This window comes from Motacilla alba, chromosome 2, assembly GCF_015832195.1.
Source record: "Motacilla alba alba isolate MOTALB_02 chromosome 2, Motacilla_alba_V1.0_pri, whole genome shotgun sequence".
NCBI lineage: Eukaryota > Metazoa > Chordata > Aves > Passeriformes > Motacillidae > Motacilla > Motacilla alba.
The window spans coordinates 120940021-121084199 of NC_052017.1; the positions used below are offsets into that span (position 1 = coordinate 120940021).

Consider the following 144179-nt stretch of genomic DNA (forward strand, 5'->3'; position numbering starts at 1 on the left):
TTCATGTCTATATTTAATTTAAATATTTATGCAGCAAAAATAAAGCCTGGGTGTTTCTACTCTGTTTTCTGGAAATTTGCAAATTTAGGTTTATACTGTCCTTGATTTTCCTTTCTTTTTCTTATGACTCAAAGTAGCTGGGGTTATTCTATCTGAATATGCTGCTTGGCTGTAAACAGCCCTCTGGCAACCAGTCACTAGTGGTGTCTCTGAGGGCTCATTTTTGGGGCCAGTCCTGTTTAACATCTTCATCAATGATCTGGATGAGGGGATCAAGGACACCCATATGCAGTTTTTAGATGACACCAGGTTGGGATGATCTTCTGGAGAGCAGGAAGGCTCTGCAGAGGGATCTGAACAGGCTGAATCAATGAGCTCAGGCCAGCTGTATGAGGTTCAACAAGACAAAGAGCTGGATCCTGCCCTTGTGGCCCCACAACCGCAGGCAACACAACAGGCTGGGGACAGAGTGGCTGAAAAGCTGCCCAGAGGAAAAGGACCTGGGGATGATGCAACAGCAGCTGAACATGACCCAGTGGTGCCCAGGTGGTCAAGAAGTCCAATGGCATCCTGGCCTGTGTCAGCAATGGTGTGGCAAGCAGGACAAGGGCAGTGATTGCCCCCTGAACTCAGCTGAGGTGAGGCCACACCTCGAGTGTTGTTCAGTTCTGGGCCCCTCAGGACAAGAAAAACAGAGAAGGGCAACGGACCTGGTGAAGGGTCCGGAGCACAAGTCCCATGAGGAACAGCTGAGAGAGATGGGCTTGTTCAGTCTGGAGAAAAGGAGGCTCAGGGAAGACCATGGAAGCTTTAGATTTATATTAGGAAAAATTTCTTCAGAGAAAGGATAGTCAAGCTTTGGAACACACTGCCCAGGGAAGTGGTAAAGTCACCATCCCTAGAGGTGTTTAAAAGGCATGACGATGTGGCAATTGGGGACATGGTTTCGTGTGCATTTAGTAGTGTTGGTTTAATGGTGGGACTTGATGATCTTGGAGGTCTTTTCCAACCTAAAGGATTCTTATGACTGTATATACATAAAATATTTTCAGAAAAAAATGTGGAAACCTGTTGTTTTAACAAGATTCAGAAAAAAAAATTGTAGATTTCTTTTTTAAATTCTCTAAAAAATAAACCAGTTTCAATTTCATGGAAAGGATTTCTTCAGTGTAGTTTTCAAATATATGTTAGAGAGAATGATTTCAACAAATGGCTCCCTTTTTCATTATAGGCCTGAATGCAACTTGAAAACTGGAAGTTTATGAAGAAAACTGAAAATATAGTTTTGACCTTACTCAGGAAGAGAGGAAGCACAAGCTTAATCACGTGCAGTTTTTAATATCTTTTATTTTAATTTTTATTATAATTATTTTCATTGATTAATGATCCAATATCAGTAAGTAAAACTTCTCAATAAAACCAAAACCAATTTCTCTTATTTTCTGCATATGATGAGAATACAAAAAATGGGTACAGAATTTGCATGGAGGAGTTCATTGGTGCTGGATGCTTCATATTTGGGATGCTCTCTGTTCTTGTAAGATCTGTAGTTCTGAGGCCTTTTCAAAAGGCTGACCTGAATTACTAACTCCAACTTTAACAGCAAGGGAGAAATCGTGGATCTTTTGAAGTTAATAGCCAGACTTTCAAGGTTTTCAAGGGAGCTGGTTTTTCATCACAGATCTATCTAATGTAATAAAATCTAGATCATCTAATCCCTAGTCCTGGAATTTAAGCACTGGACTTCGTTTTTACATTGATCACTGAATAGTTCAGAATTAAAAGAGAATATTTTTTCCCCTATTGATGTAACATCTCAGGGATTGGCAAATCTAGGTGGTCCTACCACCCCCTAAGAGAACTGAAATTTTTTAATGGAAATTGGAGCATAGATGAATGAGCTAACAGCAGGGTTCAATTTTAATGACAGCAACAAGGAATTCTGTAATTAAGCACATTAAGGCAGAACAACCTCTTTGAATTTCAGAACATCTCTAGTTCATGCTCTAACATCTGTTTTTCTTACATTGCTTTAATCTGCATCCTCCCTTCAGGCATCTTACACTAAGGGCTTGACAGACTCCTAGCTGACAGTAGCTGGCATCCTTTTAATTGACAAGGGAAACCACTGTTGAAAGAGATTGGGAAGAGCTTCCTCTTTTCCCTCAGGGTCTAAATGCTCTGCCTTTGCAGAACTCCTGCAGGACCTGCTAGCTACAAACCCAACCTGAAAACAAAGATTTTTCAGAATCCAAGGAAAAGCTCACCTGAGCTTCTCATATGCTTTAGACCCTTTTACTTCGGATTTTTGCCCAGTATCCCAAGGGGTAGGGGTTTGGTATTTTGTCACATGTCTGTTTTAGCAGAAAGTGAAATAATTTCTGTTTTCACAAAAAAAGGAAGCATTTGTTTATGTCCCACTGGAAGCAGACGCAAATGAGAGTTTACCTAAAACTTCTTGTGCATATAGTTATGAGATGTAAGAACACGTCCCTATTTCTTGCTGCACCAGGCCCATTGAACGTACCTTGGAGAAACATAAACATAGTATAGAAAAGTGTTTGTGTTGCTCATAAGCAATCCCAAGAAAATATTTTATGCCTCATTATACCAAATACATTAATAAATTTGTCATCCAGCTGTGCTGGCTTTCTTTGACTAACTCTCATATGCATAAAAGCTCTGTTTAGGCTGTATGCTTCTGGTTTAGCAACTTTGCCTTCCTTTTAGAATTTAATGCATCTGGTGCCATGTAAGTAAAAGCAGTGGGTTTTTTAATCACTTTTTCTGCTATTTCTATGATCTCATTTATTTCACTCAGCTTGCTGTCTATAATTTATCCCTCTTGACTGTATTCAGCTTGTTGAATAGCCATTACCTGGTGATCTGCTCAGATTAATTGTACAGATGCTTTCCAAAGCAGACTGTTTGATGTCTGTCGTCAATGTGCTACATTTTCTGAGATCTGTTCTCATAACCAATATTCATGGCTAGGTGTTGCTGACTGAAACTTCAGTTATATTCATGCATGGCTTTCAAAAAAGACTGAACTCCAACTTGTCAGGACTATTGTAACAATGGTGGAATGATTATGAATAAAGCTAAACTGATATTTCCACTTCTGCAGCCAGTGTTTCTGGTTTTATTATTTAAATCTTCCAAAGAATGAAAATGGATTACCCAGATGATTTTTTTCCTGATTTCTTTTTTTTTTTTTCTTTCCTAAAAAAATCCCCAACAAAACAAATACTCTAGCTCCATTAATCTAGTCTTTCTTCACTTCTGAAACAAACCAGCTTCTGTGGATAAAATGCTTGACATAGTAACATGGTTAAAAAGCAGACTGGTAAAGACACAAGACATACACTGAGCCTTGTTATTAACAGACTTTTGAAAACAGAAGCCTTGCTGAGATATCAGAAGCTGTTAATGGCACTGGTATTTCTCATTATTGGCTCAACTCTGTATCCTGTTTGCTAGTCACTTTAAATCCAATACCTTCCACAATCCAGTGTGGGCATTGATCTCATTACAGATTAAAAATGTAAATCAGAGAAGCTACTGAAACAGCAGTAACTATCATGAGGTCCATGCATTGCTTTGCTTTTCTTCCCCACTGTACCTGTTGGGGTTTTTTGCTGAAAATAAAAAAGCAGACCATCTTTCCAAAACCCTCACACTTTTCATCAGAAAAGATATGCTCTCGGGTACTATATTCCATTAGAAATTGGAAGCCTTAGGTTTAATAATTTGGAAAATTACACACAGTGTAGTGACAAAAACAAAATAAGTGTTAGAAACCACTTTCAAAATGAGATACACCTACCCAGGAAGAATCTGCTCAAGGGGAAATGGTTTCCTCTGGCTGCTTATTCCAGAACTCTTAAACCTGGACCCTGCAGTGTCCAGCAGTCCCCCGACACTCTGTCCCCAGCAGAGGACTCCCCAGCACCAACAGATGCTTGGCACTGCATCTCCCATCCACCTGCCCCCAGGACAATATTTATTTCATCAACCTGCAGGAAGCTGAATACATAGATAAACCACACTATTTTGCACACCTCTGTTTTGAAGAGCTGTCCAGGATAAGTAATGTTGGCCAGTGTTGTGACAGTCTCTAATTATTTTTTTGCTCAGAAACCACATGCAAACCAGTTGGCCCTTGCTGTCTCTTGTCATCTGATGTTACAAAGCAATCTACACTGTCCGTGAGCTTCAGAACACATACTGACAAAAGAAGTAGTTTCCCTGGTAACAAGGACCATATGAAAGCTCTCAGAACATATCCTCCCCAGGAGTTAATTTGTTTCAGATGGGAAAGGTGATTACTTATAAGAAAAAAGAGAAAACAGCTGAGCTATTAAAGGATGAAATAGTAAAGAGTAAGCAGTGTTATTTGTTCCACTTCCACTGTTTTCATTTAAATGCATGATATATATATTTATATACAAATATATACATTTTTGTATGAACTATTGTTGCATAAGAGCTAATACAACATGTACTGTATTTGGCAGTAAAGAACTTCACTGAGTCTTCATTACAGCACCAAAAAAAGAAAAATCATTTCTCAAATGTAAATTCGGATATTTCACAAAGATTTCAAGGATACAAAGAGATGAAAACACTGCAGGACACATGAACACAGATCTAGCCAAAAGATTAGGATAATACAGGATTGTGAAAATTAAAGAAAAAAAAGCAGAATAAATAGTGGCAAAAGCCACAATAACTTTCGAAAAACAAAGCTGTGTATGCAAGTATAATGCTCTCATGCAGATAACTCTTAGGAAAAGTAGAACCCTTCTCTTCTAGAATAACTGAAAAGATTATTGATATAGATGGTCTTCCAGATGTGGAGTGTGGGTTGCTAATGATTTATGGCTCACTAGACATTTCAAACAATTGTTCTGTGACTGTGCTTGAAAGGGAAAACTGCATGAGCCGAAGAGTAAATGGTGTCCACAACCGGGCATGGCAGAGGCAAGGAACGTCACACAACTCATGGTGTGGAAGGTAATCAGTGAAAGGAACACTTGAGTTGATCACCAATTCAAGAGTGGGTATTTGCTCAACTGTTCAATCATCATATCCACAGAGATCCTTTGCCACAATGTTTCAATGAAGGATTCTGCTATGTTTTATAAAGACCCACCTCTTTAAAAAAATGGTCTAGACACAACTGGAAAGAGAAGCAGCAAATTAATCAAATATCTTTAAAATGAAAACTATGGCTACCTAAATGGGATTATTGAAACTGAGGGGTTTCTTTGTTGATAGTTCAGAGATTTTTATCAGCTCGCTCTTTTAGGTAGGGTTTGTTAAATTTGGCTTTGATAGGGTTTTTTTGTTTGGTTTGTTTTGGGTTTTTGTTCTGTGGGGTTTTGTGTTTCTTGTTTGTTTGGGCTTTGGGTCGTTTTTTGGTTTTGGTTTTTAGTTTGTTTGTTTTTACTTGATTTGTTTTTGGGTTTTGTTTTGTTGTGATGTTTGTTTATTTGTTTGTAGTTTTGTTCATTTGTTTTGCTGGTTGGTTACATTTTTTTGATTTGGTTTTTACAGATGTGTAGGGAGAAACAGTCTAAAAACTACAAATTGGCCTTGATCTTTACAGAACACTAAAACTGTTAGAGCTGAGGTAGGGAAAATAAGAAATGTCTTATATTCTTGTCATGACTGTGATTATTTATCTGCCATTATTCAAAGGGACTATAGCAGTAGCAATTCCTTCGTAAAGTTAAATATTTTTCTTGTTAGATTTCAACAACCTTAGTTCATTTTATATATTTATATATATATTTATTTATATATATTTATATAAATATATATATATACACTTAAAATATATCTATTATATATATATTATACTTAAAATATATATATATCTATTTTTCTTTTCAGTTAATGAAGGTGTAAAAACTAGTACCTGTTTCAGAAAGTTATGAATAAGAAGTTAATAATAATGGATATATTTCAAACCATTTTATAGAAAAACTAAAATATACATTGCAATGTCTTTTTAATATCTCTTCCTGAAAAATAAGGCATGAGTTGAAAGTTCATACAATTTTGCTATATATTTAAAATGTATGAAGGAATTCCTATAAATTATACTTTCTGCAGTGTGCCACACCTCAAATTAGGTGGAAATCTGAACTGAGCTCTGGCAGGAGTCTGTGATTTTCTTGCAAAAGAGTTCTACTTTTGGAGAATATGTGAGTATTCCAGAATTTCCTCTTGGTCTCCAAGTGTTTTTGGTTACAAATCAAGATATTCCTTTTGTTTTTAAAAGATGTAACTGACTTGGAGCAAAACTTTGAGTAATGTCTGAGTGCCTTCTCTCAATTTTAGAAGTGACTTAGGCACTCTACCTAGAGACAGCTAGGACCAAAACATTTCTGAAGTGTCTGAGAAGATAAATCCCTGTACTGCATGGACCCATACTTAGGATTCACAGATTATTCAGAGTTGGAAGGGACCCAAACGGATCATCAAGTCTGACTCTTAATGGAATGGACCACACGGGGATTGAATCTACAACCTTGGTGTTATTAGCCCCATGCTCTGGCCAGCTGAGCTAAAGTGTTTTATAATCTAACTCTCCTAGATCCTAAAATAAATGATGAGATGTTGTGGTACAGAAATAGTGTTCCCCAATTTAATGTTCCTACTGAAACACTCCAAACCATGCACCACTCGCTCACTTCCCCATTCCATTCCCCTTACCCTTACTCCGCAGTCGCAGCTGGCTGGAGAGGTGAATTGGAGGCCCAACAGGTAAAGATCACACAGGTTGAGATAAGAAAAGTTTACTGGAAACAACAATGAAAAAAGAAACAAAAAGTAACAGTGACAATACTAATCACACCATGAACAAGTGAAGGGAACCGTTCACACAGGAGTGTTCACCATGCAGAGTCCAGCAATACCTGAGTGCCCCCTCCACACTACCTGACCAGAGGGGGCTCCTTCCCCTTCTGCCCCCTGCACATGCCCTGAGGTGGTATAAAACAAACTCCTTGTCCTAGCCATGCCCCTCCAGGCTACTGACAAAGTGAATCCTGTCCTGGCCAGAACCAGGACATGAGATGTCTCAAACCTTCCCATCTGCTTTTCCTGTCAAACTCTTTCTACCTGTGCACACACTGGTGATGTCTCAATGACCTGTGACTAGGTTTGTTTTTATGTTATCCCCTGGAGATAATTTGAAAGTTTAAAATATTTCTATGTTTTTTTGTTTTGTTTTGTAATTTTTCCTCCCCCTTTTATTTAGAGTACAACCTCTCTAATACTAGACCATACAAGTATTTAGAAAGTGTATTGACTAATGAACACAAAAGAAATCTGATTTCTGTTTCCTTTTCAGAGTCTTTTTTATTACTAGAAGGCCTCAGATTCTTGGTTTTTTCCTAGGGAAGATAAAATTTCCCACATGTTTATCTTCCCACTTTAGAGTCTTTACCACTACAAAAGTCTGTGGGCTGAGGAGCCCAGTCTCCTTCAAGGAAGATAAAATCACTTACACTGTCATTTTTATAGCTGTGCTTTCTGTTTCTGAAGGGCTGCCCCCTTATACAGATGACCTCTCACTCCTAAAATAATTTTTGACACATTTTTCATTTCTATCCTATGGCTGGTAGTTTTTATTGCCTTCTCTCTCTCACCCATTACTTTTGGACAATGGGTTGTTAAAAGTCAGTGTCACAATTAGTAGCAATCTCATTGTCCTGCAATTTTATACTGATGAGCTTCTTCCTGTCTTCTTTGGGCTTTTATTTTTGCTGCAAAGTGGAGGATTCAAAATATAGATGATACCAGCATAAAGAAACGTGGCAAATTAAAAAAAAAAATAACATTAAGTAATGACTCCAAATATTTGTACAGAAATATTTTTACTCTCACACTAAACATTAATTGTTATTGTTTCTTTTGACGATTTATTCTGACCTAACTAGGTATCTGGAGATTTTCATATAGTCCAAAGGGAACTGAGACATACTTTTGAACTAAAAATTAATTCATACTCTGATATGAAGTTATGAAACCTCATAGTAAAGAAAATCCTCCACATTATTATCTAACCATAGCGTTTTTTCCCTCCCCAAATTGATTCAAGATGCATTTTATCCCATTTTTCCAAGGGGCAGAGCAAGAATATATGCCATTAGAATAGCTGTTGATACCATAAAGCCATCAAATAAAGAACATAATTTCAAGCTAAACAGTGGAATCCTGTCACAAACTAAACACTCCATCTGGTGCCATTTATCTGAAATAACTTCTTCAAGGCACCACTCCCATGAAACATACAAACTTCAAACAACATTATTTTACTACAAATATGGGCTATAAAACTTGATAGAAAAAAAGGAAGCCATAAAGCCTGCAAGTTCCCTCTGAGCCTGAGCTAGAATCCAGATCTTCCTGAATTAAGTCACTTTCAACATGTTGTAACAGATGACAGAAGGTCCCAGTAGATGTAAGTTTTATTTTCATAATTCATTCTCAGCTTGGCTGAGAGCAAAGTAGCCACCTCCACATCTTTGGCAAGAAAACTTTCTTTACTGGAATAAAGGTCTGCCTCTTCAATGGAGTGTTTGGCGAGAGACCAGGAAAAAATAATATCTGATTTCCCTTACACTTGACTTCCTCTTTTTTTTTTTTTTTTTCATTTTCAAGCTTTAGAAAGAACAATCTCTTCCTCCTTCAAATCCTCCAGTCCAGCTATAATTGCTCTGTTAGCACCTTTTTGACCCACTCACGTACCAAATATTTTATATCTGCTTTACAAATATTGTATTTTTAATGACACTGAAACCTGTGAGCTTTGGAAGCATTTTTTTTGCCTCAACTTTCCAGTTTACTAGCATCTGAAATTCTTTTACCCACAGGAAGATTATTACGCCAACATCATAAACCTGCATTTTATTTTTCAGCCTAACAATGACTTTTCTTTTATTTTACAAGATTTTAAGCATTCATCAAAAGTCTCTGGTCAGTATATCACTCTTGTCCCTACAGTGTCTTTTCCTTGAGTATCTTTCTATTCTAATTATGAGCCAATCTAAGCTGTAGACCTTTTCTTCCCACTAACCAAATTCATCCTCACCACAGCCAGCATGATTGCCCTTCCACAGTAGAATCCCTTGTATTTATTAGTATTATAAAGAAACGTGATGGGATTGCTACAATAAATCAGCCTTCATAAACTAAACAGGAGTGCTGTTCTTGCACTAACCTGAAACAAAGCACAAAATATTTTTCATAACTGAAAAAATTGTTGTGTGCAAATTGGTTTTTACACTAGTCTGAGCAAAAAGAAGGAATACTTAACTACTCACATAGCAAACCTCTCAAATTAAGAACATGAGATCTCTGTAGACTTTTACAGAACACCCCAAACATACTGCTATCTACAACAAATTTCCCCTGATACACATCATCTACCTCATTTCCCTCTGAAATAGAAATTGAAAAAAAACCCTAATGGAAATTCTCTGGCATGGGAGACTAAACTAGGGAATTTACGGTCTGTTTGGAGCTTGAAAGAAGCCATGTTTTTACCTGAAAGTCATGAAAGGGAGTGGACTTGGAGAGGTAGAATTTACCTACTATGCAAAAACACTTTATGTGTTGAACCTGAAGGAGAACAACTTTCTGAAAGCTGCAACTTTCACAGGAGTCTGTTGTCCACAATATTAAAATGAGGATGGTTAACAAAAATGCATCTACAAAGTATGGTAAGTGTGAAAATTTAGGCAAAACCAACAACAGCAACAAATTAAAATTTTTTTTGAGAAAGCTGCAACAAACTGAACAGAAAGTTTTATATTACATACCCATTCTCAACTTTACCCCATACGAGCTATAAGAGAGAAGAGTAAACTTGTTATTAGGCAACTCCATGGTGCTACAGGGGAATTACATATAATAAAAAACTAATAGAAATTTTAATAGTGGTGACGTACCAAAACCAATTTTAAAATGCTTATAACTGTATTTTAAATTCCATAGTACTTGCAGGGATATATCTAAGTTTTTACAGAATGAGATGCTGAGGGAAGCTCTCAAGGGTTCCTGGAAGCAACTTGTTAAAATTCTGTCACCAAATTGAAGGGAAATTGAGATTAATTTTAAAGTCTCTAATGCAATTCATACTTCTCTGAGTAGAAAAAAACATCCCCACTAGAAATGGTCCCTGGTAGTCATGAAAACAACTAACAAAGAGTAATTTATTTTGCTTTTGGAATACACAGCACTGGTCCAAATTACATTATCAAAATGTCCTGGGGATGCTATAAGCCAGGTACCTACTAGGTCTTCATGTGCAACCCCATCCAATTACAGGAACTGAAACTTCTGCCCTTGTGTCACTAGAATGAATATGATTTTCTCCCTCAGTTGAAGGAAGGCTTGTGGGGTTTGTTTATTTTTCATGGCTAAATATATCAGTAGATTTTCTGGTCTAACTTCTTGAGGTATGAGGATGGTAGGCAGTTTAAAAGAAGCTGTAGGAGAAAATGTACATTACTGACTGATGGTCATGGAATGAGAAGATTCAATGCATTAGAACATTGTCTCCTTGATGCATCTGAATATGCAGCTGATCTTAAAGACTTTGTGATTGACTTTGAAACAACTTCACGCTTTCATTCAATTTTATTGTGTATTCTGCCATGCCTTTTATCTATACAGAAGGAGGTCTTGTGTGAAAATTTAGGCTTCATCCCTGTAAACACTCAGGCATTTAAACTATTGAGTAGCTCCATTACCTTCTGGGAGACCAGAAGAATGTATTTGAAGTGAAGCATTCACATCTACAGTTGCAGGAAAGCAGTTCAATGAAAGTACTATGGTCAAACATTATAAATTTAATTCTGTTTCAGCAGAAAAGACTACATCCTGCCATAGCAGTGGTATGAAATTGGAACTTAAAATTTGCTTGCTGTTTTTCCTCGGTAGCCATCTAATCCTAGGGCTTGACAGACCTCATACACCGTTCTAAACCTTAGAGATTGCTTTGTTTTTTACAGGTTCTGCGAATATGAGGACACCAGTGGAGGAATCATATTTTTCCAACTAATTCAATTTTTCTATATCTTTTTTGAGCTAAGGTAAAGTGTGAACAGTTTAAAAAAAGTTTAAAGCATAAGCAAGAAAGAATGGTTTGGAGGAAAACACTACTAAGCCAAGATCAATAAAATACCCTGAACAGATGACATTCTTATAACAAAACCATAGATGTTAAATATTTACTCTTAGCATAAAACTCACAAAGTGTACCCTGAAGTTACTTATCAGCCAATATTTATATCTTTAAGTTGCTCTGCAACATTGTGAGAAATTTTAAAAGACAATTTATCAGAGGAAAAAAATGTTACCTTGAAGCTGTAGAAATCTATGTGTCCTTGGCCACTGAAACTTTTCTGGTAAAATTTGGTAGCCAAAACCCCAAATTTGTATTTAAATAATGTATTTCTAAATCATTTCCGAATATAGTTCCTATTCTGTCTTTTTAACAGGCAGAAGGCACAATTTATTATTTATCACAGAGGCAAGGCAATCTGTTTAAGTAAATAACATAAAACTATGGGTTTCTTTTCTCTGTAAGAAACACACAGATGTGTTTCTCATTGGATTTTGGTAGTGGCTTATTCCAGCATTTGCACATTGAGATTGAACTCTGTAATTTGATTTAAATAATTTTCACAAAGATGTAGTAAATGCTCAGATTTTTCAGCTGTATCCACTTTGAATATCAATAACAATCTGGCTTTTGGCCTTAATGGAAGTGAACCAATGACACTTTACAGCTTACACAAATGAACATACAACAGCTGAGAAAACAGGAGCTTAGTCTGCCAGTCTGAACATTGTCTTGTTACCTCTCTGCGCTAAATTCTAAGTACCTGACTTCATAGCACTGTTTTTATTAGTTGACTAATAATATAACAATGTATTTTTGAGAACTGCTACCTTTAGGTTGAGTAAGGCATTAATAATATTAATTCAAAAGGAAAAATGAATGAAAATAATAGAATACCTTTTTTTCAGGGCTATTCCTTTGTCACACCACAATTAGAGACTAAGTGTGTTTAATCATATTTGATCATAGTATCAGGTACTATGATACTGATACTGATACATCTGTAATATACTGGCAGTGTAACATTATTTCATTTTTCCAATTGAATGAAATTATAGGAACTTTTGTTCAATTAGTTTCAGCTGATAACCCTGTGCCATGCATGACCACAATACATCTCTGTTTCTCCTGGTTTAAAGAAGGTTAAACCTTATAAAGACAGACTTCAGATGTTCACCACATGTAAAAAAACCTTCAAAGTAAATGATGTACAGCAATGGTCAGTCCCAAAGGGAGAACAATCTGCTAACACCACTTGGATGAACCAAGTTTTAATTTTACAAGTTCAAGTAGATGTGACAACAGAAACACAAGTCTGTTTCTTGTGTCAGTTCTCCATAGGCTTCACAACCATCATAAAAAGCACTGTACTCCAGAAGCCATATTTCTGACATTCAGAGGAATCTTTCTCTTTAGATGTCAAAATAAAAGTCACAAATACACTGATCCATGTGACCTTATTTTCCATCATTTGCAATTCTACCTTTCAGCAACATCTTTTATATCTTCACATTTTCCTCCACAACAGGCAAAAACCTTAATTTTTTTAAAGAAAAAATTGCACATGTGCTAACAGTCAAATATCAGACCTATATTGATGGTTTTAACAGCAGCCAGTAAATATTATTATATATTTGGGACAAGCTGCAGCTAAGTGCAGAATTTTAACTAGCAACTATGGTCACACCAAGGAATGTGGTTTATGGCATAAGGTGTATGGCATAAGCGTCCTGTCTCCAGAAACAGGAGTAAACTATTGGTGAAATGGTGCCTCAGAGCTAATGAGAATTAGGCATCTCAAATCTTTACATCAATCAGAAAAACAGAAATCAACAGCCAAAGGAAGATCCTATAACTATCCTTGCTTCCTGTAGTTTCAAACACTTCCAAAGAAGCATGGAATTTCAAATACAGTCATTTATACCTCTATGCAAAACATGCAAAGCCAGGCTACAATGTTCATGCAACAAATAAAGCAAAGCTGTTACAACTTCCTTGACGTTGCTTAGCCCAGAAAACATGCCTGTTTCGTCCTAATATAATTAAGATCATTTCCTTAGTCTGAGAATTTAAGGCTTTCCTGAAGTTGAAATGGTCGAAGAACTAGAGTAGCCTCTAAAACTGGGGCTGCAAATCCTGTGTGTGAATGGAGAATTTAAGAACTATTGTCACTCTCCATTACATTTAAAATTTATGTTTCCATTCAGTAGAAATGTATTCTTATAATTAGTCCTTTGACAAATAACAGCCCTAAAAAAGAATTGAGAGACCAAAAGTAAGCTTCTTTGGGCTTGAAATTTGGCAAAATGCTTTCAAGATCACCCTTAGGAACACGTGTGGTGATGTTACTCCACGTGGCCCCAAGCGACCACTGAGAGATTTGTTATTTCACTTTAGGCTATCCTCTTTTTTCTGGAGATTGAATTTTAAAGATGAAAACATAGTTTAAGGACAAAGGTTCAACCTGAACATCCAGTTTCCCTGTGGGTTTTATTGAAATTGTTTTTGTGATCTTGTGCCTAAAAATGAATTGAATGCAACACAGCAGGCACTGGGTAACACAATACTGACATTCAAAAACAATTAAAGTGGCCCCAGCTTTATTAATAACCAGGGAATATTGTGTTTTCTAAAACAGATGCTTTAGTTATACCACAGAAATTTAATACATAGCAGTTGTTATAGAATCAAGGCATATGTTCTATAATGGTGCAAATTATTGATCATTTTCTTAATTTATTTTGCTTTGTTTGACCATTCACTCATAGTCTTTCAGAAGCTATATTAATTATTTAAGCCTGAGATACCTGATAATAGCTAATTTATCATTAATACAAGTCACAGAAATAGATGTTTTGATGGGTAAAGTAGATTTTATCCTATGCACCAAAATGGGAAATGAATTAAAACTGGATAAGGCCACAACTGTTCAAGGTATTTGGAGGCAGAAAAATTCAAAGACCGGAGAAACTTTATGCAAACAAAATTCACAAGAGAAAATAAACAAAACAAGACAAAATTTCTCCCTATTTTTTTAAATACCACATAAGCAAGATTGTGTTTGAAAGCTGGAATTCCTGGCACGTTTCTCCAGTGCATTCTGCAAATATATTCCTACTTCATTAAAAGAACACTTCACCCACTAACACATCCACAATTACACCCTATCCTGCTGTCATGCTTCCTTAGATAAGTTGGTATTTTCAAGAGACAATAAAAATATTTTGGAAGGTTTGCAAGCACTTAATTTAAAATGTATCTCTGTACAGTCCTTGTATTTGCACAAGACCTGTATCACTCTTCTCTGTAATTCTCTTCCATGGCTTTTTTTGTCTCTCACATCAAGCCTGAACTTCTGTCCTTGGCCTTCAACTGGTTCTTCTTTTTCATCCCATTACACTGAGCTACTTTTTCATAGTTTCTGTGTACCTGTTTGTCCTGGAATCAGCCCCATGTGCTATTTATATTAACTAAAATAGCTTTTTTAAATTAACTTTTTCTGTCCACTAAGGCTAATTAACTTTAAGAAAGATATTGTTGCCTGCTGAAATGAAAACACAGCAACATGCTTTGCATTTTGGGGTGGATTTGTCTGATCTGCATATTTAGACTGTAATATCCTCATGGCAGGAGCTCTGTCTCCATCTCTTCCTGATTCTGTGAAGCAGCACAATGTTGGCACCTAGAAAATAATTTATTATAAGAATAATATGCTATGTTTTGCCAGGCATGATCTAATGGTGTCCTTTCTAAGGTTATGTGGCAAGTATGAGAGACAAAAGGTACTTTTTTCTTGAATGAGGATGGTTTCTCAGAAATATTCACATTTTAAATGGGAAAAAATGTCATCCTATTTTTTCATTTAACCAAACTTCTTTTTCAGACTAAAGCTGTTTAAACAATACAGCTGACCTGATTCTCACCTCAGATAACTGGCAAAAGAGGCACTTTCAAATCTGGGACTTCAAAGTGTTCCAGAAAAATCTCACATGGTTTGCTGCTCACATTTAAAGGTAAATTAGACCATTAAAAAGGACACAAATGAGCTCTAAGCACAGGGAATTCAAAGCCTAAAGTTAAAATAGTGATAATTAAATCATTATAATAACAGTAAAATTCTTCCTCATTGATTCTCAGGCTTTGCACCTTTTGATTGCCTGCGACTGTTCAAGATAATAAAGTTAAGTACATCCATACGTATTTGGAAAATGTGGGCCTAATTTTATGTTATGTTTTACAGCACATGGTGGACGTTTTTCCGTGCTGAGACATCCTTTTCCTTCCCAGAACCAAACACTCGATGTGCACATAAAAATATTAATTATTTTCCCTAATTCACTATTAATATGTATATATCTAAAAAATAAACCGTTTAAAAGCCTGTCCTAAAAAATATTCCACATATCACTGCTAGAGGCATAAAATACCTGAGGAAAGGCTGCTCATCAAGAGTTCTTGCTTTACTTCTGAGGGTTTGCTGGCTTCCTTTGCCCCTACACAGCACTCAGGAATCTGCCACACAGCAAAGCTCACCCTGCCCTGCCAGCCAGTGAATTTGTGCCATGAGAGAATCCACATGTTTATGAAAACATGTGTTGGAACAGGTTACATGGCTTATAGGAGAAGCAGGGAAAAACACAAATGCCACTTTGTTCAGCCAAGGATTTTGCCAACCTTCCTGTCAATTGCACCAGCTCTTGTACTATTTGTAGTCAGTTAATGACAGATGCCACTGATATATATTCATTTATATACAAGTGCATATAAGTCAATACTGGGAAAATGCTTTAAGAATAAAGACATTGGGACTGTCAAGACAAATAACTGTTTTATTCTTGCCTTTTAAAAGTGCTAGGTCAGTGAAACAGCATGTTAAAAATCCCTTCCCAAATATTTTATATTATTGCTTCAGAAGACAGTAATAATCATAGAAAGCCTAGAGCTACCAACCACCATTATCATCTCAGCATAACAGCTAGTTTCACAATGATGGATTTAATAAAACCAAGTCTGTCAGAAGTATTTTTAAGGAAAGCATTGGCCAGACATATGTTTTCAGGTAACGCTTCTCATCCACATACAAACTGTTCCTTCATCATGAAAGGATTTTTTATACAGATAGCTATTTGTATATATTGTAGCTTTCATACATATGTATGCATGTATATGAATATATATATTATAAATTTTAAACCTGAGAAACACTTCTTCAAATGGAGGGAGACACATATTTTATACCAGGAGATGTGAAGTATTAAGTAAAACACTCAAGTAAGCCTCGGCTCACTCACAAATATGTGAAGGATGAGCCTGATCTTGGAACTTATATGAAGGCAATGAAAAATCTTCTATTCACATTTCAGTGTGCTTTTCACAATTCTTTTCACCATTCAAGCATGTTATCCTCAGACCCATACTGAAACACTTTTGGTGCTAAACATGCTTTAGATTTTGCTCTGAATTAATTGATGATATGTGAAGAAGTCATGAGAGAAAATTATTCACAGTGTTTAACTAAAAACTGCTAAGTTGTGATTTCTTTTTCTATTTGTATTCAGAATTATATACCTCTTCTTATAAACTTATCCAATAAATTCCAATGTTACGATCTGGTTATAAATAGTAAGTTGATCAAATGGATTTTGGATTGAGCCCAAAAGCCAAATCAATAGTTGGAGCAGTCATAAAGTCATGTTGGAGCAGCAACAGATCTTTTTTTTACTTACAAGTGATCTCACACAACAACTGAAGTTATGATTAATGACAATTTCTTATTCTAATGTGCTGAATGCCTGTCTGGAAAGCATCCATGTTACAATGGCTTACTTGGCCATTCATCCGGACTTTTACCTCTTTCAGAGATAATGAGGTCGTACATAAGCTAATGACCAACTATCTTCTGACTGAATTCTTCAACGGCAAATGCAGCAAAAGGAGCCACTGTAACTGGAAAGAACAGCAAGTGTCCATGGTCAGTGTTTACAAAGAAAATACGCAAGCACACAAAACTGTAGGGTGCTGCTCCCTGTTTCTCCTGGCCCTGGTCACCTGGGCTCCTCCACAGAAGTCTCTGCATATCCCTTTATACTGGATAAAAAAATAAATTATTCAGAAATTCCTGAGAGTGTTCTTTGTGAAGGTTGAGTTGTCTGGTTTCTCTGGTTCACCAAACCACCGATAAGCCTCTGACAACCAACTCAAGAACCCAAAACTGGAATGAGGGGTAAATTTATTTGGGCTGTCATGCACAGACTGAACCAGTCAGGCTCCTGATCTGTCTGTCCTCAAACTATGTAAACATCTTTAAAACTGAAGCTGTCCTGTCCTGTGCCTAAACACTTTGTATAGGGGGCAGGATTTACACAGAGAAAAAGAGTGAGGTTCCAGATGGAAGTATTTCATTTTTGCAAGCATTATTAATTTCAGAGAGAAGCTTATATAAGTGGAGCTAGAGCAGGCATTGAATTAGAGAGATGAAATAATGAAAAATGACAGCAGAAAATAAATGGAGACAACAGAAAGAAAAGACTGTAGAAAATAAAATGAGTGGAGAAAGCTATGTTAAGAAGAGCATAATTTGCAAAGCACAATTTTTTAAAAAGACTTACATTCACTACAAACAGATTAAAAGTGGACACAAGACTGTTAAATGGGAGTTTTGGTAAGAGATCTGATGTTGTAGCAGGTTGAATGATTCCCAATAGGAAAATGACCTCTGACTAGTAGGAGGCAACATGAGCTGAGGGAAAAAAATGAGGGGGCTAAGGGCTGGACAACAGAACACAAATCACAAAAAAAAAAAAGAGGAGTAACAGAAATGAGGGATGAAAGCATGACCATGACAGCTTGAACTCTGGGTGTGACAGGGAGCTGCTGGGCACCTAATGCAGTGAAAATGAATTATAAGGAGAGTGGTTTGCATAAAATGAAGAGATAAATATACAGATGAAGATAACAAAGAAATGTAAGAGACAGTTTATTTAGAAATGTAATGATTTAAAGTGTAGCTCAAAATTTTGCACAAAAGATGCGCTTTTTTTCCCAGATATTTAGCAAGAAGAACATTTCTAAATAAACTAAATATATCATAATACTTTTTCCTATCAAAATTTTTTCTCAATGTTGTTTAAGTAGAGAGTTTTTTCATACTTTACCATTTAAAAATAAAAACTAAGGTTGTCCAAGGAAGAGGAATTTCAGGAATTACAAGATATCTCCAAAAATGAAAAATTTTATTAAGACTGAATTCACAAAATAATAAATCCAGAAAACAGGATATATTTTGTTAGTTTAAGAAAGAAAATTTTTTTTTAAAATCTCTAATTACAGTGAATTCTTTTTCTAAAGAAAATCTTCCTTTAAATAATAATCAAAACAAAGAAGCAAGTGTCTCCTTTGTGTCTTTAGAAATGTAAGGGAAATATGAATTCTTCATATACTAGGTTTAAGAATACTACATGAGCTTATAATTCACTTTATTAATTAGGAATTACTTTTACAATTCTGCAAACTCAAGTGCTTGTTTTAAAAACAGGCATATACTTAATGATTGTTGTAACTTATGTAATGTAACTTATGAGCAGTGAAACAAAAAGTTACCAGTGTCATGGACCTTTCCCTTCTTTAAAATAAAGCTTATTATAAAGATTATTTTGGTGTTGTTCCTCTACCTTTGCTACTGATGTTGCATGCTCCTTGATGAAGGGAGGCTATCTTGCCACTAGTCTGTGGTGTGCCAAGCATAGTGAGAATTTAGCCTCACCTGGAGCACCTAAAATAAAAAAAAAGAAAAATATTGAGAAGAAAACCATCAAGATGATGTTCAAAGCTGTCCACAAATGTCCTATTCAAAAGAGCTGTGAATGGCAAATATTGACTTAGTGTATTCCGGGTAAATCAAAATAAACCCATTGTGCTGTGTATCATTAGGAAAAATAAAAAAACCAAACCCTTCTGCTGAAAATGGATCCATAGTAAAACAGAAGGATCCATTTATTTTTTTCACTGTCACAATCTGGAATCAATCCTAATCCCAAACCATAAAATTTTATTAATGTCATATTTTCAGATGTTAGCCACCTCAGCATATTTTTAACATAATCATGAGTTGTGAGATTGGTATTTTAGCATGCAGTATATCTGTATAATTGCTATAAAAATTGCTAAAAAATCTATACTATACTTTTCAACTCCTAAATTGAACTGCAAAGCTCTGTGGAATTGTTTATGGAAAATTCCATATGTTTTTAGACTTTTTAACCTAGATTATTTAATGTTTTCCAAGCAAGAACTTCCCAGACTTTAACAAGAAAGTTATTAGGGAAAAAAAAGGCCACAGGAAATTAAAAAAAATATTTCAATGGGTTGTTGGTTTGTTTTTGTTTATAAGTTAAAGATCTTTAACTCTGTTAAAATACAGAGGAAAAACAATTTCTGCCAAAACATTGCTTCTGTGCTGAACAGCTATCTGTATGTTAGTGCCAGTATCCTTCTGTTATAAGTAAGCTGTGAACTCAAATAAATAGCATTTATGCTGAGGAAGTTATTGATAAATAAACTGAGCTGCATGAATAATTTTATATAGAGCTGGCAGCGAAGAAGTGCAAGCACAAGGAAGACCTAATAGTTTACAGAACTTGTTTTCTTCATCTTGCTGCAATCCTCAAAATTATTTTTCTGTGAAGAACAAATAAAAAGACAAAGCCAGAGTCACAGTATAAGAAACACATATTAATTTATAACGTAGTACTTAATGGCTTCAGTGGATGGTAACAGCAGGGCTTAGAGCCTTGTGAATTATCAAAAAAGGTTAGTTTTTCCACTAACATCTGCATGAATAAGCAGTGGCGGGAAGCTGAAGAGAAATCTGGAAGTCTCTGATCTCAGGTTACTAGAGTTCTTTTCTTTAAAGACTTACTTGACCTTATGACAGCATGTCAGCAAATTAGATTTAGGTAATGCTGTTCCCAAGAGCTCTAATTATGGTTCATGTGTATATTCTGTGGTTCATTAAAAAATCATGCATTATAACTGCCCTACTGTACACTAATTTGCATACATATCAAAATAGAATCTGTACAACCAGAATCTGCAGAATGGCTTTAATTTTTCTAAAGCAGTTAGATATTTCATAAATTCTCCTAACTATTATTCATGGTTGACATGCATTTCTTGAACTGTCTGAGCAAGGATAATTTACATTTGTTTTGGAAGTGGCTAACACAGATAACTGGTCTGCTCAAGAACATCTAATAAAATGAAATACAATTCTTTAAAAAAAAAACCTGAACAGATTGCCCTGGGTGTGACATCTATGGAGGACAACGAGAATACAGTAATGAGAATGGCTTATGCTTGCTATTCCTCATTCACACTGAAAACTTGTCATAAAAATGGATTACCTGCAGTTCTGTACTGTTTGCATTTCTTGTCTTGTCATGGTAATAAGACATTAGAAGTTTAATATATCCTGTAAAATACAATAGCATATAAAGATGTGTAGATATCAAAATATTTGCTACCTCAACTTCCTATCTTTTACTCTGTATATCTCAGGTTGACAAATCAACATGCTATCTACTGCTTTCAGGCTTCTGGGAATAACAGTACATGCTTGCAAGGACCACAGTTATCTTCCTTGATGAAAGGAAAAAGCCCCACTGAAGGTGATAAAGATCTTGGGTGGGTGACACTACCATGAACTGAGGTTACCCAGCTGATGTTGGTGGTCTGTTGTATTAGTAGCCCAGCTGCTCTTCACTTTTACTGACTCCAGAGGAAAATCTGCAAGCTACTAAATGCTTCTCAAAATGTAATGTCAGTTCCTGCCCTCCAGGGATCACAAGGAGACCCTCTGCAATTTGTCAAGACAACTTTGTATTCAGCTTATTTACTAATGGAAATTCAGTGTTCAGGACTGAAGCAAATCAAACTAAAGAAACTGAGGATACAAACAAAAAAAATCAAGAGAGATGCTCCATATTACATTGTAACTCACATGGCATTAGATTTGAATATCCATACTGTAAACACACAGTCCAAAGCTGATGGAAAGGAGTGCAGAACTGCAGAGGAAAGCCATCTCTCCCCCTTCTCCTCTCACCTCCACCTTCCCCTTACCAAGGTTTGCAAGCTAGGATGCTACAGCTTCTGTCACCACTACTGTGTTGCCTGTGGGTACTCTGTTTATGGACTGACCTTGTAGTTACTTAAAACACTGTTAAATTAACAATAGTAAGACTGGGACTGAGCCCATAGCTATCAACAGCTACATTTTGTGTGTTTTTAAAATCCCTTATAGTTACAGAGTTTTCTGAGCTCAATTCAAATGAAACTTGCCTGAATAACCTCAAACCTGAAAAAAATAAATTTAGCAGAAAAGATATTAGAGTAAGGCCAAAAAAAAAGAAAAGTCAGATCAAAAGGAGGTTTCTGTGGCAGTTAAACAAAAGCAGAGCAAATGTATGATAATATTAGAAAAAGTGCCACAACATTATCCTATAGAACCATTTCCCTAATGTAAGAGTGTGTGTAATCCTTCCAAAAATGTCATTAGAATAGAATTTGTCACCCCAAACTTCAGTTACATTTACAGTAGAATATTTGTACAAGCTGTTTGCTGAAATACATCTGATTCCTCAGTAAAGAGAGGAAAGGCAAGAAGCTCCAGCTTGTATTTACCATGGCACACACTCAAGATAAGCCTTAAAATTACCTTTTGGTGTCCAAACAGTGTGGTTTCCCCATCAAAAGGTTATTTGTTATAAAAGAGCTTTATTTGGCAAAACATTGAGAACATTCACTTTTTAATTAGAGCAGCAAACTTCTGATCCCAGAGTAATGGTATTTTATAATGCTTCTTTTCCTGATTATAAAAGAAACAACAAGTGCAGCAGAACCTATTTAATCCCCTGGGAATTTCCCATAGGCCAGTTACATTATGAAAAAATAAACCAGGAGTTTTAACACCGAGTACAATTTCATAACGTCTTAAGGACTTTTTAAAAAGTTATGGAGCTTAACTTCTGATGTTTTTTCTTTGTTTACTCTTATAGTGCTAGAAATTTTAAAAACATATTTCATTAATTTCCTTTTCTTATATATTCATATCCTTATTTTTAACTCCATTTTTCTTTGGAGTTTATTTGTATTTAATTTTATTAGTTAGGTGAAAGTGGGTCAAGTGTAAGTTTAAGTGTCTTTTTTTCCCTGTCCTTGAAGGAATGCGACCCTTTGTTTTACTGGATATTTTAAAAATTCTTGCTGCTTCAAAGTGGATATTCTGCTGAGGGATTGAAAATCTCTGGGTAAAACTAATTCAGATCTAGTTGGTTGACTGTGAAAATTGTATCCAAACCTTCCCAAAATAATAAATGATCAGATGACATTGTTGAATTTTTTTTAAAACTCTACTTGGTTAAACTAGATTTATTCATTAAAAATATATTTAAAAAAAACCACCTGTGACTACCTTCAGATTTTAGACAAAACAAATTACATTCTGCTTGTAATTTCATGTGATTAGACCCATCAAGCTCATTAATTAAAACAACCATGGAGCAAATACAGCAGTTATGAATGAATGCAAGGTCAAAACTGCCTGTCTTTATGGATCAGTATTTGTGTGAGAAGGTGAGGGACTCATTGCCTACCCCAGAGTCCTCTGAAGCTCAAGAGTTTGCTCTCTCAGAGTTGGATTAGATGCCATGGTAGTTATCCAGACTGTGTTTATTTTTAGATACTGAGGGTAATGGAAGTTCTGCTTGAAACAGCCCCATGCCTGAGAGTGTAACATTTTGCAAGCCATGTAGGTGTGGTTCAGCTGTAATGTTTCAATGTCTGAGAGGCTCATCTATCTAAAAACTGTCATAGATCACTGAAGGCTGGGCTTCTAGGGAAGATTTGTTTGCCTGGAAGCAGCATGCCTCAGAGCTAGAGGGACTTCATATTGAGGCTAAAGAATCTTTTCTGGAATAAAATAGTTAAACTACCAAAAGCCTGTTTTGTTATGCAGTATGAATAAAACCACTGAGATTTGCTTGAGATTCATTTTGGGTAACACAAAAGGAATTTAAAGACAAAATCCTAGGGAAAAACATGTTATATTGATGTTCTACAATAGCTTAAGTAGAAATAATTCAAAAGAGGGTTTTAAAATAATGAGATTGATAATTTCTCATGGAATCATCTATCATGCCTAAAGAGTTTGGATTATGCAACTGAAAGTGAGTTTTGGAAGACACACAAAAAAATTCATTTGGGCAGAGATAATAGAAATAATCAAGGCAGTTTGCAAAGGAATAAACCTGAAACACTAATGAAAGGGAAAAATAGCATTTTCCAGCTGATAAGAGTTTTAAGGTTGACATATCAAAAAAGATGTGTAATTGAGTTCTTCATCAACCTTTAAAAATAGAAGTATAATAATGAATATCACTGTTCAAGCCTGCATTGGTATAACATCTTGAATAGTATGTCCATGGTGAACAGGTTCCAGTAGTACTAGATAAACTAGAAAGAAAATATAATCAGTATTATCAACCAGCTGAAGAGAAATTATGTAAACTAGGAATCTTTAACTGGGAAAAGACAGTTAAGGAAGGCTGTAATAGACCATCACTAAAATGAAAAACGACTAAAACTTTTACATGCAAAGAGGAAGCAGCATGCAAAGAAATTATTTTAAATACAAAGAAAGTGCTTTTACAGCAAAAATAATTAATTCATGTAAATAAACACCACAAATGTTGTGGAGCCCAAAATTAGGGGCTTCAAAAAAGACCAGAGCACTGTCACAAAACATGGGCCCATCAGTAAGTAATAAGAGTGATAGTCTATGCCCAAGCTCTGTGACAGTTAAGTCATTGGAGACAAATGTTACAACAAACAAACCCCACAGATCATCCCCCTCTGCCGCATGTTTCTCACTCCCTTTCTTCAAAACTGTTCTTACAAGGATTATATTTTCAGAAATGCTCTAAAGGACCATGACTTTCTATGGAATCTCTTCCTTCTCCACAACAGGACTTGCAGTCTCTACCTGAGGCATTCAACCCTTCTCCCTCTGGAAAGCTGACACACTGGCCTATTATTTTTACTCGGTTCCCACTCCTGGTTAACAGGTAGATTTGCCCATGACAGAGGTTTCCTGTAATTTAATTTGTTTTGAGCAAGAGAATATAGCATAGTTGAGGAATAAGAAGACTATCTTAGGAGAAGAGAACTTTACCTTCAAGTAGGCCTAATAGCATCCTTCCAACCAGATCAACAGGAATATGGAGCAATGCCCTTTGCAGCTGTGAAGGACTGGAACATGAGAGATGATGGACAGAAGCTGAAACAAGAAAGCCACATACAGGCAGAAGGGAAAAAAATCATCACTTTGTGGATGTCATGTATAAAACAAGTTGCCCAATTAGGTTTTACAGTTTCCATCTCTGGGGATTTTCAAGACCCGAATGGTTAAAGCCATGATCTGACCTTACAACCAAACCCAGTTTGAGCTAGGCATGACTACAGATCTCTTGGGGTTCCTTCCAGCCTGAATTTTCTAGGATCCTATATCTGGCAGTATCATGAATTTGATCCAGATACATAATCCACAACAATTAATATAATCAGCAATTAATATAAACAAGATTTAAAACAAACACACAGTTTGAATAAGCAGAAAGAGTATGCTGCTTGATGCACATATTTCAGAATGACTCGGTGGCCCAGGGACGTTTCAGTTGCAAATGGTTTCCAAGAGGTAAAGGATGATAAAAATAAACAATTGAGGAGCAAATGTCAAAACTCATAAAGCAAGAGAAAGTGGGATGATGCTGCAGTGCTTTTCCTTCAGTTCTCCTTCTCAGGGGGATGTTTTCACTGTAGGTCAGTTATGCTGTTTTATCCTGAGAGTGATGGATCAGGAAATTCTGAAACCTTGGAGATTTCAAAGGAAGAATGCATGCATCTGAAGATATAGGGGAAAAAAAAAGAAAAAGAAAGGGAGATTGTCTATTCTTGTATAAATAGTTTTAATTTGGTATAAATAATAATTTATACATATAAATTCAGTAAAAAGAATTAATTCAGTTTCCCTTTACTGCTGAAGGTCATGAGAGAAAAGTCTAGTGGAGGGCTTTTCAAGAAGGAAGTCTTAAGAAAAACTTATTTCCTAGAAAACATCATGGTGGGATTGAGTCAATAAGATAAGTTCGTATGGGTAAGACACAAGGTCTTTTCCCTCCACCTGTCAGTTGTCCATGAGTTTCTCAGTCTTGGTCATAGCACTTTACCTGATACGAAAACTTTCTATTCTTGGGGAGTGATAGGGATTGTATGCCATTTTTTAAGAGATACAGTGGAAACTGTCACTTGAAACAGCTTGCATATTCTATGAAGGTCGTGTCGGGAAACTGACAGCTCAGCATTGTGTGTGAGACACCTCCTATGCGAATGTAGGGGAGCTGCTTTGACACAGCACATTCCTTGCAAGCAGTGGAACAAAATCTGCATCAGTGTTTTCTGTTCAGGAGAGGGCACATCATGACTGAGGGTAGTGGTGCTCATGCTCTTACTACAATCATTTTTTCTTAAAGAGTTATTTGCTCCATAAGCAGCTTAACCTATAATACCATTAATATTTCATAAGACCCTTGAACAAAGTATGTTCAAGCACTCCAGTATGTGTTATTAGAGGAGATGGATACTTTTAAAGCTCTCATCCCCATCCCCTTTGTCTCTTACTAGTTTTTCCTATCCTATGCCTCAGCGTGTCATATCAGTTATGCCCACAGAATTCTTCATGAGGCTGCTTTGTGAAGTGGATCAAGAAAATTATTTAGATTAAAAATCATGCTCCAAAACCCAGGGTTATTTACACCTGACAGGAGGAAGATGGAAATTTTATTGTAAATGTTTGAATAACTGGCAGATTGGATAGCAATATTCCTTCCCAGTGCTACTTTGTTCCTTACTTTTTATCTATATACTTCCTACTGGAAAGTAGAAATGGCTAAGTATGAGCTTACATTGATATATGATTACAGTCTGTTAGACCTTAGTTTGCCACAGACATTGCTAAAAAGTTGATCTTCTTATCTTCAGAAAAGCTGGAATTTCAGGCTTTAAATGCCTATGGCTGACAAATATCATGACCTCTAAAATACAGCAAGGTAAACATCTATATTTTTTAAGCTGAATACTACAAACAAAAATAGACCATAGAATAAATAGAATAATTTTTACAATAAACATTAAATAGGGATATATAATCTAAATGTAGAGATTTTCCATACTGACATGACAAAATATAATTCACTGCACAGAAGAAAAAAATCTTTTTATTGTATATTGTATTTTTCAGTCTTTGGATGTATAAAAAATTACAGCATATTGCCATTCAATGTTTGCAGTAACTAGCTGGAAACATGCAATTAAAACCAAATAGTAGTCTGGCCAGTTCTGCTAGGGTACTTCTCTGTGATAACAGTGTGTGTTCAGACAGTGAACAAACTCAGGGGGAGTCTTGGACAGTGCAGCCAAAAATCTTATTTACTTCTGAGGTTCAAATGCACACACTTAGCAAAGCAGCAAGGTCTCAGAACTAGTCTGAGAGTTAATTTGATAAAACTTGAGTATTCCACTGGGAAAACCAAGCCAAATTATACCTCAAACATTTCAGACTGTCAATAATTATATTAGTTTTCATGAAAGTTTGGACATTCTTTAAGCAGAAAGAAGTTTCACTAACTCTTTACTAACATGATGATGTTTATTTAGTTATATATCAATTATATATCAGCTATGAATTTTCAGCTAGCATCATCACTAATGAAGTGGTATAATATTTACTAGAAATACCTATAACATGTTTTGTGTGTCAGTTTTTTCAGCTATGTGGCTATAGTACAGATAATTAAAAATAGAGGAGCATTCTATAAGTTTTCCTCTTAAAACAGGTAAATAAATCTGTCCCAATGCATCCTGAAGTGGAATATGGAACATATGGTGATATACTTAAAGTCATGGAGGAAAAAAAAAAGAGAAAAAGTGAGCTGTCAGTGACCACAAAAAGATTGAGTTTGTAGTGTTTAAGAAAACTGAACTGGGATAGAAGACTTTCATTTCAGGATGAGCATCTAATACTACTGCTAAGTGCTATGTGAATAGTGAAACAGGTAAATTTTAAGCTCAGGAAATCTGCCCAAATAATCAATTTTATAGAATTAAATATGACTGTACCTACAACCTGTGATCTCCATGAGGGGAAAACCTGAAATACCTTCTGTGTGGAATCAATGGCTACAACACTGTGAGTTTATTAAACCACCTTGCCACAATGTCAGTGATTTGAAAAAGCAGACAAAACGTGGAGATATCACCAGTGCTGTTGAAAAACTATGTTCATAGGCCTCTCCAGAAAAAAAAAATGGTTATTTTTATGCGAAGTGAGGGACATTCTAGGTTAGGACCTCAAACTTTATTATAATTTTACCTTATAGTCTGTGTTGCTCTGTACACAATCTGTTTACCACAAGGCTCCACTCAGTAATTTACTAGAAAGACAGTGCCAAAATCCATCATTTTTGTCAGTTTACAGTCTGATTACTATGTTAGTGGAAAATGCAAAATGGGAAATTTTTAGAAATATCACAAAAAATCATATTTTGATTCCTATTTCTTCTAAAGGCTTGTGTTAGGCTTCATTTCTTTCCCTTAGGAAAAGGAAGAGGACTCTGAGCCAAATAGGAACTTGCAGTAGAGATGGTAGCGAGACATTGCAAAGGTCACCAACTCTGCAAAGTCAGCATAACCTTCCACCTATTGATTCTGCAAATCAAGAAATTCAGAAGCTACTGCAAGGAAATCCAAATCCCATAAATATCAGGAACACAAAGGTTCCAGTAAATAATTCCTGTCAAAGTCAAGTCTATAAACAACTTGTTAAAACATGTCAAACTGTCAAACATTCTTTATATTTTTAGTCCCCTTTCCAGTACCAGAGACAAAACAAGGACTTGCTGATATTACCCTATAGAAGTCTGCTGGACAAGCTGATGCCTTTCCAAAGGTCTTTAAGAACTTTGAAACAGAAAGAAGGATCTGGCAAATTTCTTGACAATACTCATCTCTCTGGCAAGCTATTCAAAGAATATACAGTTGGAAAAGTTGTGATCTTGGAAGCAAGCAAGAAGTTAATTCTACCCTCTAGAAGTCATTATGTTTGACAGTACAGTGCCTGCCATAGCTTGTTAGAGATCTTCCTTCTCAAGCAATCAGCCATGGAAACAGTTGCCCTAGCAGAGCAATTTAGTAACAGCACTCCGGTAAAGTTCTAGCATAGTCCTCTTTACTGAATACAGCTACTGAAAGAAATTCAAGCATTCTTGCACTAGTTACATTTAATTGTCAAATTTTGCAGGGAGGGATACCTGACAGTTATTTTTCTATGTTATCAAGCATACAACTCACACTTATGGTGCCCAGCAGCAGCAAATCTTAATCCTGTATGCTTAATCAAATTTCTGAATGAAGGATTTGCTCGAGAGTTGCTACCTTTCACTCACTGATAATCTACCTACAGTCTCCTGCAAGTTTATATCTGCAAATGACATTGCACTTATTATTGAGCCTGATGCCTAGAAACCATTACTCCAGCTTTCTCCCAGAACAGGCAGAAGATCATTGTTAGAAAAGGTAGGAACTATTAGGAAATCATGAAAAGCCTCAAAATGTTTTTCAGGAAAACAAATTAAATTCCTGAATCAGAGAATAATGCCGGTTGGAAGGAACTTCAGGAGCCCATCTAGGCCATCCTTCTGATATAAGTAGAATAAGCATGGAAAAAAGACCAGGTTAGGGTTGTCTGCTGAAATGTGTTGGAATCTGACTGAAAGCCACTCACAGCTGCCAAACATATTTTGAGAACAAGCCAAATACAAGAGTCCAGACCTACCCATTAGAAGGTAATGGGAACTACCTGGGGTAGCATTGTATATGCCCTGAAGATTTTAAAAGAAGGATTTGTCCTATCTACAGCAAAGAACTGCTCATCTGTTTGATATAAGAGCCCTCATACATAGTTGATCCCCCCTGAAATAAATAGCTCTTTGAGAGTAATAAGCAGTGCATTAAACTCAAATCCAATTCCTTGGCTTTCAATACTATTGAGCATTCTGCCATCCAAATATTAAACATGAAGCAGCTGCACTATAAGAGTGCCAGAAATTTATGGCCAATAAAGATCCACCACTCAAGGCTAACATAAACGAAGGACAAGCCATCTGCCTAAAATCCAGAAAGCTGTTTAGAATATATGTCTCAAACCTTTGGGCAGAACATAAAGATCTCACATCTTGACGGTATTTCATATAGGTATCCAGTAGTATCCTAAATAAGAAATTAATATTTAATCCCACATAGTAATGCCAGAATTTACATTACTCTGCCAATAAAAGTCTATCTAAACTAATTTGCAGCCAAAGAAGTCGCAAAATGTGTACACATCTTCTGCATAAGCAAGGATAGTATTTTTAACAAAGTTCCAGAGGACTTAATAAATCTCATTATTAAACAATACTGGCTTGTGCAGTGATCTAGGTAGTATCAAAGAAATTCAATAGGTTGTCCCAGAATCTACAGTAGGTATAAATAGTGCATTGTTGTTTTTTGAAATGTCTAATTGTAAGAGAGAAGGAGAATTTCAATACATAATTCTAGAGATAGATGTTATTTTATAACTTATTGGGTATTTCCCAATTATATATAAAGTTTTGTTAGTCATTTCTGCATTTAATTTCAGTGGGCAATTGATGTACCATTTTCATAAAGGTCCTGTCTTACTGTAAAATGAACCAAAACCAGATGATGGAAAATTTCTGCTATTTCTATCACAGATAGTGAAAGCATGGGATAAGAAAATAATGTGTAAAAACTTCATTCAACCTGTGGAAGTCAAAGGTGTTGTTGAAGACAGAAGGACTAGTGTTCATGTTTGTTACCAGGAATTTAGGAACCATACTGCCTTTTCAATTAAAGAAAACTATACTACTTCTACAGAAACGTGAGAAAAATAATGATTTCTATCAAATTCTTTACAATTATTAAAGTTTTACAAATAAATCTAAATAATTTACAATTAATAAAAAGAAGATATGCATTGTAAAATGATAAAGCAAACCTTGTCCTAGAGTTATGTGTGAGAATGTTGAACAGTTTTGTTTAATGTGAAACTTTTCTTAAAGATTCCTATGCTTTGAGAATGCAAATTATCCAAAGTATTCAGATCATCTTATAGTCTGATAGATATGAAATGCCTTTTAATTTACGGATTGCCACTACACAGATTTGTGAACATTCACCTATACCATGCAGCAGTCTTACTTCATGGAAATAGGCTATGTTACACCAGAATGTACCTTGAAATGTTACTTAGGGATTTTTATCAGAGAATTTACTTTTCTTCATGAAAAGGTATTTTTTAAAATTAGTTTTACTACATCTCTTATAGACCACAGGGTGTAGTTATCAGGTACAATAAAAAATTGTATATTTCTGACACTGATGCAATCAGTCTAAAGTGGGCTAAATTTTCTTGAATAATTTCCTAATGTGATATTATTTATAGTCATTCAGAACACCACAGGGGCTATATCGTAAATAAGGTTTAACATGGCAAGAAGAAAAAGGCCAGATGGCCATCTAGCGCTCACTGTGAGAAAGGCAGGTGATCAAAACGCCCCATTTGACAGTGACTTTGCATATCCTTCTTTGAGAGCGACAATCTTTTCAGCCAGGCCTCACACTATTTTGGAAAAGCTGAAACCTAAAATTCTGTCTAAAACACTGACAACTGTAATAAACAAGCTCATTTCACTGCTTAAGTTATATCCTTGTGTCTAGACTTTTACAGCATACTCAGCAGGGTGGAGCAGGAATACTGGGGCACGCAAATAGAATTTTCAGTCTCTCAGGTGCTGCATGAGTACACCGAATTTTGGTAGCTGCCAAGTGCCTAACTCCATTTGGTTATGTAAATAATACCAGCTGATATGCTAATATGCCCAATTACTTTTCATAGACTCGTTGGGGTTGGATGGGACTTTTAAGACCACGTTGTTCCGAGCCCACTGCCATTGACGGGGACACCTTCTGCTAGACCAGGTTCTCTGGGCAACCTCTTCCAGTGCCTCACCACCCCCAGAGCAGTAAAGAATTTCTTCCAAATATCTAAATTAAACCTACCCTCCCTCATTTTAAAGCCATTGCCCCTTGTCCTATCACTTCACAGCCCTTTAAAAAGTCCTTCTCCAGCTTTCTTGTATGCTCCCCTTAGCCATTGGGAAAGTCAAATGAAGATTTCTTGCCTTCTCACATGAACAGACTCTCTGCAGCCTGTGAGTATTCTAGGCTGCTCTGCAGGAGGGTTATGCTGAGCAGCCTTGCAGATATCTGCCATGAAAGCACAACAGGCACACCCTGGAATGTGGGGTCCAAGAATGTGCTGCAAGACTCGGGTCTGGTCTTGCTCTGAGGACAGCTTCATAGCCATAGCAAAAAAAGATAAAGACAGATGTAATAAGATTCTTTGGCTGCAATATGACCTGGTGCTGAACCAGAGCAAGTATTTACAGAAGATTCGTAAGTTAAACCATTCTTATGGCTGTCACTACATGTCAGGGTGGAGTTACAATAAACAATTGTTACAATTGTATGTTAATGTTTGCCTGTACATTCTATAAAGGATTCAGTGCAAAAAAATGACATTCCACCACAAACAAAAGTAATTTTGTTTCTCTTGAAGGCAAAAGGAATCTTACTATTGACTTTGGCAGGATTACATTTCATATGAAATTAACTCATTTCTGCTCATACATATTTATCCTACTAGTTTTCTTTCACAGAACTGCAGAAATTATACACTCACAGAACATATGAAATTGGATGAAACCGCTAGAGGCCATCTCTTCCACCTCCCATGACCTGCTGAAAACAAGGGAGAAGCTATTTTGACACCTGAGTACTGACAACACTCCTCAGAAACTCAAGCTGTATCTCTCTTGCAAAATAAAAATACTTTTAATACAATTTCTACTTCAGGGTGCTCTGCTTGTCACTATGTGGTTCCACATAGAAATCAGTGATAGTGACTGAAATCCTTCAGGGAAATTGACAACCCTTCCTGGGAGTAGAAGTCTTTCATGAAGGCTATTTCTAATGCATCTGAAGATGCAAGAGACATAGCAAAACATCTCATCAGTACATGTTCATTAGGAATGGCCCTTTTGTGTATAGTGAATTTTAATTAATATTACCTTTATCCCTGAAGGGAATACTGCCAGTGACAGCTGAGTTCACTACCTTGATGCCACTGGGTAAACACCGTGATGTCTGCCACCAACATGGATCTCTTCTGCACTCACATGTGGCTTCTTGTCCCACCTCTGCCTCATTTGTTAATTACGGCCATGGAGAATTATGCCATCAAGCTTTATTTGAAGGTACTTCCAGCATAAAGATGGAAGAAATTAAGTGACATTATCACTAATGAGGGACCACCTGAGCCCTATAGCAATTTCTACAGGCATATGGGATCTGGTGGGCTATTCAAGAATGTAGAAGAAATATCTGAAGTGATTTAATTCATTAAATAATTCCCTAGGTTCTCACTAAGTACTACACATACACAGGTCGCAGTGTTCTTCTCTTTTTTCCAGTGTACAATTAATGAGATAGCATACTGGGGAGCAGTTGGATTTAAATGCAAGAAGAGATGCCCCATATGCAAATGTCCTGAAGGAAGCCCAGGCAGGCATCCACAGGAAAACCATCAGTGTAACCTGGCACTACACCATTTTCCAATCTAGATAACTGCACTTATCCCAGATAAGAAAATATTATACTAAGATAAAGGGAAAATCTTTTAAAAACTATCTCAAGGGCTGAAAACACATCCTTTAACACACTTAATGAAAGATATGCCTAAGTCCCTACAACATCTAAAAGAATTCCACCATCCTCTGCTCCAAATCATATGACCCCTGTCACATGTCACATGTCAAGATTGACCAGGCTCAATCTTAAGTGAGATGCAATGAACACCTTGCTATAAAGAAAATAGTAGGACTTGATTATGATAGGAAGACTACAAGGCCTTATGACTCTACACAGTATATACAACATATCCTCTAGCTCTTCTCATTTCATTGTCTAGTGAGGGGTGGTGTAGAAAACATAGATAGCACTGCAGCTCATTCCAGCCTAACCTCTCAGGTTTCCTCCCTATAAAACCATAGGAAAAAAATAGGCCCCTTAACTCCTGTCTTACCCACATCTCTTAGTATAGACATAGTCCAAGGGCCTAAACTTGTTCCTGCTAAATACTCCATTGGTTGTACTTTTTTTTTTTTCTCAAAAAACATTGAAATGAGAGACAAAACCCAACACTTTCTTAAAAAAAGAGGACAGTGTTCATGGCAAAACTGTTTGCTTGGGGCAGAAAGCAGATGACAAGCTCTTTTCTGGTTGCAACTACATCACTGACTAATGGAGAACAGGGGAATTTGTTTTGTGCAGTCTGCTTGTCCGTGTGAACATAAAAATACAGAAGTACACCTACAAAGACATTCATCAGAAACAGAGGCCATTTCAATTGCTCTTCAGATGTTTCTCTGCCCCCACATTCAAGGAAAGAAAAACCATTCAACCATCAAAGGGTGAATCCTGGCATAGTCTTACCTCAGCTTCATATATGACTCCCTTACTGGTAGTGTACCAGAACAGTTCATATTCTCTATATATTTTTTGTACTCTATACTGTTCTGAAATATGAAAGTATCTGCATATTTTCAAAGAATGGTTTGGGTTAGAAAGGACCTCAAAGATAATGGACAGTGTCTACTAGACCAGACTGCTCAAAGTGCCATCCGGACGGTCCTGGAACACTTTAAGGCATTTTCCTTTTAGACAAGGGAGAGAGAGGCACAGAGACATTTCTCTCTTTGGCTGAGATCTGAGAGAGGGGACAAGTGAAAATCCTTGCAGTTGCAAGGCTCAGAGTGCAATTACCTTTCAGAATTCTGGCAAATATACAAAACTTGATTAAAACTATCCTATGATGTAAAATCAATACATGAAGATACACTTGTGAGAGTAATTAAATTATCTTGCACTTGCCTGTTTGCTGAATTTTCTTCATTTTCCCAGTAATGCATAAAGCTTCCAAATCTTTAGCTTTCAAAATCTTACCATCAGCTTGACAGAAGATTATTACATTGCATTTAACTTTCTTAGTTGTTTCAAGGATTTCCAGATGCATTTTGAACTGCTATTAAGTGCCATTTTGCAAATGAAGCAGCTTAGGAGGTAGGACACAGAACCCACAACTGCGTGTCTGTGGTGGCCATCTACCTTCTGTCAATAGTGATTACAGTAAATGAAAATGAATTGGAATTCCAACTCTGCTTGCTAACTGACAGCAACTACATCAGCAACTACCCTGACAACTGACATCCAAGTTGTGATGCTTCAATGAAATGGGTGAAAGAAGAAGTACCAGACTCCATTCTTATCCTTCTGGGAGAGGGTTGGATTACTAGATAATTTGTGGAAATACATACCACCCATAGTCAATGACCAAATAAGGAACTTCACTTTACAGGATTGTCAATCTATCACCTTTCAGGAGCTTTAGGTTCACTTAAAAAAATTAACTTTAGCAGAAAAGGATGTTATTGCTTTTACTGAGGTCACTGAAAGGGTAAGATCATTCTCAGTGATGCTAATGTGAAGGTACAGGGGTGACAGGAGTTAATTGCACAGTTACCACTCTATTATTGATTTATACTCTCCTGACATTTACGGAGAAATAAAATAGTTTACATTTTACACACTCTCACAAAATACAAGACACATAAACTACTGTGAAGAGTTGGAATTTAAATTGTTAAAATTGTTACATGCAAAGGAATAAAACTGAGAAAATATGTAATTTCTCTCTGTTTCCTTCCATGAAGCATTAAAAATATAATTAGGGATTTTGAATTAAAGCACAAAAAATAGATTAATATACTGAAAGAGTTTACTCTTGCAATTGCTATGTGCATATACAGGTGTTCTGCCTCTGTGATTAGCACAACTCTTATAATTAAGGTCCACAAGAGGGCTGCATACATGTATTTCACCACACATTTTTACTCTGTCAAAAAAATAAGATGAAACATGAATAGAAATGAATTGGTGTAAATTTACCTGTTTGAACAGTGGCAGTGAATTTAAAGCATATAAATAGTTGATTTCCCTGGAAAGAGCTTCTTTTGTCAGCCTATTCAGTGTGGTAGCTCACTTTGGTCACTTTTGTCCCTTTACAAGTCAGGATAAGAGACTTTTTGAAAATAAGATTCCTCAAGAAGCTTCATCTGATACCTTCTTCAGTCACAGGGCTCAATTAAGTTTCATGTTTCTGAATCCCCTTCCCTGTTTCATACAACACTATATGATGAATGGTATCGGGAAGAGATGCTTCCAATACAGAAGAAGGTCTCAAGTTTACTTCATAGTACACATTTCCAGCCCTGAAGGGCTCAAACACAATAACAAAAGATGAAGCTGGTGTACACCAGTAGTTCAGATGCAACACAGGCCCTGGTTCCAGTGCATATGGTTCATATCAAGCACCTGAAAAAATATGTCTTGGATCTTCTTCCGTGCATGCTTTGTAGCACTGAGTTCTTGTACTAGACTCTGTGGAGTATGCTGTGGAGTGTGCATCTTTAGGGAGTCTGAAGCCTCTTTCCTATTTGTGTCTGGCCTTCTCTCCAGAAGCTCTATTTGTTACAACATGAGGAACATCCCATTATGCTAGGTACATAAATAAGTAAATGGAACACAGTGAGCCTAGAAACTTGGTAAAATATCACACAATAAGTCTACTGAGAAAGCAAAAGAAGTGGTAAATCTAAAAAAAAGAAGTATAAATATGCATATAGATTATCCCTCAAAGACAAATCAGCTGTTCTGTGATGATGGTCGCAGAGACAACAGAGAAGCAGCTGTTTCCCAAGGAATTATTTCTCAGAGCATCCAATGAATTCCACACTGGGAGAAAATTTGTTTTCAAAGTACTCTTTCCCAGCATGCTTCTTTTGGTTTACATCTTTTGTATTAAAGAGGCAGGCAAATAACTCTTAAAACAGCTATCTTGTTTGATGCATTTCATTTCTTCTAAAAAACACATCTACTGGACTTAAATTGTCTTTTTGTTTCCTTTTCTCAGGAAAAAGTGGATACTGTAAAATTTATCCATGTTAGCATGCCACCACACCATATACAAACTTTCTAGGAAAAACCAATCTGAGCACTTCACTAAAACATCCTACTACATCCTGTCATGCCGGTAAAAACATGCATCAATCTTTCCTATTACATGAAAGAAAATGCCTATGTACAAATCAGGATGAGAAAACACACTGAAAAGTAATAGTATTATTTTACATAGTGTGAAATAATTTATGGGAAGCTGTTCTTTTTATGGCAACCTGAGTATATTTCATGGGATTAGTGACTACATTTTACAAATTATTTAATAAATAATTTTGTCTCTTTGCAACCTTAAGTGATGTTTGATTTTACACTTTCTTTATTAAGCTTTTAGTTTTATGAAAATATTTAAATAAATGACAAAATTTAAGTTCACTGTCTGGAATTTAAGAACACCCATACTGCAATGATGTTCTAGGCTAGACTTAAGAGAGTCTGTATGGTTCTCTCTGAAAATGAAAATGCAGAGTTTTACTCTCTAGCTATGTTAAACAGCAATCTTAAAAATAACTACTGAAATGATAAAATGCCGTTCTCAATTTTTCTTACTCTAGAAATAAAAATAGGCACATATTATTAACATAAATCTCAACACAGTAGAGTTTGATCATGTGTGCTGAATGTTGCTGAGCTCTGTACAGAGTATGAAGAATATACATGAATCACTGCTCTGAGTTTTTCATAGCTTTGGTAGTTCTGTGACCACATGAAAGGCTGAGGTACATATAAAAGGGCCTGCCCCTTCTGGATTTGATAACTTCAGAACTTAAAGATAGATAGAGATTCTTCCCCTCAGGGATGACTAAAGTTATACAATGGTTTGGGTTGGAATGAACCTTAAAGATCATCTAGTTCTTATACCTTAAACATCTCCAGCACTGTAGTTAACCCAGAATACAGCCACTCACCTTCTGCTGCAAGCTGCTAGCCCTCCTTTGATCTGTGTTTTAAACATTATACCTCCTGCTCAGATCTCCTATCTTAACTTGCATGCATGCCCAGTACTGTTAAAATCATCTAACAGGAAACAAGCTGATGTAATTTTGACACAGTTGGCAGCAAATGTGAGGAACTGGCAGCTTTAAGCTAGCTGGTGGGCAACCTAAGAAGCTTTTGGAGCAAAGGTGGGACTGGCCAAGTACTTCAGCACTCACCTGGCTCCATCCCTTCAGCCTCAGCTCCTATGGCCAAGATTTGAGCCTTCTTCTGCACTAAAGACCTGACCATGTGTTTCTGAGCCAACAGCGCTGAACTGGTTAAAGTGCAACCAGTTCAACTGAAAGCATCAGGAAGGAGTTGGCCAGATTCTCCTAAAGCAGCACTTTTCAGCTGAAGATGAATCACTGTGGTTTGCATGGATTGAGAAGAATGTGAGAGAATACTAAAAAAGTAAATAAAACCATGAGTATTGCCATGAGTCTGTGCCTCCACTTAAAAGGTGGTGATTTGCAAAGGGAAAAAGTTAAATTCTTTTGAAAAACCATTTTAACACCCAAACGGGATCAAAACCTATTTCACAATTTTTAAAGTTCAGTGCCAAGAACAATGCACTCTGGAATGCTATAAACTATCTGGCAAACTTTAAGACCTAAGAAAAATTGAATTGTCTTGTCTTCTCTGCATCATTGTGAGCATAAAAATAACCCAGACAGACCACTTAATTTTAACTATCATTATTAACACAGAAATGGAATTTCTTAAAAGGATCATTAGACTTCCAGGGTGCTTTTTACCCAACAGAGCCTGACTGAAAACAGAAGTTTTCGTCAGTTGATGTCATGGAGATTGCATTATTCCCAACTCTCAGCAGAAGATGATTTTCATACACCATGTCTACGCTGTCAATATCAATGTGTACACACTGTTTAGCAGTATACACAGTGTGAATTATACTCACTTATCAGTAAAAGATAATTTTCTTTTTCCATGCCTACATTTTGAATTCAATCTCCTCTAACTGAATCAATGAGTTGGAACTATTTTGTGTACAAATTATGTATCAGATGCATGCTCATCCTGTTAATCTCTCTTGCAGCCAGTTTCATTTTTGCCATGTTCTTGTATCAGTACTGTTTAAATCTCTTTCAACACAAATGTTCTCTGCTTGCCTATCCTACAGTTTCCAAGGTATTTCCCTGTATCATCAGGCAGGCAGTCTAACGCAACCACCGCATCCTCATAGAGGAAGAAGCCTCTGCTTGAGTTAGTATCATTCCAGAGTAGCCCTTATTGCACAGACCACGTAGACTATCAGACATATACCCATGCTAAAATTGCCATGCATATACATCCTTTTGATCGTTTTTGTAGATAAGCATGAGGTATATTCTAAATCACATGATAGGCATCAAATAATCACAGAACAACACACTTCACATGCATAGACCAAGCAACAAATCCTTAGACAGCTGATCTGCTGTGACCAGTGCTTTTACATAAGACATGTTGAAGTATTTACAATAACCATTTAATGTTTTCCTTTCATCTTTTGTTCATGCACGCATTTCTCAGCTGTATTTTGGGAGGAAAGGAAACTAATCCTAATCTGCATAGGGTATATTATGAATATGTTTTGGGGTCAGCAACAGGATCAAAACTATATCTCCAAATATGCAGCTACTGTCTTCAGGTGGGGAATAATTTCCGCTACATGTGTTCTCATTACATCAGAGGAGCATTTGTGCTTCCGAGCCCTAACTCCTGCTTCAGCCTGGCAGGATTTTTAATCAGAAAAACAAACATGGTGAGCATGATTCATACACTCACACATTCTCTACAGGTGTGTTAATGACAATGTCCTAGACAATGATGTGCTCCACACCCTTTATTTGCAAGACCAGAGGACATGCCTTTCTGGAGAACGAATTGCTAGAACCACTGACATGAGTCAGGAGAAGCAAACGGGAAGGAGATCCTGGCTCTTACACTCTTACTTAGCTATCTATCTATGTGTTTGTGGAGTGAAAGGATAAAGATGGGGAGTGGGGTGGGGCCGGGGTTGAACTAAGCATTCAGGCAGCGTCCAACCTTCCGGCTGCCCATCGTTTCCTTCCCTCCTGCGACATGTGGGACACCTGGCATACGACACTTGGCACATGCTGGCAGGATTTTGCCCACTTTCCGACTTACAGGCTGCCGGCTGGGAGCTCCTCCCTTGCTCCCGCTGCGGGCGCCCTGCGGCTGTGCTGCGCCGCGGCCTCCCCGTGCCCGGTGGCGGGGGCGGTGCGGGGCGGGCGGCGGCGGGCAGCAGGTGCCGGGCGGCGGGCAGCGCGGCCCGGCGCCGCTAGGTGGCACGGCTGGGTCTCGCAAGGCTCCCCCGTACCTGCGGCGCTGCCCGGCCCGGCCCGGCCCGGCCCGGCCCGGCACACTCCAACGCCGCCGCCTCGGCCCCCCCGCCCCGTTAGACAGAGCGGAGCAGCGGGAGCCCCCCGCGCCCCCCGCCTCCCTGCGCTGCTAATGAGAGGAACGGCCGAGGGAGGGAGGCGCAAATCATCTTAAAAGAGAGGCAGAAAATGACCGCGGGCAGCCGCCACGAGGCGGGTTTTGTTCGGCCGCTCTGGCAGTAAACTCGTGTAATCTGCAGTCATTAGCATAATCTTCAAAGATCTTTAGGGGGATAATCTTTAAAATGCCTGGGGTGCTCGCTTGTGAGGCTCCTAAATAGGATATCGTCGGAGGGCCGGCGATACCCTTTGAGGTGTCTTTCTTGGGATTCGAGGGGTTCCTCTCTGCCTTCTGCTGTGGCGGACAATAATGTGATCTCCGCCTGGATGGGGGTCAGGAGAGCACTGCGGCGCTGAACGCTCAGACCTACTCTCTGGCGGGCTTTTAATTTACGAGGGGAGAGGCATATATTTTCCCTCGAAGTTTACTTTTCGTCAAGGGTAATTATCTCACTTGCATTTGAACTCGTCGGGGGACAAGAATGAGTTTCCAAGCATTCGATTCCCCTGCCTGAAATCTATAGCTCTTTTGTGTGAACCTCCAGAGCTCTGGAAATGAACAACCCAACCCGCGGTTTGCAGAAATGTTCATTGCAGCGAAGGGCGTGTTCGGAGAACACAAACAGCACCCACAGATAGTTGCCAAGGGCACCTAATACATCTTTGCATTACACCTTGAACCAGTTTGCCCATATCTCCGAGTTTTTATTGCACGGATCATAAATGATTGTAAAGTCTGCAAATCTTTCATGAAATCCTGACAATTAATAGTTTAGCCAGGGAACCTCTAAAGAACCCAGTCTCTAATTCATCCCTTGAAATCGGTTCACAGCCGCGTGGTGCCGGCGTAATCTGACGATTCAGAGTTTTAAGATGTTTACGGCTTTTCTTTTTCTTTTGAACAAAGCACTTTCACTCTGTTTTTCGAAGCAACAAAACGCAGAAACCTTAGTACAGAATGCCAGGTGCTCTCTGATCTGAGGGAGGGGGACAGGGCTCTGCAGAAGTCAGCTTGAACGCTCGATACCAGAACCTGTAAAATTAGACCGCATTTCCCATTTATGGTTTCAGGTAACCACATAAAACTATCTGTTTCTTTAAACCGGTTTGGTCCTGATCGTTTCCTGTATTGCGCTTTTAAAGGCAGGAGCACCCCGTGACCCCAAGTGACTATAGTTCCCGGCAGCCGTTTAGATGGTTTTTGAAGGCACGTTGGGGTCCTTTATCAATTATTCGTGATAACAAAGGAAAGGCGCTTGCCTTAAGATGGGAAAGTTTTTCAAGGGAAGCTCCTGCGAGGAGAGAAGTGCCTAGTTCCCCATAAATGATTTACGAAGGATGGATCAGTAACAGGGAAAAAAGCAGCCCAGGGGAGGGAGAGAGTGCACACAAACAGTTGCTTCACCCGCAGGTTAATGATACCGGAACGAAGCGAGAGGAGACCGGGCGGGCTGCCGCGATGGGCGGCCGCCCGTTTCCGACCCCAGCCCGTCCCGCCGGCCGCAGAGGCAGCTCCGCCAGCTCCCCTTGTTTTCTCCCCGAATAAACTGCCTGGCGAGGGGTTGACAAACGCTGCTGGGAGCAGGTCGGGAAGGGCAGACTCTCGCAGATGTTGCCCTGCGGGAGCGTGCCGGGCTGCTCGCCCGGGGCGGGGGTCGCTGGCCCCGCTGGAACGAGGGGGCTATGCCGGCGGCCGCAGCCCGGAGGGCACCCGCCCAGCAGCTGTCTGCGGACACAGCCAGAGGCAGCCAAGTGATTAGAGGGGCTTCTTCAAAATGGCACAAAGATCATACTGTCTGGGACTTTCCCCTTGAGGTCAACGCCTGGAAATATTCGTTATCTCCGCTGTAAAAGGCTTCGTGGGTTTTATCCCCTCGGCACCGTCTCCCAGCCCTGCTCCCCGGGGTGTAGTCAGGGAGAGATGTGGAGAGCAAAAGGGGTATCTCCTGCCTCCCATGGCCCAGCTGGTGCTTTCGGAGATCTGGGGCAGAGGGATCTGGCCGCTGTCTAGCGTCTTGGTGGCTCCAATCTCAGTAGAGGGGTGGAGGGAGGACTGGAGGTGGAGGGAGCCCCCACCTTTGAGGGAAACGGGAAGGGCTCATGGCCGTGGGCGCTGGGGCAGTTTACAGCTACCGCGGCTCTTAGGGCGGTCGCATGATTTCATCGTGGACGTGGCACGTGAAAATGCTGCTTCAGAGGTAGCACCGGCGGCGAGGTGACCATCAAGGGACTCTGTGCCGCACCCCCGTCTTCCTCAAAAACGTTGGTAACTATAAGAGGCAACCACTTCATAAAAACCATTTAAAGAAACGCTGAAGTCGAAATGAAAACCACTAGTTACATTAAGGTTAAATCAAATGTGGCCTTATGTGATGAGAAATACGCGCGAATATTCCCCTCACAGGAAAGAAATTCCATTTACTCTTCTGCAAGCTATTTGCTTTTGGAACAAAGCAGTACCTTTCCCGCAGAAAGAATAATAATAACGTTTGTATACGCTGAAGGGACTGGAATCAAAACAACTTGACCCCCTCCTCCATCTCCCCCACCCCCCATCAAATCTACCCGCATCTGGGTGCAGGTGTAGGAATACAGTTGCCTCAGATGACCACATGGCTTTAGCGTGTTAACTTTATTCTAATTAAGATAGCAGAGAAACGCCGACACATCCTCTTTATTCATCTAAGAAAACTGGTTATTAGCCCACGGCATATGCCCGAGATTCTCTGAAGAGAGGTAAAAAACAACCCTCTCGTAAGTGACAGTCACTTTTTAAGCCGGCTATTTGTGCCTGCGGATTGCTCCGAGGCGCGCTGGAGCCAGCAGCAGTAACGTTTATTTCACTGTCAGTGCTGCCCTTGCCTGCAGTATTTTATCTGCGGCAGGAGATGGGCAAGAACTCCTCAGAAACAAGTCTTCCTCGGCCACTTTTATTGGCCTTTTAAAAACCGCATTTGAAATAACACCGGAGGGCTTTGGATGTATTTACACCTTTCTTGTGGCTATCTGGACAATTATTTCCAGTGATTATTAATGTTTTGTAATGGGGGGGGGGGATTGTCAAGCAAAATTCTCTTTGTTCCTTTCAAGGGACAATCGAAAGCCCCTAGAAACTGGATCCAGAGTTTTCACGGGCAAATTCTGGAAATGAGGAATTGGCCATCTTAACGAGATCCAACAGCATGGCAAGGTACCGTCGGTAAGAAAGTAGAGGAAACCCGCTGATCTGCTCGCTGGGGAAACCAATCAATCACCGGCCGCTTTCAGAGACTGGAGGAAGAGAACATTTTTCATATTTTTTTTTTCCAACCTCCTTCCTGTGTAGAGCCCGTGCAGTCCCTCTCCTGTGAGAGCGTCGTTAAATCACTGACACGGGTGTGCGGATGTCAGGCGTGTGCACGCACCCACGGCGAGGCAGCCCCTTCTTACGGGGACTTTTGTCAGTCTTTCACGGGAACTTGTTCCAAATATCCACCCGTCACGCGGCCGAGAAGGGCCCCCCGGGTGATGTGTGGAGCGACAAGACACCGTCCTTCCTTGAATTATTTACCTTCTTTCTGATGCCTCTGTGGGTGTGAGTGGGTAGTATCATAAGCAAGGCGTTAATTATTGTTTCGAGTCTGTGAATGTTTAGTGTCTGAAAACAACGGCAATTATTATTTCATAGACATTTCCTCGTGTCACGACCTTCCCAGCTCTAAGAGGCCGACGAAGTGTCCTTAGCGCAGGGAACTCAAGAGTTTGCAGTGGATCCCCGTGTTTGATCTCATGTCTTTACGTGGCTAAGCACCGAACTAAAAAGAGTGGGCTTCTTTCCCCCCCTGACAGCTTCAGGGAAGACAAGAGGGCGACACCGGGACGGGAACCTTTGAGGTCGGGGTGCCCGCAAATGTGCGGCTACCCAGCACGGCGGGGAGCTGAGGGCCGCGGGCGGGCGCTGCGGGGACGGCCCCGCGGAGCGCTGGGCTCGCCTACCGGGGCAGAGCAGGGCGGCCCGGGGGCCATTTGCCCTTGTCACAGAGGCAAGGGAGACCGGCGGGGTACAGCCGCGGGAGCGGGGCACTGGCCGCTCTCCCGTCCTGGCGGCCGGGGGCGCTGCCGCGGAGCCGGCCGACGGCACCAGAGCTTGGGAGCCAAGGCCCGTCGCAGCGCCAGAGCTCCCGCCGGCCGCTCCCGGGCCGTGAGGGGAGCGGCGGGCCCGCCCGCCGGCAGGGCGCGGGCTGCGCAGGCCAGTGGCTGGCGGCGGCGGCAGCAGCAGCTTTCAGTTTTCATTGAGGCCGCTGGTTACTGTTTAACGTCCCCACCCACGTTTCAGTTTGTTTAGTAAATCGATCTGATGCTGGGGCTGAGGCTGCTGCCCTGTCGCCATTGAGCAAAGTTAATTCACCCTCACACATACTCTCTCTCCTCCTCCTTCTCCTCCTTTCCCGCTTCAGCATATGGTGAGGACGTTGTCACCGCACCAAACAAGTCGCGCAGCCCAGCGCCGGGACGTCCGCGGGGAGCCGGGGGGTGCGGGGGAGGCAGGAGGCCCGGGGGATGCCGCCGGCCTGAGCTGCGACCGCGCCGTCGGAGGCCGAGGGACGGGGCGGCCCCGCCGGTAAGTTCCCGGGGCCGGCGGCCGCCAAGTGACACAGCCCCGCGCCGCCCGCCGCGCCGGACGGGCCGACGAGCGCGGCGGCACAGCTGGTGGCCAAACGGACAGCAGCCGGTTCGGGGGGATTTATGTTATTCTTTTTAAATTTTTATTAATTTTTTCCTTAAGTCGCATGGTCACGTGTCCCTGTTATCGGCTCCAGGGGCGTTGCGGGGAAAGGCGCCGCACTGGGCGCAGCTCCGGGGCGGGGTGTGCGTGTATGTGTCCCCCGGAGTGCGTGTCCGTGTGTGCGTGTCCCTGTCCCGGCCGCTCTGCCCGTGCGCCGCGTCCGGCCGCACGGCTGCCTGGCGCTGTGCTGGCATTTGTGGCTCGTCAGCGGCCGAAGTCACGGCTTTGCAGCAGGTTAAGGAACATTTTCTAGAAGGCTTTCTTGGTTTTGCCTCCCTTATTGATTTCTCCGCCCCCGCCCTCGTGGTCACCTGTGCAACAGATGAATTGTTATGGTAAAGATGTGCTAGTAGTAGCACTTGGCCAGTGCTGGATGCCTTGTTAGAGAATCTCAAAATACTTAGAAGGAAAATAATTCAAAGAGAAAAATTCAAACATGAAACAAAGCAGTCCAAGGGTGAGTTTTGCAGGTGGATCCAGTTTTTACAGTGCAGGTGCACTGTTTACAGGGTATCTTTGATGAAAGCCAACTTTCACATGTTTCACTTGTGAGTTGAACATGTGTTCCTGTACCCTGAAATGGGCAATATAGTCAAGCATTTTGAAAAGTAGACAGTAGATTGCAATGGTATCAGTATTATAAACCAACTTTATAAATTTTTAACGGTGAATTGTATTCCATAGTAAACTCTATTAAATTGGACCTTCCTTTGTGTAGGCCTTGTAAAGTGCTGCACATGCTTTGATTTACCATGATTTCTCATCCATATTGCGTAGAAAGTGGAGTAATTTAACATAGCATCTTTGTTAATTGATGCTGAGTTCATTAAAACTGAGCTAGTGAATCAGACTTACTATGCTACACAGCTTTCAAACCTCAAATCTCTTGTGTGCTAAAGAACTATAAAGTGCTATGTCATTTCCCATATTCCTTAAGAAGTTCTTACATCTTATATAGGAGGCATATTAAACATTTATATATATGCAGGTGTTCTTCAAATATGATGAACAGTATTTTTGTCATTTCATTGTTTTACTCTTTCTTTTTCATAGGCACATGGTAAGGGAGAAGGGACAAAATACTTTGTGGTACTTCAGTTCACACTTCTCATTATCCTTCAGCTTCTGAAGTATTCAGAGTAAAAAAAAAGAATTTTTAAAGTACTATTTTCATTGTGCAGTACTCTGTGTCCTGTACCCCTCTCTCCTGCTGAAAGACACCAGGCTGCCTTAGTCTCACTTCATACATGTGAATGTACATATTAAAAAAACCCCGCACAAATAGGTGTAGGACAGGATCAGGATGTTGTTACCTTGTTCATGGTGTTATCTTTGATTTTTGTAACTCACACTTTTCCTGGAATGCAAACTTTGTGTTTCCTTAACACAAAGTGAAACTTTATCTGCAACTTGCCTCATATAACAAGAAGAATTATATCTTCCAAAAATTTTAGTACTTAGTAGCAGAAGTTTAAAACTAGAGCAATGCAGAGGTCCAGTCTGCATTTCTAAGATGGCTATTTTAAGTACTCCGAGGCAGCATATTGGGAAAGGCTTCAGGTGGCATGGAGCTACTGCTGGCTGCCCTCCCTGCTGCCTCCTGCCATGGAGGTACAATGAGGAAAATGGGCGTCTTGTGGCCCAGCTATAACGGCCAGTTCCTTGGATAGCCAGGTGGTGTTTAAGTCTAATTTGTGCACAGAATTAAATTATCGCAAAGCCAGTTCCCCAACAGAAGTGTCCTTGTATAAGCACGTCTTTACTGCTCCCTTCTCTCAAGATAATGGCCCAGTATTGCCTTGCGAGGTTTAAGTCTCTGAATCAAATCCTGTTTGAGTCTGCTGAGTTTCCCAAAACACACAGCAGTGCAAAAACAGAACTCAGTCCTTAAGCTGGACATGGCTTCAGTTTCAAACTTCATGGCAGATCTTCTGTCATGGGCATATGGACTCCATACTATAAGAGGCTGCCCTTCTGTTAAGCCTGTGGTGGAAAAATGGGGTCTAGTATGTCATCAATGTTATCTGCAGACCTGCATCATGTACATTAATTACCACTGGCTATGAGAAAGAAAATATTACTTTAAACAATTGAATTCTTGTCAGGTCATTAATTAAAAGATGCTTCCTGAAAAAAATTCAATTCAAAACTAGCAATATGGCAACCCGTATGATGGGAAAAAACATCAATTTCTTGTTTGTTTTCGGTTCATTTGGGAATTTAGTCTATTACATCAAACAATAATTCGTGACTGATTTAAAATTGCATTATTGGTGTAGGATTGTTCTGAGCTGAGCAGATTGTGCTTTTACATCTGTCAAATAACAGAGGCAACATACTCCGTGTCTTAATTAATAAATGGACTATTTCAATGCAGGGATCTCTCTGCCTCACTTCTCAGTGGTTTTAAAGACCCATTTATTGCTTGTGAGCTTCAAAATATTACGTAATTTGGGTTTTTTAGGTTTTTTTTCCTTTTAATGAAGTTGTTTACCCCTTCAGAAGTTCTCCACTTCTGTGTTTGAGAATTAATATTAAGCCTGAAAATCAGTTTGATTTGCCTGTGTTGTGTCATGTGGGCAGGAGGTACGTCATATTTGGTACCTGCATTACTCTGGTACAGAAGATTTGTAATGTAGAGTGTTTTAGAATATAAGGAAAGGTTTTATTTGACTGGTAAATAGTTACCTGTTGTTCATGGTAGTATATTCTGTAACAAAATGAAATTTCTCACTGAAAGTATTGCTGAAACATAAAAGAATGTAAGGTTGAGGGAAGGTATGGCTCTTAGGTTTTAGTGTATCAATGAATAGAGCATTATATACATATCATGATGAGAAAATAAGGAAAATGCACTTCTAACAGATTAAGATGTTTGAATGTCTTACAACAGCTTTGATTGAATTAAATATTTTTCATTTCAAATTCTCAATTTTAAAACAGCACACCTTAAAAATCAGGTCAGAATGGTGTGTGTAATGTCAGAACTGAGATCTATCAAACTGAAAGGCTCCAACAACATTTTCAAACCTTTCTCAATTGTCAATTTAAGTTAATTGAAAATGAAAGGTCTCGCTTTCAGGATTGGGCCATTTAAATAGAAGCCTGCTGCTTTCATTTTGTAGAAGGGCAATCTCCCTCCACATACGTGTTTTTAAAAGGTTCATTCATAATTCTCCCTTCACACTTCTATTGGAAATGACAGAATTCATTATTTTGAGTTCTTGAACTATTTTTCTGCAACTTGGGTGATGAATTGTATGAGATCTAGTTCATAACGTGGCACGGCAACCCACAAGATTTAAAATTCTCAAGGTTCGATTTGTCTCTTTCTGGCATTCAGCTGGCACAGGCGAGGGAAGCTTCCTGTGCATCTTCTGGCTCTTATAGAGCAGGAGATTGGGATTTTTTTATTTAATACTGATCAAGGGAAAATCTCACACCCTTGCTCAGTAATTCACTAGAGGTATCCAGGCAACGAGGACATACATTACAGTCAGCGGTATACAAGGTGCTGTGAGAATTTTCCTTGCCTCCTGTTTATCTGGGATTCTAACTGCAATAGACGTATACAAACAGCACTGTTTTCACTGTCTATTTCTAACATGTAGTTTGTCTGTAGACTTCTGGGGGTTTTATTTATATTTAGCTCTCTGATGGAAAATGATTTCTTGATGTGTATGTGTTCTTCCCTAAAGAAAAGAATTCGGCTCAGGTGGGAGAGGGGGACAGAGACTCCATAAAATCACAAATACAACTCAGCTTGCAATTGATGGTGCATCTGTGGGAGTGTTTCAATGAGAATCCTCTTTTTCAGGGTAATTTTTGTCTGAGATTGCTAGGCTACACCAGCCTGGGCTGGACTTGATGAAGACAGCAGCAGTGTCACCAGTTACTTGCTAACCAAAATAGGCCTCGCTGGCAGAGAGTTATGGTGATTGAATTTCCCTTTTTCTTTGTTACATAAAGAAATTTTCACTAACTGCTGACTTGTATCAAAAGTCAGCACTGAGTGGGGCCAGTTCATACTATCAGAGCTGGTCCAGATGCTTGAAGATTTCTGACTACAATGACCCAGTTGATCATATATCTTAAGCACTTTTTGCACCTCTGCAACTGCAGTTTGTTGGCTTGTTTCTTTCTTTCTTTGTAAATTGAAGACTATGATGAGAAAGATGGTTCTTATTGATACCACCTTTTTCAGAATCATATCCCAAAGTGTCTTATGCCCTTCAGGATGATAATATTTATTTCTTTTGCAAGGAAATGCCAGACTGACATTATGTTAGCTGACAAAATTGCCTCAGTAAAGGTCTAGACACTACTCAGAGACACTAGACAGAAAAGAGATGGTGACATGGTGACCATGCTGTGATTGCACATTAATACTCAATCTCTGTTCTCTCTTGGTCCCTAACAGGTGTTAGCTTGTACCTGCTGTTGTAGTTACAAGGATAAAATTATTATTTGGGAAACTGATAGGATTTTGTGCACCAAATTGTTAAATACTTCAACTGCTTACTGCTGCCTAGTCCCAACTGCTAAACAACTTGAAAACAGTATTTTCTGCTGGAGTGTTTGGTAGACATTCAGTGGCCCTATTAGGTGGGATAGAGATCCCATACATTGGCTGCATGGGGAGTTTTACATGGTTTCTGGGCAGTTACCCTTTGATTCATACTGCCTCTTTTGTCCTCACAAAAATGGAAGTAGTTTTTTTCTTACAAAGGAGAAAGCAATACAGAACTTTTAGTGCTAGCTCTGATTTTGGTGCTAGGCACTATCTACATAAAAGGTATGTATTATCCTTATGTAATATTTCTTGCCTTTTGGAAGAAGGCATGATATTTCTGACTTTCATTTCGAAATCCAAAGCATTTCCAAAAGATTTACATTTTTAAAGAGACTGTAATGTCTTCCAAACCTCTTGTCTCTGGTGATGTTTTAGAGTGTCTTACCCTTTATTATTGCTTTTAACTTTCTTTTTTTTTTGGTCTTTTTGTCTGAATATCTGAGCTTCAGTAACTATATTAATATTGAACATGCAATTTTAACTAGGGTTTTAGGGAGACTTAGAGACAATGCTTTTTAATTTACTTCAGTTTTGACGTTTCAGAACTTAGGCAGACATAACTTTAAGGTAAAATTTTACATTTAATCATAGGAATATGAATAACTTTGGCTATGATAGTAAGAGGGAAAGAATGCAGAGAAAGGCAGTCAGGTTTATTGTGAGATTTATCTTATTATGCCTAATTTCAGACTCTTCTAGATAAGTTACAGCAATACAAACTAGTCCCTTTAAGGCTTTGATTCTGACACCCAATCTTGTAAGGAAAAGTAGATAATGATATCAACAACAAAATATTATCTTCAAAAATAAAACTAAAACTAAAAATAAAATAAAAGGAAGTTTTGTTTGGAATTTCCCCAAAAGAGCAAAAAGTAGCTTCAGGAGTAGCAGGAAGAAGTTTAAGTTGAAAAAACGCAAAATTCATTAGGCTAGTGCAGTTGTAATACGTTCGGGCTGTGAATGGATTCTGTTTCTTTTTTTATTATGGCTTTTTTAGTTTAAAGTGAATAGAGACAAAAAGAACATACCTCAAACAAAAGCTACTTTACAGGGTTGGTATCTCCTTAGCTATTGTCATTTAGCATACAGACTAAAACCGAAGTAGTATGAACCAAAGCCCCCGTGCCCCATAATTTACCATCTGTAGTACATTTAAAAACGTGGGTGCATTCAGTACTTCAAGGAACACAAGGCTGATTTGAGCCTTAGACCTTTAAGGTCTATTTTAGCCAGATTTTTTAGGTTTCCTTCAGATGCCTTTGTTTGCACATATGTAAGAGTTGAAAAGAAAACGTGCAAGTTCGCTGGCGCAGGCTGATGCATTTTGCTTCCATTTTCTGGCTTGACCAAAACAACCAAGGCAGTGTAAGGCATTAGCACCACTTGGTTCTCCACTGGCCTAAAGGTGATCGTCCCTATAACAAAGCTGCCAGCATTAATACATATGCTTGGCCCCAGTGGAGGTGGTTGTTTAAATGGCCAAATACAGACGTCTGTTGATCAAGTTCATGTCGAGCTTGCACAGCTGAGGTCTGCGTGTATGCCCGCCTGTGCTGGCACCACTGAAGAGTCAGTCCACACAATAAGTTTCTTTTCTTGCTAAAAAGAGTAGGCTGACTGGTAGATATATAGTGGAAGGGGCATTTGCCTGCTCAAAAATTTATGCAGGACAACCCATTTCACATGTTTAACATGTTGATTAGAGGTAAATAGAAGAACAAGCAACTCCACTAATGTAAACTTTCTGGTATCAAATCTATAAAGATCTTTTAAATAATGGAGCAAAACTTGGAAACTCTCAATTCATAGGCTTATATTTCAAGGGCAAGGAAATGTTAAGCAGTTTGCAAGCTCTGCATGAGAAAGGGATTCAAATGTTAACATAAATTTTATCATGAGTTTTGTTAGTGCAGAATTTAATAGCGAAGTTTTTATCTTATTTTAATCTAGTAGGTCAAGTAATTTATTTCCCAAGATGAATTTGAAGCTGAAAGAGGGCAGAAAATGAAAGACATTCTCAATGATAATTCCCAAGATTCTGTGGTTCCAGAGAGCATAAAGGACTATTCTGAAATTAAGATACATGTATGAATTGCGAAAACCTTGGCAGGTAGAAAATGAACACAGCTTTGAATGACCTGAAGAAAATATCTATGAGACTGCAGCGAATGTTTTAACCCTTTATGGTCTGTGGTCTTACGCATCTTGTAGCTTTGAATTTGTGGGTCAGAGCTCTTGCTTTCTCTAAAAGGATGAAAAGTAGCATTGTGAGCAGTCCAAGCAAACAAAGTTCTTGTTAAACCTTGGCTGTAAAGTGAAGGTCATGAAGGAAAAACTCTCTTGGAACATAAGTATTTTATTAGCTGGACAAAGCGACACTTAAATAGTTGTAGGGAAGCTGCTGTATAGAACTTAACTGCTTATCAAACATAGAAAGGCAGCATGCTCTTAGAAGTTCCTATGAAAACAGCTTCTTTTTCTGCCTTTTCTGGTAATTTACGGAGGTCAAAGAAATAGATTTGTATTTTTCAGCTTAAGAGCTCTGCTCTACCTCAGAAAAGTACAACTGGAAGCAGAAACTTTGGGAAACATGGTTTAGAAATCTAGAACATGGATTGTGTGGTGCATTCTCCACAAAGGATACATCTGCTCCCCACAAGTGCAGCTTATAAGGCTGGAAAATCAAAGCTACTCCATTGCTAGGTAAAGAATTCAACATGTCCTGTAATCCTTGATGAGTCAAAAGATTTTTTTAGATATGAAGAAAAATCTATGGTTTGCTAGTGGCTCCCATTTGCAGGACTCCCTTTATTTCAGCTGCTGTGCTTTCCCATTTACAGATTTGAATTGGTTTGCCAGAGACCACAAACATCCTCATCTTTCCTTCTTTCTCTGTGTCCTGATCCTAAAACCACTGAATTCAGATTTCTGCATCATTTTTGTTTGGACCCAGTGTTGGCTTTTTGTGGTGACCCTGGCCCTAGAGTCTGTGTAGTTATACTAGAGCTGCAAAAGGAGCTTGTGTACGTACAAGGATATCTTCATGCTGGGAATGCTGGGAGTTACTTATAGTATATATCTTTACATTTTTAGATACAGCATTTGGAGATATACATATATTTTCTATATCTGTGAATCATACAAGTCTGAAAGTTGCTTGCCTTCTTGCTCTGATAAAAAACATGTAATACTCTTATTAGTATGTGACATAGTTACATTCCTGTTGAAAATCAATAACCTTCCCATAAAGCAAGTCTTACATCCTTTCTTAAATTCATTTAGAATCATTTTGTATGCCTCATTAGCCTTGTAATTTAGGAAAGAATAAAAGAAAAAGAAAACAAACCAGCCACCTAATATTAAACAGTGTATGTAATTTAATTTTTCCGACCAGGGGGGATGTTTATGACACTAAATATATCTGCTGGTCTATAAATACCTGTGTTTATAGTGGAACAGAACAGTGATTCTCAAATGGTGCTCTATCAGACACAATGATAATACACAATGCGCTGTAGGTAGTATTATGTCACTGCCACCTTTCTTTTTTCTTGCATCTGCTACATTGCTTTCATGGAAACTAAACCTACCAGATGAAATACATTCCTAAATATTTTGTGAAATCACCCATTAGAAAGAAGATGGTCAATGTGAATAAATATGGGAATTATTTTAAAGACAGACCCAATACTTAAGCACTGCTGACATTTAAAGCAAAAGGTGTTAAGTTCCTGGAAGGAAAGACACTCTACGACACAGAAGAATATTGTTGACTTCTATGTAAAACTCACTCTGAGTGTGTTTGAAATGCCTTGAGAAGGTTATGGTGTGAGAAAGAGTCACAAGCTTTTATGCATATTCCTTGGAGTATTCCCGTGGGAATTACACCAAATTAAGGAAATGGGATGGGGCTAATGATGACTTACAGAAAAAAAACCCCAAACAAAGACAGGCATTATTTAAATCTCATATGTAATGAATGAGGGAAAAAAAATAAGGAAGGCTTTGTTTATTAGTACAGTGACACCTACTTTATTGAGTGGTAAAATGTGCCGCAATGCCTAAGCAGATGCAACTGTAGTAGACATAGTTGTAAGAAAAAAACGCAAAACATTTAACAGCTGCTTCATTAAACAATTTTTTCCTTTTATAAAAGAGATGCACTTTTAAAATTTATATTTGTATTTATTTTCTGCATGCAGTTAATATTGAGAAATTTTAAATTAAGCAAACTCTTTGCATATTTAATTTTATCTTTTAAAAATAGTCTCCAACAAAATAAAGGCAAAGCCAATAAATATTTCTATAGTTTGTAATATTATTTTTTTGTGTGTGTGTATGTGTGTTTTGGCTTTTAAAACAGATCCTTAAAATTTAAAATAAAATTTTTAGTAATTTAAACTTTTTTGAGTAGTCTAGGTTTTGACTGACACATTTTTCAGTTTGTAGGAACTTTACTTGTAACACTTTGGAATGATGTCACACATGTGAGAGCCTTACTACAGACTGTTTCTTAAATAGAACATTAAGTTTTAGTAGCTATGTTAAGAAACATTGTTGCTTTTAATAAAGGAAAGAATCCCACTAATTTTGAATTCCCTGAGCAATTTCTTCATGCCTCTTGATGCCTGTTGATTGCACCTTGATGCCTATTCTGTCTATATTGTTAGCTTTGTCAAATTAGTAATTCCAGACTTCCTATGTGTATCACAAATATGTCCATTTTTATTTAAGGAAAATTGTTGATTTTTTAACTTCTAGGAAGTTACATCTTGACTTTTCCCACTATATATATTTCTCCCATTTTTAGTATAGCTGTGCAGTTCCATCAGAATTGCCTTGCCGTAACAGAATGAAAATCAGTGTGTGCAAGTTATTTATAGACACGAGTATTAATAAGTAACAACAGCGTGTATAGGTATTTTTTCCATACAAGGGCTGATTGTATATGTCTTGTGCATGTATTTGGGAGCTTGTTTGGCTTTTTTCTCTTTATTTTTCTTTGTCTCTCAAGTAGCCCACCAGCTTTTGCTAAAGATGCAAGGAAAACAGCTGCCAGGGTATTAAATGTAGTTTGTTAGTGGACAGTCACAGCATAAAAAAATGTGGCATGCCATGTTCTTATTGCATTACTGTAGATTTCTACAAGCAAATTCTTTGGAGAGAGAGGGGGTTAATCTTGGAGGAAATTTGTTCTTGTTGTAACTTACTCTTGAGTGAGGAGCGGGAATACCATTCTGTGTGTAAGGGCATATATTAGAGTCTGTACATGTCTAGGGCTGGAGAGCTTAGCTTTAGGGCAGAAAGAGACATAGCTGAACTAAAACCAGATGAAAGTCAAGATGAGGAATTTGGTGAAGATGTGTATAGGGATGTTGTAAAGCTCTGCTCTCCTTCCCACCTCAGGTTTGTAAGGGATGAAATGAAGTGACTGACCTCCAGTACCTGGAGTTGCTGTGGCCAGGAAGATCACAGCTCAAACATCAGTCACAGCAGCTAATGGACGTGGTTGGACTTCCAGGTGGAACTATCTTTGAAAAGGGACAAGGTCTGCAAAAATTTCTATTGCTGGGTCTGGGATTCTGAGTGATCTGTTGTCCACAAAGTTTTTGGAGAAAAAGACCACACTCTGGCTGTGTGGCAAAGGAATTTTTATATTCAGAGAATGTTTTGGGAATCAGCAAGCAGTTTGCAAGCAGAGGAGAAAAACTGGATTGATGCTGAAACTATGAAATATGGAATCAGTTGAGAAAGAGCACAGAGAAGGGATAAAGAAAGAGGTACTTGCTTTAGGCATATCTCAGGCTGCAATGTTGTAAGCCAAGAGGAAAGACAGAACTTGACTGGAGCAATGACTGGAGCGGGTGCGGTAGTTAGGATTATAGGTGACTGACGACCTCAGGTTCAGGGCTTAGGCAGTATTAATGTGGTGACCTGGGAGAGAAGTTAAAGGAACAGCCTGGTAGGAGTCCACAAGGGAAAGATTCTCTGCTTAGACAAAACCAAAAAATGAGACAAAAAATTGAGCAAAAATAGTAGCAATAGACTTATGTTACAAAGACAGTGGAAGAGTTGAGGAATTAGAGAGAAATGTGTATGTATAACAAGGCACATATACATATACCTGTTAGAGGCTCATTTTTAATATACTGGAGTTTGTCAAATTCTTTAATGTCTCATTCTACACCAAGTGCACTCCTATTGAATCACTTTGGTGTAAACCTGTTAAGAAAAACGTAAGCCAAAGGCAAGACTTGAACAGTCACCAAGAAATGCTGACAATTTTTCACTGCAGCCTAACTTTTGAAAAGCTCAGGCTGAAGAAGTGAATAATAACATTTCCAATTTGCAGCTGAATAAAAAATTCTAAGTAACAATTTTAACAAAATGAAACTATTTTAATAGTCACAGGGATGCCAGAACGCCAGCATCAATATACTCTTACTAGTACGTCGCTGCTGTCATGTGGCATGTGCGAATATTTGCATCAGTTCTGCACAGTCTATTGTGAATCGTTCTGCTGACCAAACTAAAGTTAATTAACTTACACCAATTTAAAAATTACTGAGATACAAGGTTAAAATAATTCCATCATTTTAATTTACCATGTTTTCATTGTGTGACGGTAATTTTTAAATTCAGTGCTAACTCCCTTTGCGTGTTACTTGATTGAAGCAATTTTATGGGCTTGCCTAGCTTGTACCTTAGCAATGGAACAGTATGGATACAGACAATTGCTTGTTCTTGACTGCAGAAAGTACTTAAAGCCACCATTATATGCCAAAGTATTTTCTACAGTAGAGAATCTTAATTGATTCTTTGCTCAACCCTTTTAACTCACTGATTCACATGCAGTGGTTTAATTCCAGCATGTATAAATACCTGCTACATAAATGCTTAACTTTTGGTGGTCTCCAGATATGTGTTTGAAAGAAAAGCTTCGTAATCCAGTCCTATGAGTTACAGGTATTGCAGTTTACTTGAGGAAGCTACTATACTGCATTCTATACAAAGCTGTTAAAGTCATATCAAGAGAAGAAAAATAATGCATAGATTTGGAAACTACGAAGTTATGAATAGGTCATAGAAAAAATGCAATAAATTTTGAAACAAAAATAAATTTGTTCCTCTCTAAGGGTTCTTTCAGCTGTGAGATCCTCTGCAGTGCAGTCCTTTGTGCTAAGGTATAGATAATGTAAACATAAAGGTTTTTCATGCCTTCCTGGTCATTCAAACTGTTGAATGGCTGAGAGAAAACTCAGATGAGCAAAAAGGATTTCTAGGTGTTGCTATTACAGCAAATAATTTCTATTTTTAGTAATTATAGCTTAGCAGCAGTAATTCCACTAAATGTGTGACAGTCTGTGTCCCCATTTATTTGAATGATAAAACTTCAGCTGTTTGTAGTTCATCTGGAAATCACTTAAAATCAAGAAGTGTATTTTAGCCAAATGAGCAATTAACATTGACACTCTGATGTGCCTGGAAGGAGGTCTTGTTTTTATTAACACTTTCTCATTTGGCAACAAAAGAAGCGATAGCACCTGCCTGTAGTTTGGCTTTGCTTGATGAAGCAAAATAACTTCGCAGACCTTGTGAGAATGGGGCCCATAGGATTGGTTGTGGTCCACTTTCTCATTTGTGGTTTTTTCTTTTTCATTTTGTTTGAGATTGAATTTGAGAGGGAGCTTTGTTCCGGACAGTAGTTTATGGCAGTGGGCTGAAGAGATGAGATTTCACTGAATCATAGAACGAATACACAAAGAGAAAATATGTGAAAATTGAAATGACAAGGTAGAGTAGCTTGGTTGTTGAGGTAGATAAAAATAACTAGGTTCTCAGGGAAATGAGGTGGGGATTTTTTTTCCTGAACTAGATTTACTTTGAACAAGAGCAGTTGAGATGGAAAACCTAGACACCATAAAAAACTTGATAGAAACAACAACAAAAAAACCACCCTGCTTTTTCTTGTAACTTTGTGTTTTACTATGTGTGTGATCCCAAAGAAAGCAAACTAGAGTCCGTCTTCTGTCAATGTAATTCATCTAAAGGACTCATAAATAGATTTGATTAGAATGGATTTCTTTTTCCTTTATTTACTATGCAATGTTGCTGTCGGAGCATCCTGAGATTTTGAAATACACAGGAAAATCTGGGTGTTCTGCCAGTTGTTTTTCTGTTTTGTTTTAAAAGCTTGAATAATAGTATATTTATTTTACTTCCTTTAGAAACACTTGGGCGAGTTATGACTGATCTAAGACATGGGAAATACACCTTTGTAAATAGAATTATAAAGTCGGCTTATTGCCATCATGCTGCAGTACTGAAAAGGACGTGCTGGTTGGAATTCAAAAAGCCTGGGGTGCTAAACAGCTATCCTCTCTCATGCTACTGTAAGAGAGAGAATTATTTTGCTTTTGATTAATAAGGAGTTAATTTTAGGAAAACTTCCTTTAACTGTTTTAAAAAGGCTTCTAGAGAAAGCAGCCTTCACTAGCCTTGGTGGTACACACAGGAATTAACTGCACCCTAGGAATGTGGAGCTTTGTAGTGAGAGGAACAAGCCAGGGCTAAGCCCTAAGTGGTACAGTGTTTCCGACTTTTTTATGTTCTTGATTTTAGTACCTGAAAAAGAAAAATAAATCCATTGCAGTCAAATCTCATTGACTGTGAGCATGCAAGGACTGTAACATGTTTGTCAGTTTTTGCCAGTTTGCTGAGGTTTTCTGCAGAAATGTGGACTCATATTTGTCTGTTTGTTTTTCAATTTCTGTTACTTCCACTAGATTTCCATGGAGTATTGCTTGCAGCTACTCTGGATAATTATTTTTCACTCTACCAAAATTATCAGTCTGGCACAAAATAGCCATTTTCTCATCCAAGCACTTTCAGCTACCAGTTACTTCACCAGTGAGGAATGCTTGTGTAATGTGACTGCATCGAGCTGAGCGCTCACTTCTCCTGCATAAGCAAACGGTGACAATTTCCACTGTAGTTTCACTCTTCTGTTTTGCTGCTGGATAGTCTTATGCTGTTAGTTGCCTTAATTGAGAAGTATTTATAGAGCTATACAAAAATACATCATGGGACAGTTCAAAAGCCAGTAATTTAATTTGCTGACTTCTTACTTAACCTATATCTGCAGTTCAGAGCAGACTCTAAACTGATCTGCACCACTGCTGTGTTTTCTCATATATTACTGTGATGCTTGTTGGCCTCACAAGGCTGAATTTGCTACCATTGCTAAAAGGTAGCCTTTGCTCAAGGATCTTTAACACTTGCTAAAATATGATCACAAAAGTTAATATTTCTACTGCAGACCTGACTTACACAGCTCGCACTTCTTACTTGCCAAAATAAATTGGCTTTATTTTCCCCAAGTGGAATTTTCTGTCAAAGTCATGTTAGATTTTGAAAAACAATTTACTCCATTCTCTTTTAATTTGTCAGGGTGACAAATTGCAAAGAAGGAAGAACTTTTAACTTTTTGAAAGTATTTTAATTTGTTGTTGTTTTTGCAACATTCCACACTTTTTTAAAAATACGTGTGTGTGTGTGTGTGTGTATAAAACTAATTAGCTTTGAAACCTTTGAAAGTGCTAGTGCCTCTATGTTGGGAAACTCAACAGCTGGATGTTTGGAGGTGTATAAGACAAGGGTAATATATGCACTTGACAAACAATACACTATAATTGAGACCTCCAATATCTGATGTCTCTATAATAGATAGGCCAAACATTGAAATAATGTAAAATGAGATTTTTTTATTTGATGTTGACATTTTACCAATCTTGTTCCCCCCACACTTTTTGCTGCCACCTGCTGAGGTGGGTTTTTGTTTGATGTTTATACCTGACTGAATGGAACTTGGCTGTAAGTGACTCCTTTGAGTCCTCTGGGGACATCTGGTTATTTGTTAAACAACTAACTGGGACTGCCAAGTTCCTTCCTTAAAAACAATGGAGTTAATTAGTCACCAAAGTTAGAGCAAGAGGGTGATGAGACATACTTGATATGAGTGAGAAGAAGGACTGTCCTACAAGATGGAGAAGTTTACTAGAGTAATACTTCCACTAATTTCATATTCTCATTCTTATACAATGTAAACACCATAGTTACAAATAGCTCTAGTACTTTCTCTAAGTCTTCTTGCCTTCCTGGTAATTTGAACTGTTAAATGGCTGAGAGAAAACTCAGATGAGCACAAAGGATTTCTAGGTGTTGCTGTTACAGCAAATTTCTATTTACAGTAATCAGAGTTTAGCAACAGTCATTTATTTGAATGATAAAATTTCAGATATTTGTATTTCATCTGGAAATCATTTAAAATCAAGAAGTGTATTTTAGCCAAATTAGCAATTAGCATTGACACTCTGATGTACCTGGAAAGAGGTCTTGTTTTTATTAACCCTTTCTCATTTAGCAGCAAAAGAAGCGATAGCGTCTTCTCAGCTTTACTTAATGAAGCAAAGGAGAACACCTGAACACACCTGCAGTTCAGGTGGCACTGAGGAGGCTGAAAGTAATTGCCATGGTAGTTTCAAGGACAGCAGGTAGGATCATTGGGAGGTACTGGTAAAGAACCTTGACAGTGCTGCTAAACCTACTCTTGATTTAATCACAAATAGCAGGTAATAAGTTCGACTAGAATGGTATTTTCAACTGCGTATCAACTATTTTTTATGAAGTATCTTCTGTTGTGTGTCACAGTTAAGGCTTTTGAAAGTAGAATGTTCCTCCTTGGTTCAGTGACAAGCTTGTCCAATATCTTAACCTAATTTTCTATGTATATGTATACATATGCATAGATACATGTATATACATATATTTTATGGGGTGAATATATGTATTACATATTCCATGAGGATTGTCACATTTTAGTAGGATTGAAAATGTGGTGGTCATTGTTCAAGAGTGAAGGAAGATGCAGCCCTTGCCCACAAACACTTGATGAATGTCTTTGACTAAGTTGAGAAATGAAGTTGTTTTCTACAGTTAGCTGGTCTTTATTCTTATCAAAATTGTGGGGCTTTCCAATGTCAGGACACTTGGTGGGTGGATATTTCTCAGAAAAATAGAGGACTTATCAATGTTTGCTTAGGATCTATTGCATTCTCAGCCATAAAAGTAGCTATGCTGTCTATAGCACTCATAAATTTTCACCTAGTCAAGGCTACTGTCCCTTTCGTCATACAAGGTTGTGTTTTAAAAAAATGAGCATAAATGTTTTTCATTTGAAATTAGTATAAAGTAATTACAGTCTCCAAACACCTAACTTCTTCACTGCTGGTTTTGAAAAGTGATACCATAATTCAATTTGCAAAATCATCTGATTGCTTATTAGCCCCACCACTAAAATCTCTTTGCCCTTACAAGGCAAGTATATTCTCAGGCACATTCTCACCAGAGGGCACTGTTACACACATTCTTACAGATAATTTTCTGCTGGTGAAAATAATATCTGGTCCTGTAAAAAATGGCATGTTGATGTTAGATTTGGATGCACATTTTTCATAGGGTAACTCTTGCAAATAAGGTAGTTTGAACTGGTTTAGTCTCTTTATCTAGTTAAACTACCTTTTTCATATTGAGAAGTGCCCACTGCTTCCAAAGATAAAATTTTTGAAGAGAGTCCATCTTTATGTTTGTGAATTAACCACATTGTTTCAAACTCAATGCAGTTTAGAAAAAACTGATTCTAAACAGTACTGAATCTTTAGATTTACACTGAAACCGTAGCAGAAAGGCAAAGATATTTGTCTTGTTCCTCTGGATTTTTTGTTAAAGAGGATGGGAAGATAGTATCAAGTAAAACCAGTAATTCAGCTCTAGATAATTGTTGTATTTGGTCTTTATTAATAAAAAGCATATAATCATGTAATATGATTACACAGAGGATCTCTGCATCTATGCAGTGACACAAATTTGTATTTCTGCTTGGTGAATGAAGATGAGAGAACTAAATAATGGTAAAGTTATGCTTAAGGCTATATGCCTATATTTTGTTGTGGAAATGGTCTAGTTTTGCCAGATTTCTTAAGAAAAATCTTGCTCAAATTTATTTTCTTTCTTATTATGTGCCACCTGAATTTTTATTTATATTTTTAATAGGAAAAGATGTTTCAAGTTCTCTAGGATCGGTTTGGGCTCTTGCATGTATATTTTTACTTCACTTTGCTTTAGTATTTCCCAAACCACACCAAAACACGAAAATTAAATAATATACACCATTTAAAAAGAAATCTTCCACAGCAAATGAATGCTGACGTTTCTTATTGATCAGCTACATTTCTACTGAATGTGTTCCAGCCATCTGTTGCTTGTGAGCTTCCATTGCTGTTTGATCATTGAGTAGATTTTTTTATTTGAGGTGAGTCCATTACCACTGATCTGTCTGGCAGTGGCTGCAGCAAGTGAGCTGCCATTGAGAGCCCAAGGTGACTGGGCGGTCCTTTGCCGCGACCAGCAGTGAGGTGATTTCCTGTGGTGGCACGGCAACCCTGTGAAGGGCATCAGGAGATAGGGAACCAGGATTTTTCTTGTTCTATTTTAAATGGTTTTGGTCTCAGTTGTTCAACTTTTCCCCATTAAGTTCTTGCACATAGTACTGGTGAAGTTGGCTTTACTTTCATGCTGTTCACAAGTAGGAAGGTATTTGAAGATATTATTACTTCAGCTATCTTGTTACAGTTTGTATTTACTCATCTGTCTCACTAGTCTGTCTGTCATCCTATATCAAAGGACCATGGAAAATGGTAAAAACTATGACATTTTAAAAATTATTTTTTTTATTTATTTCTGAAAAGGGTTGCAGATGAAATCTGTGGAACTACAGTCTGAGCTCAGTGAAAAAGAAAATCTGATAGAAATAATTTTCACAGCAAGAGTGCACACTGCATAAGAATCACTGGGTGCAAGGATAGAGATGTGTTCTTGACATGGGTGTGTCTCAGTGAACGTCCTCGTGGTGTGTGCTCCATGTATCCTGGTATCTGATTGCCTTGCCTTGGGAGACTAAGCAAATACTGTAACTCTTCTCCTGCCAACAGGGTTAATGAGAGGGAAGCAAGGCTGCTGGTGCCCTTCCAGACCTCATCCCAATGCAATGTGTAGTAAAGCTGGGGCATGTCAGGCTCAGGACCTTTCAGTGCTCAGTGCTTTCTAGTTGTGGTTTTAGACATTGTCACAGTATAGTTAATGTTCCAAGAAGCCTTTGGCAAATTTCCACACAAAAGCATGTAAGGAAACAAAGCTACCATAAGTTAAGATGAATATTTTTTCCTGGATTAATGATTGTTTAATAGAAAACAAAGGGCAGGGCTAGGATTAGGCTTAAAGTTAGCTTTTGCACTGAAAGGAAATTGCTAATGAAGTCACGCATAGATTTGTCCAGATAAAGAGATATTCCTTCTGTTGTTCAATATATCCATGAGGTCTTACTGAAAGGAATTGTTTAATGAGGTTGCAAAGTCATTATTGCAGACCCACTGCTGCAGAGTGCATTTAACACATAGCCACATCTTAGGTATTGGTAAACAACTTAAAAAGTTGAAAGAGAGGTTGCACAGATACACCTCACCTTAGTGTCAGTCAAGATGGCAGCCATCACAGTGATACTGGATAGGGTTTTGTAACTATTGCAGTCTTTGGAACTGAACAGATGCTTTAGCTCTTTGCTCCACAACTGTGCACTGGAAATCATGGTAAAACAGATGTGTTGAAACAGCCAAACAACACTGTGTTCATGGGACTTCTAAGCATGTCTCTCCCTTTTTCATTGTGTTTTGTAACTTCTGCTGATTTTTCTGCAAGCCCCTTTGATTATACTTAGTCCAGCCTTGATGCAGGGTGCATGAATTGCCGTATCAGTGAGATTTACTAAAATAAGTCACACATGAATTGTAGGCCATTATCTATCATTAACTCATCTAGAATTTCATGGCAAAGTAAGTGCTATGTATAATGTGTTTTCTTAGTTGTTACTGGCTATGTTGCTTTAGTATATTAGAATATGGCTGAGAATAAAGTCATATGGAGTTTAGATATATGGAAACCAGTTTTGGGGGGAAGAATGGTTTTAGTTAATACCTGGTAATATTTAGAATTATTTCAGTTTATTCAGTTAATAATTTAGAGATATTTAAATTAGAATTTATAATGCATTTATTTCTTGCAAATACAAACTCAATCATCATACCTGTCTAGAGAACACTTAGGACTAGGGTCAGATTTTCATGCATCAAAAGTTGCAATTAGATGCCTATTAAAATACACTCTGTGTATTTTATGTGGTATGTGTAAATTGATCATCTTGTCTGCCAGCAAAAAGGAAGAGTGATCAAAACCATCAAAAATAGTTGTGGTTGGTAGTTCTCTTTCCTTTTGATAATGGTGGTACAATGAATATTGTTGCTGTGTGTGTGTGTGTGTGTGTGTGTGTGTGTAGGAGGAAATTTTGGTTTGGAGAAGTTGCTGCACTAGATACCCGCTCTTATTCAGCCTCTTCTGAATGCCAGCAATGCTGTTCTTCCTTCTCCTTTTTATTCTTTCAATTGAGGATATTTTTCAGCTTACTGGTTCCCAGCAGGGTGAGGCCAGCCATTATTGAGAACTGCATATCTTAAGGTGCCTGGATACTTTTGAAAAATCTCCACAGCTCCTTTTTGTGGGGATATTTGATCTTCTGCTAATTTATGTTTTGTTGATACTTCTTATTTCAGTTTGTCCACTGATATTTTGTTGAGAAGATGAGTTGTAAGCAATCCTGTGTCTACCATCTTCCACAGTCTTTGTGTACCATCTTTATTGTTTAGAACTGGTGGGGGCAGAATGTTCTCTGTGACAGGAACATTGGCAGAGTGGTATATCTCAATATTTTTTCTAATTTCTGTTTGTGTCATCTCATCTCATCTCATCTTATCGTCTCATCTCATCATCTCATCTCAGTTAATTTTCTGAAGACTAGATACTGCTTTGCTCAATGTTTTCTATACCATGTCTTCTAATTGAAAGACTGTTTCTACTAAAATTATTGGGAGTCTAAAAAAAATTAGAGGATATTTTTGTGGCATAAAACAGTTGCAGAGTTTCCTTTTTATGGCCTAAAAACCCTGAAAATATGACTTTCTTGGTCTGACTAAAAATTTACTTGTCTTTTATTAGACTTGCGTTCCAGCTGTCATCTGAAGATTGTCCTCAGACTTATGTGAGCTACTATTTCTAGACTTATGTTTATTTCTGGGTTCAAATTTGTCTTTTATAGTTCTGCTTTTTACTATGAGTACTGGATAGCTTTCTTCATCAGCTTGTTTGAAAAAATTGTCCTGAATGATACATATTTTTTAAGACTAAAGGAGTTGTGTCCTTTGTCCCTTAGTATTGCCTGGACGATAGTACATGTTGCTATTGTTTGAGATGTAGTGCTGCTTTGTAATAATTTGCACATTTTGTGTGTGGATTTGGTTACTGAATGGTATACTTTATGACTATATTCAGTTAAATATTGCAAGTTCATTGTGTGACCATATTTGTTTAGCTTGATGTAGATATGTTGGAAAATCAAGAAAAGTGGCTTGACTTTCTTACCTACTTATGTTTTTCATAGAATTAATACTATTTTCTTTTACATGTTTCTGATGAACAATAGTTTCAGCAATGAACTGGTCAGAGTGAGAGGTAAAAGTCTGTGTTCATTAATGCAGGAAAATAAAAGCTTAGTAAGACTGTAAAGAGTAAGGAATAAGAGGATTGACATGAAAGGGTAACAGAATGAAAAATTTCAGGGACTTGAGTGACCTGTAAGGTGAGTAATGATTAATATCATACAGAGGTTGTAAAAAAGCTTTTTAATCATTCTGCTCCTCACTGGTCACAAGTTCCCAAAAAGAAAAAAGGTTAATCTTGTTGGCTGGTTGGGCAGGTGGAAGGCACTGTACTGCAGCTCTGGACCTAAAATGCTATTGAGTAAAGAAGAGGCAGTGAATTGGAAGAAATAGATGTAAATGGGAACCTGGTTTTGGTGTTGCATCTAACTATTGTTAGAGATAGAAAATTTCGAATTTGCTAAAGTTTTAAAGAACCTTTTTAAAGTTCATAATTAAAAATTTTTCATAATTCAATTAAATAACATTTTCTTCATTTTGACAACTACCTTCATCCATTGTTTTTAATTTTTAACTGTCATTGTTTTGTAGATGCTTTTTCAGAAAGTGTATATATTAATCAAAATTTTGACTTAGCCTAGTAGTTACCATTCTTGTCAAGTCTTTTTTGATGATGTTTCTGTAGTGACTAAAGAATTAATATGGCGAATGTTTACAAAATTCTGGAAGTTTTCTTCTTAGAAATTCCACTTTTAAACCTGCCACAAAATACATATGTTGCAACTTCTAACTTATCAGCACATTTCCTTAAAGATAATGGGATTGCATTGAAACAGGACCCTATCTAAATATGTGCATATTTAGATATGTGCATTTGCATAACCTTTTAACTCCCTATATACACAAAAGCATTCTCTCTCACTATATATATATATATATATATATATATATATACACATATATATTGAAAATAAAACTTTAATAGAAATTTGTAGACATTAATTTTTCTTTATATTTTGGTAATTTGCAGTACCCAGATAAATTTGTATTGATTTTCATTTTGGAAACTAAAATTGTAACTATTAATGTGACTATATTTGCTTGTCCAAGACCTCAGTGCCAGGTTTTGCTATTAAGATTAGGTAAAGTACATCTTGGCTACATTTTAACTATGAGTTTTTTAGAACAGTTTAAACATGTAGGCAAACAAGCCACAATATATATAGGGAGTGTAGGGTTTTTTTTAAAAGGTCATCTGTGTAAGTTCAGCTAGAAATAACTTTTTTGTTACCAGTCATCTTGTTGCTATTATTTATGTTATGAAAATTCTATTGAAATATATTAAAAATGTTTTCATATTTTTTATGGCTGGATAATTCAGACCACATTATAGACACTGTTTTGTGATTTATTTTTAGCTTCTTTATTCAGAAATGTCTTCTAAACTTAGGGAGGCATAAAGTTGACAAAAAGCTACGTTTGTTTTTCCAACCCTCTTCCAACTGGCTGACTTTGTCAGGAGTGTAAAATTATGTAGCAGAGAGTAAAATATGTATGAAGCAAGATTCAATCATCCTGAAAGAGGCACTGCTTTGTTTTGTGTTTTGGTTTACTCCCATTATCTTTTCTTCTTTTTTTTTTTTTTTCTTTATGTGTCCATGTTTTGTTTCCCCCTGCTTTTAAGCAAAATTATGTGATTTATCAGAGTACTTTACTTTGGATCCTAGCTCACTGAAATAATTCAACACATAGCTCTTTTTTATTGTGCTTTTATTTCAGCAAGCTGAGTTTTTTGTACAATGGGATTGTGTTTGGACACCTGGAAATTCAAATGAAAAGGAGAGCTTTTACCTGAGTAGTTTTTGACCAACTTTTTTAAGTAGAGCATGCTATTTTTAGAATTTTGTCAATCTATATACATTTTTCATATATATTGGATGCACTTGCTTGTGCAAAAACAACCTGATGTATGTTTTGCTTACAATATTAATGCAGCATATTATATGTTATCTTGGTCACATCACTTATGTGTTCTGAGTACTTGCTACTTTATGGTCAGGCTTCCACATTTGTGTATCTCATTCCAGTTTAAAAGGTGGAGGGTACCCAGAGCTCAGTGCAGAGAAACAAATCCCTGCTGAAATCTGCAGTAAACCAGTCTGTCTAATAAAAGGCTAACCGAAAGTGTGAATATCTCTAGAAAAGTCTAAAGATTGAGAGACCACAAGAAGAACAAGCAATGCAACAGATTTTAGATTGACATAGAAAGAGTTGCAGAACTAATCACTAATCACGGTATGCTGTAGTTAGTACAACTTTAATTTGACTGATTGTTAAGTATTTTGGGGAGAGAGAAGTCTGATTTGCTATCAGATTCACAAACGTGTAGTTAGATTTTAAATAACTTTCTTCTTTCTTTATACTAAGCACATGTCTACAGTCTAATAACAACAGCCACCAAATACCATTTGATGCTTCCAGCTAATTCGGACAGTATACTCAAAGGCTAAGATACATATTTTCATGTTTTAGCACAACCTCAGTGCACCCATGCAAATTTTTCATTATATCTAACTCACATGCAAGTAGATTTGGGATGAATTTGCAAAGCTTTCTCTTTTTTCCCTTAAAACTGATTTTCCTTTCTCTGAGGAGTTTTTGGTTTTTTGTTTGTTTTGTTTGTTTTTTGTTTGTTTTTTTTTTTTTGCACAGTTCACGTGAAGCAGGCTTTAAAACATTGAGCATAAGTCTGAGAGTAATAAGAACCATAGATCTGAGGCAGAAGAGATTTAGTAGCAGCTCCAGGTATCAGTGGGTGCGAAGGTCTCTGTCATTAAGGACCACACTAAATAAACATGCTGGAATATGATTGCTTTATTGCTCTTTGCTCATTTTATGTCATTTTATTGCCCTACTAATGACTATAGAATTAGGCGTGTAAGGGAGGTCTGAAAATGTAGAACTAAAAGAGGCACATAGACAAGTATGTGCTTCCTGTAGAGATTCCAACTTCTCATCATGGATGATGAATTTACCTTGCATAGATGAGTAAGGGCAGGGAGAGAGACAGAGAGTACAGATCCATTTCTAGGCTTCATCCTCACTTTAGTACCCCTGATGATTCTTACGTGCCTTTTTAGTGATCCCAATGGGAGAGGCTGTGTCATTTCAAGTAGTGGGTTTTTTTTCCTCCACTATTAGTCAAATGGTATATTTCTGATCTAGAGGCTATACGTGAAAATACACAGCTAAGAATTCATTTTATAGATGTTTAACTGTTGAATGAAATAGTCTAATTTATGATAATGCCAGAATCAATCTGATATGCTGGTGTAACAGTATCACTTCTGAGGACAGAAAGTACTGATGGGCTAATAATTTTACTGCTTTCTATTTTGCATGCGCTGCAGTTTACAAAATCAATAAAGAATGTAGTACCTCAGCAGACTTACGATTTAGACTGTAAGAATCTCTGTTCTTGACTAAAGTCCTGTTGTATCTAAATAAGGGGAGTTAGTTTTATCCCTAGTATTTAGAAGTGATTTTCTGTGTTGTCACTTTCTTCCAAGGGAAAGTAGGATGTATTACCCATAAGGTTTCAAGTAATGTAAAAGGCAAAAGAATGCTGCTGAAGCAGGCAGATATTTTTGAAAAATGAAAAGCTAAAAATGGCATGCTTTTATTTGGATCTTAAGAGCATGAAGTTATATTTGGGGTGAAGAAAGCAAATTGTCTTTCAAAACTTTATGAGTGACCAGAGCATATTTTGTTGGATTTAAGAGTTGCTCATAAATGCATAGACTACACATACATAAAAATATATAGAATTAATTGGCAACATTGAAATAAATATATATAAAGCAATAAATTGGTACAGCCTGCATAGTTAAAGCTTAGCATTTAAAAGTGCAGCTCACCCCACCAAGAAAAGTCAGCAAGTCTGCAAGAGTTGTAAAGAAGTTCTCAAGGTTACTACAAAATGTCCCTTTGTTTTGTGCCTTCATCCTTTTTGAAATGCTGTGCACATAGTCAAATTAAAATTGTTTTTCTTTCAGGCTTTTCTACTAGAAATCCTGTTTTACTTTGTAGTTTACCCAGTTTACCTAAACATTAGTCATCCAAAGAGCAGGGGATCTTTTATTCATATGCTTCTATGTCAACAGAACTGCAGTCTTAAAAACCATTTTGTCTTCTATTCCCTATATGTAATCCTTCCAGATAGTATTTCAAGACATTGTATAAATTCCATGCTTTTTTACTCTATAAGTGGAAGAAAATCTGGCATCAATGTTGTCTGATGACTTAAGCATTTTCTTTAATCTTCAGAAATGCCATTATACCTTGAATGAAAGCACGGTATTCTCAACCTTTATAATCCAAATAAGAATTTTATTTAGGAGCATAGTTGGTTTGCATTTCAGGTAGCTTAGCATTTATTTTACTCTTATTGGCTGCAGGTATTACCAAGAAATGAGGATGGAAACACAGCCTAGGAAATCAGCCTTTCCTCATCTGTGTATGAAGAACTGAAGTGTCTGTGCTTTATAGTTTTCTTTTTTGAATGTAAGTAAAGTTTTGCTGCATGCTTCACTAACATCCTTGCTTGCTCAAGACTGTATCAAGTTGGCTGGCCTATTTAAACATGCCTCTCACTGAGAAACTGATGGTCATTTAGAGTTGAATCAATTGTAAAGATCATGTGCTATGAAATTGGAGAAGCTGGTGGTAGGTTAGTGGAAGATATGCACACCCCAAAAACTTTTGCTGAATGGTATCATTATTTTTGTCCACCCAAGGCTGTGTGTGCTCCTTCCTCACCAGGCAGTTGTTCCCTCATCATATCTTATTAGTTTCTCCAGTTGAGATTTTTCCAACATCCTTCAGGGAAAAGTTGGAAGACCTGTGAGCTACTAGTTACTTCTTTCTTTTTCTTAATTGGTATGCTTTAGTCAGCTAATTAAGGACTTTGCAACTCCAACATGTATTGACCATGAAGACCTTATACTTGAAAGCTGAAGATTTTTTTCTGCTGATTTCACTAGACTTTGAATGATATAGATTCTTCAGTTCTGAGCCTTAAATATACATCACTTGAAGAAAAATTTCTTCCCCCTTTCCAGTTGTTAAGTGAATTCTACCTTGAGTGTTTTCCTCTGTCTCCCAGTGAGCTCCATGATTCTTGTTCCTTTCTACTCAGCAGCCGCTTGTGTTTTGAATTCAGTCCCACTTCGTTGGGGGACTGAATCATCATCCCCCCACATCATCCCATCATGATGATTTTTTTGCAAATGTTTCATGTTTATTAACACTACTTTTGCTCAATTTGTGCAAACATCTTTTGGAGTTGTTACAATTTGATTTTCTGTCAGGGATAGTTCCAAAGAAGAGAAAATGATGGGCAGGGGAAATAATGTTGGTGTATATCTTATTTGCAATTCTAATAATAACTTTGTGAATTTGAACACATTAGTAAAGAGCACTTCGTTCAAGTGCATATTACCACAGAACTTGTTAAACATGCCTAAGAATAATGCTATTCCAATCTGGGCAAATTAGATGGATAACATCATTTACGGCAGTTGTTAATTATGCATCAACTTAATAACAGCATAATTCTGTTAATTGCTTATAACAATGAGGTTAACTTTCTGTCATTGATATTTCTTTAATTTTTAATTAGAATAATACACTTGATATTTTTCACTGGCCACTTTATCAAAAGTAGTCATGATGCAAATGTTCAGCACAATACGACTAGAAGAGATCTCCTGAGTCACCAATTTGGCTGACATCACCAACGCATGTAATACCTTTCATAAATTTCTATTCCATGTCGTAAAAGCAGTTAGGTTCCTCGCCTCTGCTGCCCAAATGGACGAGTTTTGTTGCAGTGCCATAACCCTGACATGTTTAGAAGCTTTCCACTTGCCAGCCTCAAATTTATATCTTTGTTCTTATGGCAGAATTGTTTTATTGTCTAAATAAGTTTTTCCCCTATGTAGCTTACAGTGCATGATTTATTTGTAGAATAAACTCCCTCTCACTTTTCACTTTCCTGAGATGAGCAAACCAACTCCTTTTAGTCTCCTTCAGTAAGATCTACATTCTTTTGCCCTGAACATGGCTGGCAAGCCATTAGCGCTCCTTAATTCCAGCTGTAATGGCAGCTTTTAACTTCACTGCTCGCATAGATGGAAGCAGAAATGCCATTCACTGTCAGATGAATGACAGATAGCAGGAGGTGTAGATGAGTACTGCTGGCTGTAGGAAATGAGTCCAGAAATGATTGGCTGGCTTCTTATTCTGGCTAAAGTAACAGATACGGCAGTGTCTTAATTAGAGCTGTTTGAGACAGCTAAGTGAATTTTTTCAAACCAAATCCATCATGGTAATTTTATTTATGTATACACCTGAAAAATAGGGAGTGTTATTAATGCTAGTAATTTAGCCTGGGCAGGCTAGAAAGCTGTTGTGATTCTCAGGGAATAAAAATTTCATTGAGAATTGTGATTCTGAGAAACAACTGGAGAACAATTCTTTACTAGGGAGACAGTTAGAGGACTAGCTAGGGAAAAACTGTTCTGTGAAGCACCAAAGAGTCTTGGTAGACAGTAAGCAGAGCATGACCCAGCACTGAATCCCAGGAGAAGAGGGCCAACAGCATCCTGGGCTGTATTAGCAGGGCTCAGGGAAAGTATTATTTCCTTTTACTCAGCACTCGTCAGATGATATCTAAAATGGTGCATCATTCCCACTCACCCCCTTCTTTCTGTGAGGAAATAAATTGATTAACTGAAGAAAGTTCAGTGGAGGGCCACTAAGATGGTGAGGGGCTGACACACCTGACCAGCTGAGGAGAAGCTAATGGACCAGAGTTGCTTCAGCCTAGAGATGGCTTTGTGGGAGACACCCTCACAGCAGCCTCTGGTACCTTAAGGCTGTTTGTGAAAAGATGGACTTTCACAGTTGTGCAGGTAAGAGTGCTATGATGGCTAAGAAGACTAGAAGTCTATGGGTATAAGCTGAAATCAAAGTATTTCAGACTGAATGTAAGGAGAAAAATTCCTGTTGTGGGAATCAGGGAACACCAGGTCCAGTAGGAAAACAGTGCCCAGAGAGGTTAGGCAGTTACCATTCTTCAAAGTATTTTTGGATGTGAGTATTTTAAGCCCTTAGCAACCTGGTGTGACCTGCATTGAGAAGAAAGTTGAACCTGATGATCTCCTGAAAACCTTGAAGTAAAGGATTAAGAATGTATTGAAGATACCTTATGTCCATAGTAGTTTTTGATAAAGTCCTCCTTTTGGACTCATAAAACTTGCTAATGGATTTCATACAAATACCCAGTAATTTAGTTTTCTCCTGTTTCTCTTCTTACTTGACTGGGTTTTATATTCATATCCCTTTCAGAAAATAACTCTTGAAGTAATATTTTCTTTTGAACTTTAATTTTTATTTCTCTTTTTCCTTTTCTTTCTGTTTTTCCTTTTCTTTTTCTTCATTCATTTCAAAACAATGTAATACAGCAATCTGCTAAAATATCACCCTAGTACTTTTAATTTACTTCTGTCTTGGAAATTAGCAAACAGCCCAGTATCCTGTTACACCTTTGATTATTTGTTTTTCTCTCCTAAATGGTGAAAAGCGTGACTTCACTTATGTAAAATCAAATTGTTTACAGAAAAGATTGTGTCTTCATGTTTTTTTAGTATTTAGTACTTTAAGTATTCAATAATTCTGAACACTTTGTGTTCCTAAAGGACTACTTCTGCCACACTTCCCAGGAATGATTGGTTTTCAGATATTTTTAACTGTTCCTTTCAAGATTACAGTAGACAACAGTACTGTAGTTTTGTTTCTTTTTTTTTCCCCAAGAACACTTATGTAGATCAAATGAGACAAGTCAGTCTTCAACTAGAAAATATTCTGATGTTTCCTATCCCTAAGATTTATTATATGTAAAAAGAAAAGTAAGTGTAACAGAGTAGTTTCAGTGTTGTTCAGAGTTTTACTTACTCAAAAGCCCAGGCAAGCCCAAGTTTTATCAAGAAGCGCCATCTTCATTAGACCAAGCACGACTTTCACTTCAAACAGCCACCACTGCTATTCTTTTTGGTTTGGCTGTTATGTTATTGATAGATTTAGCAGTCAGACACTACAACTGCTATACTCTGACTGTGAACCTTACATCACCTTAAAAAGCAAATCATGTTAGTCCTATTTTTACACTCATCTGCAGATTCTGAAAGTTTTCAAATAGCTTATTTGTTGTATGTGTAATCTACTTTAACATAAAGAGGATACACCCAGTAGTGACATTTCCATCACCTAAGTGAAATCATCTTTGTTTCCTTGCATGCAACTGCTACTGACTCATCTTTCCAGATTCCTTAACAAATAGTTCTTTTTGATAAGGAGTCTTTTTTACTGCTTCTTATTTGAAGTTGAAGGACTACATTTTCACAGGAAGTTACTTCTGCCATTCTCGTAAATCAAGAGTATTTAAATACTAATGTATTTTAAATGCTAATTGATTAACAGAACTCAGCAAACATGGACTGTCACCTTAGATATTTTCTCACGTGTCTAGTTAAAGCAATGTTATCTAGAAGATTAATAAATTTTAGGTGTTGTCAGGACATTTAATCAGTAGCAATTACAGTTCACAACTGCTTTTTCTTCTTAATCAGACAGAAAGATGTGTATCTTTATTGCATTTTTTTAAAGAAAACTCCAAAACTTTGGAGTGCAGCAACTTCTATGTGTCTTCAGAGAAATCAGTTGTGATTTCTCATTTTTATCAAAATAGAGTGTAGCTTTGAGAAGGCAGCTTAACTTCAAGCTGTTCCTGTGACTGTGAAAGTGCGTCACAGTCTTGGCCCCAGGAGATGCATCTGAATGGTGTCCCAGCAAGGTGGAGAAGTGACCCGTATCTTCTGCATACCTTGTATTTCTGGTTGTCAGGCCAGAGGAGGTATCAGCCAGGAAAAGAACCTGTGTGCTTGGTGCACCTTCTAAAGAAAATTATAGTCCTGTCCTTTGGTCGTGGGGATTTTGGGTGCTCATTCACAAACCAGGGATGCAGGCAAGACCATGCAGGACAACTGTCCCCCTTTTAGATATAGTAACTTAATATTTTATTTGTTGCTTTCTGAGGAATGTTCTTCATCTAGCTTATTTTTAGTTTGATTTTTAAGTCAGTTTCTGTTAATCCTCAATTGATATAATGCATTATTTTATGGTTTCACACATTGCCATTTTCTTGTGAAGTTGGCTGACTCTTTTCTTGAAGCTCACACCCTCTGAAATGTATTCAAGTTGGTGAAAATATTAATTATTGAGCTAGGAAACTAAAAATATTTTAATTTTTTTTTAAGATATAAAGGATGTTTTCCCTGGTATTCGTAAGCTGTAGCAGTTCTGCTATATGATATATTACCAGTTTTGAGAACATGCTCCAGTGGAAAGTGTTGGAGGTGGGTCTCCATCCAGGCTCTCCCCCTTCAGCTCTCTTCTCAGATTTTGGGGAGTCATTTGTGTAGATTCACCTCACCTAACTCTAGGTGTTGCAATTGTTTGAGCACTTTAATTAGACAACCAGTGGGAAGAAATGGAGATGATCCAGTTCAACCTCCTGTTAAAGATAAGTTTGAGCAATCTGTTTAGATGTGCCTGTTTCTGATCATTATATACAAAGGGAATTGAATGTTTGGTTTGTGTGCAGGCAATTCTGTTGTAGACACGTGAGCTCAAGTGTCATAAACACTATCTTCAGTTGTCCTTTGCCTCATTTCTCTGTTTATTAAAAGGGGATTATAATTTGTTCCTCTCTCACAGATGGGGAAATAATGTTACTGATTGCAAAATTCCCAGATAAAATGATGGAGCCTTCCTACATGAATACATTAAAAACTAGGAATACAGCCGTATGAATGTTGTTCAGGTCCAGAAAATCCACATACACCCAACTGTTACCTATACTATTGGAGGTAAACTGGATCATGTAACCTACATTATTGCAGCTACACATAATTTTTCATATTTTATCTTGATGACTTGCATGTTTTTTTTTAATGCATAACTGTACTTATGACCATTTCTCAAAGTTTCCTCTTACTTCCTCTCAAGATAGAGACCAATTAAAACCTTGCTAGACTTTTCTCATATCTTCCATGCCAGTGATTTTTTTCCTGCTCAGCTCAATCAGTGTTCTGGCTTCATTAGTTAGAAGAGATGCAGCCCAACTTATTTTCTAATGTTTATCATCAGCTTTTAAAACAGACTTCTACTGATTTTGAACTTGTTAAAATCACTGTTTTAAATCTGTTGGGAGCAGATATATCTGTACTTCTATGAAGTCACAGTATTTAATGTTTAGTTTCTACCTGGGAACACACCTAACCTGTTAAAATTAAAGAGATAACCACTGGCCAATGGAAGAGCATCTGTATATGTACAGTAAAGCAAAGACTTGAGCTCCTTCTCCAGAGGATTCTGCTTTGTGCTCACTGGGATGTCTATCTTCTGTGCTTAGGGTATAGATGCCTCTGCCAATAAAGATATCAGGTGTCCTTGACCTCCCTGATTTTAAGACAGCTCTGTTATTTGAATTTTCAAAGAGATACTTCTGTCAGCTCATGTCTGGTGAAAGCAAGAAATACTTTGTTCTCTTAAGAAATATAATGTCATAATTTTAGGGAGAAGGCTTCAGGAAAACCTTATGGGAGGCTTTCAGTAGCTGAAGGTGGCCTACAAGAAGGCTGGAGAGAGATTTTTTATAAGGGCATGCAGTGATAGGACAAGGAGGAAAGGATAGAAACCAAAAGAGAGTGGATTTAAATTGGACATTAGGAAGAAATTATGTGAGGATGGTGAGACACTGAAGGAGGTTGTCCAGAGAAGCTATGAATGCCCCATCCCTGGAAGAGTTCAAGGTCAGGCTGGAGGGAGTTTTGACCAGCTTGGTCCAGTGGAAGGTGTCCCTGCCCATGGCAGAGGAGTTGGAGCTAGATGATCTTTAAGGTCTTTTTCAACCCTAATCATTCTATGGTTTTATAAAAATCAGGGTATTGTACACACATGCCTTCCTAGGCTGTGAGTTGTTCTAAAATCTTACTTGTTTGATGAATAAAATTGAGTTATTTTGATACTTTAAAGAGCTGATCCGAAATATGGTTGAAACAGAGAACATGCCTTTATGCTTTCTTATTGCTCTTTTGTTCAGGGAGTATTTGAAGTTTTTGTTTGTTTGTCATAGTTTCACTCTAAACTGATAGTCTTTACTATGCTCTGAATTTCCTATTTGCTCATTTTTGTAACAATAGCAATTAGAGAACTTGTTTAGCTAAGCATAATCATTCTAGTGTCTTGGAAGAGTTAAACTGAGTGTTGACACAATGTCCTTTCTGCAAGAATGTGATGAGTCAGCTTAGGCTCTAGTTAAAAATTTTAATTTTAGACAGAGTAACTGAAAATGATGGCACTTGTCTGACTATTCAGTTATTTAATTAGCCTTTTACATAGGACCAAGAGTTATATAGTTACTAGCATGGACAGAAGTGTACTGAGTTTGTTTTGAAATGTTATGTAGAATACATAACTCATTCAGCAGAGGATAGAATACAGAAATTAGAAAACTTGCAATGATTGTTTGATCACAAAGAAAATGAAGATTCCAGGCAAGCTAAAAAAAGAGAATACCAAACAAACCTTGCCTTGATACTGGTTAACCTCTTTTTGAACTCTTTTATTGTGTATGACAAAGGCAAGGGTGTTTATCAGTGGAAGAAAAATCTCATTATATGGTATTTCTAAGATAACTGTGAGTAAATTGTAAGTTAATTTTATCTAACTAGCTATATAAAACATTGTTTATGAGCAAGTTTGCATAAAACCTGCCAAGAAGGCTTATTAAGAAATTACTAATCACCTGGGGATGACTGAACAGGACTGCTTAGCCTTGCTTATCAGTAACATGATGGTTTGGTTTTATCTTATGCCTGAATTCTTTCCTCTTTTCTTCTCATTTCATTCTGCTCTCCAGGACAACTCTCTGATTAATTTTCCTGTGTGTAGCAGAAAATAATAAGTTACCTAATTTAAGCAAATAATTAACAAGCGTATCCAGTCATTTAACTGTACCTCAGCAAATCTCACCACAAAATTCTATGCTACAAAAATCCTTTAAGCCCTCTAAATGGTTAACACTTCATAGCTATAGTGACTTTTCAAGAATAAAATGAACTAAAGAATATTAAGTTAAAATAAAAATATTACATAATAAAGTCTACCTAGTAGTAATTCACATACTTAACACTAAACCTAATCTGTTGCAATGTAAAAAGCAAAAGTATCCTGGTTTTTATCCTTCCTCCCCATAAATATGCACAATTTTCTAATAGTGCCTGCTAACCTCAGATAGGGTTTGCAAATCTACTGTTAATCTGGATACAAAGCTAGCACAGAAGTGGATTGAACTGGCAAAATACAAATTTGCTATTAGTTCATGGAGAGAATCTGGACATGGACAATACACTGTGAAGAATTACTAAGAATCTGTATGTAGGAGGGAGAGCTTCCCCCGTCAGATTAATTTTTGTATACTCAGTGATAATTCAAGAGGCAAATTCAGCTGTCACAAAAAAACTGACAATAAATTCCTGTGTGTACATACTTATATATAAACATATGTGTACATAAAACAAGATTTTAAATCTGCATAACATTTGATATCTACATGGCTTACAGTCTACTGTGGACATCCTCCTGGAATGGCTAGATAAAGGAACATAACTATTCTGTGTCCTCAGTCTTTACTGCCTGTCCCTTGTATTTGGCATTCTGTGTTCTGACTGAATAGAAAATACTAGGATTTACTAGACTAGACAAGATTGGAATAGAATAGAATGTTTCAGTTGAGAGGGACTTGCAACAGCTATCTAGTCCAACTGCCTGACCAAATCATCGCTGATCAAATTAAAATCTTGATGAGCATTTGAGCATTTTCTAAAGGCCTCTTAGACACTGGTAGTCTTGGGGCACTGATCACCTCTCTAGGAAATCTTCCATGTTCAACTACCCTCTGGTAAAAAAATTCTTCCCAATGTCCACTCTAAACCTCTCCTGACACAGCTTTGCACCATTCCCATTAAGCCTATCTCTGGATATAAGGGAAAAGAGATCAGCACCTGCATTCCTCTCCTCTTCCCGTCTTCAGAAAGCTGTAGAGAGCAATGAGGCCACGCCTCAGCCTCCGTTTTGAATGACTGTCTTCAAGCTTCCACTTCACCATTACTCATCCTTCTAAATCTTCCCATTGAAATGTGCTGCTTCAACTGGCTCCATCGTGGCCTTCACTCTTCCATCACCCTGACATAATGCTCTCCCTCAGTGCAGCTGAGCAGCTAGCTGTTGACATTTAGTGATGACCCGTAATGCAATGGTCCATGTTTGACCTCTTAGCTGAGATGGCTTTTCCTCAAATATTTCCTGCTTTTGATACTATTTGCTGAAAGGCTGTCACAGATAAACTATGGGTTTCACTAAACTATTGATAAACAGTAGCATGGGACATATGCAAAATGAAGAAGATACTGTCATAATAATTTTGCTCTGTGAGGATTGTGAGTGAATGTAATGTGAGAATCATCCTCAAAACACCTTTCTGTTAAAGAGAGCACAACTAATGATTTGTAAACTGCAATGTGTCATACTTTGTGAGATACTACCCAGGACACTCCTTGATGTATGTGTGCATGTGTAAGTGATAAATAAAATTAGATAGGCCAGATGGCTTTTTCTACCTTCATCTTAAGAGTGGATGTAACATCTTTTTGCATATGACACCATTATATTGCTGTTGCTATCCTAGCATCATATGGTGTCAGTGACACTGTGGTATATAAAGTGAATAAATAAATTATTTATCCTTTTAGAATAAGATGGAGCAAATTATATTTGGAATAAAGAGGGAGAATCTGGAAGCGAGCTATGTCCTCAGCAAGTGCAAATTATCCTTAAAATTATCCTGCAGCAATTATTCTTCAGGCTCAAAATATTTCAGAGCTTTCATATTCCTTTGATATTTCCCCCTAGCTATTGACAGGGCAAATACCGAAGTGGATGCAAGATTAAAATTGTAAATTACTCATCAAAGAATTTGGAGTACTAGATCCCTTACTCAGTTTTGAAACTCTGATGTAGATTACTCACTGACATCTGATAACTATTTTGGGATTTTTCAAGCTCAAAAGTGTGCTGTAGGGTGGGTCTATAGTATTTGACGAGTCAGATACCAGGCATGTTCTTTGTTTTTTATATTTATTCACATTCATGACCGTTGAAGTTGTAGCTGGTTGTTCTGAAAGACGAATAATGTTTTAAGCCAAAAACATAAATATGACAACAATCAGACCTCACAATAATTGTCTGTTCTGTGTTGCGCTAAAATGGAAAAAAAATACCAAAAAACACAACCCTCAACATAACTTATAAAAGAAACCTATATATGCTGTATGTTAGAGTGGAGCTCAACATAGTGAAAGACCAATTTAACTGAAAAAAGAAGCAAATTCAATATGTGTAAGAATCTCCTTTCTATAGAATGCCTGGGGTGGTCTAAGTGTCTAAAAATGTGAGTAATGAAAACAGGCTTAGCCTGGATTTCCCACAAAGATCTGTATTTAAGTTTCACCTGGCATGATTTATTTCAGGTAATCTTACCACCTTGCCTAATAAGTGTGCCATGAAAACCTGTTATTCAGTTCTGGTACTGACTGTGATTTTCTAGTGTTTTGTTTAACCATTTTTTTTAGAACAAAGTGAAAAGTCTAAGTGCCATAAATTTACTTGTTGAAGGTGATAGTTGGTGCTGGGTTTGAGCAGGGTTTGAGATGATGCCTTTGGTCACCTTAGTGGAAGCCTTCATGCTACATATTTATTCTCATGATTCACAAACTGTTCTGAAAAATCCTTTCACATTAACCAGCTCAAAGGCAATTTTGTCCTTGTTTGGCTCTGAAATTTTTGGGGGGCGGGGGGGAGGGGGGCATGACGACGTTATAAGCGTTGCTGTACTCTCTTAGAGTTGTAGAGAAATACGTAGCCATATTTCCGTCATGTTACCTAGGTGTTAAGCAAAAAGGCCATTTCTTTTTGAAGAAGCTTGATAATACACATTTATACTATAATATGCATTTATATTTTGTCACTTATTTTTAGATATAATCCAACTCTAACATTTTTCTTTATTTAAAAAATAAAAAGCCAGTAATTTTTATCACATAAAGCAATGCCCCAGTGTTACAAAGCTTTCCATGTTGAATATGTCAATATGTCATAATTTTATGTTTTAGAACCTGAGCAAACATTTCCCAGTCATTACTCATGGAGCATTTATGAAGCACTTGGGGGTGGGTGCCAGCAGAGCTGATGTGATGGTGACTGGCAGTGTTCTCCCTGGCGCTGAGGGTGTGTTCCAGAAGAGGGAAGCTCAGTCTGTGCTATTACATGGGTGTGTACCTTTGTAAGGCAAAGATGAGATTGCCCATGGGTGTGCGGAAAATTTCACACTGCTCCCTGAGTAGCAAGTTTCTTTTAAATAAACTCTCTGGCTTGGAGGTCCTTGAGTTTACTGTAGTAAGGAAGCATTCTGGCTCAGCTCATATGGTTTATTTGGGGTTTTTTAGTACAGCCTCCATGCATACCCTCTCCTATGTGTGCCAACCATCAAGAGGCAAACAGATCAAAATGTGTGTTTTGCTAGCATTCTGGATAAATATAACAGATTATTGACAAAAACAGGATGCCTTCCAAGTATGTCCACCACAACTCACTGTACTTGCAAAGCAGGAAATAGAGTGAAGGTGTGTTGTTATCCAGAATACATGGGAAACAAGAAAAAAAAAATCCTTTGAATCAACAGGTTTTTCTGGCAACCTACATTTCTCACTAAGCTGGAAATGTAAAAGGATATGTTGCTATTTATTAAAAGAGAAAAACCAAAACTATTTCAGTGGTGATAGTAGTTTGAGATTTGTTTTTATTTTCAGGAAGATTTTTATGGAAATAACCTTGATTTTATTAGGTTGTGCTGTATTTTATACCACAGTCAGAAAGAATGATTACATTTAATATGGAGAGCTGAACAATTAACAGAGTTAATAGTCTTAAAGATAAGATAGGAATGCTATCTGTATGTGATCCTGAGGTCATCAGATTTAAAGAAAAAAAGCAAGAAAATCACATGAACAAAACCATTATTGTGTTGCTTTCTCTTCACAATCACTGCAAAATTTACTTTGAGAAGTTATTTCTTACTCAAATTTACAGTATCACTTATCTCAAAGAAGTGCTTAGCAGTTTGACTAATTACACAGTTTTAAAACTTTTGCTTACCTTAGGCTGATATTTCTTGGCTGTCAGTAGTTGATGACTTGACTTAGACTATTTTATACTACAAGCTGCAGTGACATTCAGAATTTGAAAAACAGTGTAGGTGTCCAATATGAAAAGAAATCTGCTGTGAGGAAGTCTGAATACTAGTGAACAGTATAAAGCTTGAACAGACATGAGACCAAAAGCTGTTCATCATTACCTTCTTTCGTCAAATGCTCTAATTCCAAGACTGCCTTCTAATCCACCTAAGGCTGAAAGAAAACATATTAATATTTTACCATAGTGATTTAGTATACATTAATTGTTCATGATGTACTTCATGATGCCAAAAATCCCCCAGAAAGCTCATTTTTATGAGTGCAAGATTTGACTGTAAGAAGTTTCCTTAGCAAAACATGAAAACATAGTATAAAGAATGTCTTTCCTATAGCATACATTTTTCCATATTAAAAAATCAATTGAAATGAGTTTTTATATGACAGAAGTATGAAGGGTCAATTCATTCCCTCTCTTTAGCAGTCACTAAGGGACCTGTTTTGGCAGCATTGAAGAAGTTCTGCTAACAGCAGAGGGAATAGTAGGATTTGATCATGTCATATATGATATCTTCCATTTTCCATTCATTTCCTTATTTTAAATTTACTTATGTGCCAGAATGTTTTCAGGGTTAGAATTTTGAAATTAAAAAAATGCAATGGATGTGTTTGTAAGCATACAATTTTGGTATTAAAAAGCTAGATAATATTTATAGAACATATTATCAAAAAGTGTACACTGAAAACAATAGATAATTCTAGTTAACATGTAAGCCTTTTTATATTATGCAAAGTAGCATGTTAAGGGAATGAATCATTTTTTATGTAACTATTAATTACTTTTATAGCAAATACTATACAAATACAACAAATGGTTGTAGCAAATACAACAAATTCTGCTACAGAAGAAACTTTTCAAACTGAGCCATCAGGTAATATAAAATTATTCCATCTCATGATGAAATTACAGTGATTTCCTAAACAATATTGGCTGTCAACAAATAGCTTTTCAACAATCTTAATTTAATATACTTATTTCAGTAAAAGAAAGAAATATTAGCTGTGTTTAAAAACTGTGAAACCTTGTACACTTCCACTACTGTGAAATTACACTTTCTGAGTAATTTTTTTCCATGACTGTAGGCAGTAAATATTCTAAAATTTCAGTCATATTCTTAAATATCTTTTAAAATTGCCATATTTTGTATTATTTGTCTTCTGCCATGTACAGGAAGTATCTGTAGTCATATCAGCTGCTCTTTTTAAGAAGTAACTTTCACAGTTTTTTGATATCTCATTAAATATAATGATGGATGAATGATTTAGAGGAAAATGAATAGCAGTAGGTTGAAAAGGACAGCCCCTGTGGAGACCCTCCAAAATCTGAGGAGAATTTGTGCAAGCAGTAACACAACTGTAAATACACTTTGGTTCAGGGATAGATCTGTGAATTATACAAGAATCCTGTTGTCATAATTATGTTACTGGGCTCTGCTGAGTCAGGAGGAGAACTAGCCTGAGACTGCATCTACATGTTCACCAGGAGACAGGATGATTTGTGACTCTCAGGTAACCCTGGGGACATGTATATTAGAAGGATGAATTTTGAAAGGCTTTTTTGTAGGTATTTTAGTTTAATTTTTTTCTCCTTGATTGGTAGCTTGTCTGTCATAAATTTATTTTTAAAATATTTATTTAGTTATTTAATCAAGAAGTTAATTTATGGTGCCCATTTACAGCTACTTTGACTGAATAGGAACTGCAGACACTTTTCCATTCAAATATGCATTTCAATGTTGTATATACAGTTACTAGCTCTTCTTAATTAGGCATAAACTGGGTAGTTTTCTTATATATGTAATCTTTGTTTAACTGTTTTTGGGAGTGCAAAGGGTAGTTTTCTGTAAAAAAATGTATTGAGAATAATAACATTTGGAATTCTGCTATCCAACATTTGAAAACACCAGATTAGCAAGTGAAATTCTCCTGTTCAGCTATATATTTGGCACAGATTCAAGCAGCTTTACAGGAGGGTTTTTAACTGGTTTTGTACACACCATGTCTACCAGCTGATGAGCTGTGGACCTACCCAGAGATTCTTCATTACAGAGAAGGTGATTAATATTTCTTGGCACTTGGAAATGCCATGCAGCCATCACATTTTGTGTGAAGAAGGGTTAGAGCAGGAAGCCATGGTCTGAGAGGCTGCAGGGTACAGTGCCTGGAGCCAGTGCAGCAGCACAGTGTGTGATGGAGGGGACTTATGAATGGGCCTTGCTGCAGACTTGTGTGACTTGAAGCCTTGTTTAAGGATGCCTACAGAGCTAAGTCATTGCCAGTGGGAAAGAACATTGCCAGCTGTAAAATGGGAGATTTTACAGCTGTCTTTTAAAATATGTAGGTAGGTGATTTGGGTATAGTTTGAGATAGTCCATAATCATATCACATTTCCTTATTGTTCTGAAATGAGAAAGCAAAATGGCAAATGAACTTAGTTTCTACATAGAACAACCAGAGCAGTTTGTTTAGAACTGTTCGTACCACACATTGACAGCAAAATGTGCAGCAAGGCATGAGGGATGGGAAGCTTCCTGCACGTCCTTGGGTTCGTGCAAGAACTGGAACCAGTACAACTCCTGATAAGATTATTTCAAAAAGCATTCCAAGATTATCAGAAAGGTTGCACTGTATCATAAAAGAAAAAAAAGAAATACCCAGGTGAAATACAGCAAGCAGAAGCAGTTTTCCAGCTCCTCCCATTGCCACACTCAAGTGACACAGTTATAGTTAACTTTGGATTATCAATCACTGTGAAACAGAATGGGAAGGTTGTACATTTGAACAGCTTTTTCACTGCTTTTGCATTCAATGATGCGGCTCTCAGAACCAATACTGGACATGGAAATGGCAAACTACAGTGAAGTTTTAGATCCGACGTATACAGCACTGGAGTTTGAAACTATGCAGATTCTGTATAATGGCAATGGTGAGTTCTTCTCTTTGAGGCAAATTCAAGCCAGTTAACAGAAAAAGTGAAATGTAGTAATGCTATAAGGTGTTAGTTAAATGTTTTATTAATGGAGCATTTGGGGGTTGTTTTCAAACTACAAATCTGCTCTCTTACACTTCATCACTGACTCTGAGTTAGGAACATAATAGTTCTTTAAGGAAAATAAAAGAGAGGTTATATATAATAAAGTAGCTGTACTGTCACCAGTCAGTTAATCAAAGGGGAAAAAAAAAACCAGTCTATTCAGCAGTTGTTTTATTTACTGTAAGACAAATGAATAACTAGTATTGACAGTTTCGACATGGAAGTATATTTTGTATATAACTTTCAGAAGGAAAGGAAAAAATTATCTAGAGGTTTATGAAAAAAATAGCTACTGTTTCTTGATGCCTAGTTTCTAATTGTTATACTAATATTTTTTAATTTAAGTATTAATCTAGCTAAGTGTATATATGCATGAGAGTGATTTAAAAAGAATCACATAGGGTTTCTAGAGGATAATGTTTAGTTGAGAAAAAGTATTTGCATTTGGCTAATGCAACACTTTAGGCAGATTTTTTTATATGCAGTTTTTGAGAATTTTTCTCAATAAGTTATGCTTGAAATAGAAAGCACACCATTTCATTCTGCCATCTAGTACTGACAAAAAAAAGTGAATAAAAGTGTCAAACAAGTGAAACTATTCAAAAATGGCCTTCCAAATATTTTAATACACTAAAAATATTGGTTTATTGTGTCTTAAAGTATAATTCATAGTTCTATAGTAGTATGTATTTTTAAAAGGCAGAACCTTCTATGCAGTGATTTGCAGGAAAAATGTTTAGCACCTGCCATATAGAACCTAATTAACTTTTTATTGTTGGGCTTTAAATTTTATCTGAATTTCTGATGTTAAATTACAGCAAGCTTAGTAAACAGAAGGTTAGATTTGGTTATCAATTTAGGAAGAAAAAAACAGAACTTTATGTGCTAACTAAATTTGTAGTTGTCAACAATGATTATGTAACTTTAGATGATTTCTCTGCTTTTTGTTCTAATATAGGTATTTCATTGGTCATATGGTTTTTGCTGAATAGCACCCTTTTGGATCTGTTAATGTTAAATAAAATGAGAAGGCAGATTAGGGAGGTTATGCTTGGTTGCATTATGTGTTGGTGATAGAGCTGGTTAAATTATCACTGTAAGTGATTAGCTTGATAATTATTAGTTATCAGGTTCAGCCTTTTTATGTTTAGAGTTTGTTTTGAGATAAGCCTAAGTATTTTCTTATAGCATTTATTAAAACATTGTTACAGTGCTAGTTTGGAACTGAAAGCTGCCCCTTATGAACCTTCCTGTGCATCTTTTCTATCTCTTTAAATTAATTAGGAACATTTAGAGAAGTTTAACAAACCATGTTCAGGCAGATTACACAGTTCTGTTGAAATCAAAGAATTTTTTGACATCAGGTCAGTTTTCTAGACATTTTGGTTCAAAATAATACCAAAGAAAATAAGTATGCCCTTATGTGTATATATATGTATATATATATATATATGTATGTGTATATATATATATATATATATATATATATATATATGTGTGTGTGTGTGTATATATATATATGTATATATATGTGTATATATATCTATGTGCTCACAACTTATATTGCTGTGAAATATTTCATCATAACATTTAAATACTGTATTTTCAGTTATTCTGCTATATGATGCAAAGCTAAAAAACTCCAAAAGAAAGGTCTTATATTTATCTAAAGCAATTCTTTACCCTAGTTTAAACATAGTTTAAAATTTTCCAGTCATGACAATCTAAGAACTGAATTCTCACCTTTAAGATTTCTTTTTGTTTAATAACTTTTAATGTAATTCCTATCAATTACAGCTCCATAAAACAAAACAAAACAGAAAGGTTGCTTCTCTCTCTGTCTAAAGAACTCTTTAACTTTTAAGCTCTGTGGGACGCAATGAAAATTTTAAAATGTATTTGTGTTTTACAGTTTGGTTGGGTCTATACAACATGAGTAATATTATGTATCAATATTAACAGCTTTACTCTTCATCCTGTATACTGTTCATGAACTCATGTACTTGACGATTGAATTCATTTTTTAATATCTGATTAATGTAACACTCTTTCCTCTCCTGAACAAAACAGCTAAAATTGCTTAGGATATGTTTTCCTTCCATTTAAACCAGAAGTAAAATAGGAAAAGCTATTTTGCAGTTGTTTCATTGAACACATCTGTTAACATTGCAACTCAAAAAATAAATATAGCTGGTTTGATTTCAGGTGATTTTATTCAGTTGTGTTAACCATATTCAGTGACTAATTGTTTATTAATCAAGTAGCTAATATTCTGTGCAAGGAATGACTGCACCAGTGCTCCTGTCCAAAAGTATCTTCGAGGAAATAAGAGACATGTTAAGAGTATGTTAATACTCTTAGCATGTATTTTTGTTGTTTTGGTTTTTTTTTTTAATTAAGTTTTACAAAATCCTTCTTTTTTTGTTTATTTTTTTAATGTCATAAATCTTTGTAAGAGAGTTGCCAGCTATTGCCAGCTTATATGAAACTGATACATGAGATCTTTACCAATTAAGCTGTTTGTGCCAAAGTTCCTCTTCATGTTAGTAGGAACATATGTAGGAACATTTATAATTATAAATGCAGTGGTGTGCTTTAATTTTTAGTCCTTCAGCTGAAAAGATTTTAGAGCACCATTATTTGTTGTTATGAACTTCATAAATTCTTTTAACATCTCTATCACTTTGAAAGTGTTCATGTCAGTAAGAACCAGATGTAATCAGATGGGTCATGCTATATAAATCCTAAGTGGCAATTAAAAGAGAAAAGGCCAGAAAAAGCCTCTGTTTAGGTACAATCTGTTCATGGGGTGGTTTTTGGAAGTCTTATCCATAACTATGTATGTTCTTGTCTCTTGTCAGAAAGTTCAGGAGAAGCTGTCAACATGAATGCTGCTGACAACGGGGTCAGTAGTCTCTGTGCAATATGTGGAGACCGAGCGACCGGAAAACATTATGGTGCTTCCAGCTGTGATGGATGCAAGGGATTTTTTAGACGTAGCATAAGGAAAAACCACGTCTATTCATGCAGGTATTTCAAAAGTTAATATAGAGGCACTAAATTATTGAATTTAAGCAAAAATTACATTTATACTTTATCAGAATTTTTCAATTATGTCAGGGGATTTTCAGCTTTTTCTTAAGGAATGCTACTTGATACTATACATTCCAGAAACTATGTTCCAGGTGCTTGATGATATTATTGATATCATTACATCACTCAGAAGCTGTTTCATTATGATTACAAAAGTCATCTTCTGAAATAAAAAGGAAAAATTATATTTTCACTTCAGTGTGAAAACTGTAATACTTGTTTTCTAAAATTCTTTCCTTATGAAAGTAGTTTCTGAATAGAAAGTCTAAGATTTATGAATCTTGTTTTAAGGACTGTACAAACACATCTGCACATATTCCCACCTGGTGTGACACACAGGTCTTTTGGGCAGCCATTTCCCCCTGTCTGTCTGAATGACAATCTGTTAATTTCCAAATGGTTCCCAAAATATCACACTGCACCATGTTTGATGAAATTATCTGTGTAGGCTCAGGGCTACAAACTGTCCATTTTGTGTCATGAGCAGAATATATAGAAAACAAATGCATTTGAACAAATCACTGAAGGGGAATATTGGGTTTTCATGCCAAGGTTTTGGTAGCAATGGGGCTACAAAAGTGGATTCTTGTGAGAAGCTGTCAGCAGTGTCCCCTGTGTCTCGTGAAGCCAATGCCAACCAACTCCAAGATGGCCAAAGCTGAGTTTTGCTATTAGCAATGGTAGTAATAATTGGGGGCGGATAATGTATTCAAGAAGAAAAAATATTTATTGTGCAGAAAAAAATTGTAGGCAGAGAAGAGATTAATGACAATGTGAGAGAGGAACAGCTCTGCAGACATCAAGGTCAGTGGAGAAGGAGGGGGAGGATGTGCTCTAAGTGCTGGAGCAAAGGTTCTCCTGCAGACCATGATGGGGCAAGTGTCCCTGTGAAATCTGTGGAAATCCACAGGGGAGTAGATATCCACCTGCAGCCCATGGAGGACCCTCTGCTGGATAAGGTGTATGCCCGAAAGAAGGATGTGACCCCATGGGAAGACTGTGCAGCAGCAGGCTCCTGGCTGGACCTGTGGCCCCATGGAAGGAGGACCCCACACTGGAGAAGGTTTTCTTGCATGACTGTTGACCCTGAAAGGGAACCATTGCTGGAGCAGCCCAATCCTAAAGGACCGCATACTGTGGAAAAGCATACTGCGGAAAGCACCCATGCTGGAGCAGTTAATGAAGAACTAAGCCCATGGGAAGGACTAACATTGGAGAAGTTTGTGGAGAACTGTCTCTATTGGAAGGGACCTGACAATGGAGCAGGTGAAGACTGAGAGGAGTCCTCCCTTGAGCGGGAAGCAGCAGCAGAGACAACATGTGGTGAACTGACTGTAGCTCCCAATCTCTGTCCCCCTGTGCTATTGCTTGGGGTGATGATAAAACTATTATAAGAATGGCTTGTTACTGGAAATGTTGTTTCCTGTGTTCTTCTTTGGTTGTGTAATATTCTTAAAAGGAAACCTTTCCCTTCTAGACATCATACAGTGATGTAGCACAGACACCCCTAAAGTGGCGTGTTAAGAGCTGACATAAGGGATTTCAGGAAGAGCTCTGCTTTTGCAGATTCTGTTTATCTAACAAACACATGCAAAGAAAAAAAGGCAGACATAGACAGAGAGAGGGGCAAATGGCTCATACACATTCCTCTTAGGCACACCTGTAGATGTGCATAATACCCTGGGTAAGCTGCCTTGCAGTGTCATGCCCTATGTATTTCCTCAAATCTTTATTTCATTGTGTTGGTTCTTCTCATCTCCTGTTTAGGTTGCCACCTGTAGTGATAAAACATGCAGCTTGTTCATTGTTATCTCCCAGAGAGTAAGCACTACCAAACAATAGTAATGGTTTTGCAACTAAGGGGCTCCTCCATGCCAGCAACATTTGGCTTTTTCTTTGATTGTGCTTTCCTTTTTCTATTTGCCGCTTTTCCTAATTTTTTTCTTCCACTTCCATTTAATGCAGCCAGTTACTGACATACCTCACAAAACAATTGAGGTATAAATGATGTACATACCTACAAAATTTTCCACACTTGTCTATTCCAATGCATACATGTGTTTATACACACACATATATTCCTGGAAAATTAGCAGGTATGAAACACCTCTCAGAACTGATTAATAAAGAAGAATAATCAATGCAACTGAAGAAGAGAGTCTGTAGTTATAGACATTATTCTGACAGGACAAATTAGCTGGTTTTCTTCTTTGTAATCAAGGTGCTACTTTATTAATGCTTTATACATTTACCTTTTTTTGTCTCTGATAGATTCAACCGACAATGTATTGTTGACAAGGACAAAAGGAATCAATGCAGATATTGTCGTTTAAAAAAGTGTTTTCGAGCAGGAATGAAAAAGGAAGGTAATGGAGTCATTTATTATTTGATATACAAAGAGAAAAAAAATATGAATTAGCTTTGAAATATAATGAAAATTCTAAAAATCTCCAGCAGAATAAACCAGTGGAAAGTCTGCTACAATTCCTTCATAATGGGAAAGTGCTTTTATATGGAGGTGAAATATATGCCTTCTAGTTTTCAAGTGGGTAAGCAGTTCTAGCACTTGGAACATCAACAAGTCCATGGGTTTAAAGTGAATTTGCAACTGTATAATTCATTAATACTGGCATCAAAATTCATTGATTTCTACATATTGAGCCATATGCTGGAATATTTCAAACCATGAGATTTTACTTAAAATGTTTACCAAAACTGAGTAGTAAAATTGCTATCTGGCTTTTTTTCCCCTGCCCTAAGTAATGACAGGACCAATTTACTGGTTCTTCCCTTAAATTTAAACGTATGAAACATTTAAGCCAGACAAAGGACTGTGAAGTTGAGTGAAAAAGTTGTGTGAAGAGCAGTGGTAGCTGTCAGTGGAGTGTCCACATTAACTGATAAAAAATCTAATTTCTCTAGGGCTTAATATAGGAAAATTATTACTTAGCATCTCACTGACAGATATGAGAGGCATGTGTCACAGTGATTCTTCAGTCAAAGTGGAAGAACCAGATCACCACAGGAGCAGAGCAACAGGGAAAGAAGAGTAGTGCAAATATTAGAGGGTTTATTTTTTTGTTTGGGCTGTTGTTTCAAAGACAATAATGATGTAGAGGCAAAAGATGTCCTTATCTGTTTCAAATACACACTCAGAAGAGGTTTGTCACAAACTTTGCTACCTTTTTTGTTTGGAGTGTGGTGCATCTGCTTGCAGGCCAGTCAAATGTGAATGCTTAGTCCTCTTGTAATGTGGCTATCATTCTTTTCATGTGTACAAAGGAAGCTTTTTCTTTATGCTCTTAAGTATCTGTCCTGTAGCAGTACTTTGCTAGTGATCAAGTTATTGGTATGAGATAAAATGGATTTTTTCTCCTTGAAGCTGCATGGGGATATTCTAAACAGTGTTACACAGGGTATGAAATAGGTTTGGCTAGTAATGTGGATCTCCTTTAAGACACTGTGGCCTTTTGGGATTTGAGCCATTAAGTCAGTAACATATTTATGTTATTAATCTGATGTGAAGAAAGGGAAAGATCTGTGAATATACAGCAGCCCTAGAAGTTTTGCAAATAGCAGAACTGTAAAGACTTTCAAAACCTGGAATTAAAGAATAGTTTATCTCAGAAAGGACATCTACAGTTCATCTAGTTCAGCTCCTACTTAAACCAAGGCTGACATCTAGGTTCAGTCAGATTGCTTGGGAACCTGTTGAGACCGATTTACACAGTCTGTGAGAGGCGAGATTAAACAGCCTCTCGGTCTGCAAGCTCTTCCAGTACTTGACCACCCTCATTGGGAAGGGTTTTTTTTTCCTTATAACTAGTTAGAATATCTCTTACTGCTGTTAGGATAGTGTCCATTGGGTCTTGTGTTTTCATTATGCATTTGAGAAGAATCTGTCTCCATTTTATGCATGCTACAGAAAGGAAGACCCTCACATCCATGTTGCTCCTCTTTTTTCCACATAAGCAAAGATGCCTGTCTCTACTTCACCTTGTGCATCTTGTGGATTACATCTCCATAGCCCTCTGCTGGACACTATCTAGTTTTCCAGCATCTTTCATGTGCTGGGGAACCCAAAACAGAGAAATGTTCATTTCCCTCAAGATGCTAAGGCAGCCTAGTGCATGGCACAAAATTTTTAACTCACTTAACGCTACTCTGCCCTACTCTGATCCCACTGTGTCTAAGACTTTCAACACTGCTTTTGTTTGTTATAACCTCACTACATGATCAGGGCATGTCTCATAGGATAAGTAAATACAGCATAGAGTCTGTGATAGTTTCTCATATTTTTAGCAAATCTCTTTCTTTTCTTCAGGACAAAGATAAGGAAGGCCTCAGTTATTAAAAGCTTTACAAGTCCTCTTTGAGCAAATGTACCACCCTCCTCATGGAATCTGTTTAATGCAATTTTAGCCTGAATTGAGACAATAAAGCTTTAGCCACATAGTCTAGTCTAATAATTCAAAATTATGTGTATATAGAAGAAAATTCAAATACCCACCTATGGTTGTAAGTGTGCTCCACCAGTGATTTTCACTAGTGGTGTATTGTCAGAATACCTTACTATTTTTGCAAAACTAATCAGTGCTGAACTCATTTTAATTAACTATGTTTGTTGCAGCATTGGACATTTGTTTCAGCATTCTTTTACAAAAGGTTATATTTTCTCTTTCCTGTCTACAACATACTGTGTGTTTATCGCTACACAAGATTTTTTCCTGTCACCTTAATAAAAGGCCCATTACTGAATGTCCCAGCAAAAAAGTTAGCACACCTCTGGAATAAACTCTGTGCATTGCTCAGATAAACCCTGAACCTACTCAGTGCACAGAGGTTTGTTTTTTTTGTTGTTTTTTTCCTAATTGAAACCTCTTGTACTACTCCTAAATTCTGTAACGCAAATTGTTTCCCACAATATAGCAAATGTATCTTTGGGAATAAAGCTGCTGCTCTTAAAAACCAATGAAGTTCCTCATGCAATAGAAAGCTTTCTATTGGCACAATTATTTTTTCCCCATTTTTATTTTCCTTTGCCTAATCTTGGACATGACCTAGGTTTTAGAAGGATCAGACTGTTAGTTGTTTTTCTTTCTTCTTCTTCTTCATTTAGTTTAAAAGCATACTTTCTTGCTTCATAAGCCTTGCATATTGCTGATTACAGATTCCTTATCCAAAGCTCTTTCAAATGCCTGGTTTTGGACCCCATGAGACAAAATGTACTGAATTTACTGTCCTAAAACATTTTTGGTGTGCTGGTTTTTGGGTTGTTTTTTTTTTCCCCCTGTAACTTAGTTAATGTTCCATAGACTGGCTAGGAATGCAATGTCACTGAGGAGGAACATGAGATTTAAGTTTCAAAATTATCTTACTAGCGGATTAAATTCATTATTCATTCCTGTTTCATTGTTTCCTACAGCAGAGCATGAGTAGGGCTTTCATACTTCCTCTGAGAGATATTTTTTCAGTGATGATGCTGTACCACTTGACCTGTCTGGCAGTCTGGAAATGTCCACTTCTGCTGTTACCATAAAGCCTGACTTATTAAATAGGTTGAAATTGAGACCATGTGTTCGAGTTCAAAGGAAGAAAGAGGTTTGACTGTAATTAAGCTAGTGACAGAAGTGCAGATGATTCAGTGTCTATCTGCAATTAGTGATACGTGCTTTTTACAGGCAAGTAGTGTTCCAATAGAGACTATAAACAGGTATTATCCTTCGTCATCACTCAGAGCTAAATGCAGATCATCTCCTTTGAATGTCATACCCTTCAGTTCTTTGACTTACTTTCTTGAATCTAGTAAAGTTCTGAAATTATTCTTTGTGTCGGTGTTTAGAAGTCAATAAATGAGATAATTATTCTTTTCCAGCTGTACAAAATGAACGGGACAGGATAAGTACAAGAAGAAACACTTTTGATGGCTGCAACAGTCCCTCTATTAGCACATTGTCACAAGCTGAGACACTCTCCCGCCAGGTACTGAGATCTATCACAAAATTATTTAGTGACGTTAAGACCACTTTTACTAAAATTAAATACTTCTCAATTTCTTATTGTATTGAAAATAATTTTACTGAGATTACTTTTTTCCTACTTCTAAAATGCACACAGCTTCCTCTTCCCAATGGATGAAGCAGTAATAGAATACATTCTTGAAGCATAGTCAATAAAAAAATTCCACTTTGTCCAGAACAATATGTCTTAGGCACCTTTCTTAATAAAGGTTTACGGTTCTTACTGCTTTTAAATCAGTTGCTGTCTTAGGCAGCTGGTGGCATCTATCTATCCTTGAAGCAGGCTTTCCCATGAAACATAGGGAAAAATTTGTCCAAAGCCATTACATTCAAAGGGGTGTGGAAACAAATTTCCTTACATTCTTTTGAAAATCCCATTTTTAATATCCTTAGACATTATAAGTGAGGCAAACAGAAGTGTTCCAACTGCAGTCTATTCACATCTCGCTTTTAAATTTTCTTTGTCTCATCTGAACTTCATTTTCTCTTTTTCTTTTTTTTTCCTATCGAATCAATTGCTGAATGGAACAGTCTCCAGTCCTTTTCTGCACCTCAGATAAATCATGGTCATTGATTCTGCATTCTTGCACCTCTTACTAACTTGCTTAGAATTTAACTGCCACCTTTATGATTTCATGCTGACTGATTTATACATCCCCAAATGTTTTGTAATCTCATCCTTTATAAGCATCTCTCTTAGGCTGGAACTGCCTGTAAGAATTGATGCAGGAATTACTGGGTTATAGTCTTTGGCACATATTGCATGTCCAGGCAGACTAGATGAACATAATGTGCCTTCTACCTTTCCTACCTATACAGTATGAAAAATATATCCATATTTATCTCCTTTGTAATTTTTTGAACTTGCTTATTGTGCTTTTTTTATAATACTCCTTAATCATTTCCAACTGGTATATGCAATTCAGGAATAAGAACTGTCTTGAACAGAATAACATCTTCAGCTGTTTATAGCACAAAGTTCTTTTCAAACAGTAGGTCTTGGCCTAAAACACCTCCTTGTGTATACACAAATTTATTGTACTTACTAGTACTTACTATTCGTTATGTTTTAGTAGAACAGAATTGCTTCTACTATGTCAACCATATATGAAGATACAATCTTGGCCTCAAAGTGCAAGAGACTTCATTAGCATGATGGAAAAGCAAAAAAGTCCTAAAAGTACTTCTTTTTCCCTCAACTGAATAGGTCTGTAAGATGAGTTCAGTCCTGAGTTCCTCCTTAAAGGAGGTGGTAATGTTCCAGATGATTATCCAAGTACTTCAGCTGTGAAATGAGGAAGACAGTGAAATTCATGTCTTTTGAAAAGTTCGTATTAAATAAGGAAAAACAGATATTTATTTTCATCCCTTTTGAAGTGTTCCTAAAAAATAGGAAAAATTAGTAATTTTGTTCCTTAAGCTCCCTTACAGGGGGAATTGTCTAAGTACAATTTTTCTCATACACACTTCATACATACACTCCTTATGTATGGAAGGAGAGGCTTCCAGGATTATGTAAATGTGAAAAGGGCATGCTGGACTCTCATATGAATAAAGGCATGTGTCCCTGAAGGTTTTCAGAACAACTGGGATACAGTGTTATATTTTCATGTTCATCATTAATGGGTACAAGTTACATTGGGAGATATTTCACCTCAATATAAGAAAGAGATTTTTTACAGTGAGAACAAGCAATTACTGGAGCAACCTTTCCAGGGATGTGGTGAAGTCCTCATCAATGAAGATTTTCAATATGCAATTGGACAGGGTGTCAGATAATCTCTAGGATTCCTTTCCCATAAAAGGTTGGATTAGATGATCTTTCAAGGTGCCTCCTAACCTGTGCTAATCTACGATTCTATCAAGTCAGTGAGTTCTGTGTTGTACCCCATAAATTAAAGGCAGGTTAAAGCAATAGAGAAATGGAAATTGAAAAGTTCATAGCTACATATCCTTGTTAAGACATGCAATCCTAGGTGTTCATAATGAACTCCATGGAAGTCATCCCACGAATCCCCAGCAGAAGTTCACCAAGTAATTTCAGCATGGAGACTGTAGTTTGTAATGTAAGACATAATTTATAAAAATGCCCAGATTTAATTAAATATTTTAAGATGAGGACAATGTATTAACTTCATGAGTCAGTAAGTCTAACAGTAAAACAATCTACCTCTTCTTTGCCTTCTTGTATTATCTTCTAGTTGCTGCATGGTTAGTATCATTTTCAGGTAGATCAGAGTGCAACCTACTATTAGAAATCTCTTCTTTGTACCTCTGAATCATGATCAAGACCCCTTTTAGTCTTCTGGAAAAAAAATGAAATGTATTGAATTTCTTTACTGTCTTTCTGTACTGAAGGTTTTCTGGACTGAATCACTCTGGTAGCTCTCACCTAAATGAATATCAGTATTTTCAACCTCCTCTTTGTAGAGGAGATGCCAGAAATGGATTCATGATAATAGAATGGATTTTACACATTCTCTGTCTACAAAGAGGCAATACCTCTAACCTTTTTCCTACATGATAGCCTTTGAATTATGTGGCTGAGGAATCTTTCACCTGCCTAGCTGCTGTATTTCCCGAACAGCTAATGTTCAGCTGGTTAACTGACATAAATATCTAAGCTGTTTTCACTGTTTTACACTACTGAATTATGTAGGAAGCACAGAGCTTTAGTTCAGAAGTACAACTCCTTTTGACTACCTAAGGATAAGGGATTTCACTACAGATCCCACTGTGGGGTTTAACATGGGTATATGAATGAAGGGAACTGGTAGGAGTCAAACTAAATATTTTCCACCATCTTGAAAAGTGTAGGAAGTGAAAGTGATAGTAGGAAGTGATAGTGGAAGACCAAACAATTCATTTCTTTTCCAGAGGAAGATAATCACGCTACAGCACGCTTCAGCATATTCCTGAATATGCTTTCAGGAATAAAACATAAAGGGAAAGTCAGTTTTGTAGGCCTTGTACAGTGATCTTTTTTATTTTCCTCTTTTTTTCTTTTTCTTTTTCTTTTTCTTTTTCTTTTTCTTTTTCTTTTTCTTTTTCTTTTTCTTTTTCTTTTTCATTTTTTTTTCTCTTCTCTCTTTTTCATTTTGTTTCCTTTTTTATTTTTTTTGCCTTTTCTGCTTCCTTTTTTCTTTTTGCTTCCCTAGCATGATAGCAACTATAAACTGGCCTTACCTTCTCAGGTTTGCCTTTATCTTAAGCTGGCTTTCCTGCCTGGATCAAGAGAAAGCCTGGTTTTGTTCCTTTCCTTGAAAAGTCATTAAGAATTTCAGGAATTGGCTCAGTAGAAGTACCCCAGCTTCAGGCCCAGAAAGATATTGCTCTCTTGCCATTTCACAGAACACTGTTCCCTGCAGGTGGTCTAATGCACACTCATATCCTTTACAGTTCTTCTGAAAGATCTCAGGCCTCTGCCTATACCACTACTTCATCATTACAAACCATTCTCCTCCAGGCACTAAAACCCCCCTGTTTTACCTTCTAAAGTTAATGATACTTGTCTTTACACTAGAGTAACGTGCTACCCCTTTATCATTCTCTTTGTCTTATTATCTCTGTCCCTTAATATTACTACATGACACTATGAGCTCTTCTTTTTTTTTCTGAAATGAAGTAAATGTCAACCATTTTAAAGAAAAAAAAAAAAAAACCAAAACACCTCCCTTCTACAAATGAAAAGAGCTCTCTATTTTTAAAAATAGTATTTTGGAATGAGAAGATATTGTAGCATGATATGATTAATTAAAGTTTTAGCATATTGCAATGCATACTGGTAATAATGAGAAAGAAAAATTAATAATTTACGTGCAGGGTAATGGTCCATACAGTCAAGGAATTTCTCAAGAGTATCTGTGATTATTGCTGTGATTTTTTCTTATATATGCTATTAACCAGTGAAAATAAAATTATATGAAATTTAACGTAATTCATTTTTTCTCTCATTATGGCCAGATCTCTATTTCCAGTCCTGGTGCTAGCACTGATATAAATGTTAAGAAAATTGCTGGTGTTAGTGATGTCTGTGAATCTATGAAGCAACAACTTTTGGTCCTGGTGGAATGGGCTAAATATATTCCAGGCTTCTGTGAACTACCACTCGATGACCAGGTATAAGAGGAGAGAGAGAAAACTCCTAATTACTGTTCTGTTATTCCTGTGATATTTAAATGTCAGGATAAAGCACTCCTTTTTTTTTTCTGAACAAATAGAGCTGAGTACTAGACCTACCCTCTTAATTTGTTTTATTTAAGTTGCGGAGTAACACCACCACAACAGAAAAGACATGAACAAAAAGAAGCAGCAAGGCAGCATGGCTTTAAGTGTTTTGTTCTTTCTGTAGTGTTTTGGAAGCAGAACTTTTTCTGACCTTAAAAAGTATTCCCTTCATGTTCACCTTTAATTATAATATGGTATAAGACAGCATGTTATTTAATTTGAAGCAAGTCTTCTCATCTCGCAAAAACCAAAAGCGATTATAATCTCAAACTAATTCCAGACACAGTGATATCAATCCATAGCAAATAATCTTTAATACAATATAATGTACTAAAATTATATTGTACACAATAAATTTAAGGAAAAAAGCACCAAATCTTGAAAATTCATAACAGTTTTTATGACAGAGGTCTGATCTAACATCACATCTGTAGTATATTCTAATATATCACTGGGTTTAAGTGTAGGTTGTGCTGGCAAACCCAGAACCAGAATCTCCATATTGTGGGGATCAGTTCTCTGACAAGCAGCCTCAGAAGGAGGTTAATTAATTTATTGGGATCTCTTGATTCCAAACCAAAATCTGATTCATCTTGAAAATCACTCTGTGAACTGGAATTGTATACATCCTTCTTTTTGCGTCTTCAGTCTCTCAGTTTTTTAACAAAATCCTGCAAGTGTTAGGTCATCCTTGGTTTGAACTGAGTCATTCCCCCTTATATAGTTCCTCAGGAATATGAGTATGTTTCAGACCACAGGAAACTCCCCAGAAAAGAAGTTAAATGATGTTTTTGCAGACCCACAGAGCCCATATGTTCACAAGCTCAACATACTCAAATAAGTTTAAACTGTTCATGTGAAAAAGAATTTCAAATGTAATTACTACACAAGGGCAACAAAAGCAAGCAAAAAAAAATTGCTGCTTTTATTGTTAAGATAGCATGGAGAAAAAGAGAAGATATCAAATATCCTTAAAATGTTCCTATCTGCATTTGAAAAAATAAAATTTTAGCTTAGAATGATAGGCTGAAAATGCCCCTGCTGTGCTTGAAGAGGACATGTTGGGAAATACTCTGAAACCTTAAGTACCTTAGAAAAGTAGGGACAAAGATGTTGAGAGACAAAACAAATGCCATTTTTTCATTTGTGATAGCCAGTTTCTAAGGGTCATTGTGCATTCAGTTATGAAATAGGCCATCTGGTTTTGAAAAAAATTATTCCTGATCTGGGAGTCAGCCTGATTTACAAACCACAGAGGAGACCAAAGCAGCTAAGGTAACTCTAATTAGAACCTGAAGTCTTTACACATAAATATTACCCAGGTGCTGTGTACCTTCATATCTCTCCTAAAATGACTGGCTTGGATTAGAATTACTTGTCAAGAGATGAGCTCTTTGAGGAAATAAAGGCCATTGCTGAAATTTCAAGCAGACATTAAAACTTGAGGAAAGTAAATAGGTGACTAAGAATAAACTAATCAACACAAGTTCCTTCCTAGTACAAATTGGGATTCCTCTTTGTGGACAATAAACAGAGCCACAAACAGTGGCTCTGTTAGCATATCTGTCTTTGTTGGGAAAAAGTTCTTTTAAGTGCCACATAAATTTTTGGTTCAAGAGAAAAATGAAACACTGGTAGAACCAAATTTACTGTAACAGTTTATTCCAGCCCACTGGAGTCTTTAATGTCAACTTAAAATGCCAGAGAAAATTTTGTCAAGGGAATACACACTAGGAAATAAATCCAGATAATATATTTATTGAGAAGTATTTTGCAGATCCTGATGTTTAAAATCCAGACAGAATGCTAGATATGACAGAGGATGACAGTTTAGTTAGACAGTGCTGTTTTTATGGTGTTCAGATTTTTATATTCACTTTGCATTTTACATTGGAATCTCAAGAGTCTTAAACATGTACCTAATATACAGTAATGTATCCTCTTTTCTTTTGCTCTTATTGAAACTTACTGCTTATCATCTAATGAGTCTGCTGATTTTTTTCATGAGGTTGCCCTGCTAAGAGCACATGCTGGGGAGCACCTGTTGCTTGGAGCAGCAAAACGGTCCATGGCATATAAGGACATTTTACTTTTAGGTAAATATTGGTTTTGTTTTACCTACTGATGATGATGTTATAGTACATTAGCAACGATGTAGTCACTTAAGTGGGACAACTGTTCTGGCACAATCAAAGCAATGTATTCTATAAATGCTAAATAGCTATTAATGACATAATGTCACGTGCCTGTTCTAGCAAAAGCAGGTGGATGGTTTCATGTGAGTTAATACAGGTAAAGGTCTATTGGATAGCAGAAACTACAATTTAAGGGAGTTCCTGGCAATTGCCTCCTTACGTTATCGTCCTTTCTGCACCTTTTCCCATAAAAAAATTTGGAGCAAAATAGCAACACCACAAAAACAGCATAAAAATCCCTTTGCTTAGGAAAGGAGTAGCCAGCCTGTTGCACATGTGCCACTTTCAGCCTTCATGAAAACCATTTATCTGGAGCTTTCTCAGGAGTCCTTCAGACTCAGAGAAGACTCTACTGGCTAAAATATTAGATAGCATGTTACCTACAACTCACTTTCCCAAGACCCCTCTCACTTCTTCCTCAATAGTCCCCATATGGCCGCCATGTAAACATCATTCCTGCTGTCCCTGCCGTGTGGCAGATGGTCGCACCCATAGCATAGTGCCGAGGCAAGCCTGCAGGAGCATATTCTTGGTCAGCTGAAATGGCTCCTACACAGGGTTTTATTAAGGGAACATGGCTGTCAGGGAAGAGGATGTTATCACTGATGGAAGCACGTCTTCTAGTTCGTGCAACGGAGAGGCCCAGTTGCAAGATGAGATGTGTGCCTGTGTGTAGAGTGATGTGATGAGGCATTTGTTAGTCTTGTTTGACACAGTGTTCCACCACTCTGAAGTGTACTCTGACAGAAAGGGTCTCATTAGACATGGTCAGAATTAGGGCTGTTTCCTGAGACAGGCCGTTGGCTGTCTTGGACAGGATTTTTGATGTGAGGCAGGGCTATATGGAATACAGACTCAGACTTGTCTCTTCACTGGTGCTGTGGTACAAGGACATTTTCTACTACTTGTTCTCCTTTCTCTTTGGGCCTGCCTTTTCATAGCTCTAAATTAGCTTGAATTTATTTTTACACACATTAAAACATTAAAAGGAAAAGAAGGGCTTGGTCTGAAGGTATTTCTCTCACCAGCAATCCTTTCAAGATAAAAGCTGTACAAATGTCTTTCTTAAGGTAGTTATTTCCCTAGATACAGTTTCACTAACAAAATTAACAAAACCAGAGAAAAATAAATTTACAATTTTATTTGGATTAGTAATAAGGTAAAAAGGAAAACAATGATAAAATAATAGTAAGAAAATTATATATCATGAGCATCATCAGATACACCAAAAGAAGAAACAATTTGAGGCTTCAAGGCTTATTTTTGATACTTGGAGGCAGAGATCTGTTTTATGAGTCATTTTGACATGGATCTCTTGTGATATAATGATCAGTTTTTCTTTCAAAAACTGCATGGTGGCTTCTGAAAGCTCCACTATATTCCTAGGTGAAAGTGAATTAAGGTGAATTAAGATGCCATAATGGAGATGTCCAAAATGGATATTAAAAAAAACAAAACCCCGAAACCCAAAAAACTCTAGGTAAAATTATTTCTTAACTGAAAATTTTATGATGCTACTAAATTTCATTAGGAACAACAGAAACATCCATTAGAAAAAGAAGCATTTCCAGTGTCTCCTCTTTTCTATTGTCAAATCCTTGCAATTCAGCTTGGGATATAGTATTTTAATCAAGGAAGAAGACATTTTAGGATCAATACATTAGTATATTTATCCGTTATTTAAACAGAAAGGTCTGCTTGCTTCATACTTGTAAATTCAAATACCAACCTTGGTCCTGTGGACTAATCAGTAACTATATGTTGGTGTACTTATATGTACAGATTATTTACTGGATGACAGCTATAGTTTGCACATATACTCTTTTTGCAAAGAAAAGTTATGTGTGATGCAAGGGAGAGTTATTACTTAAAAAATTAACTTGATCAAGCAATGTGAAATGTACTTTTGAAAATTGGCTACATCTGGTAGTTATATCAAAATGTTTCTATTAATTCATATGTTGATACTCTTTCTCTCCAAGGCAACAATTACATAATTCATCGCAACAGCACTGAAATGGAGATCTGCCGAGTGGCAAATCGGATTCTGGATGAATTAGTTCGTCCCTTCCAGGAAATTCAAATAGATGACAATGAATATGCTTGCTTGAAAGCAATTGTCTTTTTTGATCCAGGTATTTTTACAAAAATATCTCTCAATTGTTTCATATGTGATTGTATTGAAAGTAATTTTTGTTAATGTAGCATCTGTTCATGTTATCTAGCTGAATGGAAAAGAATAAAATGAAAAACAGTAAGATGCTCCTCCAAAATCGTAATATGCCTTGACTTAAAATTTTTGTCATTTTTAAAGATGCAAAAGGCTTGAGTAATCCATTGAAGATTAAGAATATGCGATTCCAAGTCCAAATCAGTTTAGAGGATTATATTAATGACCGTCAGTATGACTCCAGAGGAAGATTTGGAGAACTTCTTCTTCTACTGCCTACACTCCAAAGCATCACTTGGCAAATGATTGAGCAGATACAATTGGTTAAATTATTTGGAATTGTTAAAATTGACAGTTTGCTTCAGGAAATGTTACTGGGAGGTAAGCTATCAATTTGTTAAATTTACCATCTTGTATTATGTTGAATTTATATTCAACATAATATAAATTATCTTTATATAATTTATATAAAAATAGTTATATAATATAATAAATATTAAATTATTATTGTTAAATATTATATTATCTTTGAATTTAGGATGTTGGGATGTTGAGGGAATCCTGATCTAAGCTACCACTCTGACTCACTGGCTGAGCTTTGTCTTGTGTAATTGTTAGCTAAAGCCTTCTTGTCTTGGCAGTTCATCTTGTTAACTTAGTCCTACAATGACAGTTTTTGCTATGTACTTCTCAGTAACTACTGGGTTGTCCTACAATTCCCCAGGAGATGAAAGAATCCTTAGAAATATTTCATGAAACACACTGTTATTGCAGTCAAAACAGTGAAAATAAACACAGTGCTTAATATGCTTGAAGTCTGCTTAAATTGTTTAATGAATACCCAGAGGCAATTATTCAAATTGCCAATCAAAATATTTACTCTGTGGAAATGTAATTACTGAAGTATAAGTCACTGGCAACAACATGCTTGTTTGCATTGATATATGCTCATGTTATTTTTGCAGGTACTTCTAATGATGCCAGTCATCTGCATCATCCAATGCATCCTCACTTAGCCCAAGATCCATTAACTGGCCAAACTGTCCTCGTAAGTTCAATGTCTGCTCCTGTGCATACAGAACAGATACGTAAGTAATTGCGAGTTAACCGTCTGTCATAACATTTCACTGTTTCATTTTAAAATATTAATTAGCATGGTGGCCTGTCAGTGTTCATAGAGCTATTTCATCATCATTCTCAAATTAAAATAATTGTACATTAAAAATGTATGTTTATAAATGGTGTTAAGTAATAGACTTTGACCTGAATTTAATTTAATTTTAAAAATTCAGCTCCATTCTGATATATCATGGTTTTTACATGCACAATCTTTAATAAACTAAAAATTCTGATCATTAAAATATCCTGTTTCCCTAGCATGTCAAGGCACTCTCTTTCCCAAGCATGCAACAGGACTCCCTTTCAGTGCAGTAGTATATATATGTAGAGTAGACCAGGCTAATAAATTATATAATTATTTCTGTGGTTTTTTTTCAGCAACTCCAGAAACTCCATTACCTTCCCCTCCACAAGGCTCTGGGCAAGAATACAAAATGTCTGCAAATCAAGCTTCAGTCATTGCACAGCAATCTATTTTGAAACAAAAACCATTGTGATAATATTTTTATCTCTGTCTTATCCTTCCTTCCTTTCCTTCCTTCTCTTACTTTTCATGCACTAGATAGATTGGTAGAACACTTGCACATTTAAAATCTCAGGTTGATAAAGGAAATTGTTTCCTCAGCAGCCACTACTAAGTGGGTGTTCCTTAAAACGCCTCATGATTTGGAAAGTAATGCTGTTCTGACTACTGCATACGACTGTAACTGTGGACGCTGCAGTCTAACAAATATGTATAGAGGTAGATATTATTTTTAGATCTTAAAACTGCACAGATTTGTGTTTTTACTTCTTGTTTTAGTTGTTGTCTTAATATTATTGTTTTAGATGTGTATATAATTTTTTCATCGTAATGGAACTGCTTAGTGCTTGTTTAGCTGTGAATTGTAGATATGAAAAAGTGGGTTATTCAGGCAAAAGCCAAGATTCCACTTACAGTAGAACATTAGGCTACCAAAAAAGCACATGAATGGAACTATTTTTTAAAAATCCTGATTTGAAAGGACCATCTCTTTTAAGTAAAATTTCAACAAAAGCATTGAATCCTCCCTGCTTAACAGTTTGTATGAAGCAAAAGGCCTGCCTGGGTGAATATGCTTGAGGACTTCTTAAAATCTAGATATACAACATATATAGATATTATGTCTATATACAATTAGTGGGCCAGTGCTGAAGCATTTATATTGATAAATACTTAGAACAAGGACTGGTAGGCTTTTTGGTCTGGACTAACTAGTACTTTCCCAAAAAAATTATGAGCTCGCTTTGAGAATTAGGCCAGTCCAGGGACACTTTTCACTTTCAGGTACTTTGGACACAGACCATCTCTTTAAGGGTACAGAGAGTATCACAGAACCCCAGAATAAACTGAGTTGCAAGGTACCCACAAAGATCATTGAGTCCAACCCCTGGCCTTGCCCAGCACCATCCCCAAGAGTCACACCATGTACCTGAAAGGGTCGTCCACATGCTTCTTGAACTCTGTCAGGCTTTTCTGTGACCACTTTCCTGGGGACCCTGTTCCAGTGCCCAACCACCCTCTGGGTGAAGAACCTTTTCCTAATATCCAGCCTAAACCTCCTGACATAACTTCAGATCATTCCCTTGGGTCCTGTCCCTGGTCACTACAGAGAGAGATCAGTACCTGCTCCTCCTCTTGCCCTCACAAGGAAGTTGTAGACTGCAATGAGTGAAGTCTGACTATGACCATGTCAGGGCAAGAGGATACTTTGTGATGTTTGGTTTACACAGGCCATTGTGTTTATTTATCTAATTGGGTAGTAAATGCATGTTTCAGCAATCATGAAAATTCACCTACTGAAAAGTTGTAATTAATGTAGTAGCTCTGTGTTTGGAGAGTTATGACATACTAATTGCAGTGGCAGATGTGCCTGAGTTCAGATCCAGGTGTTTCTGGTTTGAGCCATGGTATTTCAAGCCAGAAGGCAGCCAGAAGACAGCACACTCTCTCAATTTACATACTCATCCTCTCAATGTCTAAGTTTTCAGAAGCATGGGATGACTTGCTTCTCTGTGATGAGCCCCTTTCTCCACCTCTTCCTCCCCTTCCAGTCTGGGCATCCAACCTTGACTAGGCTTTGTGTCTGGAGTCCATAACAATCCATCTGGATTTGGACCCTCTGTGAATTTGCACAAAGTGGACCTTGTGACACATGCTCACCTGGGGCATTTATACTACTCAGTTACAATTTGTGAAAGTAATCTTTTATGATATATGAATTGATATGTTGTTCATACAATATTAACATCATAAGAAAATCACCACTCCACATATTTTACTTATTCCAGACAGCAATGATTTAGTACTTTAAAGCAGACTTTCTACCAGAAGATATGTAAGAGAGAAACAGACAAAAAAGAGATAATAATATATTGCAGTTTGCTAAACTATTGCAAAGAGAAAACATAGTGGAGTCAGAAATTCTTCAAGGTGAGATGTTGATCACCCTGAACCAGACATCTTCATTAATCACAGCATCCAGAGACGGTGCAGTTACACCCTTGGCTTGTAAAAGTTGCTCAAACAATCCAAAATGATTCTTCAAAGACATTTTTGTAGGCCAGAAATGCAACACAGTAAATGCTGAGCTGACCTGAACATTTAAAAGGCTTTAATGAGAATGCCCCTACCACCAGGTAGACATTGTGTTTCTTTGTTATTTTAAAGTAGTTGCTTTTGCGAAGTCTGTATACAGTAGCTATTAATGTTTGCCTTTTGCTTTTTAGATCCCTTTCCTTTTTGGTGTTTACTGTTTGTTTTTTTATTAAGGCATTGCTCTTTTTACTCCTTTTAATATGAGTTTTTATGACAGAATAAGGTACTGAAGTTTTGCCATTAACTTTAAGGGTATCCAGACTCTGCTTTTTTTACAAGTTGGCCACCAATGCTTTACACAAAGGTAAAACACGTGTGAGAGATACTGAGCAGCCCAAAGGTTTACTGATTTGTCTCACTTTTGTGTACTTGTCATAGAACGAGTGTTGGACTCAGGTGGATCTGCATGAATTTACTGGGTCAGGTAAATGAATTCATGGCAGTATTGGTCTGACTAAAAACATATAATTGGAAATAAAGATCAGTCTCCAAGCTGGCCACCCTTGCCTTATATAAGAGATGTGCATAATAGCTTACTTTATTTTTCACAGTGAACTTTAGATATCAAGTGTACAATAAAATGTTGTCACACACTGCCAAAATGTACTGGAGGAAAAATATACTTTAGTATTTTATCTGACAAAAAGCTGTTGTCTATTTTGTATGATATATTACATTTTTGAGTAAGAACACCACTGTAATTTATTGGGAAAAGCTGATTTATTTTATAAATGTAACATTATTTTTGTAAACTTAATTATGAAAAATCAGAAATTATTAGTGCTGTTAAATATTAAATTATAATGAGATGTAACTTTATATGTTTCAACTCTGATACCAAGTTTTTGTATAGAGCGTTTGGAATTGAAATGGTTGCTGGAAATATTTCAAATGGACTGTTTTTCATCAAAGCTCAATAAAGAAATATGAATGATCCAAATGACACATTTGCCTTTTAGTTTTTGGGGTTTTTTTTTTACTATTTACATAAACAATTAGAGCGGTTATATTTCTTACACAATGAATAAGTATATAACTAAAATGCTTTCATCTCTACAGTGTTCACAGCATCACAGGATGGCTGAGGTTGGAAGGGACCTCTGGAGGTCATCTAATCCAACCCCCTCTGCTCACGCAGGATATTGAAATCATATGAAAGAATCTGATGGCAAAATTTTAGTTGATTCTGCTGCAACATGGCAAAGTATTACATATCTATGGTCTTCAATTTTACTTCTGACTCAGAACAGAACTGTAGCACATGCTTAATTCCATCTGTGTTTAAAATTAACCATATGCTCAATAGTCTGTTTTTTTCTGGACAGGAATAACTTAAGAAATCACTGTCTTTGCTCCAGCACATTGTTATGTAGAAAAATTTAGGTGCAACTGGATAAAGATATTGTAAACATTAGAAAGACTCTTTACAATATATTTTTCTAGATAACCAATATCTCCTCTGCCTTGGAAATTATGTTCAGTTGTGTGTCTCTTTACTAGATTTTGAATAGAAATGGGGTTAGGTTGTTAGTTATGTTAGTTAGTCAGTTTGTTTGGTTTGGGTTTTTTTGTTGTTGTTTTTTTTTTTTTTCTTATTAGTAGCAATAATACAGTGATTTGGTATTGCTCAAATGGGTTCTACTCTGGAGTGCAGAACTACAGGGAAAAGTGGACATGGAGGCTCCATTTTGAATGCTGGGGATTTTCTGGTCCTTCTGAGGAACTTGAATCAATGGCTGATTATTCTACATGCAGGAAACCTCTACTTGTGAATGCTGACTGGGGTGTAGGAAGCTTATGATTTTAGGGAACTGAAGAGATTTTTTTTATCAGCCTACAACAAAGGAAATATGGAAACCCCCTTACAACTTCAATGCTGTGAAGTGCTGACAGACTATTCTTCAAGGATTTTGATAAATCAGCTTTGCAAGTAGCTCCAATAGGTGAATCAGGATTATGTGTTTTAGAGAGAGAGAGAGAGATGGACTAGCTTTCAGTTCTAATTATTATCCAGAATTTCTGCCAACTAAAGAACTCTGAAAGTGAGCAAAGATATTTACTGAGCTCCAGGAATCTTCTGTGACAGAAAATTTAACATTCACAGAATGTAAGAGAATTTGTTATAATTCTTTGTTTTATTCATATACTTGGAAGTTCTGGTTTTACTTCAAGGATGTCTGTCAGTCTGTGATGGCCTAACATTTTTTTGTGTCTTTCAACAGACTATTTCTAGTTGTGCACCACCAGTTGTGATACTTAGGCTAAAGTATATAGTAAAGAAATACTTAGATCCACATTTTAATAAGTCTATCAAAAATCTTCTGTATTGGTTTGTAATTAATTTTTACATTTTTCTGTTGGGCCTGATACAGATGCATTAGCTTTCTTCTTTCCCTTTCTTCTCCCTTCGCAATAAACAAGAAATGGAAAAAATATTTATCACCAAATTTAGTGTCACGATGGTAACAATGCAATTGCAATTCTCTTTCTTCTGTTGTTTTTCTAGTATGAAGATAGAGGAGATGGTTGTCATCAAGGTTGACATCAATCACTGCTTTCTTTTGGTTCTTTATTTTCTTGTGGCAAATCCAAGTATTTTCATTAATTGAATAGTCTATGTGTAAATAAAAAGCCCTCTCTGAAGCCAAAAGCTATCTTTGATTGCAGAGGGGATTAAAGGTGCTCAATTGTAGGAATATGTTTTCAAAATTTTATTTGATAAAAATTAAAATGCATGCCTGATTTCTAAACAAAAACATAAATATTTCTATTAAAGGGTAAGAAACAAAGACATAATCAAATGTAAAGATTGTTATATAACAACAGTGAAAGAGAACTTCCATTTTGAATCACCAACTTATAATAACTTCCTTTTGAATACCACCTAAACAAGATGGGCAAAATGTCATCAAGACATATGCCTAAAAATGTTCTTACGACAATGATCTCTATTCCTTAGCATTGTGGTGGAGCTATGATTGCTACTGACATTATGTCCTAGTTCACCTGAATCAAGTGTCAGTCAAAGATGCCATGTTGACACTAGATTTACTGATGCTGCTGAGGGGGTAGCCACCTCCTCACAAACAAAGCCTGACGTTGTAAGATTGCTCTCTAGGGCCTTTGAGGTCCAACCAGGCTAGCTCTGGACCTCTGGCCTCTTTCTCAATCTTACAAGGACAAAAGTAAAGGACTGGAGGCACTCCTTCCTCTCAGGACCAGAGTCCCAATTTATTCTGGATAGGAGCCATCTGGGAAAGCAGGCAGCATCCCAGAGGGGAGAGGGAAGGAATCTCTCGTAGTGGGATATTTTAAACCTGGGGGAATGGGGGGTGGAGGAGAGGGACCACAGCCAATGGGATACAAGTGATGGGAGGGGCGAGGGGAGGAGTAGCCTGGGGAAAGACCACCACTAGGGGGATTAGGGGGAGAGGGGAAGACCATGTGATATGAGAGGGAAATCCCATGAGGATGCAAACATACTATTCAGAGCAAAATACCAAACCCAGTGCAAAATAACAACTATTTAGTGCAATGTAACATGATGTGACAGTTTCTCCAAGTCACATTGTGGCTGGACACCCTTGCATCAGCACAGAGCTCTTAATTACCCAATGATTTTGGGCCTGAGACCACTTCTTCCTTTTGCAAGGGTGAATGTCACTAATGTCTGACATGATGAGGTGAACAGCAGCAAGTGCTGAAGGTTTTCCTTTAGCCAGTCTGGTCAAGAGGTAATTTCTTCTAAAGCTTAGCACTCTCCTCTGAGACTGGAACAGAAAGCCTAGAAATCCAGAATTTTAAAATGTCTTTGGCTTTGACCTGAATAGCACTGGCTGGTCTTTTTGAGTCTTAATGTAGCAAGGTTCAAACCATCGAGTGTCCTATGTCTGATTAGGCTCAGTGACATTTTGGGGTCTGGCCTCCCACCTAGTCTCCTTTGCCAGTTTTTTGGTGGGTTGGGCAAAACTGAGACAGCAGTTGCTGTTTCAATTTTAGAATACTGAAAGTCTTCAATGAAGCATAATCATAAAGACTGTACACAGAGATGTGTCTCTGGGACTGAAATTACCTTAACAAGTTAAAAAAGTTAGTGATTGGTTAGGGAAAAAAAAAGAGTACATAATAAGGTGTTCTTCAGTCTTTCAAGGGAATTCAGTGAAAGGAAGAAGGAAAGAAGACATACAAAAATTGGCTAACACTTGATTCCACAAGGAGATTAGGAAAACCTCTTTACTGTAGGTATTAGAGTAGACAGCTTTGCTCCATATAATCAGTGTAGTTAGGTTTGTGGTTCAGTGTATCACCTGTAGATTGCAAACTTCATACTCTGAGCAGCTGATTTATTTAGAGTTTTTATTAAGCAATTCATGAAACATATCCCAGCAGCTTTACATGCCCTCAGGTGCCCACTGGCAGCTTGTTGGCTCTTCATAGGGCTGCTTTACAGGGAGGTCTGGCCACATTCTGCATCACAGCTCTGGGACCCTTACTCTAAGTATTACTTAAACACATTGTTTACCAATGGGCCGTAGTGCCATGGGCATGAAACAATGCCCTTCATATTGCCCATGGCAGTTTTTACTGTCACCAATCCCCTTTTATCATCATGCCTTTTTTCATGTGACACAGTTGATCTTGCCAGTTGTACCATTCTCTGTATGCCATTCTCTGTTTCATGCTTCTCACAAAGCCAACTGAGACAAGATAAAACTTTGGTTGGGTTTTCAGTGGCATTCAGAGTCAACATTTCACTTTGATACAACTTTGGAGCGAAAACCAATGTTGGATCTGGTGATCTCATCTGTCACTTTCATGTCAGCCACCTGATATGCAGAATATTTGTGTTGCAGACTTATTGCAATGGTCCTTATTTCCTGTCTTGTTCAAATAAAGCAAGTAAACATGTTGGGTTACAATTGCTCTCTAGCTAAAAGTAGGATGAATTCATAGAACACAGTTTTGAGATCATACTGGACTGGTTTTCTTTAGTCTATGCATTTTGTAGCTTAAATGAAATGGTACAGCTTATGTTACATTTTGATCAGCAGGCAGTTTTTTTCTTCTCTGTTTTTTTTGACCTCCTCACAATTGAATGCATTTTCATGAATATGACTGCCCAACAAAGCATCCAGTTTTTCAGATGCCTGCCTTTTGTAATTTAAATAATGTAAGCATGTGAGCATAGAGTTTGAATTAAGAGGCAAAGGCAATCTCACCAAAAGAGTTTATTCAATATATTTCCAACATCATCTATTTCAAGATATAATTAAGATTACCATGGCCCAAGTCTAATTTACTGTGGTTTCCAAAAAGTGGAGCAGATAGCAATTGTAATAGAGGACAAGAATTTTCCATATAAAATTTTTCATTGTCATATTAGATTTTTAATGAGCATTAGTCTTGATCAAAATGTAATAAAATGGAACAATACTCTAAAATATGCAGACAGATGTACTATAAAATAACAAACTTTATATATTTAATTTATGTACTATGAAGTACACTTTTCTTTTGCAGAATGAACATTAATATCCATTTTTATCTCAACACCAAAATCACAATTTAACTGTAGCACGATCTGTCCTCTATTTTAATGTGAGCTTTTTTGCAGGTTGATTAAAATTGCATTGTGTGATTAAACACATAGAGGCAGATATTCTGTCCTTGTGACACTGTGCCTCTTCAAAGATTGACAGCCTGAGGTGCTGCTCATTAACCAACAAATAATTTGAAAATGAAAAGAGGAATGGGGTCCTTCTGGAGGGCAGGAGAGCAATCCCCATCTCCCTGTTCTTGAAGAAGGTACCATTGGAGCTTTCAGCTTTTGACTTTGGAAGGAGACACCTGCTTAAGGAGAAATTTGCACTTTGAAGATAGGGGTAATAGTGGGGAAAAATCCCTTAAAAATATAGTGCTGTAAGTCTCAAGGGAGCCCAGTTAGAGAGGATAGATTCAAGAAGGCTTGATGAGCACAGAAGCGCAGTTAGTCTAGGAACTAACCCAGAGCTGTTGCCTTTTGCAATGCCTCAGCTTCTGGAGGTATATCAATGTGTGAAAGGGAATCTTTCTTTTGTCATGGTCAGAGCAAGCTTGAAGGCACCATGGTTAACAGAGAACCTTCTTAAACAATGAAACTTACACGCAGAAAAATAAGGTGGATTATTATTATTTTGATTTGGAAATAATTCAGCTTATTGATTTTTCATACAAGTCAATCTTTCTGGTACTCTGGGTGCTCTTAACAGATTTTAAATGCTTGGAATTGACTGTGATATGTTAGATATCTTTGTTTTCTGCTTGCTAAGGTGTAGTGGGGGCAGTGAATGAAGACATAAAAAGGTCAATAAAAAGCCAAAGCCATGGAAACTCTCAGATCCAAAGATTATACCTTCTCCAGCACAATAAATAGACACATGGAACCTATTTCAACTAAAGCATGTGAATAGAATCATTTCCTCAAATTACTGTCTTCAACCCTAATAAAGTTTTCTGGTGATAAAAGGTTCTTTAGTGTGATAACTATTAATTGCATTGCCCTGTCCTCTCTCTCACCTGAATCTTATCTTTCCCAGAGTAAGAGTCCTTATTTATTTACAGCTTAATTTATATTGAATCTTGTGCCTGAGAATCCTTGAACCTATCAAGCTTACAGCACTTGTGTTGTCACACTGCCAGCCCCATTTCATGAAAATTCAGGCTGAGTTTCCTGGAGCAACCCCCTCTGCCTACTAGAATATCTAGAATACCTAGAAAAGGCAAGAGAAAGCAGAAAAGCGACTGCATGGTAGTTCCTCACGTCACAGGAGACATACGGTGACACAAAGGTCTGTGTGCTGCCACTCATTTTTTCTGCAAAAGCCACATCTGTATTGTTATGGAGAGTGTTTGAAAGGATACAAACAGCACGGTTTTTCCATCCCATTATTAGTGTTTAAAATGCGCAAAGGTATGAGTCATCCTTTGGCCCTTTGCACTTAATTTGATTCATAAATGTTGATGTTGGCATATTAGTAAAAATATAACATTTAAATCTCATCTTAGCTGACACATCTTACTCTTTTCTATCACGCACCTTGTTAAAATAGTTTTTTGTCTGTGTTTATCTTCTAATACCACTTGATTTTATTGCAAGGTAGTTTAAGATTTTAGTCTAAGTTTGTGATGTGACTGTGGGAGAATAAAGAAGTATACCGGTATTTCTGTGAATGAGGCATCAGAGGCATCATGGCAGTCAGAGTGTGTGCTACAGCGCTTTAAAGTGGCTCATCTCTGAAGTTCTGTAATTTGGGTGCACTGTGTATTCCAGGTTAATCCCCAGTACACACAAACCAATTCACCACTTTAAACCTCATTATTTCCTGTCACTTTGTTTTAAACTGCAACCGCTGCAAGGCCAAAGCTGTGCCTGTTGTCTACTGTCATTTGCTTTATATATGGAGACACTGAGAGTTATTTGTTGACCTTTGAAGTAAAATGTCGAGCTCCTTTAATATTCTTTCATTTCAGATGATGAGGAATACCACTGAGAGTGCTCGGTCAATCCCACGTGACTCATGTCCTCCCTGGTAATGAGGCTAAGTGGCACAGGTGACCCCTAATGTTAGGGAGCAGCAGAGTGCCTGCTCCAGCATGTCTGTAGGGCTACACCACCCTGTAGCAGGAAGGGAGGTAGTTTCTGCTTCTTTTTCTCTGGAATAAAGGTAGCTCAGCCTCCACTAAAGCTGCTGCTACATTGGAATGATTATTATCCATGCATTGGGCATTTTGTTTCTTTGTCTGAAAAATATTACACTGCAATATTATGACACAATACAAAGCATTATAATATTATTGAAAGGAAAATTTTACTAAAGGCCACAGTAAGCCTGCCCTACAGTTCGGTCACACTTTGTTGTGTGAGTAAGCCAACCTGAGGAAAGATAATAGGAGTCCTAGAAATTAGGAGTATTTTGGTATTGTTTACTCTTATAACCTAGTGTATAAAAGTACCTGCTTTCAGAGCATGAGGTAGAGCTCTTCAGGCTGAGACATTTGAGATAAAATCTAAAAAACTACTTAGCACTCTGATCTGATCCAACAGAGCACTTCAGCAATGCCTAAATTCAGTCATGGCTAACTTCATTGGAGCTGCTGGGAGGCTTAAAGTCGAGCACACTGTGACATGCTGTTCCGTGTAGGAATAGGCAGTGTGCACTGCGTGCCACCCTGTGGAACAGAAAACATTGTAGTGCTGCAGCCCATCATAAAAATTATTGCTGCTTCAGCCACAGTTGTAAAAAACCCCACCCACTTTCAGCAGAATGGATGTTTTCTCCCATCCACAGGAAATAACGCAAGAAGACAAGTTTAGTCTGAGCTAAGTGTCCTCTGTGAATCGCAAAGGCTCCCCTAAATCCTCATCATTTTGAATATAAAAATTATTCACAGATGGAAAGTTGTGACTTTAATCCTTAGACATTTGAAGGAAACATGTAGCTCTTTCCATCCACACCTAGGGGTGCTGGTCAACAGTTGGATGAACATTAGCCAACAGTGTGCCCAAGTGGTCAAGATGGCCAATAGCATCCTGGCCTGGATCAGAAATAGTGTGGCCACCAGGACTAGGGTAGCGATCAACCCCCTGTACTTGGCAGCGGTGAGGCCACACCACATTCCTGTGTTTAGTTTTAGGGCCCTCACTACAAGAAAGACATTGAGGTTCTGGAGTGTGTCCAGAGAAGGGCAATGAAGCTGGTGAAGGGTCTGGAACATAAGTCTTATGAGGAGTGGAGAAAGGAGTTGGGATTGTTGAGCCTGGACAAGAGAAGGCAGTTGTGGTGAGGTAGGGGATGGCCTCTTCACCAGGCAACTAGCGATAGGACAGGGGGAATGGCCTCAAGGTGCTCAAGCTAAGGTTCAGGTTGGACATTAGGAAAAATTTCTTCACTGAAGGAAAAGAAATGAAAACTGAAACAGCATATATTAAATATTGTTAAATACTGAAACAGGCTCCCCAGGGAAGTGGTAGAGTCACCATTCCTGGAAGTGTTCAAAATAAAAGTAGAAATGGCACTTTGCTGTATGATTTAGGGGGCATGGTGGTGTTTGGTCAGACTGGACTTAATGATCTTGTAGGTCTTTTTCTACCTTAATGAGTCTATGAATCTATGATCTGTGTGAGAAGTACTGTTGGAACTAAATGTTTGGCCACCAGCTGGGTAGAAACTTTTGTCCGATCACAAAGCTGTGCCCACAAATCATTGCACTCATATCCTTGCGGCCAGGTTGGAGACTGAATGGGCTGTAAAACCTTGTGCTGTGTTCTAACACTTTTTGATACAGCCCCCCTCAAAACTAGTGATGGGAACTTTGGGCTATAACTAACACATGAATCTAAACTTGGGCACTGATTTTCAAAGGTATTTTGTCACCTATCTACTACAGAAATCAATGGAAGCTGGCTACCTAAATAGTAATTAAGTGTGCATGTATCTCTGTGGATCTGTGCCTTTGATCTCAAAATATGTCAGTCCAGCTCATTACAAGCTGTACATTTACTTTAAAAAATATATGAGTTATAAATTAAGGATAAGATTAATTAATAGTGGCATTATAACTGTAGCAAAGTAAAGAGACTGATTGCCCTGACAGAGAAACTAGAAAGGATAATGGATTTAATGGCATGTGTTCTAATGGAAAAAAATAACCTATTACATGAGTCTGTCATATCTGAAAAAAATGTGGCTACCATTTGCAGTTCATATAGGGATGAAAAGGTTTATATACTAGCAGTATATAAATCACTGAAAAGAGTAAGTTGAGATCTTTATAGTAGCAGTGATATATTTTCCCTTGTGGAAGCCTTCGCCCAATTTTGTATCTACAGAATCTCTCTCTCTAACACAAGGGACTGACATATCTCAAACACCCAGTTCTGGGGAAGGATGTATCCTGAATGGAGACACAGACTTTTTGAGTAAACACCTATAGAGGAACAAGCATGAAACCCTGTACTAATGGCTAACTTAGGGATCTCATAATTCAGCTTTCTAGACTGCCATGGTTGTCATTTAAAGTATCTGTTGAAGTATGGTAAGGACAGAGAACCTAAATCAAGAATGAGAATTTGACTGGTGGCCAGTGAGATAGGAAGTTAAACATTCCTAGTGCAGGTATCTCTCATGTAGGAATTCACATGTGCTAACCACTGAGCTGGATGCTAAAATGAAGAACAGGTGGTTTCCTTCATCCCTTTTCCATTTTTTTGATCTCTTTGAGGAAATTTGATTGAGTTCAGAGCCATTGAGAATAAGATGTTTCTGGCTGTGTATACAAGTAAAAATTTAGGTCCTTTTTCAAAGGACCATGGTGTTAAACAGAATTTTGAGGATGGCAGTTAGCACCTCAGCTCCGCTTTGGTCATAGAATCATGTAATGGTTTGGGTTGGAAGGGACCTTTGAAGGTCATCTGGTCCAGTAATGAGCAGGAACAACTTCAGTAGATCAGGTTGCCCAAGGACCCATCCAACATGACCTTGATTGTTTCCTGGTATGAGCTCTCTACAGCCTCTCTGGGGAGCCTGTTCTAGTGTCTCACCATCCTCATTGTAAAAAATTTTTTTCCTTGTACCTAGTCTGATGTTGGAGAACAGGCAAAAACAGCCTATGGAAATCCCACTCCAAAACTTGATGATGCTGAACAATCACTGCTCAGCAATTTCTACATGCTGCAGGATGATACTGTGGCCTCTGAACCACCTCTGGGCTCTCACTATCATGCCATCTTACATACTGCAGGCATCATACATGTGTCAGTACAACATAAACTCAAAGATATAATGCTCTGATATGGCTGAACTGCTTTTAGAACCATGTTTGCGTTTTCAGGAATGTCTGTGCTAACTTGGTCTTCTTCACCTATGCTGCACTGTGCAGCACAGGCATATAATTGTGTCAACCTAGTTTTCAGTGCTAGCTTAAGAGGATTTTTTGCCACTTCCCTGAGTTTGATTTCTTAATTATCCTATCCATGGATAGGAAGGTGGAGGAAATAAATAAATTTAAAAAACAAATATAACCGAACATGATGTAACTGCTACATGACTCTAGAGTCAAGCTGCTATAGAATGAAACGTAATGACATCAATAATTTTACCTGGAAATAGTGTGGTGAAATTACTGAGACTTAAGGATGTATGAAGTTTCATCATGCTTAGAAGCAGGAAGTACATGCCTAAGTCTGATGGCTGTGAATATTCTCAGCTTGCTGTTAACATCCCAAGTGCACTTGTACAAAAGTTGCAATAAAAATAATAAAATACTAGAAAATAAAATAAGGGTTTGCAATAATAACAAAGCAAATTATCTTGGCTTTATTTTCCTAGGGCTTTTGATTTAAGGTGATGGATAGTGAAGAACTGTTTAAGGAGCAAAGTGATGACCAGGTGATGATTAAGTGCACGGTTCAGTTTGGGAATGGAAGGTGGGAATGCGCAACAAGAAGGACTGTTACCTAAGCCCTCCCCTTGTTCTGGGCTGCTGAATGGGGACCAGCCCTCAGGCAAAGGTTAGAGCAGCCCTGAGGCTGCTAAGTAGACAGATCCCTGTGCAAGTGCAAGATTACTCCCAAAAGAATGTTATTGACTGCTCTGTTCAATTTGGTTTTAAATGATTCATGTACTAATTGAGCTTCTACTACTTACCAGCTGAAAGTATCATTTGACCTGCCTGTTAGGGAACTCAGTCTTGTTCCAGTGTCCTGACAATTGTCACTGTGCAATTGACCACCACCACCAAAAAAAAAAACAAAAACAAGTGCCTGCTGAGCGAATTGTGCTGATTGAATTTGCTAGGCAAGTGTGCTTGGATAAATATCATGCTGCGGCTTATTTTTTTCAAGAAACAAAACTATGAAATGCTTCAAGGCACCAAAGAAGAAACCAGAACCTAGCACATTGTTCAAATGTCCTGGTTCATGCTAGTAATAGAAAAAAAAAATGGCAGACAACTGTATATGATCTTCTGATCTTCTTCATGAGTATTTACTAAACACCAGAATACTTGAAAAATGAGGTAACAAAGGAACAGGCATGTGATTTAAATGATCCCTGCCAGAATCACTCAAATACATATTCAATTGACTGGTGGGGCTGTATTTTCAGTGCATATATACTGACTGAAAGGTCACCTTTTTTCCCTCTGAACAAGGTGTTTGGCACAGATCCCTTTCTTTCCAGTACTTATCTTTTCCCAGAGTGTAGGTTTGTATTGGTCTCCAAACTAGCCTTTAAAACCTCAAAGTGCAGGGAGATGGCAGATGGCACCTAGTGATTATCCAGAAGTACTGTGGGGGCAGTTGTTGAAATAATTAGACAGAAGGGACTAACTAAAAAACCATTTTCATAATGTCCTGACATCTTTCCCTCTTATTTCTTTGGAAAGGAAGGCCATTTAGCTTTGAGAGGAAAGACTTACTGGATATATGTAACCCTATTCAAAATCTGACTTGAAGATTTATGAACACTAAGAAATTTTGGATTTAGCTTTGAATAGGATGAGGCTTTCTTTGGGTTTTTTGTTGTTTGTTTGTTTGTTTTTGTTGGGTTTTTTGCATGCTTCATTATTTGTGTAATTTCTCTATTTAGTGTATAAAAAAGGGTCAGGGCACTGATATGGCGTATATGAGACTAAATGTTCTGTGAAAAAACTGAAGGAGCAAGTGCTCAGTGGAAGGAGAGCACTGCTGTGATTCTGTCACTTGCTGCAATTACAAATGCATCAGGAGAGGTTGTTGTCTGGAGCCAGTTTGTCTCCAGGGCTGATACACTGGCAAACCAAGACCACCTCAGTACCAGCAACTTACTGTGCTCTCCCAAGCCTTACAGGCTTGTACATATTTTCTGTGAGTGGGAAACATTTTTATTTCTAGTCAGACCTTCAAAGTACCATGAAATAGAGCTAGATGTGTGCAATGCTGTATTTGGCCTCATGCATTCTGCCATCTTCAGTGTGGACTTCAGCGAGAGCCTCTGGGTTTCAATATGAGACTGAGCTCCAGAGGAAGTTCATCTGACCCTCCAGGAGCTTATAGGAGCTGAACATGCTTGGGGAACAGTACATGCCAGATTGTTTATCCCTCCATCTAGAGAATAGAGGTCAGGAAGTCATCTGGCCACACATGCTACATGACTGAACAACCCTAGTTTGCATGTGTTGCTCAGAGAAGTGATGAAGGCAAAATACATATTACATCATCTGCAAAATAGACACATTGAGGTCAATCACCTGAACACATTGAAATTAGGATACTTGAACTATAACAATGAGAATCTGCTGTTCTTTTTATTAGGTCTTACACAACTGACAAAAAGACAATATATGTTTTTCTTCTGAATAAGCTGTATAAAATTATATTGAGACTTACAGGTATATTAATCTTACCAGGCATAGGAAAGGAAAAAAAAAACTCCACAGAAATTAAATGAGCAATTTTGAACCAGTTCGATGATCCTTTCATTTTATTATAACTCACATCACTTTCATAAAAGAAAATCACATCTTGAAGAACTGCCTCAGTAGAACACCCACCTAATTGTGTGTTTCAAAAGGATTTAAACCTGGGATTGAGTGATCTGATGAATAAAAGCTTTATATATCAGAGCACTCCTAAGCATGCTAACGAAACACTGGAAAAGGACATCCAAAAAAACTTTTTTAGTCTATTAAGTTAGTCAAAAGTTATAAAGGTAAAGGTAATAAACAGGTTTGGTTTCTTTTTTTTCTCTCAGTAAAAGGCAAAAAACAATAAATGGGAATAATAAGTGAATTTTACAACAGCTGAAAGGATGAGTAAGAAAATAGTACTCATGTTTCTTAGTGATATGAAAATGGGATCAGAGGAGAGGGAGAAATCTGTATTTATTATCTTTGTAACCTATGGTAGTAAAACAGATTTTCCTTGAGGAAAAAGAGGAATTGCTCGCAAGAGCAGGATATTTTTTCTGTAAATACATTTGTCTCCCATTTCATCTCTCTCTGTGTGATGGCCACTTTTCATCTCTGGGACTCAGCATGATTGTTGGGTGCCTGCCTTGCTGGCCAGCATCTCTGGGGGGGTCCCACAGACAGGGAGGTCTGTGGCAGAGCAGTGGCCATGGAGTGCGGGACCCTGCTGCAGCCCAGCACCCGGAAGAACACTTATGCAAGGCACAGTCATTCTTACTTCAAACTTTGTGTAATATATTCCTAAAGATTTTTGAAACTGATGGAACTGTAACAGTTAGGGAAGTCCAGGACCTGTGGGATGCATACAGCCCCTGCCTACAGTTCTACAGTATTTTTCCCAAACTTAGCTCATTATCCCAAAGCCACCTCTGACACTCCCAAATTTTCGTAACATTCTGACCAAAGATAACACAGAGATTTTTAAATTTGCTGCTTTTGATTTTTGATTTATTCATGTTAAGAGGTCAGATGGATAATCTATTCTTTTTCAGTTGGAACCCAGAAGTATCATAAAAACTCCACAGGCCAGAGATTTGTAGAGGAGACATATAAGAGATTGAGATGCCATATTTCTAACACATAATGCTTATACACATCAGTGCACAAAATAACCCACAGCTCCAATTCACTTTAGTGTGACAAAAGCAAAAGAGAAGTAAATATTTGAGATTGCTAGGAAGAATTAAGCTGTGATGTATATTGGTATTCAGATCCTTCAGAATTATATTTTTGACAGGGAATGTTCTGTTGCAAAATTTTTAGACATTATTTTAAATGTTTATATTTGTAAGCTTATTTGAATAAAGCATGAGATTATGGTACATACAAATATAAGTTATATATATACATATTTTCATATTACATTGGTCCACTGCTATATGCACATAACTGGCACAATGTCTTAGGGATTCTTGGCAGATTCAGGTTTTTTTTGGTTCTCTCTCAATTATATAATAAACATTGAATTATTCCAGCTGTTTCATCAGTTTTAGGAAGATACTGCCTCTTGCAGTATCATTTTACATCTTACGTTTACACTAAGACATCCAAAGTAAGATAAATGTGTCTGTCTTCTACAGAATCTCCAGCTTAGTATGACACCTGAAACACTATGTTTTCCCCATCAAAAATCAAAAAATTTAGGATGCTATAGACTATTACCTTAATTTACACACTGAACTAAACTCAAATTTGTTAGGATCATCTGGAAGGAACGCAGGAGGTAATACAAAGAAACCTCCTTCTGGCCTAGTCATTTTGCAGTATGAGGTCTTTCATTCCTATCTTTTATTTCTTTGCAGACAAAGATATAAAACAAAATTCTTGGTATTCAGGAGGGTATACTGAAATGTAAAAAATACTCTCTTGGTTATTTGATTTTGCACACTACAAATACAGCAGTCGCAATGTCTGTGAAGATCTAAGTGGCCACATTACACTTCACTTGTGCAGCTGAATAAAAAATTAGATTTAATTTTTAAAAATCTAAAGTCAAAAAGTTCACCAAGGATTGCTTTATTGTATCATTGAACTTCCTGGACAGTTTCCACAACATGGACTTTGGGGTCAAATCTGAACATTTAAGGCACAAAGAGAAAGAGGCAGATTTGACACCTCACAGAAGAAAAAGTATTGATACAACAATTCTGTACAAATATAGCAAAATTCAAAACTGACCTTCAGAAAAAGTATCACAAAATAAATGTATATATTCTTAAACTGTGAAATCCCAGACAAAACACCAGTTCTTTTAAATTTCTCTCAGAACTGAATTCCCATAGATATTCTTGGGGTTGTTTTATATTTGTTTGTTTTCCTTGGGTTTTTTTTCCCTAATTTTTGAGGTAATGGGGAAATGGTACTTCCATTCCTACCCATCCCAGCAGGCAGCAGGTGCTCAGAAGGTCTGAAAAAAATAGTCACCTAATTTTGAGAGGAAAGTATACATACTGAAGCAAGTAAAATATGCCATGCCAGGAAATTTCTAATTTATCATAAAATAGTAATACAATTACATAACATCACATTAAAACATTGAAATAAATGATGCTTTAACAGTGACTTCATAAAAATTTCTACTTTAAGAAAGCAATCTCAGTTCAATGATAAACCACTACTTATTGTAAAAGATGTGGCACAGGTTTATGTAGTCAGACAATTATTCCTGGTATAAAACTAATCCAACAGGCTTTACATTGTCTTTGCAGATACTGTAAACTACATAATTCCCAGAATCTTTGATATGCATTCAGTACCGTTTCGTGAACCAAATATTATCCTCTTAAACCACCAGAATCCAATCTAAATGAAGATGCTTTTAATATAGTGTTTTCTCTTCTTGTGTTGGAAATTAGTCCATGAATGTCTTCAACCAATTCTGTGGTGTAAATTACTAGGAAAATGATACTTTTTTTCTGTGAAAGCAGGGCATGTGCACATTATCACAATGTCCTAGGTATACGCTACAAGGGATCTCTTTAGTCTGTTTCATCTTTTACTTCTCAAAACAAGCAGGAGACACTGCAAGGAGAGTGTGAAGCAGCCTTACAACTCACCAGTGCTACTGGACTAATAGGAGGAGAATATTTCAGTGATGCTCCAAGAACTGGTGAGACAACAACCAAGGATCTTCATATCTATGCAGAGAATAGTCTCTTGCAGTGAGCCAGACTGTCAAGAAACATTTCATCTGTTTTTCTCTGCCCATTTTATATTCTGTAACTTTCCCCAATCTCAACATTATGAGGGCAAAAACCTGTTTAGGAATGGACAAAAATTGTTGAACTATGGACTCAGTTTTCTTTTTTGTCGAATGTCATTACATCAGGTTTCTTCTTTTAGTTCATGAATATGTTCATAGCTCTGTGCAGTTCTTCTTCCAAAAGTAGTATTTCTAGCCCCTAAAATAATCTTCTCATCTCTTAAAACTCAGGACTTGCTTTTGGTAATTGCTTTGGAAAACTACTGACAGACAACCAGCCTTAGTTGAGTGCTTTGGGATAGGCTCAGTAAAAAAGAAAAATGAAAAGTTTGTGTTAACTTTGTGTTTCTTGGGAAGACAGTCAGAATCACATGGATAGGGCCATTGTGTTGTCAAACTTTTGTGCTCTACTTAAGTACATTAAAAATATTTCCTGAAGATCTTTAGCACTTTTCATTAAGATTGCTGGCTTTAATATATTTATTTATGTGTGTATGTATTTCTTTATTTATAATTTAAATAAAAGAAGAAAAAGCCATTTTTCCTGCTGTCCTAGTTCTGGAGAAATTTTCTTACAGTTTGTATAAATATATTCACATTCTAGAGTGGTTAGTATTAGTCTACAAATTAAGTCTTTTTACTTCTGGTCTTTTGTCTGTAAAATGTGATTAATTTTAAATTAAAACATGAACCCAAACAATACTTGAGACTAAACTGAAAGGTGTTATAAAATATGTAAATTGATTTTAGCCAAATGTAATCTTTTTTGATAAAAATACCCTTTGATCCATTGTGCACCAAAACCTAGCTTTTCTGACTTTGATCATGCAAAGACATAGAGAAGATGTCAGACATGAAATAAATAAGTGAGAAGTGTGGAAAAATGAATGAGGTGACATAGCACTGTTTGAGCTTTGTTGTCCCTGCTGTACACTACCAGAACAAGCACTTCTTGCTAATACGATGGAACAGCTCAACAGTTTTCAGGCACAAAGACTACTTGAGGGAAAATTCAATAAGTTAAGAATACCAAACTGTAATCAGACCTTGGGGAAGAAGCAGTATTGAAACACAACTTTTTTTTTGACAGTTTTGAGTTTAGCTCTGGTGGTCTGTTTCAAAAACTGTCAAAATGATGATAAGTGGTCTTGGGAGTCTAGTTTTGAGTCTTACACCAAATAATCTGCTGCCTTCTTGGTATTAGTGCTATTAGCAATTTAAGAAGTCTGACTTTTGAAGGAAAAAAGATGCTAAAATAGAAAAACGACTATGCTGAATGTAGAGTAATTACTTTTCATGACATCCTCATCGAAATCAATAGGATTGACTAATTAAGACATCTAAGCTGAAATCAATAGGATCTGACAGCTAACACCTCCCTGTAGCAATAAGGCAGCATCAACAATTTTGCATCTATACCAATGTTAACATCAGCCAATCCTGTTTCTTTTGCTATTTAATACTTAATGTTCTCCTGAACAGGAAAGCCATTTCATACCTATTATGCTTCCCACATTCCAAAATAAAAGCTGATGAAACTGCTGCATCTGTATTCCTTCTGCTGTGTGGTTCACATTTGCATCTTATTACCAAAGAGCCTTGATTGACCTGATGTTTGGGTTCTCAATCCTAAAATGCCAGTGGACTATAACAAGGCAATTAAAATATAGGCCAAGACAAGAAGTGTTAAATACAGAAACAATGATCCAGAGTAGGAAAAAAAATTCCACAACCAAGGCCAGCTTTTTGTTTTTAATTCTTTCACCATTGAGTCTTCAATGGGAAAGGCTTTAGGTGGAGAGTTGCCTGCCGGTTCTTCCTCTGAGGGTTTACCCTGCCTTCCCTCAGGTTTCCAATTTTCACTCAGTAGATTTCTGTTGATCTATGCAAAGTCTGTGCTATATTACCCCTGAACCTATCCTCAGTGCACAGTAGAACAGGTTCACAGAAATTATGGCACCTTGAGGCTTTCTGGAGCTGGAAAGGAGAGACAAACAACAAATGAATCGAAATACACTGTGTGCCATCCAGTAGACATGCAGCCATAGGTTTGTTTTTTCTGCAGGTTGGACTCTGAGTATTTTTGAAATTTCTGTTCCTTCTGAATTTCTAGGCAGACATGGTGGTCAACAACATTTTCCTTCTTTAGTTTGCAGTTTGATATTGTGGCTGCTCCTCAAATTATAGTGATGAGAATGACAGTCTTCATTAAAGCAAGCACAATCCATTGACATTATGCATAAATGACCTTGAAGACAGATCAGGAAATTCAAGGAGAGCAGAGAACATCAGAAATGTCTTCTGAATTATCCTGTTGTCTCTAGAATTCACTTTGATTCATTTCCTGATATTTTCCCTTCTAGTCGTTGTTGGGTTTTTTTGCAGTTTATTTTCATCTTTAATTCAGGGCCAAATTAATGTTATTGGTTTTAATATAGTTGTGCATAGAACCATGTTTTCCAACCACTAATGGTCACAGTAAACAACTGTTTGAAGACAACGTTAGAAGCTTGCTATGGACCATATGTACATTTTCTCTCAACTACAGGCACATTTATTTGAAGATGGATTACAATTTAAGAGTGGCCTATGTGCTTCAATTCATGAATTTTAAAGCTAAATCTCATAAATTTTTAAGAACCCAAAGTAACTGCATATCCTGTCCCAACTGTAAAATAAAAATTAAAGAAAAAATCCAAACTATATTGTAATTTGCCAATTTTCATATATCAAATTATCTCTTCATAATTTCTGAGCCAAAGTGCTTCCATAATTTCTTGTCCTTTGAAGGATTTTGCAGATGTCTGGATATCAACAAGAAGGATGTTATATGATTCATATTGGAAAAGAACTGAAGTTCACATTCCCTAAACAAGCAGTAAATCTTGATGTTTGACATACTAAAAATTTTCTTTTGGCACCATTCAAGAAATTTCTTAGTATCTGCATGTTGTGATAGATTTGAGAAGAACTGAGCAGTTCAAATTTGAGATGTGCTGAATATTTTGTCCTGAACTGGGCTGGCAAGAACATCCTTGACATAGTGGCTGTTCATCTTATTTATGTAATGTCTGCCACAGCTTTTTTCAACTCAATAGAGTTTTTCTGTTGGATCAGGGCCCAGAGAATTTAATCACCTCTGCTGATCTCACTTAAAGAAACACGGCTGAGAAGCAGAAGATTGCACTCAGGTTGAAAGTTCCACCCCTCTTAGGAAACCACACTTAACCTGATTCAATGTCCTCTGAAACATTCTCTGCAAATGTTACTTCTCTGCAAGTGCCACCATGAAACAAAAAAACTTTACTGTGTTCTTCAGTGAATGTCAGCATTCCTTCAAAACTGTGTCTCCTTCAAAAAAGGAAACAAAATTTCCTAAAAAATGTGGAAAAGATGGTGGAATACCAAAATTTTAATGTGGCAGGAGCCAAATTGCATTGTAGCTAATGACAAGAAGTATAATAGCATGCTCTTTATGTGAACAAAAAGAACATTTTATACACAGACTATGAACTTAGGAGCAATGGATTTCGTTTCTTCATTTTTTCAACATGCATCTTTTCATAAATATCTTGGTCCTAATGGATCTTGTGTTCCTCAAAATAGGCTTGAGATGGTTCTTAGGTACTATCCTCTATATTACTGTCCACAGCCATGGAGGAGGACAGACTGTCACTCAGAAGAGACACAGTGCTTAGAATTGGGGTTAATGATGCACATATCTGAAACACAGATCTCTTGCAATTTTTTTTTTTTAAAATTTGTGTCAACACAAGACCAAATAAAACCTTATATTAGCAATATTCCTTATATAGGAATATAATAGGTTGGGAAAAACTAAATTCAGATCCCTGTTCTGCCTTTGTCATGGCCGTGATCTAACACCAGTACATCCATATGATAGATGAATACTCCTAGAAGAAAGAGACACTCCCTTTTTTCTTACTACATAATTTATAAAACAGAGTAACACCAATAAGATAAATTTACACTTCAAGTGTTTTGCAATTAAGGTATTCACATGGGAACTAGCAATGCTATGAGGAAAATTCTTGGTCTAGTTCCAACAGCAGCAGAACTTGAATGCAGGCTTACCTCTGTGTGAATGCTTTAGACTTCAACTTGCTCTATGCTTTCTGTCATTTTCTTTGCAAAAGGACAAACATGAGCCTCATGGTGGGTTAATGACTGGGGATTTGAATATGTGATGTCTTACATTTTGCAATACCTCTTGTTGTTACTTTTAAGAGGACAAACTTTTTTTTTTTCCCTTGTCCATAAAGAATGGGATATTGCTGCTTCTAACATTCTACGAGTGCAGTCATAAAATTGCAGTTAATGGGACCATCTAAAATCTGTGCATGGATATCTAATAACACAGTAGCTCATGAAGGTAGTGAGCCAATGATTTACAAAGGCTGAAAGAGAAACTATTTGAAAAGAAACACCTCTGGGTTACAGACTTCACTGGGTACTTCTTTTTTAGATGTTTCAGGTGTTCAGTGTAAGAAGAACCATAGCAGAGGTACTACAGAAAAATAATTTCCATGTGAGAAGTGGGAAAGGATTTCTATAACAATTAAGCATGTGGGCTTTGTAATGAAAAGGCTATTGCTGACCTCTCCCTCCATCTCTGTGATATCAAAGAAGAAGCTTCGTACTTTGGATATAGTATAAATACTATAAATAAGGTAAAAAAATACATCTGCATCCCATAAAGTATTTTCATCAATTCACTCAAATAAGAGTCTATAAGCAAAGCATTATACAGATTAAATAACAAGGTTCAGATACCCTTGTTTAAGCCTGCAGAGCTCTGTGATACTTCTCAGGAGAATACCTTCCATTTTAAGTGCATTATATTCATTATTCCTTTCCTCCCCCTCCTTTCTTCTTATATTTTAATTCATTTTGCAGCTTTCTCTTTATCACATGGGCTTTTATTTTCAAAATAAGCCATTTGTGCAGTATCTTTTCCAATGCCTTTGGAAAATTTAAATATATAATGCAGCTACACTCCCTTTATCTGTCATGCTGGCAATAGCTTCAAAAAGTCTAGTGTATTTGTTAAGCAAGTGCAGCTCTCCTGGCATTCTTACTGCATCTTGTTAACTAATCCCCTTGTCACCACCTTACTTTCACTTTCTTCTGTCACAAATTAATCCATCAGCAATCATGTAATTCGAATGATCTGGTTTCCTTCTCTTTCCGTGAAGTGACATTAACTCGCATTTGAGTTGTAAGAAGGGTGCATAGTTTTCACAGAGCAAAATATAATCAAATCTTACTACTTTTAAATGCTACTTGAGGGCTTCGCTTGTTACCATGCAATGCTGTCAAGGATACTTAAGAACCTAGACAGAGGTAAAAGGCAGATTGGTTAAGATGTGGGATCTAGACCTTGATGGAGCCAGAGTAAAATTTCCTATTGACTTTGCTGTCAAGGCAGCATAGTTCTCTGCTGGGTGCAAGAGACTTCATTTTCTAATATTCTGAGGAGGTGAAAGTAGGTAACACAAAATTGTTGAGTTAAACTGAGAAGGAAGAAACAAGACTGATATTGTCCCATATAAAAACGAAGAAACAAACAACACCAGAAAGAAAGTCCCCCAACACAACAGAACTGAGCATGTATTGCTTATGAAAATAAAACATAAAAATTGGGGAGTCACCCGTAGCTAGACTTTTGGGTTTTCTGGATTGCTACAAACTGTAACATGCTACTAGCAGGCAGAAACAGTTCAAGCAGAAACTAAAGCCATGAGCAACTGCTGCCACCTTGTTTCAAATGGGAAACAAAGGACTGTGAAAACAGTAACAAAAAAAAAAAAAAAAAAGTTTCAACAGGTAATCCCATTTTCCAGTTCACTAGAACCACTTGACTTTTGTCCTTGCTTTTTACAGTGTGTCCCAAATAAACAAAGGTCTCATGTAACACACATCTTGCTGAGGGCTCTTGCAGATAGAGATAGGGGACTTGTTTCCTGCTGTATTGAATTTCCTTTAGCTGTACACTCCAGTGCAAAATATTTGTAAATATTTTTGAACTCAACTTGATGGCACTTATATGCCTCTTGCTTTTTATCATGAAGCACGTGCAACAATGCACTGTAAAAGACAATTAGAGAATTAGCCCAAAATAGCAGTTTATTAACTTTTTCCCAACTGACCTACCAAAAACCTCCAAACAACCTTTACAACCTTTCATTTCTTTAATGTCTTTCATTTCATCAAGATTTTTAAAATTAGGAATTTTAAACAGTTTCATGTAAAAATTACATCTTAGAACTCTGGGGAGGACTTAGTTAGACCATTTGGAAAGGAGAAGGTCCATAGTAAGGAAAAAAATTGCTATCATAATCTCACATGAGATTGGTGAACCTCATTCAATGTGGAATCCTGCATTGACTTTTATAAAGTTACGTGGATGGCTTGTTAGTTTGAAAATTTGTAATATTACAGGCCTTTTAAAATGCATACATTCCTCTCCCCTCACAGACAAGACCAGTTTAAAAGTTTAAAAAGCTAACAAATATTTTTACTTTTATTCTTTTAATCTCCAGTAAGAAGACTAATTTATGCACAGCTCCTCACTTAGGCAAAAATACTGCTGTTTTCAAGACGTATTTGTTTCTCGATCTCTTCAAAATTAAAATTTAGGGGGCCTTTTTTTTCTTTTTAAGTTCTTTCAGCTAACTGTTGGAAATATCTGCAAAACTTTTACAGCCTAAATAATTTCATTTTAGGAAGAATCAACACTCAGGTAAATCCAGACTGCTAAATAGATACATCAGAATGTTATAAAGGTCTGAATTTGATATGATGAACATGAAAAGGGTTGTTATTGATGCTGTATTGTAATGGAGTCTGTACCAACAGTCTCCCATGCTGAGAAGGAAGACTCATGTTTTATACATCTGATTCATATGATGGCAAGAAAGACACACTCTTGAAGACAGAGATGTTTTACAGTCGTGCAGTTGAGCAAGAGGGATGCAAAGAAATTTCTCTGAGAGAAGGAACAATGTCTGGAGTGAGGAGTTAAAAGATGTAGAGGAAGTATTTTTTCTAGCTAGGCTTCTCAAGTAGAGACCATGTGGTGTGAAGGATTTTGTTAAAGGTCACAGCTAATGCTGGGGTTCAACGTGGACGCCAAAGAGTGTGGTCACCCAGGGAAGGGTGAGGACACCCAGCCGTGTCAAACGTTATGTGAAACCTCACAGCTTGCAGGGGCAGCCCTCCACTCCCCAGAACCAAGCGGCATTGTGTCTCCTTGCCTGTCAAGAACTGTTTTGAGCTATTTTCTGTTTTATGGCAGAAAACCCTTCTATAATCTTCCCATGTGGGGACAGGAACTGGGCTTTTCTCAAGATATATGACTTGAATATTACCCACTCTTAAGGAGGCTCACACAGTGACCTTTGCTGAGCTCCCAGGGGACCATATGCAAATTATGCTCTCTGTAGGACTCAGTTACCCTATCTGCAAACAGAGAACATTCAGTCCAGGAGACTTCCATAGCCCTTGAAGACGTCTGAAAAGAAGCAATAGTTGAGTGCAGATGTCTACTAAATATTAGTGCTGTTAGAAACAGGCTATAAAAGCCGTGTGGAGCAGCTCCAGAGAGGGGTTTGGGCACAGGCAGGAATTTGCAGATGCAAAATAGGCACACACAGCAGTTGCACACAGTGGGGCTCAACTGTTCATTATTATTTTCATGATATTTTTCTGGGTTTATAGCTTTGTTTTTTATTTCAAGCACCAGCCAGTAGATATAAAGTCAATTATTGCCCGTGCATGAAAGTTATGCTTTCTCATTTGCACCTCTTTTATTATGGCAATTGAATTCTCATCATTGACCCATATTTATCCTTATCCCTATAGGATATAGACTTTTTCAGTTCTTCTCTCCATTGCTGTACTGTATTGATCAAGCAATTTGCAACCTTGTCCTTCCTTTAATGTCATTTCCAAATATCCATCTGTCTAGCTTCCTATCTCTCCCAGGTAAATATTTGGTGGATTCCATCTTCTCCAGTATAGCATGGAATTGTTTCTATATTTAAATGTCACCTTATAAACATAAATATATTTCTAAATACATAGTATGTAGAAATTCATGAAGAATCTCCCTGAAGGTGTCAAGCAAATCCTATTGATAAAGGCAAGTGAGATAGAAGGGTAGCTTAAAAATAGACAAATAAACAAATAAAAATGATAAACAGAAATTTATATACAGAGGACAGTCCTAATAATTGCCTTCCTCAGCTGTCAAAACAACAAAAAAGCCCAAGGAAAGAGAATAATCTTTCCCTTTGCTGGAGAACACACATTTATTCCTTTACTCTTGAAAAAGCTTGAATGGTAAAATTCAGATCACAAAAAGGCTTGGTGTAACACAAGCATTTTCAGAAAAATTATTTTCAGCCTTTGGAAGTGGTATAAAACCAGATCTGTAAAGCAATGCAGTTGTTTTCACTTTCATTTTAACACCACTGTTCTTTTACTCCCCCCGATATAAACTGGATTTTAAGACCAAAATCTTCCGATAAGGCTCTGCTTTTACGAAGGAAGAATTTTTATTTCACAGAAAGACAATTTTTACACTTTTTGTGAAAAGTAAAGAGTTTAATTTGCAATATACTGCACCAATCTCCCAAAGAAAAAATGGCTCTTTAGTCCTTTAAAAATAATATAGAATTTTGAGAAAACTTTTCTAAAGAAAGGAAATAAATGAAGGCTTGTAAGAGCTTTTCCAATTTTCATTTTGCTTTTATATATATGTTAAACACATATATATGTAAAAATGTATGTATTTTTATACATATATACATACATACATATATATATAGAGGTACCTATGTATATAATTAATAATTATATAAATATGTAAATATTTAATATCTTGTTATTATTTTTTTTGGAAGACCTCCTGATTTAGCTGCCAAATCAGTGTCTGAACTCTTCTTGCTACCCTTTTCAGCTTTCTGTAGGTCTCTGTGTTCCTAAAGTTGGGATGGACCACAAAGGGCTGCTCACAGAGGCTTAACTGCAGGATCGGGACCTTGATGTATAGTATATGTGAGCCTGCAAAACTTTGGTGTGTTTTCTAGCATTGAATTTGAAGATTCTGCATGAGGAATTTAATTTTTTTTTGTAGCCTTTTCACACAAATTTGTACCTAGTACCTCTCTAAGTTTGCATGAGAGCCAGAGTGCTGAAAATAGATGAGGAGTAACGGTGTGCTCCTACCTGATGTTGGTTCAGATCACTGGAAGAATGTTCATATAAACAAAGAGCTGCAGGCCATGTCACAGCCCCTTTCCTCTGCTTAATCCACAGCTCAGTTAAGAAATAACACATTTTTCTTCATTCAGGACACCTTTTATCTTCTTTCTGTCTCATGTGTCTGTGGGGTGTTTTCTTTCTCCTCTTTGCTTTTGAACTGCTGCTGAATGTTGATGAGAGAGTACTTAGGCCAATCCTAGAGTGATTTTACATTATTGTAGGCTTTTTTATCCTTCAGGTCTGGCAGTACCGGATTCCTGCATTTAAGAACACCATGTGGCTTAAATTGTCTAAATACTGGATGTTGTCCTATGGTGGCACCTTTCCTCAACTCTCTTGAGGAAAAAAAGATGCTTTAGAAGACAAGGCAGAAATGTTTCTCAGTGAATTTTGCAAAAGAACAAAACTACTCTGTCTTCTCTGCCTTGTAAGAAAAAAATCACAGGATGGAGTCATATTGGAGAGGAGAGAAAACAGAAGTTCAGCACTGGTGTTCTGGGTCAGTAGGTTCCAAATGTACACTTACTTTTACATCTGTTGCTCTGATTTATAGACAAGGTGGAGGTTAACTGTTTTCTGTTTTTCTTTTGCTACAACTTCATCTGAGCTCAGAGCATATGCTTTCTTGATCATATTTAAAGAGAACCCTTGGGTTAGTTTTGTGGGGCCAGAGATATTTGCCTAGACGTGGTGAAAAGCCCCATTTTAAAATTGTATCTTCTATGCTTGTTAAAAAGCCCAGCAACCATTTCTGCTCAGTTCTGTTTTCTAGGATCTAGCTGCACTTTTAGCAGTGGTGGTTAAAAAACCATACATGCCCCGAACTCTTGTTCCCACTGTAGCTGTGACTGCTGGGGGTGCTTGATAGTTGATGCTTTTCTGTACTGGTTTTCACTAGAGAGGTGAAAATATTAAAGCCAGCTCTGCAGAATGGCAGCAAATGAGGTATAGCCTGATAGAAAATTGCCGAGGGAAAATTTGCCAAGACCAAGGGAACTACGGGGAGTCTTGTACCAGGTAGGGTGAGATTTAGTTAACACAGGGGCAGGTACAAACCCCTGCTTCTGTCTTGCATTGGTGCACTTCTGCCACAGGTAGGATAGGCATAGAAAAAATAGTTGCCTTTCTCTGTATCATCTGAAAATTCTGCCAGGCTTAAACCATAGAGACACCTTTTCATAAAGCTGTTGAAAAAGGTATATAGGAGTGACACTTTCCCAAAGCTGAGAGGAAATGTGCTGGTACCAGTCAGCAGGGGAAAATATTTGCCCAAGGGTTTTGTTGTAGGGCAGATTCCCTGATGTAACTTAATCAGTAGAACAAAAAGTCTATTGTGGACTACTTATGTGCTCCCTTAATAGGATGTATGCAAATCCATTGGCCTTAATGGCACTATTCATGTATGCAAAGGTGGACACCCTGCTTTAGGCCTCCCAGTCAAGCCATTTTGTTGTCAGTTCAGCAATAAAGCAAAGCATTTCCCCCAGCTCTTACCTTGGCTACAGTTGCAAAAGTGCTGGTTGGAAAAATCTGAAATTAAAAAATAATACTGAATATTTATAATGAAAAGATTCAGGCTTTGTTGGTAAATATATTAATAGAAAGCAATAATTTCCATGGAATTTTATTTTGGTGACTTACTAAGAAGCTCAAACCTTAAAAAAGCCTGCAGTAACTGTGAACAGCAAACACCTGATGCAATTTGGAATTTGCATGGCCATTGGAAAGCAAGCCATCATCAAAATCAGGGGACCACTTATAGATTGCAAAGATTTTCCATTGAGTCCTTTGAGGTAATGCTTTTCAAAAATCATGCCTTGTTTGAGCAATGGTGGCTTAAAGAATACAATTCACAGAGTAAAATATCAGAATCTTCTGTATTGCAAAGCAGGCAGCGACAGACATTTCTCAGTAGAAGTGTGTAAAAATGCAGTGATCTGTCTTGTAATGGATATCTGCCTATGAGGTAATTCTACCATCTTGCAATTACATGCCTGAAGACATTAATAGCATAAAGCATATTTTAAAAGTAATTGGTAAACCTATTAATTTTCACATCTCCATGTTTTTGTCATTTACCATGAAATACTTAACTGTCTTTTGCATTGTTTCAAAAGACGTGTCCATATTTAAACAGAAACCTCCTTTCATTGTCCATGCTGCATGTTTCATTTTATCTGTATGAGAAATGTGAAACTAGGGAATTAATAATTATTTCACTTGGAAAGGTATGAAGCAAATTCCATTGCCTTTGTCTGATTAGAATCTTCCCTGCTGGTTTAATTAAAAATGGCCATGTGACAAGCAAAGAAAGCATCTCTCCTTTGGGGTGGAGGGGGGAGGAGGGAATGGTATTGTATTTTCTGGTAAACAGTGAATCCTGAAGCTCCAGAGTTGTAAAATTTAAATGCTTAATGCAAATGAAAAATGCAGACTCAGGTCAGCTATAGACAAATGTCACTAGACTGGATGGAAAATGCACTGCAGGCAGAAAAGATGACATTTATCAGTCATCCATACATCAGTAACTAAAACAATTTTAGGGTTGTCTAGACAGGCATCTATTATTCCTTAAATTTAAAAGCTTTAGTAGAAAGACAACAGCAAATGCTCTATTTATATTTAGGTGTTTTTCAGTTTGTTGCGGGGTTTTTTGTTTCTTTTTCTTCTATAGGAAAAGGAAAAAAATCATAGTTTTCCAAATGAAAAGTACAAATCTGCTTTTTTTTTCTCTTTGACTTTTTAAAAATATTCTATTGCTCTCTGGCTAAAGGAGATTTTCTTGGCATGTTCTGAAAGCAATTTAGGTGAATTATCAGAGTGTGCATGGAATGCTGGCTGTAATTATTACAGTACAGCCCTGTAATATTGAGCTTAATTACTGTGTACAGTGTTTGGCCTTTATGTTTTCTGCTTAATTTACCCTGTATAGTTAACGTGAATTTAGTGAAATAATTATGCACCTTTTAGGGTTTATTTTGGAAAAGAAGGTATTTATATTTTCAGGAGAGAAAAACTAGAATAGATACAAATATTGAAGTAAATCATTCTGGCAGATGGATCCCTTCCCTCTATTGCTTATGTAGATCCACAGTTCTGCAAATATATATGGATACACTGAATTAAGATCTGTGAAGTAAGATCTGTGAACTGTCCCATTAGCAACCACAGGAAAACTTGCAAGCTTCAATTTTAACTAAATATTTTCCTACTTTTTTTTTTCTTTTCTTTTTTTCTCCATATGGTAACAACCATTTTTGCAAGAATGCGCAAAATTGCAATTATTCTCTCTACCATGCAGAGCGTATACTACCGGTTTTGGAAAGAATTAAATTATTTGTGCAATAAAATTTTTCATACTGCTCCTTTAAGATTAATCTTTGGATATGTTATAGTTAAGCAGAAACGGTATAGCCCAGCCCATCTGCAGACTGTTCTCCATTAATACCTCTTTTGTTTTCAGATATTGCTTTTCTTTCACCTCCTCTGGTAGGAGGAAACAGTGTCAGGTTGCCTCTCTGGCAGCGGGGCTGGAGTGTTTGCTAGTCACACCCTGGGCCTGACTGCTGGTAGTTTAGAGCCCTTCAAATGTAAGGAGAGTTCTAGATGTCCCATGCAGAGCAGGGAAACTGAGTAGTGGAGCATCTTGGTAAAAATACAGAAGCAAATGATGCTGCTTGCGCAGGGGGCCTCAGAGTGTGCTGACTTTCGGAAAAAAATTGATGCTTTTAATGGGCCACGATGAAACATGGACTGCTTGTAAAGAAACTGCAAGAAAATAATTAAAAAGTGAATAATACAAAATAAAAATCAAGGGATTCAGCTGTGAACATGTTGTCACATTCACCGCCTTTCAGAAAGGTGTGACAACTCTAGGCATCGAAAGGCTTGGCGGCTTGGAATGGATTTGTTCCATTTTTTCCTGCCTACAGTTCTTCCAAAGTTCCTACCTTCTGTGTCTTCTGGGAAGAGGTGATGTATTTGTATGACACCATGATTCTCATATTTTGTCAAGTTGGGAATGTTGAGGTAAAGGTAAAGAAACTAAGGCACAGAAGCATTTTGGTAGCCATGCCCTGGAATCACTCATGTCTAGCTGCATGAACAATAGCAGCTTGTGTCTGGAAAGAACATTAAAGCAATAAAATATATTACAGAAGCACAAATGAATATCGAAATAAATTGTAGACACAGTAAGTTCCCATATCTTTAACCTGGCAGAGGTCATAGGACTTCATCATTTCATCAATGTGTCTAAAGGGCAGGAGTAAAGAGGATGGATCCAGGCCCTTCTTGGTGGTGCTGAGCAACAGGACAGGAGGCAATGGGCTGAAACTGATGCATAGGAAGTTCCGCCTGGATATGAGAAAGAACTTCTTCACTGTGCAGGTGATGAAGCATTGCAACAGGCTTCCCAGAGAGGTAGTAGAGTGTCCTTCACTGGAGATATTCAAGAATGACCTGGATACCAATCCTGTGCCATGTGCTCTAGGATGACCCTGCTTGAAGCTGGGAGGCTGGACCAGAAGAACCACTGTGGTCTCTTTCAATCTTACCCATTCTGTGATCCTGTGAAATTCTGAATCAATATGAAAATTTAGACTCCTTTTGATTAGAAACATATATAATTTTGACAGCTTTATCTCTTGCTTAGATGAATGATCCTGCCAGTATCAGAGGGTGCTGTTCTCTGAGAGAGCTGCTTCACCTGATGAACAAACAGAAACAGCCAGCCTCTCAGCTTTGATCCCGAGAACAGAGCATGTGTTCTGGTTGAAAAGGGCCGCGGCACGGCTCGTTCCCGCTGGGAGCAGCGGGAGGCTGCGGCGGGGTCGGTGCTGCCGCGGCCGGGCCGCCCCCGCTGCCCCCGGGCCGCGCTCCCCGGGGCCGCTGCGCTGCCCGCCGCTGCCCACTAGGTGGAGCTGCAGCAATAGGTTTCCCGTCCGCCGGCTGAGGAGGCGCCAGCCCCGAGCCGCGCCGGGAGGCGACGTTCGGCTTAACAATTCAAATGTATTCCTGTTAATTTGTGTTTGATAAAGGTTCAGGAGTCTTTTGTTGTGTGTCTCGTTAGCCTGCGCGTTACACTCAGAGCGTTTGCAAATTTTCTGTTTGATTGTGAGCCTTACTGTGAATTTTTATGTGGCTGCGTACCTGTGCATATTTGTTTATCCGTGTGTGTGTGTGTGTGTGTGTGTGTGTGTGTGTGTGTGTGTGTGTGTGTGTGTGCATTTGGTGGGTATATAAAAGGCAGGAAGAAAAATCCGTGCCTTCACCGTCGCTATTCTCATGAAGGAAGTGGCAAAGCACAGAATGATGCCTAGTCTGTACACAATGCAAATACATTACTCAGAGCCAGGTGAGGATTAAGGATTTGACTTCTATGTACAGATCAGTGGGTCTAGTGCTCAGTACCCAAAATTAAGAAAGGACAGTGTTCAGCATTCAGAAGCCCTCTTTTTTTCTCTCTACGTGTTCCTCTTGGCCGGTTTGTTAAAGTGGGAGCTCAACACCCTCGTGCCAGTCCTTAGCATCTAGTTATCACATCCTCTTTTTAAAGGGTCCAGAATCCCTATAGTAGATATCTCTAAACAATGAAAGACTGAAAAAAAAAAAAAAAAGGAAAATTCATACAGCAGATTCAGGGCTACTATTATTTGAATGGAACTGCCTGCAATTTGTTACTCAGGTTCATGACCATACATCTCCTTTTAGATTTTGGTCATTTGTGGAGGGCAGGATACTTGAATTGGGCAGGATGTCCTTTCCTTCCCACCTAGGAAAAGGATTGCAAAATTTTAATTCAGATGCAAGGTCTTCTGGCACTATCTAAACATTTGCTACCTCTGACTTAGTTGGCTGTGGTGAGCATCTGTAGGGATCTCAGGGTTCAGCAAATAGTATTCAGCAAATAGTATTCACAGAATCACAGAATCGCAAAATCACAGAATCACAGAATGTGTTTAAAATTCAAAGGGACAACAGTTGGTTACCTGGTCCAAGCCCCCTGCTTCAGCAGGGTCATCATGGTGCACATTTCATAGGATTGTGTCCAGACAGCTCTTGAATAACTCCAGTGAGGAAGACTCCACAATCTCTCTGGGCAGCCTGTTCATTGCACAGTCACTCACACAGTAAAGTTCTTTCTCATATTCAGGTGACACTTGCTGTGCATCTGTTTCTGCCCATTGCCTCTTGTTCTCTGTGCCCCTGACACCCTCCCTTCAGATACTTATATGCATTGAGGAGGTCCTCTCTCAGTTGTTTATTCTCAAGGCTGAACAGGCCCAATTCTTATCTTTGTAACCCTCTGTTGGGCTCACTCAGGAAGCTCCATGTCTCTCTTGTACTGAGAAGCCCAGACCTGGACACAGCACTCCAGATGTGGCCTCATCAGGTCTCAGTAGAGGGGCAGGACCACCTCACTCTACCTGATGACAATGCTGTTCCTAATGCACCCAAGGTTGTCACTGGCCCCCTTTGCCACAAGGGCACATTGCTGGCTCATGGACAAATTTGTTGAAGTTCAAAATGTGAATGATCTGTGGAAGCAGTGCTGATATCCAACCTCCAGAATTTACACTGCCTTCCTTTTTGTTGAGAGATGTATTTCTGACTAATGAAGTCCTCTGTAGTTTAGACCTTGTGCAAAATTATTTTATTCCTTTTTTGATGCTGAGTCTACCATGACTGTTATCTGACATTCCCAACATGAGTTGGGTGTTTTTTGAAATGTCATTGGAGAAAGTATTTAAGTCTTGTGACTTCTTTTAAGAACCCTGGTCAAGTATCAGAAGTTCTTCTTTACTTTACAGTGTAATATCAAGAACCAAGAGATGATGTGCCAGCAGCACCTTTTATATCAAAGCGATGATTACATGCATGCATGGTGAGGAGGTCTGGGTGGGGATCTCCAGACTTCAGTGCTGCACGGTCTCAGTCTGAGGTAGTTAGTCTGATTTCCATTGCATAAATTGTTTTGGTAACTTTAGACCTTGCTATGTCTTAAAAATGCAGAGATAGGGAAGGACACTGGGAAAAAAATATGTTTGGCTGATGAAGTGGCTGCCACCTCTTTACACAAGTGGATTTTATGATGAAATGAATACACTTCTTAATCAAATGTCTTCCTGCCTATGTGTGATTAGTAAAACCAGTGAGATTATTTAGAAATACCTGCCTAAAATGTGTCCATCTGAGGGATGTGCCATTCCTCCAGCATTGCTCAGCACTGCTCAAGCATGCAAGGGATTCTTTGCATACTCTTTGAGTGGCCTTGAACATTGACTTCTTAATTCATAGGTCAGCATATAAACATACCTGAACAGCTTTAGCCTACAAACACAGGGTTGTGTTTCTACTTGGGTGTTTCTATTTTGAATTTTTACTGTGACTGCATCTCTCCTTGCATGACAAAAGAAGAGCTGGAATTTAACACTAATTTTTATGCTCAAAGAATGCACAGTGATCATTTCCAACCTCTTTGTTTCTTTCTAGGTTTTTTTTTTAAACTTCAGGCAAAGTTGCTGAACTGCTGTAGTCAGACTAAAGTAGGAAGCACAGAAGGACTTCTGAAATGACATTCTATCAACAGGAGAGTGCCTGTCTCTCTTCTTTTTTTCTTTTACTTTAAACTATGCTGTAAGGTTAAGAAAAGGTAAGAGGGTTTTAGAGGCTTTTGCCTGCAGTATAATGGATGAAAGAACTACAGAAAATGGGAGAAAAATTTCGGGAAATTTTTCTGAGCCCCAACAAAAATGACCAGTCATGAAGAAATCTGTGAAACTGAGACTCCTATGGTGTAACTAACTAAATTGTTAACCAGGCTAAGGTAGGCTATATGAGCAGTTCAGATGTGACTGTCCCTGGTACTGTGCACTTATTCACAATCCATGTTGATTTTGAATATTAATTTTAAATAAAGAAGTGTGTTTCTTTATGCAAACATAATAAAGGGTGAAAAATTGTGCATGAGGTGTATCTTATGGTGAGGCAATGGAGTAAGAATGACAGAATGTTCCTCCTGTGTGCAATGGTGATGAACATAGTTGTAAGAGACTAGCTGTAGCGTAATTTTTGCTTTCTTTCTTTCCTTTCTTTCTTTCTTTCTTTCTTTCTTTCTTTCTTTCTTTCTTTCTTTCTTTCTTTCTTTCTTTCTTTCTTTCTTTCTCTTTTTTTCCATCTTTCCTTCTTTCTTTCCTTCTTTCCTTCTTTTTCTTATTTTCAGGCTGCTGTTTGAGCTACAAAGCCCTAGGAATGCCGTCTGTCCAATTAATGGTTGTTACAAGGTTTGCATAACCTAATGTAATTAAAATGGAACAATCTTTTAGACTGCCTTTCTTAAGACATAAGCCAAAGTAGAAACCCCGTGTGATGGTGGGAAGATGGCATTCCACCAGGAACACGTGCTGCTCAGCAGCAGGAGGCTCCACACAGCAGTCGACCATCATTATAGCTGTGCATTACAGACATGCTTCTGGAATGGATCGGGGAAATCTCCTGCCAGGAAAAAGGTGCGTCTGGGATAGAGTAAGCTACATATTATTTCACTTTAGGTCCTGTAAAAGCCAACCCGCTACTCTTTGAAGACTAGTACCTGTATTTATGTAAGTGGTATAATACAGGGAGACCTGTAGGCAATTAGCCTACATTCATTGTATAATCAAAGCTTTTGAGGGCTTGCAAACTAGTAAAACGTTTGTGAGGAAAGCAAGTATCTAAATATTTTAGAGCTATTTAATCTAATTTTGACTGGATCTGGTAACCTAAAGCAACAATTGGACACTGCTGCTGCTGCAGCAGTTACGGTTATAAAGGCCAAAACCAGAGAGGTCCTCTCTTTCATGCTGATTATCTAAGTTAAGTAATCAAACCAGAAGTTTTAATTGGCATATTAGTTGGGAAAGTCAAGTCAAGTCACTCCTGACATTTCAGGTCACAAGTGCTTATAGGAACATCTTTCATATGTTTGGTCTCAGAGAATTCTCAATGTGTAGTGTCTGGTGTGGGTGGAATAGAGCAGAGGATAATGCATTCTGATATCATGAGACCATCACAATCCACACTAGCTGAGATGCAGAACCCTTCCATAATGATCTGTACTTACAGAAGGGTATTTTAATGAAAGAAATACAATTTGCAGGCAAATATACAGGATGAAGTGAACTTGAAACAGTGGTGTTTTCACACATTGCTTTCCCAGCTATAAGCAACCCTCTTGGTGCAGGATGTTATTCTGCCTACTGTGATTACTCACTGCACCCAGTGGTGAGTAAACATGCACCCTTTATTTTTGGTAATAGAAGAAATAGTAAGCTTCCTAATGTATGTGAATGTATGCAGCCATATTATCTATTGAAAAATAACAAAAAGATTATCTAGAAGGGAAATACATGAGTATTTAATTTACCTTCCGCTCGACAAAGTGTGAGGCTGTTGGGGTAAATTAAGTTCCACCCATGGTGTAAAACTGGGAAGGAGAGGTTCAGGCCAAACATGCAGGCATAGTTTAACATAGTGTCAATCTAGAAGGGAGGCTGTTGATCCTCTGATCATTGCTAGAATATAGTGTAATGGTTCCTTTGACACCTTTGTCTTTTATTTCATCAGTATGTACTACATGACATTTTGTACTTGTGAAAGGTGCTGAACTGACAGGCCTTGAGACTGAAGTCTTCTCTTTGTACACATATCAGACGATACATAGACAAACACAGCATCCCCTCTCTGCCTCTTTCTCTGTCTTTCCCACACTTCAACCGCTGTCTTGCTGCAGCTCTCTCGTATGACCACCATTTGAAGTGAAAAGATCCTCCGATCTCTGCAGCTACTGCTTGCTGCTAATATTACCACAAGGTTGCTTGCCCTGAATGAGTTCTGTGGGTTTTTTGTTTTTGTTTTTGTTTTTGTTTTTTGTGATACAGAATGTATTTCCATGAATTTAGATAATTCCATCTCATTTCATGTGGGTCACAGACTCTCCATTAGTCTGTAATATCTTTAGGCTACCAGTGACCCGCACTAGACTTGATCTGGTAACCTATAGCACAGGTAAAATGCTCCATATCCTATTTTCACTCCTGCTCATATATGAATTGTTCAGTATAAGGTTAATCATGCATACAAGAATTTTTTTTTTTTTCTCTGAAGTGCACAGTAGATCTGTGTTTTTCTCCTTTCAATCTGTTTGGAGCAGACAAACGGGGTTATTAATGGGCAAAGTAGAAATTACAGTTAAGAAATTTCTGTCTTTATTCACCAGCACAGAATTCTTATTGGGAGTACTGGATACACCACACAGATCAGAGAGAACAATTTTGCCTGCAGTATGGACTTCCAATGGTTTTACCATTCTTGCACTTAGAGGGAAGAAGAGTGTAGGGGAAGGAGTTATTGTCTCCTCTCAGTTTTTAAGAATGTGACCTTATAGTGAAACAAAATATGAAACAATCCACATTCATAACCAACAGCTTGCAAAACTTAACTTCAAAGTGTGTAGTTAGTTTCTGAAGTTGGCATTTTCCCAATGTATTTTCCAAAGATATATTTTATGTTTGTCTATCGGCTACTTAAAAATAAAATAGTGCAAGTTTGAGAAAAAGAAAGTTGCTGTCCTCAAAGGAAAACCCACACATAATAAACCTATAGCTTTCATGTAATTTGCATTTAGCAGCAGAATATCTTGAGGTGGGATGGTGGTGGTGCAGGCACAAAGTTCAAAATTACTGGAAAGCAGATTTCTAATGAAAATTTTGGGCAAGGTCCCTATGTTGAAAATTACTTAGGTTTTTTTTCAAAGAATTTCTCAAGGAGATACACTTTGTATAACTTGGTAATAGTCATATTAATTATTGAAAAAACAGTAATAAAAAAGCAAAAAGAACATATATATTTGTGAGAAAGACTGAAAAAAACAGGGTTTTTAAAATAATTTTTTACCTCTAAAATGACATAAGATGAGTTTAATAATTTTGGTAGTAGCATCATATTCCTATTCCACTGACTCGTACAAGGAATCATATGAGCATATACTTAAATTATTTTTGTCAGAACTGCCGCTGCATTAAGGATGTGTTTAGTGATTAAGGGTAAAAAACTGCCCCCTATCATTTTTCACACTTGCATTTACTCATACTTTCAGACTTGTCTCGGCTAGATCAAGTAAATTTTCCCTGAAAGATTGAGAACACATACAGCCTCACTCAGTCACAGTCCAGAAGGAATTCAGTTATTTCAAGAAGTCTCATTACACCAGATCCTTCTATTGCCTCCTGTTATTTATCTTTCAGTACTATCACCTTTTACTACCCTTTCTTCTTCCTTAATTCAAATTAATAAAGTCCTGCAGTGAATGATTCTTCAGTTCCTTTGAAATTTCTTTTGAAAGAGTGAGAAGTCCTCAAAAATCACAATACTCATAAAATGGTTGAGGGAGAAAAAATCCTTTATTCTTTCCTCTAGACTTCAGTGACACTATGAAGTTTCACATAATTTGCAGACTGCATCTCATAAAATACTGGCAAAATTTATTCAATTCAAATTAAATAGATGTAGCACAGAGTAATCTTTCTCTATTAAATATGTCACTTTTTGCAATTGTTTCTTAATATCCCGCACAGCTTCCATCTAAGATTAGCACTTTCTTTGCTGCCACAGTTTCACTAACCTACTGAATTATTCACTGAAGCATAACCTTCAGATATCAGGTTAGAAAGACCTTGATTATGGCAGGAAGTGAACTGTATAAACCATTTTTCTTTAAAAGAAAATTTCTCAGTATAGAAAAGTCTGAAATGAGATAAGTATTAAATGTGTGTAAAAATTAAGTTCATAACTGATAGGAATTTAGTCAGCTGTGACATTCCTGTATTTTGTTTATAATAATGTACAATAACATTCTAGATACCATTTAATAGTGTAAAGCCACGTGCATTTTCATGGTGCTTATTTAAAGTACAAACCAGGGTATCCATGTTGGTCTCAGCTGTAGAGATGTGGAATCTCTCACACAGATTTAACATACTGGACAAAGGATATTTACATCCAATTCCTGATTTTGCCCCACTTCCTGAAAATTACTTTTAAGGATCTCTCAGTTCCAGAAACCAGAAAATGGTGACAGTGGAAAGCTTTACTACAACAAACCACTGTTACTGACCAGTAATTTGTTCCAATCCACTGTTGAAAGGTCATTTGAACACCTACCAAGGAGACAACAGCTTTGGGAAAGCTTCCTTTGCAAGGGTTGAAATACAGGCTCACCACTCACTTGTCTGCTTCTCATGACCTGTCCAATGGCACTCAGGAGCTGAAACGTAATTGTGAAGTTTAACAGGCTTTTAGAGGTACTATGATAGCAAAATGTCAGGGCAAACAACATTCTACAAATTATTCTGCTAGTCAAGCGTACAA

General features: G+C 37.4%; 1 protein-coding gene across 2 annotated transcripts; it reads left to right on the plus strand.

Moving 5' to 3' along the window:
* Window positions 1-44147: 44147 nt before the first annotated feature.
* On the plus strand, window positions 44148-106731 carry HNF4G (hepatocyte nuclear factor 4 gamma). 2 transcript variants are annotated; one of them, XM_038128801.1, is made up of 11 exons: window positions 44148-44491; window positions 69289-69394; window positions 87217-87385; window positions 89720-89814; window positions 93324-93430; window positions 97432-97587; window positions 99704-99791; window positions 101873-102025; window positions 102205-102441; window positions 103026-103148; window positions 103558-106731. In XM_038128801.1, the coding sequence occupies exons 3-11, from the start codon at window positions 87240-87242 to the stop codon at window positions 103674-103676; spliced, it is 1224 nt and encodes a 407-aa protein (XP_037984729.1). In that variant the 5' UTR covers window positions 44148-44491; window positions 69289-69394; window positions 87217-87239; the 3' UTR covers window positions 103677-106731. The 2 variants fall into 2 exon arrangements, with proteins under 2 accessions (XP_037984729.1, XP_037984728.1); XM_038128800.1 differs by lacking the exons at window positions 44148-44491; window positions 69289-69394 and adding an exon at window positions 83651-84247.
* Window positions 106732-144179: the final 37448 nt, after the last annotated feature.

Bases quoted from the DNA above. Each gene is read 5' to 3' on its own strand.
- HNF4G (XM_038128800.1), top strand. From the start codon at position 84,130: ATGATGCGGCTCTCAGAACCAATACTGGACATGGAAATGGCAAACTAC. The intron at 84,248-87,216 runs GTGAGTTCTTCT...GTCTCTTGTCAG, and splicing joins GATTCTGTATAATGGCAATG to AAAGTTCAGGAGAAGCTGTC. The intron at 97,588-99,703 runs GTATAAGAGGAG...TTTTTTCATGAG, and splicing joins AACTACCACTCGATGACCAG to GTTGCCCTGCTAAGAGCACA.